The sequence below is a fragment of the Mytilus californianus genome, unplaced genomic scaffold (genome assembly GCF_021869535.1).
Source record: "Mytilus californianus isolate M0D057914Y unplaced genomic scaffold, xbMytCali1.0.p SCAF_5, whole genome shotgun sequence".
NCBI classification, from domain to species: domain Eukaryota; kingdom Metazoa; phylum Mollusca; class Bivalvia; order Mytilida; family Mytilidae; genus Mytilus; species Mytilus californianus.
The window spans coordinates 32149363-32293541 of NW_026262701.1; the positions used below are offsets into that span (position 1 = coordinate 32149363).

At 33.9% G+C, this 144179-nt stretch overlaps 1 protein-coding gene across 3 annotated transcripts; it reads left to right on the top strand.

Moving 5' to 3' along the window:
* Nucleotides 1-50247: 50247 nt before the first annotated feature.
* Nucleotides 50248-106908, top strand: LOC127700348 (alpha-protein kinase vwkA-like). Of its 3 annotated transcripts, none has more exons than XM_052203776.1 (2): nt 50248-50423; nt 104331-106908. In XM_052203776.1, the coding sequence occupies exon 2, from the start codon at nt 104344-104346 to the stop codon at nt 105334-105336; it is 993 nt and encodes a 330-aa protein (XP_052059736.1). In that variant the 5' UTR covers nt 50248-50423; nt 104331-104343; the 3' UTR covers nt 105337-106908. The 3 variants fall into 3 exon arrangements, with proteins under 3 accessions (XP_052059736.1, XP_052059734.1, XP_052059733.1); XM_052203774.1 differs by lacking the exon at nt 50248-50423 and adding an exon at nt 86321-86406; XM_052203773.1 differs by lacking the exon at nt 50248-50423 and adding an exon at nt 103762-103886.
* The last annotated feature ends 37271 nt before the right edge of the window (nt 106909-144179 follow it).

A 144179-nucleotide genomic window follows, 5' to 3' on the forward strand; every position in this document is an offset into this window, starting at 1 on the left:
ATTCGGTGGAATTAAAATATTATACCATACTTACAAGGGGTATTTGCCAAAAATACCACTTGTAAGCATGATATAATTGTATAAAAGTCCTTGTTTCACTTGTTTGTCTTTCAATTAAAAAAAAATATTCTCTGTAAACTATATGTACTTAAGGGTGAGTTTCAGAAAATCCAAAAATTCAAGTTAGAATAAAACGGGAAAAGTAACTTTCATTTACAAATCTTTTTATTGTGTGAGATGCTCTCAATTCCAGTTTTAACATATAGCTGTTGGGGCAAGTGATCAGATTTTATTTGTCCGTGTGGTTGAATTTTATTTTGTTTCTGTTTGGTGAGCCCATACAAGGATGACAAGATAAGACTTGTCAAAGCCGGGTCAAACATTATGATATCGGTGATGGGTCCTATAAAAGTTTTTCAAGACAGGTTTGACGTATTTGTCGTCACAAAGTGCTGATTCCGAATTTTACCAATAACTAAAAAAATAAGGATGGTACAGGCACAGGGGTGACCGAGAAAGGAAAACACCGAACCTGTTTTCCTGAGGACATTTAGTGTACATTTAAAAATAATTAAATAGCTTGAATGACCAGGAGCGATTGTATGTATATAAAACAAACAGATAAGAATAACAAAATATTATATACAATTTGATAGTGAATAAACTGCATGTACTATAAACTACAATCAAACAACACAATAAAAGGAAAGGCTGTAAATACGTCTATCAAACAACACAACTAAAGGAGAGGCTGTTTAAACGTTTATCAAGCAACACAATAAAAGGAAAGGCTGTATATACGTCTATTAAACAGCACAATAAAATGATAGGCTTTGTATACGTTTATCAAGCAACACAATTAAAGGAGAGGCTGTAAAAACTTCTATCAAAGAGCACAATAAAAGGAGAGGCTGTATTTACGTCTATCAAACAACACAATAAAGGGAGAGACTGTCTATACGTCTATCAAACAACACAATAAAAGGAAAGGCTGTATATACTTCTATCAAACAACACAATAAAATGAGAGGCTGTATTTACGTCTATCAAACAACACAATAAAAGGAGAGGCTGTATATACGTCTATCAAACAACACAATAAAAGGAGAGGCTGTATATACGTCTATCAAACAACACAATAAAAGGAGAGGCTGTGTTGACATCTATCAAACAACACAATAAAAGGAGAGGCTGTGTTGACATCTATCAAACAACACAATAAAGGGAGAGGCTGTATATACGTCTATCAAACAACACAATAAAAGGAGAGGCTGTATATACGTCTATCAAACAACACAATAAAAGGAGAGGCTGTGTTGACATCTATCAAACAACACAATAAAAGGAGAGGCTGTATATACGTCTATCAAACAACACAATAAAAGGAGAGGCTGTCTATACGTCTATTAAACAACACAATAAAAGGAGGGACTGTCTATGCGTCTATCAAACATTACAATGAAAGGATACTGAGGCACTCCTTCCCTTTTAAACAACACAATCCGTTTCGTCTGCAAGGATATCATGAGCACAATAGTCGGCATTGTTTTGTTGACATGAATGATCATTGACACATCGTGACATGTATATTTAGTTTTGGTAAATTCACTATTTTAACAATTGTTGAAATATTCAAATCACTGCGGATTTTTTCTTACACCAGGTATATATTGCCTTGATCGCATTTGGCACAAAATTTTGGGTTTTCGAGTTAAAATGCTCTCCAACTTCGTTATTTATTTGGCCTTCCAACTGTTTAATTCGAGTGTCAGTGTTGAGTCCGATGTAGAACAAACATGCGTCTGGTGTACAAAATTATAAGACTGGTATCTTTGAAGATTTTTTTAACCTTAAAAAGTTTGTACTATTTTTAAGATTTTATTTTACTGTGAAGAATTGTTAGATATTATCTGTTTAATGCAAATCTGTAAAAATGTTAATGAAGTTTGTCAAGAAATGTTATTAAAAGAAAGCATATCACACGAGCTGATCATGATTTTACAAGTAATAAAACGCGATTGAAAGTTTGACATCAGGTGACAGAGCACGGAGAAAACAATGCTTTTTTTCGAAATGAAACTATGTAAGACATATGGTCTTCTATTTTTGTTGCAAAACTATGATTTACACACCTCTTTTCATCAAATACAAACAATTGAATCTCACAGAGAAAAGTTCGTTGACGATGTGTTTTGGATCTCGCGTGATAAATTTTCAATCGTACAATATTCCTGAGTGTGTCTATTTATTTACATTCAGTATTAAACAATTAACACAATTATTATTACGGTCAAAAGTGAACAGTTTTTAACTACTAATTTAAGAATTCGTGGCATCTCACGTACATCATATTCTACGTTATCTATATTAATGAGAAGCAAAAGATACCAAAGGGACATTCAAACTCATAAGTCTAAAATAAAGTGAGAACGACATGGCTAAAAAAGAAAAAGACCAAAAGACAGAAGAAAAGGGGAACGGAATTATTTAATTCAAAGAAAGACAAACCTGGCATTCCCTTGCGTAAATGTTATATTACAATTCAATTCTTATGTATACCTAATACCGGCGTCACACATCAGCGTATAGCACCGACGTACGCCGGGCGTGGTTAAAAACCATGTACGCTGCCCATACGCTAGTAATTTTGGACGCGTTCAACTTGTCAATCATATCTGTATTGTGTGCACAACGAGCTTTAAGCGTGTTTAGGGCGTACGAGAAGCGTACATAAGCGTTTATTGGGCATTCAAGTAACGTATGTTGGCGTATGTCTGGCGTTTGTCTAACGTAGATGAAATGTATGCTACGAAGGAAAATCGTCTCTTGAACGTATTTGAGACGCGTCCCTGTCGTACCTGGGTCGATTATCCGTGCTTTCGGTGTGTCTGTGCGGTGTAATTATGGGGTGTTTGTACTACTTCTGGATACACATGGTCTTGTGTTCCCGCCTTTTTCATAACAATTTATTTCGAAATGCCACCTTAAGAAAGAGGCAGAGGTAAATCAGTTCTTGGTCATGGCCTGGGCCGTGGGATCATGATGAGAACGTCGGGAACAAGAAAGAGAGTGCAAGAAGAGAATACTGGGATTCAAGAAGTCAGTCTACCAAGTCTTCCAAGTTCAAGTCGTCCTGTTAGTCCAGTTTGATTTTTGTCTCGCCAGCGTCGAAAGACGCTGGATGCGAGTCATATGTATAGCTATACCAGCGGCGAAGGCGGCGGCGGCGTTAACAAGTTGGTGAAAGCTTTATAACTCAGAAGGAATAAAACCTAGACCATCCATATTTCATCCATAGATGCCTTATGTTGCAAGCTTTCTGTCCGTCACATGTCAGATGTCCTTGACCTCATTTTCATGATTGAATGACTTTGTTTATTCTGCGACCAGTTTTCGTGATTAGGTCAGTTTCTCAGTACATAGAATACCTAGAGTTATGGTAATTGGTCTATAGACTCCTCAGTAGGTGCCCATGTCAGTCTGACATATTTCACTAAACCTTGACCTTGTTTTCATGCTCCAGTGATCAATTAAGAATTTTATATTCCGACATGCCAGTAAGCAGGCGAGACATTTTAGCGTGTCCGCTCTTGTGAAGATTTTGCACTGCAGACTTTCTTCTTTTACCGTATATCGCAATATTGATGTGCATGAAGTCATATTGTTCCTGTGTCCATGGGTGAATTAAGAAGCATGAAAGAATGTTTTCAATTGTAATTTATAACCAAGACAAGTGAGTGTAAACATAACTTATATAACCATTTTACAGATGTGGTCAATATATTTTTCAATTATTATTCATGTCTCATATCATTCTGTCCTGCCAGGCAACTGATCCAGCAGGCGAGTTTATCCAGTGCTCGATAAGGTTCCTCTGCATTTTCCCTCTCTTACTGTCAATATTAGACGCTGTAAGATTCTGGGTATCCTGCAGATTCGGTCCCTGCCTCCAAGCTCCTGGAATTAAATTCCAGTTGATGGGGTGTCCACAATCTAGTTGTTGGTCTTGAAGCCATGGATAGCGAATTCTCATCAGATTGTGTAGAATAATGCATGTCTTCACTATCAGACGAACTGTTGATGGGGAATGACCCATTGTTGAGAGGAGAATTCTGAATCTGTTGGCCAAAATACCAAACGCGTTCTCCACAACACGCCTTGCTCGCGATAGTCTATAACTGAATATATACGTTCTTCTCTATCCATTGTCCTATGAGAGTAGGGTTTCATCATCGTCGTTCTTAGGGCAAATGCGTCATCTCCAATGAAATAGTAGGGAACGTCTTCGGTATCATTTGGAAGAGATTCGGCATCGGGGAAGCCTAGGCTTCCATCTTCCGCTACTTTAATTCGGACTCATTATACATCTGAGCATCAGAACAGGCACCGTTTCCTAAAATGTAGGGATAATATGAAATTATCGCAAAAAGTTTCATATATGAAGAAATATAAAATCTTATGATAACTATTTTATTATATGTATATATGTAATTTCTTGAGTGACTTACATGTATGCTAAAATAAATGTCATTAAAAAAAAGTAAAATAGCAAAAATACAGAACTCCAAGGAAAATTCAAAACGGAAAGTCCTTTATCAAATGGCAAAATCAAAAGCTCAAGCAAAATCGAATGAAAAATAACTGTCATATTCCTGACTTGGTAAAGGCACTTCCTTATGAGGAAAATGGTGGATTAAACCTGGTTTTATAGCTAGCTAAACCTCTCACTTGTATGACAGTCGCATAGAATTCCATTATATTGACTACAATGAGTGAGATACCGAGGTTAACTAATTTTGCCACGAATGACACGTGTTTCGACTTTTGATGTTTCGTCAGTTTCGTTTAAAATAAGGATCTGTTGCTTCGTTTGTGCTGCTCTTTGATTTCCCTTTGTTTTATGGATTGGACGCTTTGCTTATTTACGATGTTGTTATATAAGATTCTGAAACAGTATTACAAGCAATAAAATTTGCAAGTTTTTTCTAATGTTTTAAAAGACTTTTACATAAAATTATAGAAATATCTTACCTCCAACATCTGCCCATATAAACTTGTAATCACCATCAACCAAAGCTAGCATGACTATGGAGAAGAATCCCTTATACAGTGGAGATCACTTCTTACCTCTCATTAGAATTGTCAGAATAATCTGTCATAGAACTGTTCTAAACTGTCCTAGAACAGTTCTACCTAGAACAGTTCTACCCTAGAACTGTTCTAAGTAGAACTGCCAGAATCAGTTCTACGTAGAACTGACTAAATCAGTTCTAGGTAGAAATGTCTAAAACTGTTCTAGGTAGAACTGTCCAAATCAGTTCTAACCGTAGAACTGTCAGCAGAACTGACTGAATCAGTCAGGACTGTAGAACAGTTCTGAATGACGTCACTGCAGTAAGGGCATCTTAGAAATTAGAAAAAAATCAGTTCCAATTACTTTACTGTATAATAGCAGATTTTCTATATTTTTACTGATCAAACGTTACATGTAACGTTACAAATATCGAAGCGAATAGAAATGTTATCCAACTCATCGGAGAAATATTTTTATATGATTGCATATAAACATCATGGTTTACCTTACTTCGTTCCCCGTTTTTAACAGTCTCTTCCTAAATATAACTCTGCATTTTATTCATGGAATTTTAATCGTAATTTACCTTGTTTGCCTTGGATTTACATTCATGATTTAAGATTCTTTTTTGACAAATGTTCAAACGAAAATATGATTCGTAGCTGTGCCAAAGCCTTTTGTTAGAACTTTTTTTATATTTTCTACTATTAATATTTTCAAACTGAACATTGATGAAAATTAACTCGTTAGGTTTTATGGATATTTACCTGAAGTTAATTAGCATTATGTTTTGACAATCTAATCTGATGAATCCCTTGTTTATTCAACTATTCCTTCTATTCCTACATGGATTTCTTACAAGTGACATACAAGATTTTAGGAGGAATAAACCATTTAATTGAATTATACCTTGCATAATCAGATGGCATTCAGAATTGGGAGAACAAAGTTAATCCTGGGAACAGTATATCTATATAGTCAATATATATGTTCCTGCTTAATCTTATAATAGTGTAATTGGCGCCGATAAAATTCATCATGTCAAGTCAACCTTTTTTTACAGAAAAAGCCTTTTTTTTTATAGAAAAACATTTTATTTATAGAAAAAGCATTTTTTTTTATAGAAAAACATTTATTTATAGAAAATCATTTTTTTTTGTAGAAAAACATTTATTTATAGAAAATCATTTTTTTGTTATAAATTGTTTTTAAAAGATTTTTATAAAACATAGTTTAGTATCTCAAAGGTCTCCAAATATAAAAAAAATCTACCAAATAACAAAAAAGTTATGATCATTAAAGAAATGTAAATCTCAACCGTTCAATCGTCCTGTCATTAGTGTAGCCCGAATTATAAAAATAATATAATTCTGAATTATTAGTTTTTCATTTTGTAAAGTAATTCAATGTTCTGTGGTATATATTAGTAGTTTTATTGTATTTTGTGTAGTTCTGTGGTATATTTTGGGTGTTCTGTGGTATTCTGTGGTCTTCTGTGGTATTCTGTGGTGTTCTGTGGTAAAAAGACGCTCCGAACGAAAATTGTACAGTGGATGAATTATGGGATATTAATGAAATACGTGTTGTATAAGTATGTACATTTGCACCATCTCGTCAATTTAGACAGACTTATCCATAACGATTATAAATGATATTTGGGAGTCTGGGACGTCAGAAAAATATACTCGATCTGAAAATGAATGAAACATTTGCCCCTGGACGAAAATAGGCTACACACAAAATCAATCATTCTTCTTTGCCTTCTTCAAAATATATTAACAGTATACTTATAATAACTATTCCAACTGTAAGTGGTTGAGCTAAGGAAGTACTTCTTTAGCTCAGTCGGTTAACGCGCTGCCTTGTAACACAGAGGTCCCAGGTTCGAGTCCCGGTGGAGACATGCGATTTTGCAAGTAGAATCATGCTCTCCGGTTACACCAAGAAGAAAACTTCTCATACATGTACTTTTCATTTTAAAGTATATGAATCAGTCATGCAGGTCAAATACTTTTATTAAAACGACTCAGTCTGATATATCGAAAGTACTGAAATTTGTTTACGATTCAATATTTTGAATAAAAAGAGGACATGCTGGTACTCTAAATTGATGTGGAATTTTTTTTGTAGTCAATGTGTTCCAATATTGCTGTCATTCGAATTATACAATCCATCGTGATATGTAACTATAAGTGATTTACTATGCGGCTATATATATATATATTAAGATTTACATAATAAAGTGCAAATATGGTCAGTTTTGGTTGATGCTGTCACATATGGTCAGTTTTGGTTGATGCTGTCAAATATGGTCAGTTTTGGTTGATGCGGACGAATAATTTTGTTATATGAGTCAGTCTGAGATATCAAAATTACTGAAATTAGTTTACGATTCAAAATTTTGAATAAAAAGAGGACATGCTGGCACTATAAACTGATGCGAGCATAATTTTGTAGTCAGTGTTTTCCAATATTGCTGTCATTTGTATTATACAATCCATCCTGATATAAAAATATAGGTGATTTACTTTGCGGCTATTAAGATTTACATAATAAAGTGCAAATATGGAAAGTTTTGGTTGATGCGGACACATAATTTTGTTATACCAGTCTGTCTGAGGTATGAAAACTACTGATATTTGTTTATGATGCAATATTTTGAATAAAAAGAGGACATGCTGGCACTCTAAATTGATGCAAACAAAATTTGGTAGTCATTGTGTTCCAATATTGCTATCATTTGTATTATACAATCCATTCTAACATAAAAATATCACATACAAAAGAGCAAATATGGTCAGTTTTGGTTGATGCGGTTAAATATAGTCAGTTTTGGTTGATGCTGTCAAATATGGTCAGTTTCGGTTCATGCGGACAAATAATTTTGTTACACGAGTCAGTTTGAGGTATAAAAACTACTGGTATTTGTTTCCGATGCAATATTTTGAATAAAAAGAGGAAATGCTGCACTCTCAATTGATGCGAAAAAAAATTTGTGGTCATTGATTTCCAATATTGCGGTTATTTGTATACTACAGTCCCTCTTGACCTAAAATTATAACTGAATTACTGTGCAGCTATATAGATTTACATTGAAATAAAGCAAATATGGTCAGTTTTGGTTGATGCGGACAAATAATTTTGTTACACGAGTCGGTCGGAGGTATGAAAACTACTGATATTTGTTTCTGATGCAATATTTTGAATAAAAAGAGGAAATGCTGGCACTCTCAATTGATGCGAAAAAAAAATTGTGGTCATTGATTTCCAATATTGTTGTTATTTGTATACTACAGTCCCTCTTGACATAAAATTATAACTGAATTACTGTGCAGCTACACAGATTTACATAAAAAAAAAAGCAAATATGGTCAGTTTTGGTTGATGCGGTCAAAAGATTTTATTACACGAGTCAGTCTAAGTTATGAAAACTACTGATATTTGTTTACGATTCAATATTTTGAATAAAAAGAGGACATGCTGGCACTATAAATTTATGCAAACAAAATTTTGTGGTCATTGTTTTCCAATATTGCTGTAACTTGTATATTACAGAATTATAACTGAATTACTGTGCAGCTATATAGATTTGCAGAAAAAAAGAGCAAATAATGTCAGTTTAGGTTGATGCGGTCAAAAGATTTTTGTTAAACGGTTCCGTCCAAGGTATGAAAACTACTCGTAAACAGATATCATATTTGTTTACGATTCAAATATTTTGAATAAAAAGAGGACATGCTGGTACTATAAATTGAAGCAAACAAAATTTGAAGTCATTGTTTTCCAATATAATTGCTGTCATTTGTACAATCCATCCTTGCCTAAAAATATAATTGTATTTCTGCAGTGTGCGGCTACATGTATATAGATTTACATGATGAAGAGCAAATATGGTCAGTTTAATTTAAAAACATATTTATTTATAATAGTGGATTGGGAAACAAGTTATTACATTTGGTTAATGAGGTCAAATACTTTTGTTATACGAGTCATCCTGACTCCCGGAATGACAAATGTAAAACAATTCAAATGATAAAACTAACGGCCTAATTTATGTACAAAAAATTAACGAAAAACAAATAATTTATGTAACACATCAACAAAAGAAAATCACTGAATTACACGCTCCTGACTTGGAACAGGCACATTCATGCAGAATATGGCGGGGTTAAACATGATGTCTTGATTAAAAATCTGAAATAATACCGGCAAAATAGCAAAACTCTATATAAATCGCTATTTTGCCGAAGCCTTATATTTAAGACAAAGAGTTCTTCAAACTTATGAATCAATTCTAGCCGTAAAATTTATAAATCAATTCTAGCCGTAGAATTTATAAATCAATTTACCGAATTTATAAATCAATTCTAACCGTAGAACTGTTCTAGTCGTAGAACTGTTCTAGTCGTAGAACTGTTCTAGAAGTAGAACTGACCAAAGATTTGGTCAGTTCTAGGTAGAACTGTCTAAAACTGTTCTAGGGTAGAACTGTTCAAATCAGTTCTAGGTAGAACTGACCAAATCAGTTCTAGGTTAGAACTGTTCTAGCTAGAACTGTCTAAAAGGTGTCAGGCTGACAGTTCTACATACTGTCCTAGAACAGTTCTCCTGACAGATTCTGACAGATTTAATGAGAGGTAAGAAGTGATCTCGACTGTAGTTGTGGTATAATGAGCCTGAACGAGCTTGTATCTTTGTGGCAATATGCTTTCCATCTAACGCTCCACAGCAATGTGGAAAATGCCATCTGCGCATAAATTAAAAAGCAATTGCTTTCCATTCCTCTGGATCATTTGGAGGAGTCATGACCTCATCTGTATATTCATCAATAATTCCACTGCATACTTCCCTGACAACTACAGACAAGGTGTTACCAGGAACTCTCCAGGAAAATTTCACATCGGCATAGGTCGATCCAGCAGCAAGATGGCGAAAAGTTGCGGCTAGTTTTAACCCAGGCTCTAGCTGTTCTCTTTGAATATATAAAACGGAACAGTTTAACTTAAAATTATAATTGCTTACATTTAATGTGTAATACCATTTTATTTTATTTGCTTTTCTAGATTCAATATTGTGTACTTGCATGGTCAAGTAATACAGCTTGCAATTGGTTATTGATAATTTAAGGACGTGAATCGATTACAGACAGTCGGAAACTACTATTTCGTACTGATTATTTTACTGTATTCGTAATGACAGAAAAAGGAAAGTTTTTTAAGCCATAACAAAAAAACCTACCGGAACCATGTATATTGTTTGGAAATCCTATGCTGGATCCTCTGAAGAACTTCATCGTACATTTCTACGGGCATTCTCATAAAATTCATGAAACTGCTCTGATCTTCTTGTCTAAGTTCGACTTAGAGTTGATCATACAATCCGAACTGCTTTCTCCGTGATACCCACGGCTGCTACCATAGACGTCTTCGCTGACGTCTTCGACGCCTTTTAATGCCTTGTAAGTATTGGTGCATGTTAAGGTGAATTTGGTCTACATGTTGTAGAGCCATGGCTGGAAGATATGCCCTCCCGATTCTCTCCAGGCAATCCATTATAGCAAGTGCCAAATTGAACACTGCCCAACCTTTCATACCATTTTATACATGCACTTGGATAAGCAAATTCACGGACATATGCCACTATAAATGTCAGAGCAAGTTTCGTTGAATGTCAGAATACGTTTTTGATACGACACGGGTGCGTTTTATACATTCACGGAGCGCTGAAACTACGCAAAGCGTATGTTACAAACACGCCCCGCATACGTCGAAGTAAAAGTCGAACGATCTTGAGGCGTATACAAGGTGCCCTTAACGTGTCTCAAACTTATCTGTAGCGTTTTTCAACGCGCTTGTAACGTATGTATTACGTTTATAATAATTTCCTAGAGTTATAGCGTTCACCAAGCGTATACCTTTGCATTTCGACGTACTTCAAACTTATGGAACGCGCGTCTAACGAGTGCTTAGCGTTCTTCTTGCGTGCACCTAACGTATACGGACTTAGTCAATTTTCTCTGTACGTCTGGTGCACGTCGGTCTATACGCCAATGTGTGACGCCTCCAATGTGTTTTTCTTAAAATACAAAATATATTTCAAAGTTATTTGGATGACGATTTGTCAGACTGGACGATTGATCCTATCACTTAAAGTATAACTAGACTGATTTTAATATCTGATTCTCAGAGAAATAAGTTTTTGGTTCATTCAATATGGAATTATCTCCCTTCTGCTGACTTCTATGTTTTTCTCAACTACCTAGACAATAAGTTAATGCCAGAAAATTTCAGAAATTATGCTGTTATTTTCCTTATTTCTATTTTTGTTCAAGTCCTCCTTTTTCGTACTTCGTTCTAAACATAGGATTTAGGGTACAGACGTGCAGATTAGGATTTCAAAAATCTATCTCCATTCATATTTATTAAATTGAAATCTTTAGAAAACCAAGACCCATTTATGGAGGCACCAGTCTTGTATTACAACTCCGGTTTCCGGTGCATTTAAAATAGAGTGAAATAAAATAGTTCTTTATTTTTCTGATTTTTTTTCTGGACTCATTTTTTTCTGTTTGATTAAAAGTTTATGCTGAATTGAAACATCTATTTAGATTAAAAAAAAATAATGCATCTTTTTGGGGATATCAAACAAGGAAAGTGGAAAAATATCATGTTTAATGGAAGTGGTGCGGCTTAGTAAAAACAGCAAACAGAAGTAGAAAAAAGTACTTTTTACTTCAGGGTTTCATAACTTTTTATTCTTCGTGGCATGGCCCACTTTTTTCCATTAAATCACAATTTCACATTACTACATGTACATACGTGATATGTACATGAAAAAAATTTCTATGAAGCATTTTATTTTTAAAAATTTCAATGATCAGCTGTTTTGCATGTAAGCCTATGGAGCAGTCAATTAAGAGACTGCAACCTGGACATACATGTATATACATTTATCCTGCAATCAGCCAACTATTGTACAAATAACAGGTATCTGTACTTGTACAAATAAACTCTCCTGTTACTCCGCATCCATATTGAGCAAGCGGTAATGTGGATATTTCTTTTTGTGTAACAGTTCATTTTGGAGTCTTCTTCTTGGTCTGTGTTTAAAGTACTAAAATATCGATTTCTTTGATAAAATCAGAGACAATGATTTGGATTTAAACAATTAAAGTTTTAAGTGCCGGGTGTAAATTGAAAGATAAAAACAATATAATTATGTACATTGTCGAACATATACAATGTATTTATACTACTACGAAACAGTAGAAAAGCGGCGAGCCTCGCTTTTCGTCCTGTTTCTAAAGCTCGTACAAATAAATTGTATATTTTCCGACAATGTACATATTGCATATATTTCATTTCAGCATCATACATGTATATAACCTATTCATATATTTCTTAGGATTTTTTTAACTTAAATTAAAGTTACAGCATGCAGATCGATACAGTTATTTACAAAAGGGGGCTATTCATATTTATAAGATATTACGATGAGTACCTCAGGGGCCTATAATTTTTTTTTTAAAGGAGTTAGTTAGTTAAAATAATTCATTTTTGAAAAAAAAAGTTTTACATAGAGTATACTAGGGAAATGTTCTAGACTTCAGCAGTGCGTTACAAACTACCAAAAGCTCTTACGGGCCTACGATACAGTTTTGACCATATGGTGCTTCTTTTACGAAAATCTGAATACAAGCTATTGTTCACTTAGTCAATTCAAATATGTTATAAACATAATATACCTTCATGCGCTACATTTAGAGATAAATCGGGACGAAATGTTAGACATTTATTCAAAATTTCGGTTTCTTGAACATTTCTATCTTTTGAACAGACATATCTATTAGTAATATTTTTGTTTCAAAAGATAACCACAAGCAGATTTTATAAAATCATTTTGAAATTATTTTTTTTACATCACTATGCTATAAATTTGTAAAACAATTAATATTGTTTGTTTATTTTTATCAAATTTTCATGATTTTAGTAAAAAACCGTCATTGTTTTCTGTGTATAACTTATTTTTAAAACATTCATCGGTTTCAAAAATTGGTACTTAAAATCTTCATACATAATCAAGCCCAAATAACATTTTAAAAAAAGGGGTCGATGTTCTCGTTTTCAAATTTTTCTATTCAATTCAATATTTTATTTACGTCTCACCTTATAGCGGCACTAGCTGTCAAGTTCATGTTCACCGATTTGACTCAGATTCTCATATTAGATTTATAACAATGTAAAACATTTATCCAAATTATAAAAAGTATAAAATAAACAATTTACAGGGCATGGGTTCGATAATATGTAGCTTCGTTTCGTTTGTATTTTAGTCTAGACGCCATCTAATTAACTATCGAGATGACCCCAAAAACAACCGACGGTCACATAACACGATATAAACATTAACATACATATAAATAGATATATGAACCTCTTGCAAATGGATTTTTCTAAGTCTGTTTGATTTCAAGTTTAAGGTTAAAAAAATAAGTTAATTTTCGATTTTACCTGTATAAGAATGATATTTTGTGGATCGAATCAGTCAATCAAATGATTTACCTTTGTTTCACATTCAATGTTGACATTCTTTTCTTTTAATAACCAAACACGCATCAATCATGCATAATCCATCTCTAGCTAAGGGGTTAAATTGAAGTTCACATGAATACGGATTCAATGAGGTCAAATTATTCACTTGCAAGTGAATAATTCATCTTCGATGTTTCTTAGCTTATTTTGACAAAATTGAACCATACTGGCTGCTAAAAGCGAATTATCATTTCAATATTTCACTTTCATTAATGATTGAACCAAAATAATCAGAATTTTTTTTTTTATGTATCTCGTAGCTAGTGCCCCTTTATACATAAAATCACACCGTGGCAATACAATTATAAAAGATACATTTTGTATACATAAGCCAATCACAATTTGTACAAATTTGACTAAAATTCACTTATAACTTGTACAATAATTTATAGTATGGATTTTGTTATAAAAAAGCATTGATACACACTAAAGAAAAATAGCTCTGTATCATATTTGTTTGGGCATGTGAGTGAATTTATGGCATCGGAAATGCACAACATCTTTTTGCTTTTTACATTTACATTAAGAAGTTCTGCACCTCCTTTGCATTTATATGAAAGAAATCCCTGACCACCAGTTTTTTGAAAGCTTTTTAACTGCTTTTCGTAGCGAAAGTTGAAGCTCAGGAACTGTTGCTGCGAATATAGATGTGTCTTTAACGACTTCAATTTGATTTCTCGACAAATATCCTGTTGAAATTCCTACAGCTGTTCCAATGCGGTACCCAAATTCTCCAGATTCAATAATTACACCTAAGATATTTCTTCGAGGATCAGTTAGAGCACGATCACGCTGAGGAATTTGTATAAAATGACATTATCCCCCACAGTAAGTTCTGATTATTTCCGTTTCGTTTTTTTTTGTTAGATATTCGGCTTGGATCTGTTGGCCAGCCAGCGCAAGCTTTCTGGCACGTACGATTGGTGTTTCAACGGCAGTGTCATCCTGATTGTCGCTCGGGCCAATTTCTGTTATACTATCAGAATTGTCACTGGGGCCAATTTCTTTTAATACTATCAGAATTATCACTGGGCCAATTTTTAGCTCACCTGGCCTAAAAGTCCAGATGAGTTTTTCTCATCACTTGGCGTCCGTCGTTCGTCGTTATCGTCCGTCGTCGTCGTCGTTAACTTTTACAAAAATCTTCTCCTCTGAAACTACAGGGCTAAATTAAACAAAACTTGGCCACAATCATCATTTGGGTATCTAGTTTAAAAAATGTGTCCGAAAAACTCTCCTGCCAACCAAAATGGTCGACATGGCTAAAAATATACATACGAGTAAAATGCAAGTTTTGTCTATTGTTTTGAAAACCGTTTTAAATAGAGAAAATCAGACGTTAGCAAAAATATTCAGAATGTTGAGCTCTACCAATTGTCCATATACGCAAAAACTGTCAGACGACTTCTAACAGGAGTTATTTCCCTTAAATGACAAATTTTATATTTTTGTTTTGCCTATTACCTTTAAAACTATAATAGACAGAGAGAAACATTAAAATGCAAAAATGATCAGTCGACTCCTTATTAGAGTTATTGCCATTTGATGAGAATTTTTACCAATTTTTAGAGTTTTTGCCTTATATCTTAAAAATTATAATAGATAGTTAGAAACTTAAATAAGCAAAAATGATCAGAAAGACAAGATCTACATTTAAGACTTTTATGGAGGAAATCGTCCGACGACTACTTGTTGTAGTTATTGCCCTTTAATGACAATTTTACATTTTTTTTTTTTGCGTTTTTTTCCTTATATGATGAAAATTATAATAGATACATAGACACTTTAAATCACAAAAATGACCAACAAGGCAAGATCAACTAACAAGTCAAATTTTGCCAATATAGTTAGTAGACTGTCACTGTTTATAGGAGTGATTGTCCTTATATGAGGATTTTTTACCCTCTTTTGTGTTTTGAGCAAAAACTAAAGAATATAGAGAGAAACTAAACAGACTAAATGATCAACAATACAAGATCAACAAAAAAAAAAATTTTATCATGACTCCAATTCTCGTCTACAATGTTGGAGAGTGACCTTTGTTTAATATGCACATAGACCAAGGTGAGCGACACAGGCTCTTTTAAGCCTCTAGTTATTATTCTATCAGAAATGTCACCGGGCCAATTTCTATTGTACTATCACAATTAACTGACATGCATGTATCAATTACATTTCTTGTCTCCATCTGGGTATTTTTGTATTTTGTAAATAAGGTTTATTGTGTGGTCACTGAATAAAAATTCTATAGTGTGTATCAATGCTTTTTTTATAACAAAATCCATACTTTGAATTATTGTACAAGTTATAAGTAAATTATAAGTAAATTTAAGTCAAATTTTGTACAAATTGTAAATTTGTACAAAGTCAAAATACAAATTATAATTTGTACAATATTTTTGTACAAAATGATAACTTGTACACAATATATACATTAATAAAATATTAAACATGAATGGTAAAATTATACAACATAATTATTTATTTATTATTTACAATATAAAACTTCTCGGCGTCTTTTCAGAATAAAATTACAGGTTTTGGCACATAATCTAATAATATCTTGATTCGAAAATAAAAATACCATTTTCTGACAGTCTGTAAAACTATTAAAATGTTCGTCAATTTTAAGAGATTCAGTAAAAAGAATTTGTCTAAGATCGTTATAAACAGAACAGTGTAAAATGACATGATATTCATCTTCAACAGTATTAAAACAACATGCATCTTTTCCCCAATATGTCACAGTTTGACGTCGCTAAAAAATCATTTTACGTTAGCAACGTCATTACATGTACCTCCCCTGCAACTATATCGCATGCCCTACTTTAATTGTGGTGTACAAGCAGGAACATGCCTTGACAACACACTAAAAAGTAAAACAACAAAAATACCGAACTCCGAGGAAAATTCTAAACGGAAAGTCACTAAGCAAACGGCAAAATCAAAAGCTTAAACACATCAAACGAATGGATAATAAACAACTGTCATATTCCTGACTTGGTACAGGCATTTTCTTATGCAGAAAATGGTGGATTACACCTAAAAATTAATATGTTGTAGATACATGTATGTCGCTCTCAAGTTTACATGTACGGAAAGCCAATGGTGTCATAATTCCAACTTTGCAATTCTTAAATTGTATGCATTTAGCTCTGTAATTTTGAAATTCTTAATTTGTAACAGTGCAACCCGACAATTGAACGTTCGAAAGTTGCAACTCTAACTATGCAACTATGTAATTCAATATTTTGCTTTTCCGTTCTTGTTCAGTGGTACATTGTACATTTGTCCATTTGTCATTTGTGAAATGTACTTTTGTTATTTGTGTTTTGTAATTCGAAATTTCAGTGTAATATGATTATGTCAGTAGGCATCTTGCATTTATGTTATTTGAAACGTGTATTCTTTGTTTGAATACATGTAAATCGACATTCATTATTTTATTTGAAAATTATCTAAAATATACTTTTCATGTCGGGGCCTTTCATAGCTTTTGTGTGGGATCGGTTTTGCTCCTTGCTGGGGGCCATACGGTGACCTATAATTGCTCACATTTACGTTATTTGGTATCTGGTAGATAGTTGTCTACTTTGACAATCATACCACATCTCCCTATTTTATATCATTTTCTAGAATAGAGAAATATGTAGCTAAAAATTCTAATAAAAACAAAATAGAAATTTTTGTACTTGTGTACTTATGTACTTGACAAGTAAAAAAAAATAAAAGATTGAAACAAAGGCGTACTCAATTTTATTATTTTTATCTTTTTATTTTAATTTAATGTAATGCTGAAATGGACAATACCTTAAAAAAATCGCTAAAATCTGTGAATTAATTATTCTAAATCACATTTCAACTGACGTTTTCTTTCTATCAACTTTTGTCATTTAGTTTTTCGGACAAAATAGGTTATCGATCTAATTTTTAAAAGATTACTACATTTTGGTCATTAATTAAGCATGTTAAATTTACGTTTCGGTGAAGGATCGGAAGTTTTTATTCTTTGTATCATCATTATTATTCTAATTCACATTTCAACTGACGTTTTCTTTCTATCAACTTTTGTAAGTTAGTTTTTCGGACAAAATAGGTTATCGATCTAATTTTTAAAAGATTACTGCATTTTGGTCATTAATCAAGCATGTTAAATTTACGTTTCGGTGAAGGGTCGGAAGTTTTTATTCTTGGTATCACGGATTCCTCCACCAACAAAACAGAACACCACAATTAAATTGAGATATTGTTGAAAGTGGCGTTAAACTTTCATATGGGGAAGTTAATTTTATTATCTTTGGATAAGGAGGATAGTTTGAAAATGGAATATTCATGTTCACCTCTTGCAAAAACTGCTAAATTATATGTCGGGCAATTTATTTTTTTTTTTCGATTTTCTTCATTTTGTTTTGCCTAATATTCACTATACACTGCGCTTTCTAATTTGAACGGTACATAGTGATGGGTGGATTGGTCCATCCGTCCGTTTTTTCGTCCTTTTGTAAATTCATTGCATGCATACCCATATAGTAGTAGACAATACGAATCACATACGGCTCGTGAAAAGTGGTTTTCTTGAACATTAAAACGATGCGCAGCAAGACAACCTTCTTCTAAGAATTGACACCAACTTGTAATTGGACTTTCCTCCAAACTGTGTTAATTCATGTGATAAGATTTATGCGAACCTTCCACCAATTGTTATGCCATATAGGAGACACAAAATACGACAAAACCGCAAAGGGAAAAAAGAAAATGCAAAAAACTAAATGTAGAAGAATTTCAGAATGGAATGACAATTTTTTGTCGAACACGCCAACAGACGTTTTTAAAAAAACATTAAGGGTTGTTGGAACTTTGTATAGACATCCAAGACATGAATCAAATTAAATTGTTGAATAGTGTGCTGGACTTGTGGAGAGGCAAACTGAATTATTCGACTATTAAACATATTCTTCTAATATCATTTAATGTTTATATTTGGACTTGTGGCCATAAAATCCGTCATTAGCATTCTTGACCCACCCTTACATATATTTTTTTTAAAGTTTTGTTTTGCACTCCTAAGGGACTGGTCATTATCTATCATTGGGGGAGGGGGGGGATGAAACATTGGAATTCTATTATTTTTTTCAAGTCCCCACCCTGAGAAAGGAAAATAAATTAAAGATCCCTTTCTAATGACATGAAAATACCCCCCTCCCCCACCCCAATATCATACAAAGGAACTGTACTTGAAGCATTCTATATAATTGTTCATATAATATTATCTGTCAGAACATGGTTCGTCTTATTGCTTTACTAATGCCTAAGTATCACATTCACGGATCACCTCGCCGGTTCCACTACGGATTAAATCTCACGGATGATACCGACTACGGATTAAATCTCACGAATGATCCCGGAAATGCAGTTTCTGTAGTCTGCTACGAATCCGATACGGATGCACAGCGTTGTGACTACGGGCTTTGACGTATCTACCACGGGTGAAGAAGGAAAGGGGCCATTTGGCGACATGAGTGATACGAATTCTTACGGTACGACACGGTTTAATACGGACATGACACGGTTTAAGACGCAACGGTACGTGTCGGGGCGTATGTACTGCGGATAAACAGCGGCTTGCTACGGTATAAGTAAAGGTTAGTACGAATAATAACGGTCTGATAGAGAATAGTACGAATAATAACGGCCTGATAGAGAATAGTACGAATCGCCACATTTTCTAAGCCGTCAATCATTTCTAATTAAGCTTGTGATTTATCATTAATTTCTTTATGGCAGTGAATCGATGATTTGTTTTGTTTTGTTTTATTATATTATTTATCGGTCAGTCGTAGTGTTCTTCGTAATCCTCGGACCAAAGACATGTAGCAGTTTTTGAATCATATATTTGGGTCTATTCTTACAAAGTTCTGAAATGCAACTGGATTTTCCGCACAAAGTTCATGAGGGCCTCATACTGGCCATTGATAAGTCTTCAGAGAAGCCAGTCCCTAGTCAACCATCTTTTCTGCCTCCGGTCACCTCTACGTCTGTCATCAAGTAGCTAGACCACTGCCCTGGCATTTTGTGCCATATCAATATCCAATTCAAGTAAATTAATTGCAAGCATCAGTTGTTGATTGTTCATGTTGGATAATGTTATGTATACCTCTACGGCAAGAAACAGACTACGTTGGGCCCTATAAGTAGGGTATTTATACAGAAGCCTGATGCCAGGTTTTCATTTGCAGTAATATTCCGTATTGTGTCGTGTTGTAACGTAGTAAACCGTAAAAGAATTTCGAGAATCCTGGCTGATTCCTAGCTATCCGTACTGCAACGTAATGAATTCGTACCGATCCGTGACAAGTTCGTAGCAAACCGTATTGTATTCTTAACAAATACGTGGTGTAACCGTACTAGTACGTAGTTCTCTGGAACTAACCGTAGAAATCATCCTTCGGGCCTACGTATAAGAACGGATTAATACGGTTTCAATAGGGATTAAAACGGACCAATACGTTCAAATACGGTTTAGTAAGGATATACTACGGTTGTCTGATCCGTGGTCAAATTTTGCGCATGTTCAAAAGTTGTCCCGGATACACAAGTACTAATACGTATGACTACGGCTACAATACGGAAATTTACGGACCAATACAGATTGCCACGAATGATGCCGGATCGTATCGGTAGCTTATCCGGCGTCAAATCCGTGAAAGTGTGACCTAGGCATTAGGGGAAATGATATTTTTGAAAAATCAATTTGATTCCAAAAAAGCATGTCATAAATGCTGTGTGTTTTTAATGACATTTTCTAATGCTTGTCTGTTCTCGGCAATTAGTTCCTTAACTCGTCAAAACTAGACTGAATAAAGGACACTATCCATCGAACGGGGTAGATTGATTCTTGTTTTAGATTTAGTCACAGACATACGAACTTCTTATTTTTGGGACCATCTGTCAGGTCTTTGAAAACTTTGAAATATTGATTTTCATTTTATGAACCTTTGAAATATCGAGTGGCTTCCTTTGCTGACCCAGACCGGTTCGTGTTGCAAAGTAAAATAAGTTCCATTTATCACTTAATGCATTTATGTAAATGTCTTTTTTATCCAGCGTCTTATTTTTGGCTCTTTTCGTTCAAAATTGATACGCATTTGAGTAGAAATATGAAACTAGCGGAATTTATTAGTAAAAATATGCAAGCAATGCAGAAGTTGTTAGTCGAAAACTACATAGTAGAAGGACCAAAGAACGGTGTATTTTTTTTTGTACATCAAACAGCGGGAATCACTATGACATACAATGTTTGTAGCTATAGCAACAATTTCACAATTTTATACCCTTACCCAACTAATACAACTTATTTAGAAAACGTTGTTAATGTATGTAATGTTTTTGTTGTGTTGTAGGTAGGCAAAATGGGAGTTCATGGTATTATCAATCTTGCAAAGAAGAACCCAAGTTTCTGGAAAATATCTAGATTACAAGACACTGCGTTGGTGATCGACGGTCATTGTTTGGTCCAGTTTTTGTATAAATATCCAGATATTGATACCATTGGAAATTTTAACGAATACGCCGAAAAGGTAGAAACATTTTTTCAATGGCTTCTAAAAGGTAGGATTACCCCTTTTGTCGTTTTTGATAGAGCCTATGCTATTGATGATAAGAACATTGAAATTGTATTTGGAAAAACCCGGGAACGTATTGATAATCCGGAAGAGGGTATGCCAATTCTTGCCAATATAACTTTTATTTACATACTGGACAAACTTGGAATCAAATACTTAAAAAGTGATTTTGAAGCTGATAGAGACATACAAAAATTAGGTAATGAATTAAAATGTCCAATTTTGTCGTCTAATAGCGACTTTTTTGTCTTTGATGTACAGTTCGGTTATATACCATTTGGTTCATTACCGTTTAGATCAATTTTGGCTGGAGGAATTTTTGCTGCAGGAATAAATTCCTCATTTGAAATCAAAATATATTTCATTCAGAACTTATGGAAAAAAATTCCTTATTTAACGGATAAAATGGCGCTATTTGCCACAACGCTTGGGAACGAATTCCTAGGTAAAACTTCAAATGTTTTGCAAAATGCATATCATAGTGATAATTTTAGACTTCCCAGATGCAGGACTAAAATTTCAGATGTGTTTGAAATCCCATGTGAGCCGCCTAATGAACCCTTTTTTATAAGAACCAGACAGGTCATATATTGGATAAGTCGTTGTGAAGATGTTGAAAAAGGGAAAAGACGATTGGAAAATTTCTGTAAGTGAGACAAGAAAGAAGAGGAAAGACTCTTCCGTTCCCTAGAGGTATATACAGAAACATAGAATATACGAGTTACAACCTTCATGACCTTATTCATAGAAGTAATGGGAGGAGATTTTGTCGATCACCATTTCCATTCGGTATTAGAAAGTGGATAATTGAACATCACCATGCACAAGGGTAAATTTCCAAATTTTATCATGAACACATTAATACACAAGAGAAACATTCTGATGTGTCAATTAGAGGGCACATATGAAACCTCCTCCCACGACTGCTGTCTGTCAATTCGAGATGTTATATATGCACTTTTGGTAGGAACTGAAACCAGCATTACAGAATATGATCGACAAAAATGGAGTTTATCAATGTTTTTCAGAAAGGAGGTAATTAGCACAATAGGAGTACTCAAAGATTTGTTTATACCGGACATGTCGCCTGCAGTAAAAATCAAAATAATGAGTACGGCTTTGTGTTGTCCAGTACCTTCTCGTGAAACATTTCGATCTCTCGGCGGCCAAACACAACTATTTTTGATGATTACAGCATACTGGGCAAGGGTCGCTGAACCGTCTATTAACATCAATTTCATCAAGTCTGTTCTTATTGGTTACATTTTATTTTCTGCACTACGCAGAGAACTTCAACCTGGTGCCAAAATTGTTCGAAGGCTTAAGAAGCTATACTCCGAGGCAACAACATTTGCTGGTAGAAATAATAAAACGTACAAGGAACACATACCTAATATCATATATGCTTTTGCACAATTTCAGTCTTGTATATTATATGCATCATACCTAAACAGTCTTTTACAATGTCCACTCGGACATGTAAATCCTGCTCTAATGTTCAATGGTTCAGTTCTCCACAAAATGTTTTATATCCTGAATGAGATGAATGAAGATATTATTGCAAAACATTTATATGGGTCACGGTGTAATGTTTTTGTATGGTTTAACAAGATGTTACAATTTTTACAAGACAACGTTTGCATAATCAACGGAGAATGAGCTGTTGAATTACTTAAAGATCAGATGTGCAAAATTGGGACAAAGTCAATTGACTGTGCCAAAATTCGTATCATTGGTATTAATTTCCTGTTCTTATTAAATAGTTCTTGTTTTACTTTTTTGTCCTTCAATTCGAAGGAACACTAATCTTTTGTGACTTAAAATATAGCTATATAAAATAAGGAGATATGGTATGATTGCCAATGAGACACCAAAGTTCAAATGAAGTGGATGTAAGCAATTTATAGCTCGGCAACCGTACGACCTTCAACAATGAGAAAAACCCATACCGAATTGTCGACTATAAAAATTCAGGGAAGGCCGATAAATGAATACAACGAGCCATTTATCCGAGGCAATTTAGACATTTAATGATAATTAAATAGTTTAATTGACAATGACTGACTACATGTCCATAAAACCATACTAAATAGTATTGTTATTATATATGCACATTCACGGTACTACAATCTGTTGATACCTATATTTTGGCTGTGCACAAGGTCATGTTTTTCTTTGACTGTTAATGACGTCTTTCACTAAATCCATGTGATGTTGGATGTGTACTGATTGATATTTTAGTCTTAGATACATGATTTTTGTCGAGCCTTCGACTTTTGTCGAAAAAGCGAGACATAGCGATCCTACATTCCGTCGACGTCGTCGTCGTCGTCGGCGGCGGGGTCCACAAATATTCAATCTGTGGTTAAAGTTTTTGAAATTTTAATAACTTTCTTAAACTATCCTGTTTTTCTGCCAGGAAACATTACATTCACTCTGTGGTTAAAGTTTTTAAAATTTTAATAACTTTTTCAAACTATCCTGGATTTCTACCAAACTTGGACAGAAGCTTGTTTATGATCATACGATAGTATCCAGAAGTTAATTTTGTAAAAACAAAAATCCTGTTTTTCCGTATTTTATTTATAAATGGACTTAGTTTTTTCTGCCAGGAACCATTACATTCACTCTGTGGTTAAAGTTTTTAAAATTTTAATAACTTTCTTAAACTATCCTGGATTTGTACCAAACATGGACAGAAGTTTGTTTATGACCAAAAGCTAGTATCTAGAAGGAAATTTTTATTAAAATTTTGTACTTGCTTATAAATGGACCTTTTCTTCCAGTTAACATTACATACAGTCTGCAGTTAAATTTTTAAAAACATTTATTAGATTCATAAACTATCCTGGATTTTTACCAAACTTGGACAGAAGCTTCTTACAATAAAAAAATTGTATCGAGAGGAATATTTTTAATAAATTTTTTCCTCATCTCATTTTTGTTGTGCCTGCGATTAACAGCAAAAGTAGGCGAGACACTTGGTTCCGCGGAACCCTTACGAATTTTTTATAAGTTGTTGTTGGCTTTGAACTTGCTGTCAGTACTAATAACTGCAAGTATTCTCAGATCTTTACTTTGTGTCTTTTTTTTTTTTTTTTTGTTATGAGGGATGTTTAAAATACCCTGCCACGTCCGGTCTGTGTTTTTGTTAGATGTTTTTTCTGCTTTGTATCCAATTGATGAGTTGAGCATTTTCAACTGATTTTTATAATGTGTTTTTATGTTGTACTGTTACACCAATGTCCCATGTTAGGGGGAAGGTTGGCGCCTTCAAAAATGTTTAACCCCGCCACATTCTTTATGTGCATGGTCCAAGTCAGGAACCTGTAGTTCAGTGGTTGTCGTTGGTTCATGTCTGTGATATTTGTTTTTCGTAAATATTGTGTTCTTATAAATTACGCTGATGGTTTTCTCAAATGAATTGTTTCATATTTTAATGTCGGGGTCTTTTATAGCCAATTATATGGTATAGGGTTTTCTCGTTGTTGAAGGCTGTACGTGTACGTGTGCCAATAATTGCTTATATCCACTTCATTTGAACTTTGGCGGATAGTTGTCTCATTGGCAGTCATACTGCATCACCTTATTATTATATAAAACAAACTGGAAAAAATGAAATCTTCTGTACAATTAGATACTGAAATATTCGGTTCAAAATATTTCGGAATTTTGTAGTATTGGCACATAAGGTAAGCCAAAATTACCCTTCTTTCGATAATAAAATTATCAGGGTAAAATATATTTTTCAAAATTTTGAGCGAACATTAAATTAATCATTCCCATTTTAATCCTATGCTCGCACGTAAGCGTACAGTAAAAATAGAATAATCATTTCCCGTGTTGTGCCCGCAAACCCAGAAACGATCCATGTAAACGTATTGAACTTATGATTAAACTTATTAAAACAATTTTGGAGCATATGTAATGGCTTTGTCCGTCCGTCTGTGTGTCTGAAACATACGGTTTCCGGATGATAACTGGAGTATCCCTTGCTTGATGAAATGAAACTTATACAGAATCTCTATGCACAAAAGAAAGATATTGAAAAGGGAAAGAAGCTTATTGATGTATTTAGTCATTAGGCCAAAGTTCAAGGTCACTGTTACAGAAAGTAAAAAATTTGGAAAATAATTTCCAGGTAGTAACTCGAGTTTACGTTGACATATTGGTATGTAACGTGTAAGGATGGACGGTATAGGAAAGGGAAAGAAGCTAAGCCTATTGATTTTTTGGGAAAATAGGTCAAGGTCACCGTTACTAAATAAAGTAAAAAAATAAAGTTGGTTTCGGAATGGTAATGTTAGTACGGAATCCGGTTAGTAACGAGTTAGCTAAGTTGTTATAACGAGTTAGCTTAGTTGTTTTAACGAGTGAGTTAAGTCGTTGTAACGACTAAGCTAAGTCGTTATAACGAGTTAGCTAAGTCGTTATATAACGAGTTAGCTAAGTCGTTATAACAAGTTAGCTTAGTCATTTTAACGACTTAAGAATAAAACTACACTCTGACACTAACTGACTTCCGTACAAAATATTCTTAGAGTAAATTTGGTGCAGATTTATCAGATTTTCACTTTACATAGTGTAACTAGTATTTGATTCATTCATATTAGAATTATCTCCCTTCTGCTGACTTCTAATATAAAAATAAGAAGATGTGGTATGATTGTCAATGAAACAACTCTCCACCAGAGACCAAATGACATAAAAGTAAACAACTTTAGATAGGTCACCGTACGGCCTTCAACAATGAGCAAAACCCATACCGCATAGTAAGCTATAAATGAGCCCGAAATGACAAATGTAAAACAATTCAACGAAAAAACTAACGGCCTTATTTATGTACAAAATAATGAACGAAAAACAAATATGATATACAGCAACAAACGAAAACCACTGACTTGGGAAATGCACATACAGACTGTGGCTAAGTCTTTATTAAATCCCTGGACTATAAGTTAATACCTGAATATTTCAAATAGGAAGCTTATTTCTTGAAAGTTTTTCATAACACCTGTTTTTCGCGTTATTTGAAATTTGTCATTATAATGAACACTTTTTATTTCACAGTAGTATTTCCTCTATTTTTTCTTACTTCGTTCGTTTATTTGTTGCATGTGATATGTAAAGTTGTTGTATCGATTATGTAAAATGGCTTCTTTGTAGAGCGAAAGTTATTTTAAAAAGAAACAGGTTAATACATTATTTTTCTTATGATTAGTATGTTTAGCAAGAATTAATTTTCGCAAATCAAATTTAAGGCGTCAAATACTTTAATATTCGATATTTCTTAATAAGGAAAATGAAAAAAATCACACTGAAAATGCTAAGATTAACTTACCAGAATGACGAGTGTGTGATCAGAAAAAATATATGTAATTCAAACGTTACAAAGAGACTTTATGGGATTTCTACAACAAAAGGGGATGGGGATGGTTGGGGTATTATTTAATAACATATAAAGTAAATTTAATGTAGTTTGTAGTTGGTCGCAGTAGTAGTTGATTTAAGGTTTTGTTTAAATCGTTTCAAAAAAGCATTATGGACAGAAAAAAATAATTATGTTGCCTTAAATCACATTGTTATCAATAAATGCACATATTTAGATAAGGAAAATTAATTTCAGTGGCCAGTGTGAATTGCATTTTAGCTCAGTTCCACAAAATGTCAACAGTTGGTCAAAAAATAGGACAATTACCTTTAAAGGAGAAGGGTTTTGCTAAAATTATTGCACTTAAGTAGGTATTAAACACCCAAAAATGGCACCTTACACACCCGTAGACAGGGGGGGGGGGTCGAGGGGTTCGTACGAATCCCCCTTGAAAACAAATAAGTACTGTTAAAGTCGACGTTCTGTTTGAATTGTAACTGTTAAAGTGAGCTTCGCGAGTCCATGTACCCCCCCCCCCCCCCCCCCCTTGGAAATTCCTGGCTACGGGCCTGCTTTACATTTTAAACAAATGTACTTGATATTGTAATTATATTCAAGATCATAAGTCGAATAAATATCTTCTTACTTATGTTGTTTTATGGGAAGGATGTTCGCTGCTCTGCTTTTTACATTCTGTCAGATATTCGGAATCCTCTAGGTTTATCCATGTAGTGGCAATAAAAAAAATGTTCCCACCAACCCCTACTTTTCTTTTCATAGTTTTATTACATGTAGTTTTAAAAAAAACATTTTTGAAAATCTTATAAAATCCTTGTTATTTTTTCATAGTTTTTGAGACAAAAAAGGTGTCAATGATAAATGTATGAAAACTCTAGAGAGAATCATTTCCCGCCAAATTTTTAATTGATTATATCTCAACAACAACGACAGGGACCTTTCATTTTTTTTTCTGCTTTATAAGCTCCTTTGTTTATATACTATCAATTTATTACAGAACAGCTTTTTATCTTGAAACAGAGTACATATATTTTCTAAAGATATTATGAATAACTCCTTCACAAAGTTGCGGAGGGTAGTTATGATGTTTTTTACGTCTGACAGTCCGTCCGTCATCAATGTGTTGTCACCTTCATTTTATATATAATCCTCTTTGAATTCGGTTGACAGATTTCCAGTAGTCAGAACGACGGATGATTTCAATAATCTGAAAAATCTTAAATGTCTGCCATTTTGCTGGGAGGGGGATTTGTAAAAAAAAACAATCAAATAAATATTTCTTATCGCCATGTTAAATACTTCATTTTGTGTCATAATCCTCTTCTAAGTTTGATAAAAGTTCTCAATTATCAAAATTACTGATGAGTTCCATAATCTTTCGGGAGTGGGGTGGGGGTGGGGGGGTATGTAGAATGTTTTTATTGATAAAACCCAAGTTACAATGTACTTGTCGTCAGGATAGCACATTTATTTATCATAAGATTGTCTTAAATTTGTATAAAGGTTTGAACTCATCAAAACATCGGATAAGTTCGATAATAAGAAAAATCAAACGGGGACTTATTTTTCGGGAGGGGGCTTGTAATAATATTCCATATTTATTATGTTGAGGGCATTTGAGCTTGCTCACTAAAGGTCCTGTCCTAAGAACACATACCTTACTTCAGTTATGTTTGTGGTTTGTTGGTTTCCACATCAAAGAAAATAATTTTAACAATGTCATCAGGATTATTTAGTCGAGTGTAGTGGTACTGGTTTTATATTTTATGTGTATTTAACAACTAATACTGTTCAGCATTTGAAAGATCCAAAGTACACTTATTACAGGTAGCATAAAAAATATCATCATACAAGGTATACTCTTATAAGTACTTGAATGTCTCAAGTAAATAAGAATTCAAAATTCAAATCAAAATAAAATAAACATATCGTAAAGCTTTGAAATAATAAATCAGCACTTGACCAAACATTTCGTTACTTCAATACTAATTCAACAAAACTTGTTGTTTGTTTAAAACATTCAAATAAAAGAATAATAGAAAAGGCGATTAAAAAGGACCTCCACTACATAAATTATGTACAATTAACAGCGAAAACATATTAATTCGTTTGTATTAATATCAAACGGACATTTTCCATCGCGACATCACGTATTAACAAATAATTACAAAACAAAAAAAACAAAGTATTAGCAGAGCATACGATTAACATCCAGATCCCCAATAAATGTGGCAAAGATCATATTTTGCTGGTTTCGTTTGGTAATCGGAAACAAGATTTCTATCCCTTACGGCACCAGACTAGAACATACACTCGTGATTTACAAAGTTGGAAATTTAAAGAGGATAAATGCTTGAAGAAAGGCTCAATATTTATAATCCACACATATTCCATTGTTTTCATATTCTTCGTTTAAGCGTGCTCCGCTACCACGAACCGTGTGTCACCCAGCTATTTCACTTGATATTTCCATAACATGTGTATTTGGTGTATGTTTACCTCTTTTTTCACAATCGCGCTGAAGTACTGTTTTTCGTTTGTGTGTGATTTAAAAAAAACATTGTTATATTGTATTGTAACGTTATCATGGAGAGCACGTGCAGTCATAATGGGAAATAAAACATGATTTTTACTGCCTCCAGTTCTTTCTTTCGTGTCAATCAAAATTACGGAGTGTGTTGAAACATCTATTATTTATGTAATGTAATTATTCTAGTATGATAAAAGTTTGATTTTCTCTTTACACTTTTCTAATATATATTGTAATTGTGTAATATAAAGATAAGGAGATGTGGTATGATTGCCAATGAGACAACTATCCATTAAAGTTCAAATGAAGTGGATTTAAGCAATTATAGGCAACAGTGCGGCCTTCAACAATAAGAAAACCCATACCGTATAAACTGCTGCTTTTTTTTGTTATCCTCCATTTTATTTGGTTATTTTCTCGCATTTTGTCGAAGTCCAACTTGAATTTTATTTACAGCCATTATAATAATTGTTTATAGTGAAATCAATTTTGCCAAGATAAAACAGTATGATATCATACGGAAGTTTTAACCTTAGATTCTCTTTAGTTTTTCCACAACGATTTTTAGTTTCTAGACCTGCGACTGTTTTTACAAAAATATGTTAAAAAGAAAAGTACACTTGAGTCATGGACTTTTTGTATAGCTAATGATACGATTTTATCGTTTCATAACAGGGGTTTTCGTCGTTCCTGTTATATTTAGAATTCTGGGGGAAAGTCACTGTCTAAAGTCAACAAAACTAAGTTAAGCTTTACGATGGTTTATATATAACTTCTTCAATAGTGCAATACATTAATTACAATAAAAGTTCAACGGTAATATTCCGAAAAGATAAAACAAATGGTAATTCCAATAAATGTTCTATACTAAACACAATGAATGTCACTGTAAATGTACGGCGTCCGTACAGCTTGACCGCTGGTATCCAACTGACCATTTACATAGAAACGATCTAATATGAATTACGTAATCTTACTTAATCATAACTACATGTAATAATGAAATTTGTCACTTAATGATTCAAACAAATAATACAATTAAAAAAACATATATATGATAACAAGAAATGGACAATGCTAGGATTAAAATGGATTAACTTCTCAACATGTAAGCTAACAATTTCGGGAACAATAGTCGCTTGCTTTTAGATAAAGTTTGAATTTCCACGAAATAAAACAAAGAGGAAAATATCGCTGTCACAGTTTCATGTTTTGTGCAAAGAAACGTTTTTTTAAATACCTAGGGTTAATTAAGTAATGACTTAAAGGGGCGGATCCATCCATTTTTAAAGGGGGGTTCCAACCAAATGTCCCCATTCAATCGTCAAAAAGGGGATTTCAACCCCCGAAACCTCCCCCACCCTTATCCCCTCCCCCTCCTGGATCCGCCACTGACTTACAAAAGAAATTGTAAAAACAGAATTTAGTTTGTTACTCTGATATATAGAAATGGTTAAGGAATAGAAGAAACAACAATCGTGTTTGCTATAAACCCCCGAAAAATGATTTGGAGGTGAACAATGACGCCATTATATTTTAGACTTTGTGTGAGTATGTCAAGGAAAACCATTCATATGGAAGCATGCATACAATTATAGCGGTGATTTCCTTTCATTCAGTCTCCAGTACTGGAGGATATGCGATTGAAGGCCACAAATCTTCATTGAAAATCGCAAATTACATGGTTTCTTTTCGATGGACTATTAAAAAAAAATAGAGGTGTACAGTGTTAATCGTAGCAATATAGAAATAAGAAGATTTCCAATGAGACAACTCTCCACCAGAGACCAAATGACGTAGAAGTTTACAACTATTATATGTCACAGTACGGCCTTCAACAATGAGCAAAACGCATACCGCATTGTAAGCTATAAAAGCCCTCGAAATGACAAATGTAAAACAATTCAAACGAGAAAACTAGCAGCCTGTTTTATGTACAAAACAATAAACCAAAAACCCATAATGATCAAGCCGCATTTAAGACTATCATATTACACTGTCATTCTACAAGGTTGTTTTTTTAATAATGTGAATATTTAAAGTTAAATACAAATACATATCTAAATTATGATAAAACTTGAATACTTCAAAACTATAATAATGGCATTCAACACTATCAAAACAAGCATTTATTAATTCAATACTAGTTCAACGGAATCATTATTTATATAAGACATTTGAATGAATATGAATATAGTTCAAAAACACCTCTGTATGAAAAAATGTATGTATAATTTCCTTTATATTTTAATACAGGGCTGTATTCCTTGGAGACGGCACGTATTCTAATATATTTTCGGTCATTAAAATAAAATATAAGGTCAAATGAAGTCTTATTTCGACAGATGGACTATATTAAGAAATATAACCTTAATTTGAAATAATAACGAGTAACCCTATTCTTTTTATAACACTTTATGTTAAAGTGATAATACGCTACCATAAAATTGTGCAATGGATTTTCAACTAAAACAGATATTTGTTTGATTATATTTGCGGACCAAATTTGTTCGGTCTTTTGGCATATGCTTTTTATATTTGAAATTTGACCTTTATTTTTTATCCGAAAGTCAACATAGACATATTGGTATAAGGAGCATAATTCTTTGTCATATCTTATCAATATCATTTATTTTTATAATATTTTGGTTTTGTTTGTGTCAAATTACGTCATTATCTTGAATTATTTTCATCTTTCTTTTCTTTTTTTTTTTTCATTTTGCGGTATGTTAAGGGGTATTTGGTTTGATTTGATAAATAAAGAATGTAACGTATTAGATATAAAGTTGGTATGAGTTAACATTGCATGATACAGTACCGCAAATCATATTTTACTAATGATGAAGACATGGCTTCTGGCCAAAGATTTCATTCTCATTAAACTATCATGGGTTTATTTTAATATCTCTTATTACATTCATGTATATAAGACTTTCATTTCAAATTTTAAATTAATATCGTGCTTCATTTAATACATTTGAAGTCCCATATTTTCCTTACATTCATACAACTTTAAGATAAAGCCCACATAAATTAAGTGGACGCTTGTTTTAGTCACGTAAACAATGTTATATGTTAAAATTCAATTCTTTCTTCAATTTCATATTCGTTAAAAGCTGCAACTGAATTACTTCAGCTATTTTCCAATGTTTCAATAACAGTTTGTTTCCCTTCCAATAATTTTCTTTGGATTCGTTTTCAACGTAGACTTGTCAATTGTTAATAGCCTTAATTGTTTGTCTGCTAAGTGATTCGTTTTCTACTTAATGGTTCATATTAAAGTGTCTGAAAGGGGATGGAAACCCGTTAAAACAAAGAGCAGAATAACATATCGAATGTAAATCAAATACGAGATGTTTTAATTGCTAAAAGTTTCCTCGACACAATCCATAAGTTTGACACCAATCCCACTAGTTTATTTATTTCAATATTTACTGTAATCAAGTGAATACTTAATGATTGCAAATTGGGTTTACCCAAGGACTGTGGTATAAAATCAAGTAACAAAATGGGAGAAAAAATAGAAAAGTTCAAGAGTGACAATGAAAAATACATTCATAAAAATATAACTGATCATATGTATCTATATCAGAATGTGCAATCTTTATAAAAAATAAATGGTATGAGTGCAAATGAGACAACTTTACACAAGAAACCATAGGACGACATTAATCCAAAACCTTGGAGAGTAGTGTTTCAGCACAACATTAGAACACACTGTAAAATCAGTTGGAAAGGGTTCGACTCATCCGACTGGCATGAAGCTAAATAAATAAGCTAAAAACACAAACTTATGATCTAAGAGTACTCGCAGTTACTGAAAGCTAGTTCAAAGCCAACTTCAACTTATAACAAAACCATTTTCCCCAGACTAAAATATCAGTCAGTACAAATCCACCGGATTTACGGGTTTTATAAATAATTCCACTGTGAATATTAAGATGTGACATCCCGTTTGTAATAAAGTTTCTAAAAGTACAGTTAAACTTATAAATCAAAACTCTGTATCTATGAAAGAACTGGTAATAGACATTTGCGGAAACTAGGTCTATACCTAGGATTACACTTAGACTTACGATAACAGTTGACGAAAAACAAGGGGTGCTCTCAAAATAAAAAAAAATAAACCCAATAGAGATACATAGTAAAATGATTTTTTTTTATCATGTAAATAAGTCTTTTCGACGACACACAAATGCAGAAACTTATGGTTACCACAGATGTATAGCTCCACGAAGTCCCCATAACTTTGTGTGTTTTTTTAATTCTCCGATGGCGTTGTCAACCTCTACTCTAATATGTCTATTTAATTTTCTACATTTCCTCTGCATATTCTTGGGTTTGTCTTACGTAAGGTGTCAATATTGGATATCTGTACGGATATATTTTGTCGCCTAGCAAAAACAGCTCAATCGGGAAAGGTCATTCTTGTATTTCTCATCAACATACATTGCTGATGCCAAAGAAATCCGCACTCAATATACCATATCCTGTCTTCGTTCAATATTACAACTTGAGTGTGAATGCAGTGACAATGTCTGTGTCCTGAGAAATACTGTTCCTGTGGTTCCGTTATCGACCACAAATTTTCCGTCGATAGCCCTAATGCAAACGCAAGTTTTGGCCACCCACCTTGTAAGTTCTGCCAATCATCCAAAAATGGTCAATAAAAAATGACGGTTATATGTTTCTTGAAATAGGTATACATCTATTTGTTTCATCTTTGGTAGTCGAAACACTAACTTCAACTATTTTAGAAGACGGGTTCGATTGTAACCATAACATAAAAAAAGAATTATGTTTCCCGGGGAAAGCGTATGATCCCGACCGGTTCTCTGTCTGAAGAGACCATTAACATCGGCTACAATTTGAAATAACGACTAGGAGTTTCAATTGTAAAAGGAATATCGGATGCTTGCAAAACAAGTGAACACATCGCTCCCATTCCAAAAGTGTACATCATTACCTATAATATTTCCCTGATTGAAAAATAATGGTTTGTCAGTGGTCAAGCTAGAACTACCAGGGTTAGAATCAGACGACGAAAGAAATATGTACCATAACATCAGTTAGAGTCTGCATCAAGGCAGGTAATGCTGCCATGGTTAATCTGTGTTCTTCATAACGATGAAAATAAAATTAATTCGCGAAATACACTTATGATTAATTCATTTTTCCGTATCAATATAAAAAGAAGATGTGGTATGATTGCCAATGATACAACTCTTCACAAGAGACCAAATGACACAGAAATTAACCACTATTATAGGTCACCGTACGGCCTTCAACAATGAGCAAAGCCCATACCGCATAGTCAGCTATAAAAGGCCCCGAAATGACTATATAAACAATTAATAAAACAGTCAAAGAATTCTTATCAATAGTTCCACTCGCTTTACAAAAGCGGGCGGTATGTTGTAAAAGGGAGTCCTTCATCTTTTATACGATTACACTTTTGTATCCACAAACAACTTCTCCCTAAACGACTAAAATAGTGTATGTTTTTTTTTAATAATAACGTTAAAATCTTGCCAAATAATATAAACGGTATTTTTCTACTGTTTTTGACGTTAACGATACATGTAGTAAATATCGCGTTGGCGATTTTTTTAAAATATCAGCTTATCATTTATATCTAGATCTTAAAGATTTATATATGAAATATGAAAATATCTCGTTATAAATGATGTGTCATGTGTTTGATTAAAATTCGGATCTACTTAATATTCGTGTGTATTCACACATCTATACAAGCAAATAGCATTTAAGTCAAGAATGAAGTAATATAATTTATTTCTAAAGAAATATAATGCTTGATTTAATTTAAAATGTAATGCATGTATATGTTTAATGCAACTTAAGTTACTTTATTCTTTTTAAAGAGAAAACGACGAAAAGGGGCATTTAGAACCTATAAGTCGAAGAAAAAGACTCCACCATGGTCAAAATTAAAACGACGAAAATACAAATAAAAGTCCACAAAAACTCCACAAAAAAAATAGTGTTCATTTCTCGATGACGATAAAAAAAAAACGAATCATGATATATGTTTTCCAATTATAACAGTAACGGTTAGATAATTGACAACTCTGACAAATAAGTACCAATTATCAGGTTGTCTGCATATTGATATCGTAAAAAATCAGCTGCGAGTCACAATATGAAGTTTTTTGTCGAGTGAGCACAGCGAAAGAGATCAAAAAGGCTTCATATTGTTTCGTGCAGCTCATATTTTACAATATAAATATGCAGACAATCAGATAATCGATTAATCGGGTTGTATTTGCGTATTTTGCATGATAGAAACGAGTGTTTTCTTTGTTTCACCAGCAAATCGGAAGATGACGTGATAAGTTCGGGTCAAACTTATCAACGTCGGTTCATATATTATGACGTCGGTTATATGTCCGGTTCAAAATTATTAAGGTGGTACCTAACACTACAGGGAGATAACTCTGTAAAAATCAGCTGAACGTTTTAATCACGTTCTATTGTTAAGGTAGACTTAAGTATTAAGCTTCTCAATGATCAAAATTAGTGTTTGTAAAACTGCTATATATCCATCGAAATTTTTCCGATAAAGTGTGTGGTTCAAGTGTTTTGAAATTTTTATATTTTTGTCAAAGGGTCAAAGTAAATATTTTGTCAAAATTTTATGAAAATTAAACGAGCCAAATTAATTTTAGTCAAGGTGTTTGGTACCACCTTAAGGCCGGGTCAACGTATTTGACGTCACAAAGCCGTGATATGCAATTTTATTAAGAGCTGAGCAGAGTGATACAGAAAGAGGGACTACCGATAAGGATAATTTGACAAACCACAATATAAATTGAATCAAGTTGACGGTAGTAGAAAATTACTATTTGGCGTATGACGGTAAAAGGCATTTCAACCATCTTGAATGATTTCTAGGATCACTTATTACAACACGGGCCCGTATGTGTAAAGACGAAAAAAATATATGCTTTATATTTTCATTGCATTGAAAGATATTTGTTGTTTTATATTTTTATTGATCTCGCTAGGCCGTCATAAAACAATTTATAGTAACAGAACTTATTGAAATTCATCGAACTGACAAGTTGTCACAACAAGCTAAGATGGTCAGTTAGGGGAAACTGAGAAGACAAAAACAAACAAAAATCCTATCAAACATAAAAACCAAGAAGAGCCACTGGTCTGACAAGTGTTTCAAACTGGTCCGAGTTGTCTTTCAAACTGGTCCGAACTGTCTTCAAAATTGGTCCGAGTTGTCTTTTAATTGGCCCGTGATTCCACCTCAAGCTGCCAAGAAGCCATTTTTACCGATATTTTGTTGAAATCCCGTTGTTCAACTATATAAAAACATCATAGGAGTTAGTCTTTGTTTTGAATCGACGGTTTATATTTACACTTTGAAAAGACCCAAGATTTAAATGCTACCTGTAAGTGTAATTGTAATTCTAATCGTAGGTGTATACCAGTTTCCGCAAATGTCTAATTGTTGTAACAAAATCCCTGACTTGATAATTTACCCATTATACATATATTACTTTCATTGAAATCTTAAATATCACTACAGATAAAGTCATAGAATAAGTGTTGGTAAAAATACACTCTGTATTCCTGAGTTCCTGCTGAAATGTACATAAGTGTTTTCAAGTAGAAAATTATTATGCAGCATTAATCATCTCACCACAGTTTCAGTAAATGTATTCAGTATATTTTCCTTTTTTAATTACACAAGAAGGTTTTATTTATGAGTTACAGCAAATATATATAGAATCAGATTTTTCAAACGACCATTTGATCAAATAAGAAAACTTCTACTTCTGTGTAAAAGTTTAGTGTAGAGAGTAGAAAAGTCATAACTGTGGACTGGATTGAAACGACCACCAAAGGCACTTTATTTATCTTAAACATCCAAAAGTTAGTTTACAATCCAAAATAATTAATTGCTTGCTTTATGTATGGCCTGAATTCGGTCCTGGTACTGTCAATTAAACCACCTACCTTAAACTTTTGAAGTTATATGTAGAATTTGTTTCTTTATAAAGTAGAACATCTAACATATACTCAACATCTTATATACGTTCCGCATCCGAAATGAAAAAATCCATAACGCACTTCATAAAACCAAAAGCAAATGAAAACAAAAACGGAGCAAAAGTTTACATCTAGTTAAAATGAATACAAACCGGCGTTGATGTACTTCTATGAGACAGCATCTAAACGACAAAAATATACAAACGAAATCTAGTAGTCCATTTATGCGTTTATATAAATAATAGGTAAAGCTCTAACCGACCGGGTCGAAAAAAAAGTTGTGAAAAAATTAAAAGTGACTATTGAGTTTTCTAATGTCAATTATTTCCAGTAAATTAACTTAGTGCTTTTATTGAGAATGAACAGTCTTGTTGGAACAATAGTGCAGTTTTTACGACGAACATGGATAAAGATTTTCATGATTAAAACAGAAGGTGCAATTCAAATGTTTAACTCTTGTAAGTTGTAGTTGTAGCACATAGTGCAGTCTATTTCCAGGAAAGTTTAACCTTACCTAGATATTACGATACACAGGCGTCAATACATGTAACTAATTCATTTCCTAAAAGTTAAACATATACCAAATATGCATCTATTTGAAACATTTATCGGGTAGAATTTATTTAAGCACTTAACAAAACTTAAAGTATCATTAATCATGTAAAGCTATTTCTGCATGACATCAATAACGTAAAAAGGATTATTTTATTTCTTAATTTTGCTAAATGAGCCTATGTTCAATTTAAGTGGTCTACTAATCGACCTGCAATGAACGTATGTTACGTAACTCTGAAAACAGATTGTAACAGATCAACAATTTTAACCATCGGCAAGAACGGACATGATGCATTAACTTTAGCATGCCCTAATCTCTCCAATCTTTGTTGTTGCTATGCCGCAACTCACAAGTCAAAGCGAGGCCTAAGGCTTCACCACAGAGTACAAGCTCAATCCTCACCACCAGGTGGTTAATGTTGATGTTAATTCTCACCGGTAAATAACCAAATTCAACGATTACCTTGTACATTTCAGCATTTTTTTCTCGCTTGCAAAGAGGTCGTGGAAACGAAATTTATCTGTTGCAATTCTGTTTGTATCCCCGAGCAATTACTTACGAATCGTTCCATAAAATGCTTTTCAAATTTTAATATGTTGTTTCTGATGACAAAATGGAGGTCAAGTTCGATATTATGAATTTTCACTTTTGCCGTTCAAGAGTAATGGTCCATGATAGATTGGAAACTAACACTTTATGTCGTTTCGAATTCCGTACATTAGCTTATCAATCATTCAGCAAATGCTTTTTAAATTTTGACATTTTGTTACTGATGACAAAATGGAGGTCAAGTTCGATATTGACGATTTTCACTTAATCCGTTCAGGAGTTTGTCCTTGATAGATTAATCGGAAAATAGACACAGAACATTGAAGGTCAAACAAGCCTGAAAGCGCCTTCAAAATACAGAATTGGTGATTGTTGATCGAAAACTGTGGTGGCTGATGAATTACTTACGAATTTTTGTGCCAAAGTTTACGGATCGTGACTCAGATAAACATTCTGCACAAAATCATGGAGAACATGTGCAGTAATTGAAATTATTAGAACCTTACCAAAACAACCAAAACTGTTATATGTATGAATAAAAGAAGATGTGGAGTTTATGTCATTGAGATAGCCGGTCAATAACTAAAATAATGAAGATGTGGAGTTTATGTCATTGAGATAGCCGGTCAATAACAAAAATAATGAAGATGTGGAGTTTATGTCATTGAGATAGCCGGTCAATGACAAAAATAATGAAGATGTGGAGCTAATGTCATTGAGATAGCGGGTCAATGACAAAAATAATGAAGATGTGGAGCTAATGTCACTGAGATAGCCGTTCAATAACAAAAATAACGAAGATGTGGAGCTAATGTCATTGAGATAGCCGGTCAATGACAAAAATAATGAAGATGTGGAGCTAATGTCATTGAGATAGCCGGTCAATGACAAAGATAAGAGGAGATGTGAAGCTAATGTTATTGAGATAGCCAGTCAATGACAAAGATAAAGAAGATGTGGAGCTAATGTCATTGAGATAGTCGGTCAATAACAAAAATAAAGAAGATGTGGAGCTAATGTCTTTGAGATAGCCGGCCAATGACAAAAATAAAGAAGATATGGAGTTAACGTCATTGAGATAGCCGGTCAATAACAAAAATAAAGAAGATGTGGAGCAAATGTCATTGAGATAGCCAGTCAATAACAAAAATAAAGAAGATGTGGAGCTAATGTCATTGAGATAGCCGGTCAATGACAAAGATAAAAGAAGATGTGAAGCTAATGTTTTATTGAGATAGCCGGTCAATAACAGAAATAAAGAAGATGTGGAGCTAATGTCATTGAGATAGCCGGTCAATAACAAAAATAAAAAAGATGTGGAGCTAATGTCATTGAGATAGCCGGTCAATAACAAAAATAAAAGAAGATGTGGAGCTAATGTCAGTGAGATAGCCGGCCAATGACAAAAATAAAGAAGATATGGAGTTAACGTCATTGAGATAGCCGGTCAATGACAAAAATAAAGAAGATATGGAGTTTATGTCATTGAAATAGCCGGTCAATGACAAAAAAAAATCAAAAGACATCTAGAGAGCAACATTCAATCTTCAACAATAGATAGGAGTGTATACAGAAAGGGAAAGGGTCCAAAAAGCACAGTTCAAACCGCGTAAGATAAACTTTGCCGGAGGCAGTTGAAACAATACCCCGTAAACAACTCTTTTCTGTATGAGTAGACAATCTACGGACAAAATGAATCATATGAACCATGCAAAACGTCATCAGATTATAATTTATTTAGTGCTTCGGCATAAAGACTATTACAGCAAAACATAATATCATGGTAAAACTTGGTCAAATGTAGTAATAATCTTGTAGCACTGAGTCGATACCTCTGCTGGTGGATTATCAATCTCCTAAGTACTTCTCTAAAATTGTTCGTTAATAAATTTTGAAATTATTAGAAACGAAGGTTTCAACTCCCTCAGGCAAAGTTGACCTTAGATGGAATTGGCTAATTTTTTAGGTCTTTTTCGGTAATATAGCTCTTCAACTGTTTAGGTTCTTGTACATTATTCGGCTTTGAGAGTTCCTGGTGAAGGTGAATCCAGAAAAGCGCTTACGACGCATGAAATTTATAAAGTGTTGTTTCCATTTTTTATAGCACTGGGTAGAGTAGGTAAATTTATATTAGTATTGCTAGAAGATTTGATATATTTTTTTTTTTTTTATCTTTTGTAATATAATAGCTCCTAATGCATATATTTTTGAATATCTGAGCTTTATGGCTCCAAGCGTTCGAGATGCTGTTAAATCCCGAAAGACGAATCGATCGCAGTAAATTTTACAACCATTTCCTTTTATGGAAAATAAAAGTGACTTGAAAGAACATTGTCGCATCTTAAGTTTCAAAAGATTTATATCATTATTTTAAACATCAATGTTTTGAACATTTTAATTTCAGGGAAATGTATTTTCTATAAATGTTACAAAAGTAAATATTTAATAGATTTTTTGGTATACTTTATTTCAATAGCATTTAAGGAAGTTATTTACAGAAACTTGTACATGTATATATTTCATTTTATCTTTTTGTGTTTATTCTTATTCCGATTTTACAACCACTGAGACGCTACAAATGGTTGAACGTTACATTGCCTGGAATCGACACTTTTGGAATGACATAAAATACATTTTGAAAGATAACAGGACTCCCAAAGTTTTATTAAGCACTAAACCCATCAACATGAATTTTGTCAAGGAAAAAAAAAAACAACAATAATCCCATATTGGCTAATTAATCCAACTTGGTACAGACCTTCTAAAATTCAAACTGACCATTATTCCGTGCGTTCATCGTGTATCGTGCGTGTTGGATGCGTGTATCGTGCGTGTACCAATCGTGCGCTCATCATTCATCGTTCCGTGTATTTTCCGTGTAACGTGCGTGCATCGTATATTCTTAATCGTGTATGGTGCGTGTATCGTGCGTGTATCGTGCGTGTATCGTGCGTTCATCAATCATTCATTCTTAACCGTGTATCGTGCGTTCGTCAATCGTGTATAACTGTGTACATCAGATAACGTGCATTTGTCAAACGTTCATCTCTAATCGGATAACGTTCATTCATTGCGGTTTTTATATGATAGTCGGTTATAGAGCTCATCAAAGCTTATATTTTATCTCACGGTTAAAGTGTATATATATGTTCCGACTTTAAATAAAATTTACATTCATACTTACTTTCTTGTGAACACTTAATTAACTTCATCGTACATAACGTTCATACAGATTCATGAATTTTTGTGTAAAATTTATTTATCATCTGTAAACATTTCGTGGTTATTCAGTGAATCTTGGCTGGGACTGACACATTTCAATATAATGATACATGTTCTACGTACAAACAATAACATGATGACATTTCTACGACAGAACAGTTAAAATTGGAATTTCTATTCAGCTGAGCGAAATGGGCTTAAAAATATACTGTTGGCTAACTGTTATTTGTTAAAAAATATTCCGCCAATAAAAAAAACCAGTGCTTTTGCAAAATTTAGATGTGGGGTAGCTCCACTAAAAATAGAAACTGGAAAGTATGAAAGAAAAGAAGTCCACGAGATGACATGTGTTGTAGCTCTACTATTGAAGATGAACTTCATGTCATTTTAAAATGCCTATTATATGTAGATTTAAGACAAATTATGATACATTAAGCTAAACATTTTAATGAACATTTTAACCTTTAATTGTCAGATAGCGAAAAATTTATATTTTTATTTAATAACGGCAATGTTGCTGCTATAGTTGCCAAAAACATCAACAATGTTTTATTTTCATATAGTACAGGTGGACACTGTAAATTTTAAATGTAAATGAGTAAATATATTGTGTCTTAAAAGTCTCTCATTATTCTTTTTAAGATTGGTACATACAATGCAAATGTTTTAATGTTTTATGTTTATTTCTGTGATTCTCATTTTATGTTTGTATGTGGTGAGACTATAATAAAATATTGAATCAGTATTACATGTAACATGATTAATGTTCAACTTGAGTCATTTCTCCAATGTTGAACAATGCAAGATTATAATTCTTCGCTTATTTGGCAAATTCATATTCTACTAAATATTCAAACATTTAAGTTTTGATAAATACCATTACAAATATAACTTTTGTCTTCGTTTCTGATGGTCACGTGCACGTAAGGTTATTCCATTGAGAAAATACAATATACAAGATTGTCGGGTAAATGTGGATTGCGGATTAAGATTTTAGATGTCAAACTTGAATTAACAAATTAAACTGAGGCGAATTTAACACGAATATGTATTTTCTCTTCAACAGTGTTTTTATTCTCTGTTCTTTATTTTCATTTAAAATAAGCTAAATATGTTTTGTGGAAAATTGAATACAAATAAACATATGTATTTGAAGGCATTTTTTTAATTAAACAAGTATAAGATCACGCAAATATATCCCGTATTCCTTAAGAAGGATTTTAAATTGAGAAACTTTTTAAACTTGAAATTGTGTTTACGAGTTTAAGATATTCTTTTTTATTTAAATTTTTTGATAAAATAGTTAAATATATTGTATTATCATAACAAGTCTTTATTTAAATGGAATAAACATGGAACACTTTCACAGATTCACTTTTCATTGTGTTCATGGTTGCATATCAAGGACACCGTTTTTAATGTATGTCTAAAAGATTAATATCCGAAAAAATAATTCACAATAGTACTTTGTATTAAAGAATGACGGATTATTTTACAGTGGGGGTATTTTTTGTTCCGTTACTGAGGACATTTTTTTGTCCTTTATGATCCATATGACAAATTTGACTCCAATAAGGATAAATTTTATCTTATAGAAAAATCGGTAGTTTTTATCCGATAGATTTTGTGTTCATCTTTATCGGATATAAAAGATTGAAAAATACAAACAATTAATTGAAGTTTCGTATGCATCTATCACGATCCAGCAACTTTTGACTAGTATAAAGGGTTGCCTTGGTTTTATAGCTCAAAACGGTATTATTTGTTTTGCTTTACATTGGGTTAAATAATGAAATGTATGTTTCAGAAATTTACACAAGTTTGATTTCGGCTTTGACTCCCTGGGACACTGTCGTTTACAGTAAAAGACGAAAATCTACACATGTACGTTCTTATAAAAAAGAAGTTGTGGTATGATTGCCAATGTTCATCATTATATCATAATTATCGTACTCCCCCTAATAATGAATCTATAATATATGCCACTGGACGTTAAACGATCAACTATTAATTCATCCATCTTATCCTTTTAGTTTTGTGATAATTTGCATATAAAATACATGAAACAAAAGGGGCAGATCCAGCCATTTTAAAAAGGGGTGTTCCCAACCCAGGGCAAAAGGGGGGGGTTCCAACTATATGTCCCCATTCAAATGCATTGATCGTCCAAAAAAAGGGGGGTTCCAACCCCCCTGAACCCTCCCCCTGGATCCGTCACTGAAGAACTGCAGAGTTTCACTAACGTTAGAAGGCCGATATAATTGCACATATAAAACAGACATTAACATCGATCCCTACGTTTTGATCCCCTCACAAAACACTTTATAAATTTCATGCATCTATAACGCTTTTTTGGATTTACTTCCACTAGGAACGCTCAATGCTAAATATTTGAAAGACAAAGAATGTATAAAATAGATAGGAGTGTAGAGCTATATGACCAATAAAGGGCCTATACACATTCACAAAATTCTGTGTATTTATGTGTCTGTCCAAAGTCAAAAGCACGTAGTTCAGTGGTTTTCGTAACATCAATTCTGTTATATACATGTATTTGGGCTTTTTTTTTGTGGCAAGATACATGTAGCTTTGAAATAAAGAAGGCCGTTAGTTTGCTCAATTGAATTGTTTCATATTTTTTTTCATTTCGGGGCGGGGCCTTTAATAACTGACTTTACAGTTCCCGTATTTTTTTCATTATTGAAGGTCGTATAGATATAACTGCTAGCATTCCTCTTGATTTGAACTTTCTTGAATAGTTGACTCACTAGCAATTATACCACATTTTCTTATTTTTACATAAGCCTTCAATCCATCAAAAGCCAATTTAGTCTGCTGTAGCTGAAACCTACGTTTCTTAAAAAAAAAATCTAAATTTATATAACGACAATTTAAGAAATGTTTGTCATAGATATCTGTTCGTGATATAAGTATCAAAATATTTTAGCTATGAAGATGTGTAAACCCTTAAATAAACCCTATTTCTTTGGGCAATACCTACGGGAATTAAAATAATAAAAACCATTATTAGAAAATCGGAATATATATGTGTGTATGACTCGGAGGTGCAATGGAGATCATAAAGTTTGATGTCCACGCGTGAAGTGCGCTGGTCTGCGCCGAAGTGCGATGAGCTGTTCGATGGTTTGCGATGGTTTATATAACGCGGGATACCTAGATTAAAGTCTACAGATGTGCAATTATTATGAGCAGTATATTTATTTCAATGTCAGTATATAAAGCATTTACTAGTGTTATTGTCTATGAATGTAATAGTTAAAGTTGCCGAGTACTAATTTAGAGATCGTCCTATTTGATGTTTTGCATGTGGAAATTATTCTTGCTTCAACATGTATCTTTACTTAATTTGTTCCTCTAATGAGATCATCATTTACCGTTATATAATCATAGGAATAGTTTCACGGTGGACCAGTATGTATTGAGGGAATGACACTTCATCGTACGTAAAAACAAATCTTTCGTATATTTCCCGTTTCACAGTCCTACATGTATATTGAATTTTACCCACAACTCAGAAAGTTGACCAGCGCGGGGTATGCTTAAACCTCTTATTCTAGATGTCAGGTAACTTACTCGTCTTTATGTTGGATTGCTGTCTGATTGACGAATACCCGTCATTTTATATATATATATATAACAAACAAATTTAAATTATATATATATTTAAATTTGTTTTTTAGGGATGCATCCAGTTGCACCTTTTCATTTAAAATATATTTCCGTGAAGTAATCTCAAAAGATTACTCACTTCAATAAAAAATAAATAAGGGAAATGAAACCTCTTCTCGCATGTTGCACTTTGTGTAATTGTTCTCTTCGACAAAATACTGCCTTGAACTCAATTTTGGTATAAATATAAAGAAGCCATATTTGGTTCTTAAATGGATATTTTTTAAACACCTAAAGCTAGGTAAAGCCTATCTCTTGATATAGGCTCTTAAATTTGGCAACTTTTAGAGACCGACCGTGCTTGGGCTGTATATCCAGTCAAGGTCGCTAAACTCTCATTATCCGTTTAGAGATTTTCTGAAAATACGATGGTTACTGTCTCATTAGAAACTAAAACCTTATCAAATATGGTGGCCTTCGGCTGTCATCTGCTCTTTTCGGGTTGTTGTCTCTTTGACATATTCATCATTTCCATTCACCAATTTTAAAATAACTAAAAATATGATAAACAGTTGTCAGATCAATATTCATTTAACAAGCCAGTGCGTTGATACAGGTTATATTCTACTGAATTTACTATATCCGTTATTATTACGTAATTATATAAGTCCCGTGTCCAGGTAAAAATAACAATTTGTGGTTTGTATGTCAGGTGAAAGTGACAACGGGTGGTATGTATACTAAAATGTTTATCGTCTTCCATTATACATGAGGGTGTGGATGGGGGTTTATAGAATAGAAAATTATTGACCAAAAAATAAAGAATATAAAAAAATAACCAGACAAATATATAGAAAAGAAAATGATGAGGTACTAGAATATATGGAATAAAGAATGATCGACAAAAGGTATAACGATTAGAAAAAAATGCCTAAAATGATAGAATACAGAAATAATGAATCCCTATTCAGACCCTCATAATCTGACGATGACATTTAGCTTTAGGATAATTATGGGCATGTGATACAGTTTTAGACCCACAGTGATTTTTTACAAAAGTTCACATATATACAAGCTAATTTTTACAAAATCAATTTGTATATGTAATAAAAATTATATCTTCATGTGCTGAATTTAAAAGACAAATGGGTTTGAATTATTCGACATGTACTTATAACATTTCGGTTTCTTGGACATTTTTGTCCTTTGAACAGACATCCTTAACTTTTTTGTTTCAAAAGATAAAGATATGCGGATTTCGGTAAAGAGATTAGGAATATCTTCGTTACAAAATTGGGCTCTACATTTGTGTAACAATTCTTTGTTAATATTTAATTTTTGTGAAAAGAAATTGATACAAGAAGAAAAAACGGTATTTTTGTTGTATATTTATCTAGTTAAAAAAAAGTCGGTAATTTCTTCATAAAAGTTGCAACGAATAATCTTCATACAGTATCAAGCAAAATGTCATGTCTAAAATGAGGGGGCCATAACTGATAACACCTTTTCCTTAAAAAAATGAAAAAAATAATTATTTGGATAAGAAAATAACCCACATATTTAGATATATTAGAATAAAAATATTTTTTAAATTTTTTAAAAATCATGTAATATTCATCGGTTTATGATTAAATAAAAAATATAGAAAATTGTTAAGTTGTTTTTAAGGAAGGAAAATAATGTTTGTCCCGAGAAAAAAAGCCCCCCCCCCTTATAAATGATCATTAATTTACCTTAGTGGGGGCTTAAATTTGGAGACCGATCGCGAGGCCTGACTGCCATAAACAACAGATAAAGAACAGCAAACAGTGGATACACCAATTGATTTGGCGAAAGAAAACGGCGGACACAAAATGATTGCACTGAATAATTTCAACTACCATTGAGATCGTTTTTATTCAAATCTCCTTATCAAATTAGAAATGCATTTTAAAAACCTTGGGATATCTTTTACAGTTTGGAATTGGAATTGGAATTAAAAATTGCATTTCCCAAAGAGTTGCAGGTAAAACCCCGAGAATCTCACCTCCTAGAAATTTGATGTGCCAGGATGTTTGAAAATATATATGAATTTTATTACATACTTGAATTTGTATAAGGAATATAAAAAGATTCAGTATGTTTACTGTACAAACAAACAACAGACACCAAGTGATGGATACAATTGTGGCTTATATTGTTTAATTCATTTTTACTGAGAGCAAAATTTGATTGATTGATTATTCATTGGTTGTTTAAACGTCCAGTGGCAAACATTTCATTCATATTCAGGACGAAAAGTCGTTTCAGAAGTATATTATGAAGTATTTGGTATTACAAATGTTTAAATTTTCTCATTATTTGGTAAATTTCATTTTCTTAGCTATTTCTAATTAATTTGTACGAATCAGATTTTTCTGACAAATTATATGTTTTGCTCTACATTAACTCATACGATTCTGATAATATAAGGAACATTGTAACTTAAGTAAAAAAAAAAAGAGATTATGATTGTTTAATCAGTTGTTATGTAAGTTCGCTCGTGTCAGTCGGATCACTGATTTTCGTCAATATCAAGGAAAAACCGGCACGTTCCAAATATTGTTCAACTACTCATTTAATGGTGATTCTTTTTCTTTAAAAATTGGAATTTATGTAATAAAAATCTATCTATCTCTACCATAGTATGAAAACAGAGTACAAGTCCTTTCTAGTCCTCAGTGGCATATTATAAGTCCTTAGCAGTGTTTAGAGGTACAGGCAGAAAACAGTCGAAGGCCACCAATGGGTAGAAAATCCCGCACCGAAGACGTTTTTCAGCTGGTCCCTAAACAAAAATGAATTTTAGTTCAGTGATAATGGACATCATACTAAACTTCGAAACATACAAATATTTCCTAAATTTCGGAACGTAAACATATGATAATTAATTAGTTAAGGTAACAAATTTAGGCAGATAAAAAGAAAGGGGGGGGGGGGGGGTCAACGCTGGAATCGCCACTCTTTAAAACGTAGCAATTTATAAATTATTTATATTAAGTAGAATTATAAAATCGATGAGTTTTATAATTTGACAACACTCATTGATATTGAAAAATACTATACTACAATTAATTTATTTAATACATGGAATGTTTAGTAAAACTGTCGACCAATCAACACAGAAAGCGAGATATCTAAAATTTGTATACCCTTATAGATTTTCATTATCATACATCAATTTTAAATGCAATTCCAAATAAAATGGCTTTGAGAACCGTGTATTAAGCATTTATCGTTCATTCGTCAATGAATCATTCACCGTGCGTGAATCGTGCGTGTATCGTGTGTTCATCATTCATCGTGCATCGTGCGTGTATCGTGCGTTCATCATTCATCATTCATTTTTCGTTAATCCTCCGTGTAACGCTCATCGCTCATCGTGCGTGTATCGTGTATCGTGCATTCACCGTGCGTGTATCGTGCATTCACCGTGCGTGTATCGTGCGTGCGTGTATCGTGCGTGTGGTCAGTTTGAATTTTAGAAGGTCTGTAGAAGGAAAAGGTATGGGCACCTCAATCTTCCTCTCACCTGAACAGAATATGATGAAATTAAAAATACAATTAATACTTTCCAATAAATGACCTGAGCTAATTTGATCAAAGAGATTGGGTGTGAGAAGCAGTCATCTTCTACTTCTGGTAAGCTTGTTATGTTAGTTAGACGTTCCTTGGTGTATGATTGTCGGGATCAGACCAAAAACTTTCGTAGAAAGTACATATGATGCACAAGCCACTATGCTCAAGTCGACAACACGATCAAAATTATAGAACTACTAAGCGAAGCCTTATCTAGCGGTCTCTGCGTAGCAGAGGAAGAGATTCAGTCCCCCACGATACGATTGGCTATTGAGTGTTGAGTTGCAGTTTGAGATGTTAATGAAAAACGGATGCATGAATGACAAGTGAAGTTAACCTTTTCCTTGATTATTCAAAATCATGATGACGCTGTTTCCACAAAGACCAATAAACTAAGAGACTGATGTTCAGCGTGTTGCAGTGTTACTTTATTTTAAGTAACGAAAGCACACAACATTATCTTGACATTTTAATGTTAGTGTGAACTCTGCCAGAAAATTAATGATGTCTGCTGTCTAGTCAGAGTCGGATTAAGAATACATACACCAATATTTATGGTGAAAGAACTTCTCATCTATAAACCACGTTATGGTCAATTTCTGTCGTCCTCACTCAAATATGTAAATAGTGCAATAGTTAAATATTTGATATTTGATATCGCAATTGTTAAATATTTGATGTTGCGATAGTTAAATATTTGATAGTGCAATGGTTAAATATTTGATTATTAACAGATGAATTGTTCTCTTGGTCTCATCTGACAAAACTAAACCACAGAACAAAGCATAATATTGCATTGATTTTGGAATATTTGAAAATTTTTAATCTGTAGAAATTATATATTATATAACAGGGGATGGGGTATAATTGAATGCTTAAAATCAAAGTATTACCAAGGCAAGGATAGTTACGTCTCGTTTACTTTCTATCAGCTCAAGTTCGTATTGTTTCGTATTCAATTCTTTAAAATTCACATTCTTAACAGGTTGGTAAAAGCTACTAGTAAATCAAAAGAATCATAAACATTTTCCTGTCAATGGTGATATAACGACCTTTTCAATCACTGCAACAGCTTTCTTAATAGTTAGCTAGGAAGCTTAATTACATTTGTACACAGAAAAGTGTAATAAAACGCCTTTACTTTGATCATTTTATTGTTATTTTCGATTTTTTTCCGCGCATAACCTGTGTTTACAAAAAGAAAGCTATTACAGTAGGTTACGTTGTAACCAATAAAATCTTGTAGAAATTTCTTTGCTTTCTTGAAATTGCTGCTTTAATTTAAGTCTGTGGAATCCATGAAACAGTTATTTGAATAATAGATCGATAGAACTGTTCGTACTACCTGAAACCAATTTCACTGCTCTTGCCTGTCGTGACGATTTAATTACGTCTTTAGCCGATTTGTTGATTGAATGGCATAGTGAATTATTCTTAGTATCCTCAGAAGAGCTGCACGAGCCTGCAATGGTCAAAGTGATGATATATTGGCTCCCGTGAGGGACTTTGTCATTTTAAATGAACGTGGTTGGTATTTCAACTCACTGGAGCTACGTATAAAACTAATGAAGACAAGTTGTCAGAGTTGATTGGCTTCCCATACTACAGAGGATAGCTGTCGTATTTACTTTTCGGAAGGTAAATAAGCTTTCATATATACTTCATTATTTGTAATATTCATCTTACTGATTTATATTATTATTTACTAAATTTTAATAACAAGAAAAAAAAATTGTATACAAATATTTCCTTATAAATTTTTTAGTCAATATCGACTTTTGATAGAAGAAGACTGTATATAATTTGAACATCTCTATGGTAGTTTCTCTATTAATAAATGCACGGCAATAATTTTTTAAAACTAATTGTATATTTATACAAAATATTCCACCTTTAAACCATTCTGATTTATGTCATATATTAAGACTTTCAAGGTGTTGTGCGCGCAGTTATCGTGTACCATTGAGTCAGTGCCGCTGCTAGTGGACTATTAGTCAACTAGCACGTGCTTCTCGTGTCGATTCGATTGAAATGATACATTTTGTATGTAAATTTCCAGTTCATAAGGTTATCTATTTTTGCTAAAAATAGGATTGAAACTCATTCAAACAAACTATACCTTAGACAGTTTTGTGTGTTCGATTTCGTCCCCTTTATTATTCCGGCTCTGGAGAAACGTTTTATATTCATTGACTTTCAAAACTTTTGGTCACGAGCGTACCTGGTGAATGTTATTCCGGAAACACGTGGTGTGAACACGGAAATCATGTCAATTTTTGCATTCGGATTTGGTCTTAGCCATAAATGATCATAAATGCAGATTCTAATAAGCAACGTTAAAATCGGGTCTGTAAATTGAGTAAATCGGGTGTACTCAAAACCCAATACCCGATATCCTCGTACAGATTTTGTTTAATTCGAGGCAATGTATGTTTTTTACATATTTATAATTTTGTGACGGTCTCATAAACAATTTGTTCATGTTTAGTATTTGTCCTCTGTAATATTTTCACTCCTCTTGCAATACGGCGCGTTAACAAAAATCCTTAACTTATCTGATAAGTGTGAAATTTCGATTCATATAATCATTTTGGTATAAATTTACTAAAATTGCAATGTATCCATAGAATTGCTAGAAAAGATCTATCAGACAGGAACTTAAAGTTGATGAAAATAAAGCAATATTTTGAGCAGCCGTTTTGCCTTTATATGTCAAATTTTCTTATTAAAAGTAACAAATGACATTAAATGTTTCATTGGTTGACCTTTCACTAATTCTATGCTCTATTAGGCCTTTTGAGTACTAGTTTGGTACTCGAATTTTATTTTTCGGTCTCCCAAACCATTGGTATCGATGAAGGTTCATGAAAATTAAATCCGTAAATAACGTTTACATTACAAACAAAAACAATAAATCCTACCGGAAGTCAGATTTTGGTATTGGTATGATTTTGTTGCTTAAGATTTTAAGATTATGAATTATGTAGTTTTAGTAAAATTAAAGGTGCAACTTCCTTCGGGACGATCGTCCAGAGCATGCATGGATTATTTGCCACGGACGTAAATCAATTATGTTATGTTTTGAACCAATTTGTTCTAATGCTAAAGAACGTTTTAGCTACATGGGATCAGATGATCTACTGTCGTAAATTTGCGTCCGTCGTCCGGCCGGATGGTGACCTATACTTGTTTACGTATTATTTATTTGGACTCTGGAGGCTAGTTGTCTTATTAGCAATAATACCTCATCTATTTATTTTTATGTGGCGAAATGTTTTTAATCTTTGGAAATTGATTATTGGAAGACCTACAAACGAACATCATTTGAAGTTGACTGAATGGCAAAAATTAAGGCATTGGTGTCCCAAAACTCTATTTGAACCCTTTGAAAAATCACATTTTAAATCATATCTCTTGGCAGAAATGCCTTAGTTCCAATTGTAACGGGGTTTTTCTTCTGTGCGATTTGGAACTATACATTATTTCGGATCTATGTATCCGGGATCATAATCCATGTTGTTGTCCGTTAACATAGGGAACTAGCTATTGTAAACTTTCTCCGTAAGCTCACTAAGAACTGTCTATATAACGAAGTCTGTTTAATGTTCACATGTTTAATCGTATAGATATTCATAAAACAGTACATGTATAATATAAATATATAGGTTCGAAATTATAATTTCCAATTTAACTTGTTACGTCATTCTCATCTATATTACAACTGTTACTTCATTCTCGTCTATATGACAACTGACCAATACATAAAGTTTCTCACAAGATCGTGCTTTAACATCTGTTCTCAAATTAGATTAAACACTGCTTTATGGTCTTACAGTATTTTGATAAACTTCTAAATGTTATTGCAACTGTACTGTGCAACCCATGTACCGTATAAACTGTCACATTAATCAAGAGAAAGATCATTAAACTGATTAACATCAAATCTTTGATGTAATTGACCACGCCACACAATTATAAAAAAACATGTTCACCAGAGACAGTTTTTTGTATTTGTAATTGCAAGAAAAAAACCTTTTCCTCTGAGATTGCAAGGCTACATATTTTTTATTAGCTCACCTTTCCTTGAAAAGGAAATGTGAGCTTTTGCCAACACTTGGCGTCCGTCGTCGTCCGTCGTCCGTCCGGTGTAAACTATTACCAACATCTTCTCTGAAACTACTGAACCAATTCCAACCAAACTTAAGCCGAATGATTCTTGGGGTATCTAGAATAAAGTTTGTGTTTTATTTTGTTTCATCAATAAACATGGCCGCCATGGCTAAAAATAGAACATAGGGGGAAAATGCAGTTTTTGGCTTATATCTCAAAAACTAGAGCATTTAGAGCAAATCTTGGGTAAAAATGTTCATTAGGTCAAGTTCTATCAGCCCTGAAATTTTCAGATGAATCTAACAACCCATTGTTTGATTGCTGCCACTAAATTGGTAATTTTAAGGAAATGTAGCAGTTTTTATACGACCGCAAAAATTTTTGCGGTCGTATATTGGTATGACGTTGGCGTCGTCGTCGTAGTCGTCGTCGTCGTCCGGCGTCGTCCGAAGACACATTGGTTTTCGCACTCTAACTTTAGTTTAAGTGAATGGATCTCTATGAAATTTTACCATAAGGTTCAATACCACAAAAGGAAGGTTGGGATTGATTTTGGGGGTAATTGTTTCAAAATATTAGGAATTAGGGGCCAAAAAAGGGGCAAAAAACAAGCATTTTTCTAGTTTCATGACAATAACTTGTGTGAAAGTGTATGGATCTTTCTGAAATTGTACTACAAGGTTTCATATCACAAAGGGAAAGCTGGAATTGAGTTTGGGGGTAATTGCCCGAAACGTTTAGGAATAAGGGGCCAAAAAGGGGCCAAAAATAAGCATTTTTCTAGTTTCCAGACAATAACTTGTGTTCAAGTGTATGGATCTCTCTGAAATTGTACCATAAGGTTCCATATCACACAGGGAATGCTGGGATTGATTTTGGGGGTAATTGCCTCTAAAGTTTAGGAATTAGGGGCCAAAAAAGGGGCAAAAAACAAGCATTTTTCTAGTTTCATGACAATAACTTGTGTGTAAGTGTTTGGATATTTCTGAAATTGTACTACAAGGTTCCATATCACAAAGGGAAAGCTGGAATTGAGTTTGGGGGTAATTGTCCGAAACGTTTAGGAATTGGGGGCCAAAAAGGGGCCAAAAAACACATTTTTCTAGTTTCCAGACAATAACTTGTGTTCAAGTGTATGGATCTCTCTGAAATTGTACTGCAAGGTACCATACCACAAAGGGAAGGCTGGGATTGAGTTTGGGGGTGATGAATCATAAGGGGGTTCAAAAAATTTGGGGGGGGATTTTTTTTATTTTTTTCCTTTTTTTCTTTTTTTCCTTTTTTTTTTTTCTTTTAAAATTTTCTATTTTAAGTTGGTTATTTCTGATTTATATTTAAAAGCAAATAATAATGATATGGTAGGAGATACACACTAAACAGGATGTGTAAATTATTATATAATAAGTATTGTGCAATAGCAAGAAATTTTCAATTGCACAGTATTGCACAATAGCAAGAAATCTTCAATTGCACAGTATTGCGCAATAGCAAGAAATCTTCAATTGCACAGTATTGCGCAATAGCAAGAAATATCCAATAGCACAATATTGCGCAATAGCAAGAAATTGTCAATTGTGCAGTATTGTGCAATAGCAAGAAATATTCAATTGCACAGTATTTTGCAAAAGAAGATACTTCGTATAAATTGCTTATTTCTTGACCAATTGCAATAGGGTTTTATTCTTGAATTCTTGGGGTTCTTTAATATGCTGAATCTAACCGTGCATTAAGTTTTTGGATTTTGGGCCCCGTTTTTAAATTGGTCCACATTGAGGTCCAAAGGGTCCAAAATTAAACTTTGTTTGATTTCATCAAAATTGAATTCTTGGGGTTCTTTGATATGCTGAATCTAACCATGTATTTAGATTTTGGATATTGGACCATAATAGGTGAATGTCCAATTTAAATTTTTTAAGTTCTTAGACCACATTCATTCTGTGTCAGAAACCTATGCTGTGTCAAATATTTAATCGCAATCCAAATTCAGAGCTGTATCAAGCTTGAATGATGTGTCCATACTTGCCCCAACTGTTCAGGGTCCGACCTCTGCGGTCGTATCAAGCTGCGCCCTGCGGAGCATTTTATTTGTTATTATCTTGAATATTATTATAGATAAAGATAAACTGTAAACAGCAAAAATGTTCAGCAAAGTAAGATCTACAAAGAAGTTTATATGACCAAACTTGTCAATTGAACCCTTAAGGAGTTATTGCCCTTTAAAGAAATTTTTACACAATTTGTTTATCATGTTTTCAAACTTTAAAAAATCTTCTCCTCTGAAACTACTGAACCAAATTAAACCAAACTCAAGCTGAATGATTCTTAGGTTATCTTAAATAAAGTTTGTGTTTTATTTTTGTTTCCTCAGAAAACATGGCCTCCATGGCTAAGAATAGAACATAAGGTAAAATGAAGTTTTTGACTTATATCTCAAAAACTAAAGCATTTAGAGCAAATCAGACAAGAAGTTAAAGTACTCATTAGGTCAAGGTCTCCCTGCCCTGAAATTATCAGCCAAATCGGGTATCTGATGTTTAGGCTATTGCCCCTGAATTGATGATTTTAAGGAAATTTTGCAGTTTTCGGTTATTATCTTGAATATTATTAAAGATAAAGATAAACTGTAAACAACAAAAATGTTCAGCAAAGTAAGATCTACAAATAAGTTGTATGACCAAAATTGTCAATTGACCCCTTAAGGAGATATTGCCCTTTTAAGACAATTTTTCACAATTTGTTCATCTAGTTTGCTTACTTTAAAAAAATCTTCTTCTTTGAAACTGCTGAATCAACTTCAGCCAAACTTGGGTTGAATTATTTTCAGAGTATCTAGTATAAATTCTGTATTTTATTTCCTTGTACGTCAAGAGACATAGCCACTATGGCTAAAATGGAACATAGGGGTAAAATTCATTATTTTGCTTTTGACCAAAATATGACAGATACAAAGAACATTTAAATGGCATTTTAAGCCACTCATTAATATATATTGAAAAGTAAAAATAATCATTGATGAAAGATTTAAGCAAAACACTAAAGGTGAGCGATTCAGGCTCTTGAGAGCCTCTTGTTTTTTCGGAGTTAATTATCCGAAAAACGTTGTGCAAATGATTCTCAGTTGATGTTGATTCAATAAAAAACATATAGTATTGATGTCACATAGTTCCTGTTATAACCCTATGAAATCTCTGAAAGTTTTTTGGCAATTTTATTCAAATTTGTTTTTCTATAAATAATTCGTTCTGATCGAATGAAAACCTTTTATTAAAAACATCTTTTCTACTAAAAATAAAAAGCAAAATATTTTACGGGATTGTTGAAAACAAAGCCATACGAAGCTTTCTCTTTTGAACAATTTGTGTTTTGTTTGCTAAGTGTACGATTTAAGGAGGCTTAGTATGAATTTAGTTGGTATGTTCGGTCTCCCTGTAGCGTATCTTGTGGATTTTTTAACAATCGATATCCTGCTTTTATAGTCCTCTGGGTTGATGTTACATAGTTATTTTTGTCATCAAAAAGTTAAGGACCACTTCAAATAAGATTAACATTCAACAGGGCAATTGTTTATAGCAGCTGCTTAACATCTTAATGGTTGGTCGCAATTTGAATTCGAAAATCCAAAAAATTATAAATCAATAAATGCAACGTTCTTCAGATCTCACGGTCAGATATCAGTAACAGTAAACCTTTAAACGTCTTCAATTTAAGGGGAAACTGCATATTGTTTGCATTATGCAGTCTTCGCATTACCAATTTTTACATCCGTATCCCAAAATATGTACTTAGATGTGAATCAAATATTTTTATAGAGGCTGCATGTTACTGAATGATACTTACTAACTTTCTGACAATCTTTTAACCTATTTTTCGGAAAGATGACGATGATTTTTAGATTCATATAGTGTGTAGACACCCGATTATTGTTGAAGCCAATATGTTGGTCTCTAGATGTCTTTTGGTTATTTTTATCGTTGGGCGACAAAAACGAGGCGAAAGATACCAAAAGGGATATTGATGTCTCGTTTACGTATATCCCACATCTCCATTTATTCATAAACATATTCTTATTAGAATTATATGTTATTTTGATATATTTTTTTTATTTTGTTCTGTTTAAACGAGCTCATTTTTGTAACTCATTAAATTTTTATTATGAAGCAAGGTATTTTCGAACGGGGAAAAAAAAACACCAAATACAATCATTTTGTCCAAATACTTTGACTAATGCCATAATATCAAGAGAAAAAAAAATGTCTGTAATACCTTCATCTACGCAATTAGGTGCTCAGCTCTGACGCTAGACAATTGTTTTTAAATATTTAAAATGTATCATGATAGTGCAGATAATGTTTATACTGGCTCTCAAATTACATTTCTATAAAAGAGTGTTTCCTGTAAAACTATTGAAATCCTGCCATTAATAACCAAGCATTACTATAGAGAGTCGTCTTCTGTTTGGTAAACTAATATTTTAGTATTTATAAACTAAATATATTTGCTTTTTAATTCCCAAAGGGTGGAGCAATTTTCTCGTACCATTAAAATAATGTCTTTGTATTGTAGTATTATAAATGTTTAACAGCCTAGATCAGTTAACAAGTGGTTTTCTGCACGTAACTATGTCTTTACCAATTTGTCAAATTCAGTTTTAAATCAACTATAGATGCAATATTGTGTCGTTAAAACCAGTAGGTAGTTATGACGGTGTGGATAGGGGTTTACAGAATAGAGAATAATAGGTAAAAAATTAAAAGAATAGAGAAAAATAGAGAAAAAATTAAAGAATAGAGAATAATGGGTAAAAAATTAAAAGAATAGAGAATAATGGCATAAAAAATGAAAGAATACAGAATTGAAGGACCCCACATCCAGGCCCTCAGTTATATATAGAATCTATAGAATTATAGTCAGTATAAGATTACTTTTTGTTCTTTTGTCTACACGCTTACATAGTATAAGTCTGGATTTGTCATTTGATTGGATTTCACCCCTGGTATAAAGATATTTTATGCTGACATCAATCATATATTTATTTTTTTGGTTGTATACTTCTGGCAATTCTACTTTAATCAAGTGCATCGTTATCAAAATGTATTTTGTTTTGTATTGTCATTGTAGATTGAAATAAACAATTAATTTCCCCATAGGCGACAATGATAGCCTTTTTCGAGATACAGACTTTAGAAAGTTGAATTTTTAACGAAACCTTGCTGCAATTAAAGAAAAATTATTCGGACAGTATTTTTTGGTCCAAAAAATATAGGTTCCCGTGGCTTTTCTTAACGTAATTTGTACTTATATCTCCCTTGCCTATCAATTTTGCACTTAAAAACACGTGTCTCATCCTAGCGTAGAAAAGAAATCTCAGTTCCGTTAGGGCTAATGCAGAGTGCACGACGTCACTAATAATAAAAAATAACGGGTGCACATATCGACCAATCAGGATTATACATATTCTGAATACCATGTTATCTTCATAAAATGGCTACGCCCATAATATTTAATGGTTGATTGTAACCTTGTATATGTCGGGTTAAAGCTTTACAGAGATTAGTTACTTGTATTAATTTTTACCAACTTTAAATAAAATGTCTATGACTATATCTATGTCTATCAAATAATTAACGCTTAATTTAACCAAACCCCTGCTGACTTTGATCTAAGATTTTATCTTAGTAACTTTAAACTAAGATGGTTAATTCGTGTGTACTTTAATTTTTATTCTCTAATCAAGAGCGTGGTAAATCATGTTTTAATTAACCGTTCAATACCTCTTTTAGATGACGCTAACAAGTTAGACCAGCACAGTATTTTCATAACGCAGTGCTTTGGAACTAACATGAAGATTTTGAGAGATTAGAAAAAAAACATTGCAGTTGAAAATGAAAGGTTAATTTTCACTTCCCTTAATCATTGCTCAGATTCCTTAACCGAATTTGACTGATTTTAACATTTTACTACTGTAAAGATCATTTTCTTTCTTTTTATCTCTAAAGTAAGTATTTCTGATAAAAAGAGTCAAGACTAAAGTCACTTCCCGGTTTCTTTTATAGAACCCACATTGTGGTATTAGAGGCTAGACTCAAGCTAGCAGCCACTCGCTAGCAGCCACTCCGCTAGCAGCCAGTTTTCAGATATGTCTATAAACCCAAAACATGCATAAGATTCAAACTTACTAAAAGTTTTTGTTTTATATAACCACAACAATACATGATTTAAATTGAATTTAGCAGTCGAAAACATAATTCAATGAATTTTGAAATTTCATTTCCTGTTCAATATTTTGAAAACATTATTTTGTGCTTTCAACATCGTGCTGCACGCTTTAAGACTTCAACTGTCAACACTGACAAAATGAAATTATTTAAATATTGGCCAAATTTTCTTACTTTTCCATCAGAAAATTTTTGTTCGATATTGTGTGAAATAGCTTTCCATATTCTCGGCATCCTAAAATAGTTCCTAAAAAGTAACAATATTTCTACGCTACAAGAATTCATAGTTACGTTCGTACTTAAATACTTTCATGTCAGCCAAATCTGTTTTAGCGAATCATTCTCTTTCTATAACAATGGGTTTCGCGCAGTTTTGATGACATGCAGGGTTTATTTTTAGTAATCAAAGTATGGTGTGCAGGGATATTACTAATTAGCTATATTACCAATATTAAAAGAAAATCCGTGCTATACCCCACCTGGATTTTTTAGTCAAGCATGCCTAAGGGTCCCAACTTTCATTTGCACCTAGTGTGGAAAAAAGTATTGCCGTAGGAAATTTTTTATTAACTTTTAAAGTTAGGGTGGGGTAGGGGGTCGGACCCCAACTTTGGACCAATTTTAAAAAAAATCCGTGCTATACCCCACCTGGATTTTTTTAGTCAAGCATGCCTAAGGGTCCCAACTTTCATTTGCACCTAGTGTGGAAAAAAGTATTGCCGTAGGAAATTTTTTATTAACTTTTAAAGTTAGGGTGGGGTAGGGGGTCGGACCCCAACTTTGGACCAATTTTAAAAAAAATCCGTGCTATACCCCACCTGGATTTTTTAGTCAAGCATGCCTAAGGGTCCCAACTTTCATTTGCACCTAGTGTGGAAAAAAGTATTGCCGTAGGAAATTTTTTATTAACTTTTAAAGTTAGGGTGGGGTAGGGGGTCGGACCCCAACTTTGGACCAATTTTTAAAAAAATCCGTGCTATACCCCACCTGGATTTTTTAGTCAAGCATGCCTAAGGGTCCCAAATTTCATTTGCACCTAGTGTGGAAAAAAGTATTGCCGTAGGAAATTTTTTATTAACTTTTAAAGTTAGGGTGGGGTAGGGGGTCGGACCCCAACTTTGGACCAATTTTAAAAAAAATCCGTGCTATACCCCACCTGGATTTTTTAGTCAAGCATGCCTAAGGGTCCCAACTTGCATTTGCACCTAGTGTGGAAAAAAGTATTGCCGTAGGAAATTTTTTATTAACTTTTAAAGTTAGGGTGGGGTAGGGGGTCGGACCCCAACTTTGGACCAATTTTAAAAAAAATCCGTGCTATACCCCACCTGGATTTTTTAGTCAAGCATGCCTAAGGGTCCCAACTTTCATTTGCACCTAGTGTGGAAAAAAGTATTGCCGTAGGAAATTTTTTATTAACTTTTAAAGTTAGGGTGGGGTAGGGGGTCGGACCCCAACTTTGGACCAATTTTTAAAAAAATCCGTGCTATACCCCACCTGGATTTTTTAGTCAAGCATGCCTAAGGGTCCCAACTTTCATTTGCACCTAGTGTGGAAAAAAGTATTGCCGTAGGAAATTTTTTATTAACTTTTAAAGTTAGGGTGGGGTAGGGGGTCGGACCCCAACTTTGGACCAATTTTAAAAAAAATCCGTGCTATACCCCACCTGGATTTTTTAGTCAAGCATGCCTAAGGGTCCCAACTTTCATTTGCACCTAGTGTGGAAAAAAGTATTGCCGTAGGAAATTTTTTATTAACTTTTAAAGTTAGGGTGGGGTAGGGGGTCGGACCCCAACTTTGGACCAATTTTAAAAAAAATCCGTGCTATACCCCACCTGGATTTTTTAGTCAAGCATGCCTAAGGGTCCCAACTTTCATTTGCACCTAGTGTGGAAAAAAGTATTGCCGTAGGAAATTTTTTATTAACTTTTAAAGTTAGGGTGGGGTAGGGGGTCGGACCCCAACTTTGGACCAATTTTAAAAAAAATCCGTGCTATACCCCACCTGGATTTTTTAGTCAAGCATGCCTAAGGGTCCCAACTTTCATTTGCACCTAGTGTGGAAAAAAGTATTGCCGTAGGAAATTTTTTATTAACTTTTAAAGTTAGGGTGGGGTAGGGGGTCGGACCCCAACTTTGGACCAATTTTAAAAAAAATCCGTGCTATACCCCACCTGGATTTTTTAGTCAAGCATGCCTAAGGGTCCCAACTTTCATTTGCACCTAGTGTGGAAAAAAGTATTGCCGTAGGAAATTTTTTATTAACTTTTAAAGTTAGGGTGGGGTAGGGGGTCGGACCCCAACTTTGGACCAATTTTAAAAAAAATCCGTGCTATACCCCACCTGGATTTTTTAGTCAAGCATGCCTAAGGGTCCCAACTTTCATTTGCACCTAGTGTGGAAAAAAGTATTGCCGTAGGAAATTTTTTATTAACTTTTAAAGTTAGGGTGGGGTAGGGGGTCGGACCCCAACTTTGGACCAATTTTAAAAAAAATCCGTGCTATACCCCACCTGGATTTTTTAGTCAAGCATGCCTAAGGGTCCCAACTTTCATTTGCACCTAGTGTGGAAAAAAGTATTGCCGTAGGAAATTTTTTATTAACTTTTAAAGTTAGGGTGGGGTAGGGGGTCGGACCCCAACTTTGGACCAATTTTAAAAAAAATCCGTGCTATACCCCACCTGGATTTTTTAGTCAAGCATGCCTAAGGGTCCCAACTTTCATTTGCACCTAGTGTGGAAAAAAGTATTGCCGTAGGAAATTTTTTATTAACTTTTAAAGTTAGGGTGGGGTAGGGGGTCGGACCCCAACTTTGGACCAATTTTAAAAAAAATCCGTGCTATACCCCACCTGGATTTTTTAGTCAAGCATGCCTAAGGGTCCCAACTTTCATTTGCACCTAGTGTGGAAAAAAGTATTGCCGTAGGAAATTTTTTATTAACTTTTAAAGTTAGGGTGGGGTAGGGGGTCGGACCCCAACTTTGGACCAATTTTAAAAAAAATCCGTGCTATACCCCACCTGGATTTTTTAGTCAAGCATGCCTAAGGGTCCCAACTTGCATTTGCACCTAGTGTGGAAAAAAGTATTGCCGTAGGAAATTTTTTATTAACTTTTAAAGTTAGGGTGGGGTAGGGGGTCGGACCCCAACTTTGGACCAATTTTAAAAAAAATCCGTGCTATACCCCACCTGGATTTTTTAGTCAAGCATGCCTAAGGGTCCCAACTTTCATTTGCACCTAGTGTGGAAAAAAGTATTGCCGTAGGAAATTTTTTATTAACTTTTAAAGTTAGGGTGGGGTAGGGGGTCGGACCCCAACTTTGGACCAATTTTTAAAAAAATCCGTGCTATACCCCACCTGGATTTTTTAGTCAAGCATGCCTAAGGGTCCCAACTTTCATTTGCACCTAGTGTGGAAAAAAGTATTGCCGTAGGAAATTTTTTATTAACTTTTAAAGTTAGGGTGGGGTAGGGGGTCGGACCCCAACTTTGGACCAATTTTAAAAAAAATCCGTGCTATACCCCACCTGGATTTTTTAGTCAAGCATGCCTAAGGGTCCCAACTTTCATTTGCACCTAGTGTGGAAAAAAGTATTGCCGTAGGAAATTTTTTATTAACTTTTAAAGTTAGGGTGGGGTAGGGGGTCGGACCCCAACTTTGGACCAATTTTAAAAAAAATCCGTGCTATACCCCACCTGGATTTTTTAGTCAAGCATGCCTAAGGGTCCCAACTTTCATTTGCACCTAGTGTGGAAAAAAGTATTGCCGTAGGAAATTTTTTATTAACTTTTAAAGTTAGGGTGGGGTAGGGGGTCGGACCCCAACTTTGGACCAATTTTAAAAAAAATCCGTGCTATACCCCACCTGGATTTTTTAGTCAAGCATGCCTAAGGGTCCCAACTTTCATTTGCACCTAGTGTGGAAAAAAGTATTGCCGTAGGAAATTTTTTATTAACTTTTAAAGTTAGGGTGGGGTAGGGGGTCGGACCCCAACTTTGGACCAATTTTAAAAAAAATCCGTGCTATACCCCACCTGGATTTTTTAGTCAAGCATGCCTAAGGGTCCCAACTTTCATTTGCACCTAGTGTGGAAAAAAGTATTGCCGTAGGAAATTTTTTATTAACTTTTAAAGTTAGGGTGGGGTAGGGGGTCGGACCCCAACTTTGGACCAATTTTAAAAAAAATCCGTGCTATACCCCACCTGGATTTTTTAGTCAAGCATGCCTAAGGGTCCCAACTTTCATTTGCACCTAGTGTGGAAAAAAGTATTGCCGTAGGAAATTTTTTATTAACTTTTAAAGTTAGGGTGGGGTAGGGGGTCGGACCCCAACTTTGGACCAATTTTAAAAAAAATCCGTGCTATACCCCACCTGGATTTTTTAGTCAAGCATGCCTAAGGGTCCCAACTTTCATTTGCACCTAGTGTGGAAAAAAGTATTGCCGTAGGAAATTTTTTATTAACTTTTAAAGTTAGGGTGGGGTAGGGGGTCGGACCCCAACTTTGGACCAATTTTAAAAAAAATCCGTGCTATACCCCACCTGGATTTTTTAGTCAAGCATGCCTAAGGGTCCCAACTTTCATTTGCACCTAGTGTGGAAAAAAGTATTGCCGTAGGAAATTTTTTATTAACTTTTAAAGTTAGGGTGGGGTAGGGGGTCGGACCCCAACTTTGGACCAATTTTAAAAAAAATCCGTGCTATACCCCACCTGGATTTTTTAGTCAAGCATGCCTAAGGGTCCCAACTTTCATTTGCACCTAGTGTGGAAAAAAGTATTGCCGTAGGAAATTTTTTATTAACTTTTAAAGTTAGGGTGGGGTAGGGGGTCGGACCCCAACTTTGGACCAATTTTTAAAAAAATCCGTGCTATACCCCACCTGGATTTTTTAGTCAAGCATGCCTAAGGGTCCCAACTTTCATTTGCACCTAGTGTGGAAAAAAGCATTGCCGTAGGAAATTTTTTATTAACTTTTAAAGTTAGGGTGGGGTAGGGGGTCGGACCCCAACTTTGGACCAATTTTAAAAAAAATCCGTGCTATACCCCACCTGGATTTTTTAGTCAAGCATGCCTAAGGGTCCCAACTTTCATTTGCACCTAGTGTGGAAAAAAGTATTGCCGTAGGAAATTTTTTATTAACTTTTAAAGTTAGGGTGGGGTAGGGGGTCGGACCCCAACTTTGGACCAATTTTTTAAAAAATCCGTGCTATACCCCACCTGGATTTTTTAGTCAAGCATGCCTAAGGGTCCCAACTTTCATTTGCACCTAGTGTGGAAAAAAGTATTGCCGTAGGAAATTTTTTATTAACTTTTAAAGTTAGGGTGGGGTAGGGGGTCGGACCCCAACTTTGGACCAATTTTAAAAAAAATCCGTGCTATACCCCACCTGGATTTTTTAGTCAAGCATGCCTAAGGGTCCCAACTTTCATTTGCACCTAGTGTGGAAAAAAGTATTGCCGTAGGAAATTTTTTATTAACTTTTAAAGTTAGGGTGGGGTAGGGGGTCGGACCCCAACTTTGGACCAATTTTTTAAAAAATCCGTGCTATACCCCACCTGGATTTTTTAGTCAAGCATGCCTAAGGGTCCCAACTTTCATTTGCACCTAGTGTGGAAAAAAGTATTGCCGTAGGAAATTTTTTATTAACTTTTAAAGTTAGGGTGGGGTAGGGGGTCGGACCCCAACTTTGGACCAATTTTAAAAAAAATCCGTGCTATACCCCACCTGGATTTTTTAGTCAAGCATGCCTAAGGGTCCCAACTTTCATTTGCACCTAGTGTGGAAAAAAGTATTGCCGTAGGAAATTTTTTATTAACTTTTAAAGTTAGGGTGGGGTAGGGGGTCGGACCCCAACTTTGGACCAATTTTAAAAAAATCCGTGCTATACCCCACCTGGATTTTTTAGTCAAGCATGCCTAAGGGTCCCAACTTTCATTTGCACCTAGTGTGGAAAAAAGTATTGCCGTAGGAAATTTTTTATTAACTTTTAAAGTTAGGGTGGGGTAGGGGGTCGGACCCCAACTTTGGACCAATTTTAAAAAAAATCCGTGCTATACCCCACCTGGATTTTTTAGTCAAGCATGCCTAAGGGTCCCAACTTTCATTTGCACCTAGTGTGGAAAAAAGTATTGCCGTAGGAAATTTTTTATTAACTTTTAAAGTTAGGGTGGGGTAGGGGGTCGGACCCCAACTTTGGACCAATTTTAAAAAAAATCCGTGCTATACCCCACCTGGATTTTTTAGTCAAGCATGCCTAAGGGTCCCAACTTTCATTTGCACCTAGTGTGGAAAAAAGTATTGCCGTAGGAAATTTTTTATTAACTTTTAAAGTTAGGGTGGGGTAGGGGGTCGGACCCCAACTTTGGACCAATTTTAAAAAAAATCCGTGCTATACCCCACCTGGATTTTTTAGTCAAGCATGCCTAAGGGTCCCAACTTTCATTTGCACCTAGTGTGGAAAAAAGTATTGCCGTAGGAAATTTTTTATTAACTTTTAAAGTTAGGGTGGGGTAGGGGGTCGGACCCCAACTTTGGACCAATTTTAAAAAAAATCCGTGCTATACCCCACCTGGATTTTTTAGTCAAGCATGCCTAAGGGTCCCAACTTTCATTTGCACCTAGTGTGGAAAAAAGTATTGCCGTAGGAAATTTTTTATTAACTTTTAAAGTTAGGGTGGGGTAGGGGGTCGAACCCCCACTTTGAACCTATTCAAAAAAATCTAAGATATACGACAACCTGGATGTTCTTCCCCAACTTTCGTTTGTAACTAGTATGGGAAAAAGGACTTTGATGAGTTTAACCACTTTTTTGTCATCGTCGGTTTTACGTGATCGCTCAGATTCAGTCGTATGTTTCAATTGAACAATCACCGTGTCGAGGTATTTGGTTTTTGTTTTGCCCATCGAGAACATGCTTTCAACAAGCTCATAAAAAAGCTTTTCATTTTGATATAGTTAATGATCATATTTTATAGAAGTAACACGACTGGTGTCACATGTGGAGCAGGATTGCTTACCCTTTAAAAATATCCTTTTGGCATCTTTCGCCTCTCTTTTAATCACAAAGTGAGCAGACCCTAACCTAGCAAAGAGAATTCTGTAGTAAAAAAAGATGACTGCGAATGTAACGGTGCCGGATCAAGGAACCTACCAAGATTTTAAAAACAAATTGAGATAAATGAAAGTTCCAATCATAGTGTACGGAAAGTGTTTAGAGAGATGTTCCCTTGATCCGGATGAATTCCAACTAAGGGCTTGCTATATCAAACGAATTAAAGTAGACACGACTACCCAGTAAACATGAATACGCGACTACCTAGCCAGCCTCAATGATAAATGTGTATTGCGTTACTGGCAGTAGAAGGGTTTTTCTTATGATACTGGACTGCGGTAAAACTCGGATTGCAAATTATAAGCTGGAAAAATTAGACAAACACTTTAATTTGCTAAGACCACATGTATGAGATTTACACGAAGAATGGTCACCAAATTTTACTTTACTTTGTCGAAAACTACATACCTCGGCTGAGGTTTGGATAAATGTACCATCTTTTGTGTTCGATGGATTATTTTTTTCGCAAAGAATATATATCACGCAACAGACTGCCTTGATTAATCAATGGTGTTCCCAGAAAGTAAAAAGTAATTGATTGTGACATCACGTTTCCTGTTAAGAAAATCGAAAGAGATATGATAGCAAAAGAAAGGTTACCTAATGATTGTCCACTGGCTCCACAATCTTTGTAAATTAACGGAGTCAAATCAAGAACCAGTAGCTAATCTTCAGAACAAGACAACATATGTGGTGCATCATGTGCACTTAAAGAGATATCTGGCCACGTGGTTGAAACTTAGGAATCTACATAAAGTTATCATGTTCAACCAAAGCCCACGGTTGAAACCTTACATTGACAAGAAAACGAAACTCCGAGCCGAACATATGGCAACATTTAAAAAAGAATTCAATAGGATGATGAAAGTGTTTGCAAAAGCATTGAAAATATCCGGAACCGTGTTGGTATCCGTAACAACACGAAAGCTTTAAAACTAGCAATCATCCCCAAATTCAAGAAACGGACTATATTTAATGATTTATTGGCTGTAATCCACAGGACACGAGCCAAGCTGGTATTTGACAAACCAATGTACCTACGTTTGGAGATTTTGGACCTGCTAAAAACACTGATGACTGATTATGAATAAGACTACCTAAAAACCAAATACGGAACGCGAGCCACGATCTGCTTCACACACAATACTAAGTCTCGTTTGCAATATTCAGATTACAGACATTTACAAATACATATATAAACATGTGCTCAGTGGTCCGTGTCTCCAATTACCCGACTGACCATAAATCCAAAGTTTAGACTAAGGTCAACAAGAAAGTTCTTGGAATCTTTAACGAGCCGGCTGGCCAATCTAAGATATTCTTCACGTTGCCCATTGTACCAGAGATAAAGGTAGATATTGCCTCTAAAATGGCCAATAGCACTTATGCACTAGACCCGTACGAACTTGTCACATTAGTGTGAGGGGTACATGGTGTGTAACATACTAGTAGTCCAATAACTATTGCCGATTGTCCAAACTTAGATATTCTCCTTGTTGGCAATAGTACCAGAGGCCTGGTAGAGGGAGACATTAGCTCTAAATGTACTTTAGCACTTATACTCTAGACCCGTTGCTTATTCTCCTTCGATATATCATTGGATTTTTGATATTTATCTTTCTGGTACAGCGCTCAAAAATCTTATTCAAGTTTATTCACAATGATCTTGGCCACTGCATTGTACAATGTGTATAGCAAAGTGGTTCTCTTGTTAACACCCTGTCGTCATAGCACTTAATGATATAGCAAATTCCGGGCGGTGTGTGCTTCTGGTAGGGTTTGATGTCTGGTTTGCAGTCATTCATTCGGCACCAGTGACTCATGATTTCTGCGGCTGAGATCTCTTTCTGTTCATTGATTTATTTTACAAAGTCTTTGGCTTGATTTCTCTTCGATCCCTCACAATTTTTTGACTTGACGTCTTCAGTGTAGTGGCGATGAAGACATATAAAATATACAGCAGTTCAAGTCAACCATTTAATAACATCTTATTTTGACTTCCGCCCAAGACGACGTACCGACGTCGACAAACGAAAGTACACTAAAAGAGGAACGTAGTTCACGCTATTTTCGCGACATTATCCGGGCACGCAAAGAAAATAAATACAATTATATAAAAAAAAAAAAATCCAGTTACCAATTAATGACTTTAAATCAAATAATTCTCAAAACATGTCCATGGTTACGGCAGAAAGTAAAATTAACTTTAAACTGTCAATATTAGATTTCACTGAATTTAACTTTAACTTTCACAAATTATTGTCCGTGTATCCACTTCTGAATTCTTTCATTCGCTCGTACTGATGCTTCTGTCAATCTGATTTTCGGCAATGGTGGCGGGTCAGTTTCTCTGTGTGGTTTCCCGCTAACTTTTCGGGAAGTTATACGTTTGTGTAGAACCTTCTTCGCGTACTGGCGAATGCATGGATCCCAATATGTTTGTCTTATCTGAGTTACTGTAGCTAGTACTCCAGAATGTTTCAATGTTTCATGTACATCCAGTACAACCAATGGAGTAAGTGGGGGATCTATAGGTAATAAATAAGGGAATCTAGCAGTCTCTGTCAGTAGTTCGTTGTGAATCAACCCACCGCAACGAATAGTTCCAATTAAATCAAAAAATAATCTTAACTGTTTCACGAGTGACAATCTTTTGCTGGTCTGTGACTTCAAGTTGTTGTAGTTCACTAGTATAAAGCAGCTGGTATGTTTTTCTCTGTGATTTTTGAATTTTACAGTTGTCTACAAATCTCAGAATAAAGGCGGTCACTCGGATCGTTTTGTATAAGGTGCTGTACCGAGTAATGTTCGTCATAATATCAATTCCTGTTTCCTATAGACTGTTTCTTCCTTCTATTGGTGTGTTGTCCTTGTTGTCGTGTTCTACGAAGCATGATTATACGGTACTACTTGTGAGTTCCATGTCGGCCATTTTTTCTCATCTGTTAGCCATTCGGGTCCGTTAAACAAGAGTGTATTCTATAAAAACTGTTCCGCAGTCAATCCTTGAGTCAGTAAGTCTGCTGGATTCTCTTTATGTGGACAATATCTCCATTCATCCTGTGCAGTCAAATTTTTTATCTCATCAATTCTTTTCTTAAAGAATCGTTTTAACTGTCTCGACGTATTCAACCAGTGTAGAACAATTTGGCTGTTTGACCAAAATACCACTTTGTTGCTAGGTAGGGTAGTCCTGATGTGGCTAGCGAGGCGAGCGCCGTTAAGTGCTTCCATTAGTTCTAGTTGTGGAAGAGTCAACTTATTTAGTGGTGCTACACGATTCTTACTACTGCTAAATTACTTTCATTACCAATATATGCTACTGCTTCATATGCGCCCATACTTGCATCAACGAAAACATGTAGTTCATTGTGGTCCATGTTGACTGACGAGCTTGTGAAATAGTGTCTCAGTTCTGCAGTTGTTGTGATATTCCCGATTTCCTGGTTCAATTTTACTTCCGGACTAGTTTGTCTGTTGTTGTATCCCAACGTAGTCCAAGTATTTTCGTTTTGGTGTCTTTGTCCAGTACATTTTCACCTTGTGCAAGTTTACGGGAGATGGTTACTACTTGATGTCCATGAGCGAAGATTAAACCCAGCTTCTGACATTAACGATCTTGCTTCACGGAAGTATTTAAGAGCTTTCATCTCATTTTCAAGGCTTGACAAAATGTTATCAACATACAAATCCTTCTTAATGGTGAACGCAGTTTCCGTTTTGTATTTATATAAGTGCTTCAGTAATGCTGCATTTAAGATAAATGGAGAGCATTTGGTGCCAAATAATACAGATATAAACCTGTAAGTAGTCAGCTGGCTAGTTGGATTATTCAGATCCATATGAAGCGTGTTACATCTCTGTCACTGTTGTCTAGGCCAACATGTAGAAAGGCGTTCTCAATATCTGTGCTCACTCCAATTTTGTTGAGTCGAAATTTCATCAGAATTTTTGTTAGATCATTAAGTACTGGTGGTATCTGCATTAAACAGTCGTTTAAGCTGGCATGGTTTTGCGATTGTTTGCAGCTTCAATCGTATACTGCTAGTATTCTAATGGGTGTGGTAGCTGAGTCCTTTCTTACAGCATGGTGTGGAATGTAATGAGTTTTGACTGGAATTGTGTCTTAATTTACCTTTTCGATGAATCCTCTTTTCTCCTGCTCTTTAATAATATCCCCATATCTGTGTAGTAACTCTAGTACCCGACAAAGTCTTCTGATTGGGCTCTCTGTTCCCGATTTAGCGATATAAAAGTTTGATGGCAAGTCACGGTGTTCATGTTTCCATGGCAATTTGGCCTGGTACTGTTCGTTTTCAAATCTTTTAAGTCTGTTTTCAATTCTTTTCTCCTCCATATGATGACTTGATGATGTTCAAAAGGACGGGAGAAATTGATGAAGTCCTGTTATCGCTAACTGATCCTTACAATAAAAAGCCAATCTTGGAGCTAACTGCTGTGAGTCAATCACCTCGTATCACCTTATCCTATACTATCTTACAGTAAAAGTCTGCTCCTATCAGCAACGAAATTTCAAACTGTTCATGTGAAGTCAGTGGATACGCAAATTTAAGACTTCTCAAATACGGCAGATTTCTCACGTTACGTGTCATGTTGGTCTGCATAGGAACGTATATGGTTGGAACAATCAGTGCGTGAATTGGTATATTCTCTCCAGAATCGGTCTGTATATCAATGGTTGCAGATTCAAGTTGACGTACATTGTTACTCACATCTCCAAATGCAGAAAGTTGAACTGTTTCTTTTCCTGTGGCGTTAACATTCACTTTCCTGGCTAAACTCTCAGTTATGAAGGAACGATGAGCACCCTCGTGAAATAAAATGTTTGTTTCTGCGTAATTGTGTTCAAAATGTACTGGTGCTATTGCGGATTTCAACAAAACATTCGAGTGTAGTTTAACTTTAGATGACGGGTGCATTACAACTGGTACGGCTTTCTCTCCGTTTTGACCTTCCGTCTTTACTGACTGTGACTTCTGTCCAGCTACAAATTGACCTTCACACAGGATTGTATGCTTCTTGCTGCATTTTCGGCATTTATTCTGTGAATTACATTCTTTGGCGAGAAGCGATCCAAGGCAATTGAAACATAGCTTCTTACGTTTTACTACGGCAACTCAGGCGCTGGGGTCTTTTACCTTTATACAATCATTAGAATCATTAGAATGGTGTGTTCCGTCACAAAATACGCAAACATGTGTCTCCTTTGGCATTTTTGTCTGTTTATGGGCATAATGAGATTGTTGTCTCGACTTCGCTCCAGCAAAACAAGTAGCTGTCATGCTATTAACTCTGTAATCTGTAGTCTTGCCTACTTCTAGAATGCTGATTTCTTTTACAATCGATTTGCGTAATTCAATCAAAGAAATATTGTCGCTGCCATGTTCTCGTGCGATATTTTTGCGAATTTCAGGTGGAAGTTTTCCATGTACAGGGCTCCGTACATCTCATGTGCCTGACCCCCTAACATACGCTTCAAGATTGTCTCCATAACTTGTCAGGCTTTGTGAACTGTTGCTAGGAATCGGCATTTCCATTAACGCTATCATGTAGGTATGCATTATCTTATGGGGCTGTCCAAAACTCTCTTTGAGTAAATTGATGGCTGTGGTGTAATTTGCATTTGTCAGTGCGAAACCTTCAATTGTTTGGGCGACGTGACCATGGAGTTGGGCCTTCTGGTAACTAAATGTCTGTATCTCGGTCAAATTACTGTTGTAATGGATAGTTGATTCATACGAATCCTAAAAGGTTTGCCATTGTAAAATATCCCCATCAAAGTGCGGTAAATCTAGTTTCGATAATCTGTGGTTTTGACTGCTATTTGATACCGAAGAAAAGCCTTGGTTGTACAAATTACTTGTAGACTGCAAGTCACGATGGGTATTTAGCATGGAGCGGAAATCATCAAAATGTGTTTGTTGTACATTTATTCCATTTCCATTGCTGTGTATGACATTGTCATTGGTAAGCGATGAATTCGTCGGGTAAGTTGGCGTAAAACTGTTTGCATTTGGATCTAAAGACGTTGATGCGACTCTTACATTTTGAGACAGGGAATCAGTGTGTGACAGTTTTTTTCGAATTTTCCGAAGCTTGGACTCTTGATTAAACATATACTCATCAGACTCTTGTATTTCCTCCGCTACATCCTCACCCGACGTTGAATCCAGTATCTTTTCATTTAATTCCACGATAGTCCTCTGTTTCTGTTCAATGGCATCCGCTATCAGTTTCACTTCGTCTTTGTCTAAGTCCGAATTCTTTTCAATGTCCTCGAATTTCTTTAGTTACCGTGTCACTTGTCCTCTGTGTCCTGCCCGTACTGCTTTCAACTTCAAACAGTCACGGCACCAAAATGCAGTGGTGATAGGAGACATGTAAAATATACAGTCGTTCAAGTTTACCATTTGATAACATCTTATTTCGACTTCTGCCCAAGCCGACGTCATTGACGTACCGACGTCGACAAACGAAAGTACAATAAAAGAGGAACGTAGTTTGCGCTATTTTCATGACACTTAGGAAAGCAGTCAAATTCTGCGTACACTACGAAATAATGGAACCTTCATTGATCTCATGTGGTTTTTAAAATCTTGTTAAGCCCCTTGATCCAGCATCTTTTCAATCACAGTTATCTTGTTATTATCTTACTCTTTTTGCTGGGATAGGGTCACTTTGGAAGTGATTAAAAGAGAGGCGAAAGATACCAAAGAGACATTAAACTCACAAGTCGAAAACAAACTGTCAATGCCATGGCAAAAAACAATGCACGACGAAAAAATAAACAAGTACACAAAGCAATGTGTCAATCCGACTTTCTCAATCGTCAACAAGTCCACATTCAGTTCTCTTTTCGCAGTGTCCGATATCATCAGTGGGTGGATCCTTTTCTTTTCTAAACCATTCAAGTTGATGTATATATTTGGATTGTTTTTCTCAAACTTGGTAATGTTCTTGAGATTCACTGGGAAATCAATCTTTTCAACGTTAACTCATCTCCCATCGCTGGTACTTGTTCACCCGGCCGTGACTTTTAAGGTCTACCATTCGTGGTGTATTGATGCCAAAACATTGCTCGTCTGGTTCTTCAAATCCACGATCGCTTTATTGTCTGCCAGCCAATTATGTAAGACCTAGTATTGAGATCCGGCAATGGATCTATATTTGCCGATATCAAATTTTATACTAATCACCTCTTTCAGTGCCTCATCACTTTTATCCTATGTTCAACTTGCAAATTTCTCTCCAAAGCAATTATACATCGTTTTCAACATATCTTCAAAGTTGGTCGCCTTTGTGAATACTTTGTCCAGCAATGCATAATTACTAAGCTTCTTCTTCTTCCTTCTTATCACCAACTATTTTTTCAATCATTCAATGTAAAATCACATAATCCATCTAGACTGTGAGTTTAATTGTCCTTGACTCGAGGCAAATATCCCATCCAAGGTTTTTTCCTAGGGTTTCATACTTCTCTTACGATTGTTTCTTGTTTCTACTGGTTTCTTCACCACACTTTTTAACAAAGCAGTATTTTTCATTCCACTAACACCCTTCATTCTCTGTTTCCGGGTCCACCTTTAAAGTTCCCTGTATGTCTTTTCCTTACCTTTCCTTTTTGTTCGTTTTGTTTGAATCAGTTAAATTATATGAGCTTTTTCTAATCTATTAATTTTTTCAAGCAGTTGATTCCTTGCAATAACTGTTATACTATTTCAACATCCAACATCCTTCTTTTTGTTAATGCCATTTCGTTATTGTATATCTTTTTATCATCCTTCTAAACAATTGTTTTCATCATTTCAAAGTTTATTTAATAATTTTTTTATACCTACCCCGATACTAGTTACTTATCAACAAGGAGGGAAAATAAGCCTATTATGATTTAGGGTTTATTTGTAAACCGTTACTTTGAACATAGGTTCCCACCAATTCATTTTCTTTTTTTCTAGTCTAGTGAAAGCCCAGACTGTATTAATTTTCAGTTCTTCTATTCCTAAGAATTAAAAATTTTACTCTGTCAGAATTTTACATCCAATTCTGTAATTTCTGTGATTTTAAATATCACATTTTCTGGTATTTTTCCCCCATTTTATAGCTTAATGATTCGTTTTCATTCAGATCATCTGTGTACATACAATCTCTCTCACTTTCCATTTTATTTTTTTAATGTCATGTCTTTATTGTATTTCTCATTTTTATCATTCTCATGCCAGGTCAAATGTTCTTTCGAACTAGACTATTATTTGTAATAGTTAAGGGTTAATGTTTCGGGTTTATATCTTAAAACCCAGTGCTATGTTTTTGTGCAGCCACACTGTCAATTATATAGTACTGGCCTAATATTTTCTGGAACAAAATACCCAGGGGGAAAAACCCTCGATAGATCTGACCACAGATCCAATATCGAGGTCTGATAATACTTACCTCCTTCCTATGGTCTAAATCTAAATGGAAAAAGATCCCAACTGCAGTACTTTTATCCTGACTATAGCATATGGAAGATAGACTATAAGGTTTTAACGACCAAAAGGCCAAAGATGTGTTTACTAACAGAGGCTCCACATCATAGGCTACAAATCGGGGTCTGAGATTACTGACCCCTTACCATCACTTAATTAAAAAGATTCTTACGACAATATTTTGATCCGCACATGATGCAAATTAAAGATGTCAGACCACCAATTCAAAATCCCCATCTATTCAACCATTTTTTTCCATTTTCACAGCTTTCGAAATATTGTACCTTAAGATTAACTTCATGAAAACCAGTTATATCTGGAATTGTATCACCTTTCTACATGCTAATTTTCAACCCATGTTCAACACATCCAGCAGCGGCTGCATACGGAGTATATATCTCCAAGTTGATACGATATTCTAGAGCTTGTATTTTCTGTCATAATTTCCTTGATAGAGGGTTGCTGCTCACAAGGAAACTTCTAAACCAAGAGTTCCAAGTGGTGAAGTTGAAGTCATCCCTTCGTAAATTTTACGGACGCCATACCGTGTTGGTTGACTGTTATGGAATACCGTATAGCGGGTTATTTTCGCGGGGTGTTTATTTTCGCTTATTTTGGCGGGTCAGGGGAAATCACGAAAATAAATTCCGCGAAAATTTATGCATACGTTCGATACTTTCTAATAGCTAAAGCATTTCGTAAACTATTATGTTTTTCCCGTTCAACGGATCAATAACGGTTTATGTTAATTCAAACAACATAAATGCAAAAGGCCATTGTTCACTGGCTGTTAGGTGTTAATTAGTTTATTGGTTACATAATAAAATGAATAATAATATAAGAGTGTTAGGTACGCTTGTCAGGTATTTCATCCTTATTAATTAGTGTCAAATTATATAAGAGTTGCAAGTCACTCATGATAATTTTATAATCTAATTAGTACATCAAAGGTCCGGTCAATTTTGTAACTAATCAACCGTAACATTTACAAGAAGTTTGTACACCTGTGACAAATAAATATGTTCCGGTATTCTATTCATTAACTGATATAATCAATAAATAAAACGTCATGCAGGTAAAACAATCATTTAACCATAACAATAGACCCTTGTTTGTCAATTTTTACAACTTTTTAACTGCAACCATTTCATTATCCGCCAAAATATTTAACTGGGATTAAATAATTCGCCAAAATAAAAACCGCAAAATTTTTTCGTATACTTTGTTGTCCCTAAATCGCGAAATTTTACACCTGCGAAAATAACCCGCTATACGGTATCCGATTCACAGATGATAACCGATAACGGATATGTTTCGATTGTCGTAACTACAATCCCGTCCTCCCTTTCCCCGAATATGACCTACCGAATTAGACTTATTACTGGGTTCCAACATGAGCAACACGACGGGTGCCACATATGGAGCAGTATCTGCTTACCCTTCCGAAGCTCCTGAGATCACCCCCAGTTTTTGGTGGGGTTCGTGTTGGTTAGTCTTTAGTTTTCTATGTTGTGTTTTGTGTACTGTTGTTTTCTGTTTGTCTTTTTTTTCTTTTTTAGCCATGACGTTGTCAGTTTATTTTGACTTATGAGTTTGAATGTCCCTTTCGCCTCTCTTTAAAGTCTTGTAGTAAAATACCAACGTTCCGAAGGTAACTACTACTGTCAATAACCTCTTGTTTTCTGGAAATCTTGAATAAGTATACTATGGAGCGCATTAATCCTCAATTCTTAATGCAAACTTATGGACAAGTAAATTTTGGCTCAATATATATTTTTCTTTCATCAACAGTTTAATTTCTGCAAATTTTTTGGTCAGTATAAGTAAACAATGACATCAAAAGTACTATATATATAGTCAAGAAATGGGCTACCTTTACGTTCTAGATTGGAGTGAGTGAATTTTAGGTCTGACACCTAAAGGCAATGACTTCAGGTTTCCTAGACTAAAATGTTCCGGTATGAGGACTCACGCAAGGACTACCTTATATGTTGAATATGGGGGTCTGATATAACAGACCCCTAAGCTACTCTAAATTTTTCTCCATACGTCAATGCTTTTATCCACACTAGTAACAAAATCAAACCAGTGACCTACGGTTTCTTGAGTCAAATTGCACATTTTGACACAACTCTTGGAAGGTCTACAACACATTTCTATTATCGAGTTCTGACGTTACTGACCTCTGTGGGTTGATATGAATTATCATTGATAATTATGGTCATAATCATAAATTAACAAAACTTTAAACTTTTATAAAAAAAGATTTTCTACCTCAGGAATAGGCTACCTTATAAATTAGCTGTATTTGCAAAACCTTTCGGAATTGTTTGGTCCTCAATGCTCTTCAACTTTGTACTTTAATTTACCATTTTAAACTTTTTTATTTTGAGCGTCACTAACGAGTCTTTTGTAGACGAAACGCGGGTCTGGCATACAAAATTTTTATCATGGTATCTATAATAAGTTTCTTTTCACAGCCTGAATTTAATCTGTGAAGAGATTCCTACGTCGATAATTTTATTTGCACTAGGCGCATATGAAAGATAGAGGCCAAATATTTATTGGACTAAAAGGCCCAAGCGAGACAACTCAAGGAAGGTCTACAGCATTGGTTCCAAATCGTGGTATGCAATACCTGACCCCATACCTACCCTAATTTCAACCCCCCCCCCCCCCCCCTCCCCTCCCCTCCCCAAAAAATTGATCCTATAAGGCTTTTTATTCACAAAAGGTACAAATAAAAGCAAGTGGCCTAGAGTTTTCTAGATCAAATTGTCTAGTGGGATACCTTTTACGCCCTAGATGCAAATGAAAGGCAGTGGTTTATGGATTATTTAATCAAGAAGACCAGATAGGATACTTCACGGAATGTCTAAACCATATATAATATAGAACATAGAATATCGGAATTACATAACTGACCCTATCAACCATATTTCCATTCGTAAAAGAAGAATTAATACGGCAATGCTTTTATCTGCACTATAATGTTCAAATACAATCCAATAGCCCTATATTTCCTGGACCAAAAGGCTCAAGGGTGAAAATTCACAGAAGGTCTATACCATGGGTCCAATTTCAAGGTATGACTTATCCAACCTAAATCTAACTCATAAACAAATCCTTATGACCATACTTTTATTTGATCTCCACAAGGTATAAATGCAAACGAGAGGCCTAAGGTTTCCTGGACAAAGGCCCAGGTAAGAAATAGTCTAGTTCGAAAGAACAATTGACCTGGCATGAGAATGATAAAAATGAGAAATACAATAAAGACATGGCATTAAAAAATAAAATGGAAAGTGAGGGAGATTGTATTTACACAGATGATCTATCTGAATGAAAACGAATCATTAAGCTATAAAATGTAAAAAAAAATACCAGAAAATGTGATATTTAAAATCATAGAAATTACAGAATTGGATGTAAAATTCTGAAAGAGTAAAAAATTTAATTCTTAGGAATAGAAGAACTGAAAATTAATACAGTCTGGGCTTTCACTAGACTAGAAAAAAAGAAAATGAATTGGTGAGAACCTATGTTAAAAGTAACGGTTTACAAATAAACCCTAAATCAAAATAGGCTTATTTTCCCTCCTTGTTCATAAGTCACTAGTATCGGGGGAGGTATAAAAAAAATTATTAAATAAACTTTGAAATGATAAAAACAATTGTTTAGAAGGATGATAAAAAGATATACAATAACGAAATGGCATTAACAAAAAGAAGGATGTTGGATGTTAAAATAGTAAAACAGTTATTGCAAGGAATCAACTGCTTGAAAAAATTAAAAGATTAGAAAAAGCTCATATAATTAAACTGATTCAAACAAAACGGACAAAAAGGAAAGGTAAGGAAAAGACATACAGGGAACCTTAAAGGTGGACCCGGAAATAGAGAATGAAGGGTTTTAGTGGAATGAAAAAGACTGCTTTGTTAAAAAGTGTTGTGGAGAAACCAGTAGAAACAAGGAACAATCGTAAGAGAAGTAGGAAACCCTAGGAAAAAACCTTGGATTGGTTATTTGCCTCAAGGACAATTAAACTCACAGTCTAGATGGATTATGTGATTTTACATTCTATGATTGAAAAGATGGTTGATGATAAGAAGGAAGAAGAAAAACCTTAATAATTATGTATTGCTGGACAAAGTATTCACAAAGGCGACCAACTTTGAAGATATGTTGAAAACGATGTATAATAGCTTTGGAGAGAAATTTGCAAGTTGGACATAGGATAAAAGTGATGAGGCACTGAAAGAGGTGCTTAGTATAAAATTTGATATCGGCAAATATAGATCCATTGCCGGAACTCAATACTAGGTCTTACATAATTTGCTGGCAGACAATAAAGCGATCATGGATGTGACGAACCAGGACGAGCAATGTTTTGGCATCAATACACCACGAATGGTAGACCTTAAAAGTCACGGCCGGGTGAGCAAGTACCAGCGAAGGGAGATGAGTTAACGTTGAAAGGTCTGATTTCCTAGTGAATCTCAAGAACATTACCACGTTTGAGAAAAACAATCCAAATATATTCATCAACTTGAATGGTTTAGAAAAGAAAAGGATCTACCCACTGATGATATCGGACACTGCGAAAAGAGAACTGAATGTGGACTTGTTGACGATTGAGAAAGACGGATTGACACATTGCTTTGTGTACTTGTTTATTTTTTCGTCGTGCTTTGTTTTTTGCCATGGCATTGACAGTTTGTTTTCGACTTGTGAGTTTAAATGTCTCTTTGGTATCTTTCGCCTCTCTTTTTATCACTTCCAAAGTGACCCTATCCCAGCAAAAAGAGTAAGATAATAACAAGATAACTGTGAATGTAAAGATGCCGAATCAAGGGGTTTAACAAGAATTTAAAAACCACATGAGATCAATGAAGGTTCCATTATTTCGTAGTAGTGTACGCAGAATTTGACTGCTTCCCTGAGTGTCATGAAAATAGCGCAAACTACGTACTTTCGTTTGTCGACGTCGGTACGTCAATGACGTCGGCTTGGGCAGAAGTCGAAATAAGATGTTATCAAATGGTAAACTTGAACGACTGTATATTTTACATGTCTCATATTGCCACTGCATTTTGGTGCCGTGACTGTTGGAAATAATGGATTCGAAGTTGAAAGCAGTACGGGCAGGACACATAGGACAACTGACACGGTAACTAAAGATATTCGAGGGTTTGAAAAGAATTCGGACTTAGACAAAGACGAAGTGAAACTTATAGCGGATGCCATTGAACAAAAACAGAGGACTATCGTGGAATTAAATGAAAAGATACTGGATTCAACGTCGGAGGAGGATGTAGCGGAGGAAATACAAGAGTCTGATGAGTATATGTTTAATCAAGAGTCCAAGCTTCGAAAAATTCGAAAAAAAAACTGTCACACACTGATTCTCTGTCTCAAAATGTAAGAGTCGCATCAACGTCTTTAGATCCAAATGCAAACAGTTTTACGCCAACTTACCCGACGAATTCATCGCTTACCAATGACAATGTCATGCACAGCAATGAAAATGGAATAAATGTACAACAAACACATTTTGATGATTTCCGCTCCATGCTAAATACCCATCGTGACTTGCAGTGTACAAGTAATTTGTACAACCAAGGCTTTTCTTCGGTATCAAATAGCAGTCAAAACCACAGATTATCGAAACTAGATTTACCGCACTTTGATGGGGACATTTAACAAAGGCAAACCTTTTAGGATTCGTATGAATCAACTATCCATTACAACAGTAATTTGACCGAGATACAGACATTTAGTTACCAGAAGGCCCAACTCCATGGTCACGTCGCCCAAACAATTGAAGGTTTCGCACAACAGTTCACAAAGCCTGACAAGTTATGGAGACCATCTTGAAGCGTATGTTCGGAGGCTAGAATCAAAAGGCCAGACACAAGAGATGTACTTGTTCTGCTGGAGCGAAGTCGAGACAACAATCTCATTATGACCATAAACAGACAAAAATGCAAAAGGAGACACATGTTTGCGTATTTTGTGACGGATAACACCATTCTAATGATTCTAATGATTGTATAAAGGTAAAAGACTCCAGCGCCAGAGTTGCCTTAGTAAAAGGTAATAAGCTATGTTTAAATTGACTTGGATCGCTTCTCGCCAAAGAATGTAATTCACAGAATAAATGCTGAAAATGCAGCAAGAAGCATACAATCCTGTGTGAAGGTCGATTTGTAGCTGGACAGAAGTCACAGTCAGTAAAGACGGAAGGTCAAAACGGAGAGAAAACCGTACCAGTTGTAATGCACCCGTCATCTAAAGTTAAACTACACTCGAATGTTTTGTTGAAAACCGCAATAGCACCAGTACACTTTGAACACAATTACGCAGAAACAAACATTTTATTTCACGGGGGTGCTCATCGTTCCTTCATAACTGAGAGTTTAGCCAGGAAAGTGAATGTTAACGCCACAGGAAAAGAAACAGTTCAACTTTCTGCATTTGGAGATGTGAGTAACAATGTACGTCAACTTGAATCTGCAACCATTGATATACAGACCGATTCTGGAGAGAATATACCAATTCACGCACTGATTGTTCCAACCATATACGTTCCTATGCAGACCAACATGACACGAAACGTGAGAAATCAGCCGTTTTTTTAGAAGTCTTAAATTTGCGTATCCACTGACTTCACATGAACAGTTTGAAATTTCGTTGCTGATAGGAACAGACTTTTACTGTAAGATAGTATAGGATAAGGTGATACGAGATGATTGACTCACAGCAGTTAGCTCCAAAATTGGCTTTTTATTGTAATGACCAGTTAGCGTTAACAGGACTTCATCAATTTCTCCCGTCCTTTTAAACATCATCAAGTCATCATATGGAGGAGAAAAGAATTGAAAACAGACTTAAATGATTTGCAAACAGTACCAGGCCAAATTGCCATGGAAACATGAACACCGTGACTTGCCATTAAACTTTTATATCGCTAAATCGGGAACAGAGAGCCCAATCAGAAGACTTATCGGGAACTAGAGTTACTACACAGATATGAGGATATTATTAAAGAGCAGGAGAAAAGAGGATTCATCGAAAAGGTAAATTAAGACACAATTCCAGTCAAAACTCATTACATTCCACACCATGCTGTAAGAAAGGACTCAGCTACCACAACCATTAGAATAGTATACGATTGAAGCTGCAAACAATCGCAAAACCATGCCAGCTTAAACGACTAATTAATGCAGATACCACCAGTACTTAATGATCTAACAAAAATTCTGATGAGATTTCTACTCAACAAAATTGGAGTGAGCACAGATATTGAAAACGCCTTTCTACATGTTGGCCTAGACAACAGTGACAGAGATGTAACACGCTTTATATGGATCTGAATAATCAAACTAGCCAGCTGAGTACTTACAGGTTTAAATATGTATTATTTGGCACCAAATGCTCTCCATTTATCTTAAATGCAGCATTACCGAAGCACTTAGATGAATACAAAACGGAAACTGCGTTTACCATGAAGAAGGATTTGTATGTTGATAACATATTGTCAAGCCTTGAAAATGAGATGCAACTCTTAAATACTTCCGTGAAGCAAGATCGTTAATGTCAGAAGCTGGGTTTAATCTTCGCTCATGGACATCAAGTAGTAACCATCCCCGAAAACTTGCACAAGCTGAAAATGTACTGGACAAAGACACCAAAACGAAAATACTTGGACTACGTTGGGATACAACAACAGACAAACTACTCCGGAAGTAAAATTGAACCAGGAAATCGGGAATATCACAAAGCGGGAGATTCTAAGCCAGTCTTCAGGGATTTACGATCCGTTAAGTCCTATTACTGTGTGAGCCAAACTACTAATGCAAGATTTATGGAGACAGAAAATGGACTGGGAGAAACCCCAGTCAATGGGATATTTTAGCGCGCCAATCAATGGTCTCGGCTACACTGTTTTGCACATGATTCTGTGTCTTCATCGCCACTACACTGAAGACGTCAAGTCAAAAAATTGTGAGGGATCGAAGAGAAATCAAGCCAAAGACTTTGTAAAATAAATCAATGAACAGAAAGAGATCTCAGCCGCAGAAATCATGAGTCACTGGTGCCGAATGAATGACTGCAAACCAGACATCAAACCCTACCAGAAGCACACACCGCCCTGAATTTGCTATATCATTAAGTGCTATGACGACAGGGTGTTAACTAGAGAACCACTTTTTTATACACATTGTACAATGCAGTGGCCAAGATCTTTGTGAATAAACTTGAATAAGATTTTTGAGCGCTGTACCAGAAAGATAAATATCAAAAATCCAATGATATATCGAAGGAGAATAAGCAACGGGTCTAGAGTATAAGTGCTAAAGTCCATTTAGAGGTAATGTCTCCCTCTACCTCTGGTACTATGGCCAACAAGGAGAATATAGTTTGGACAATCGGCAATAGCTATTGGACTACTAGTATGTGACACACCAGGTACCCCTCGCACTAATGTGACAAGTTCGTACGGGTCTAGTGCATAAGTGCTATTGGCCATTTTAGAGGCAATATCTACCTTTATCTCTGGTACAATGGGCAACGTGGAGAATATCTTAGATTGGCCAGCCGGCTCGTTAAAGGTTCCAAGAACTTTCTTGTAGACCTTAGTCTAAACTTTGGATTTATGGTCAGTCGGGTAATTGGAGATCTCGTACCACTGAGCACATGTTTATATATGTATTTGTAAATGTCTGTGGTCTGAATATTGCAAACGAGACTTAGTATTGTGTGTGAAGCAGATCGTGGCTCGCGTTCCGTATTTGGTTTTTATATAGTCTTATTCATAATCAGTCATCAGTGTTTTTAGCATGTACAAAATCTCCAAACGTAGGGAGATTGGTTTGTCAAATACCAGCTTGGTTCGTGTCCTGTGGATTACAGCCAATAAAATCATTAAATATGATTGCTAGTTTTAAAGCTTTCATGTTGTTACGGATACCAACACGGTTCCGGATATTTTCAATGCTTTTGCAAACACTTTCATCATCCTATTGAATTCTTTTTTAAATGTTGCCATATGTTCGGCTCGGAGTTTCGTTTTCTTGTCAATGTAAGGTTTCAACCGTGGGCTTTGGTTGAACATGATAATTTTTTGTAGATTCCTAAGTTTCAACCCCGTGGCCAGATATCTCTTTAAGTGCACATGATGCACCACATATGTTGTCTTGTTCTGAAGATTAGCTACTGGTTATTGATTTGACTCCGTTCATTTACAAAGATTGTGGAGCCAGTGGACAATCATTAGGTAACTTTTCTTTTGCTATCATATCTCCATCGATTTCCTTAACAGGAAACGTGATGTCACAATCAATTACTTTTTACTTTCTGGGAACACCATTGATTATCCAGGCAGTCTGTTGCGTGATAAATATTCTTTGCGAAAAAATTATTCCATCGAACACAAAAGATGGTACATTTATCCAAACATCAGCCGAGGCATGTAGTTTTCGACAAAGTAAAGGCCAGTAAAATTTTGCGACCATTCTTCGTGTAAATCTCATACATGTTAGCAAATTAAAGTGTGTGTCTAATTTTTCCAGCTTATATTTTGCAATCCGAGTTTTACCGCATAACAGTATCATAAGAAAAACCCTTCTACTGCAAGTAACGCAATACGCAATACACTAATCATTGAGGCTGGCTAGGTAGTCGCGTATTCATGTTGACTGGGTAGTCGTGTCTACTGTAATTCGTTTGATATAGCAAGCCCCAAGTTGGAATTCATCCGGATAAAGGGAAAATTTCTCTAAACACTTTCCGTACACTATGATTGGAACTTTCATTTATCTCATATGGTTTTTAAAATCTTGGTAGGTTCCTTGATCCGGCACCGTTACATTCGCAGTCATCTTTTTTATAACAGTATTCTCTTTGCTAGGTTAAGGTCTGAATAGGTCCAAAGTTGGGGTCCGACACCCTACCCTACCCTAACTTTCAAAGTTAATAAAAATTTTCCTACGGCAATACTTTTTTCCACACTAGGTGCAAATGAAAGTTGGGACCCTTAGGCATGCTTGACTAAAATTTCCAGGTGGGGTATAGCACGGATTTTTTTTAAAAATGGTCCAAAGTTGGGGTCCGACACCCTACCCTACCCTAACTTTCAAAGTTAATAAAAATTTTCCTACGGCAATACTTTTTTCCACACTAGGTGCAAATGAAAGTTGGGACCCTTAGGCATGCTTGACTAAAATTTCCAGGTGGGGTATAGCACGGATTTTTTTTAAAAATGGTCCAAAGTTGGGGTCCGACACCCTACCCTACCCTAACTTTCAAAGTTAATAAAAATTTTCCTACGGCAATACTTTTTTCCACACTAGGTGCAAATGAAAGTTGGGACCCTTAAGCATGCTTGACTAAAATTTCCAGGTGGGGTATAGCACGGATTTTTTTTAAAAATGGTCCAAAGTTGGGGTCCGACACCCTACCCTACCCTAACTTTCAAAGTTAATAAAAATTTTCCTACGGCAATACTTTTTTCCACACTAGGTGCAAATGAAAGTTGGGACACTTAAGCATGCTTGACTAAAATTTCCAGGTGGGGTATAGCACGGATTTTTTTTAAAAATGGTCCAAAGTTAGGGTCCGACACCCTACCCTACCCTAACTTTCAAAGTTAATAAAAATTTTCCTACGGCAATACTTTTTTCCACACTAGGTGCAAATGAAAGTTGGGACCCTTAGGCATGCTTGACTAAAATTTCCAGGTGGGGTATAGCACGGATTTTTTAAAAATTGGTAATATAGCTAATTAGTAATGTCCCTGCGCACCATACTTTGATTACTTAAAATAATCCCTGCGTATTATCAAAACTTAGCGAAACCCATTGTTATAGAAAGAGAATGATTCGCTAAAACAGATTTGGCTGACATGAAAGTATTAAAGTACGAACGCAACTTTGAATTCTTGTAGCGTAGAAATATTGTTACTTTTTAGGCACTATCTTACAGGATGCCGAGAATATGGAAAGCTATTTCACACAATATCGAACCAAATTTTTCTGATGGAAAAGTCGATACCATGAAACAAGGAAATTTGGCCATATTTAGATAATTTCATTTTGTCAGTGTTGACAGTTGAAGTTTTAAAGCGTGCAGCACGATGTTGAAAGCAAATAATATTGTTTTTAAAATATTGAACAGGAAATGAAATGTCAAAATTCATTGAATTATGTTTTCGACTGCTAAATTCACGTTAAAACAGATATTATTGTGGTTATATAAAATAAAAACGTTTTAGTAAGTTTGAATCTTATGCAACTTTTGGGTTTATAGAGATATCTGAAAACTGGCTGCTAGCGGAGTGGCTGCTAGCGAGTGGCTGCTAGCTTGAGTCTAGCGTATTAGAGACCTCTCCATGTCCAATCTGTCGTCCTTACACATCGCACGGTGGATAAATATTTAATTTATTTATATTAGACAAATAATGCATTAATTGGGACTAGATTTAAGTGTTGGGTTTCAGATAAGTAACTGAAAATATCTGATGTATTATTTATTAATTAATGGTCGATTGTGTATTGGAGTCAATACCGAGATGTCACGTGATCAGAATATCTAGTTTCCTTTTGTTCTTTTGTGATCATGAAATCATTATTACCTCGTAAATTTAATTCAGCATACGTTTATAATAGTTTGCCGAAGTATTAAATGCTGTTCATAGGATGCGGTAAGAAATTTATATCTTTCCTTTATTTTCATAAAATGATAGTTGAGATTTGTGATAATTGCACTTTGTCTTAACATACAAGTTCTAGCAATTGAAAAATCGTGTTTCAAAATATTTTTGTAAAATTAGATTTTGTCAGAGTCGTGACAATAAGGAATAAACATCTATTAGTTTATCAATAAGGATATAATCAAAACTAGAAAATTATTCTGTGCATTTCAAAAGGTTTGTTGATTACTTAAATAACAAAAGAAAATAATGATTGCTGCATATTCAATGAAAATTAGTCTAACTATCCCTCCCTTTTATCGCTTGTTGCACGTAACCTTTTGAAATAAAAAGGAAAGAGAAGGTCGATTAGGTTGATAAATTTTTGATAATTATTGGTAATGCAATAAAATACTATGCAAGTTAAGATTTCGATTGAGTCAGTAAATGCACTGGTCTACACATACATGTACATAGTGTTTTAATGACTATATCAATAGCACTGGTCTACACATACATGTACATAGTGTGTTAATGACTATAATATCAATGGTACTGGTCTACACATACATGTACATAGTGTGTTAATGACTATATCAATGGTACTGGTCTATACATACATGTACATAGTGTGTTAATGACTATATCAATGGTACTGGTCTATACATACATGTACATAGTGTGTTAATGACTATATCAATGGTACTGGTCTACACATACATGTACATAGTGTGTTAATGACTATATCAATGGTACTGGTCTACACATACATGTACATAGTGTGTTAATGACTATATCAATGGCACTGGTCTACACATACATGTACATAGTGTGTTAATGACTATATCAATGGTACTGGTCTACACATACATGTACACAGTGTGTTAATGACTATATCAATGGCACTGGTCTACACATACATGTACATAGTGTGTTAATGACTATATCAATGGTACTGGTCTACACATACATGTACACAGTGTGTTAATGACTATATCAATGGTACTGGTCTACACATACATGTACATAGTGTGTTAATGACTATATCAATGGTATTGGTCTACACATACATGTACATAGTGTGTTAATGACTATATCAATGGTATTGGTCTACACATACATGTACATAGTGTGTTAATGACTATATCAATGGTACTGGTCTACACATACATGTACATAGTGTTTTAATGACTATATATATATCAATAGTACTTATCTAAATATGTGTGCTCGACTCACGATTCGGTATTGATAACTTATAGGTAAAAATATCATATATAAAATGTAGTTTTTTTCAAAACACTTGCTGTTGTACGGACGATGACCGCAGTGACAATTTGTCTTGACGGTAAGTTTATTTTGTATGGCCCCGTCGTAGACGACGAGGGCATTTATAGAATAACTAATCGAAGAATTCAAATAGAGAAAAATATTCAACGAGTGACCGAACAACACATTAATTCACGAATGCGCGTAGCGCATGAGTTAATTATCAGTGTTGTTCGGTCACGAGTTGAATATTTTTCGATATTTGAATTCTTTGATTAGTTATTCTTTTTATTACATTGGCAAATGGCTTTTTTTAATGAAATTATTGTAGAAAATGTAAGGAACTATATCTTTTTTCTACGCATTCACAATTTGTTTTGATCCGACGTTATCGACGTCTTGACAACGCCTATTGTTGTATGACGTCAGAGAGTGAAATAACCACGTTTATTTCACATGTGAAATTATCGGTTTTTATTTGACTGGGAAATCAATGTAATTCATTGCTACCAATGTAATTATAAGTGTTATCCTAGACCGTCCGTCCTTCCGTCTTTTCGTCCTTCCGTCTTTCCGTCCATTCGTCTTTCCGTCCTTCCATCCTCCCGTATTTCCGTCCATCCGTCGCATTTTTGTTTGTTTGAAGCTTGAGCGGGAGCATTCGTGTCCTCAGACACATTCTTCTTTTATTTTCCAAGAAATAATTAAAATAATTTACAAATAGTTTGGTCTGATAACATATTGAACTGGTCAAATTAGTTAATCGATTAAAGCAAATAAAACCCTTCCTCTTGTTTGAATAATTCAAATAGATTTTTCTGTTTCTTTTGTTTTCATTTCCGGATCGTGTTCCGTTGCGTGACAAAGATATCTTAGATAATGGTAGAAACGCCAGAAATTCTTTGCTGGTGATCATATTATTTCGAAGCGAAAGTAAATTACTTCTTCTTCAAGTTCATTTATGAATCCGTATCTATTGACATGAATATAGTTAAGATATAATAAACGTGTATATTCAATAATGTATATGACTATTTTTGTCATAACAACGTTAACAGCAATTAGATTCTCTCTTTTAATTTCTTATTTGAACAAATTACACTATTGGAGATCAGAAATCTTTGCATATGGTAGATGTTTTCTACATCAATATACACCAACAGTAACTGTATTTTGAGCAAACGTCATCTAGTATGCACAATAAATGAAACCTTTAGCTCCGACATGACAGGAAAGTATGATTAGAATGAAGTAAATGTACTCCAACATTGCAAATCATATGATAGAGGTATGAATAGAAGTCATTGATAACAATTTATTCGCATCATAAAAATGCCCAAAAAATCCCTTTATAAAATGTTTTTAAACAAAATGTTTAAAGAATATTTTTTCTATGGATTGCACCTTTTTTTGCTTGCTCTGTCGGGATGCAGTATAACTTGTGTTCCCGTGCTTGTGGTATATGTCATATTTGATAGGGTTTTTTTTTTTGTTTTTTTTTTTTTGTTGTTTTTTTTTTTGCTTGAGAGAGAGCTGCCCTCTTTTAATTTTATATGTAATTATATTTGAACTAGCTTTCATTTACTGTGAGTACTCTTTGATCAATTCTTGTGCTATGTGGAGTTTAGTAGGCTTCTTGCCGATCTGACGAGTCAAGCCCTTTCCAACTAATTTTACAGACTGTTCTTATGTTTATGTTTTGCTGTTACACCACTGTCTGAGGGGATTGGGTGTCAAAACATATTTGGCACCACCACATTCTCCATATGTCTGTCCCAAGTCAGGAGCCTTTAATTTGTTTTTGACTGCCGTGGGTCTTATCTGTATTTAGTTTATTTATGTATTTATTTTTGCATATTTTTTCTTGGTTTTCTAATTGAATGTATTTCATTTTGTCAGTCCCGGGTTTCTTATAGCTTATTATACGATATAGGTTTTACTCCGTGTTAAAGACCGTACGGTAACCTATAGTTGTTAACATCCTTTTCCTTTATCTCTGGTACATGGGAGGGGACCTCGCTAGCCGAGTGGTCAAAGTAGTCGAACTACTGTACCACTAGCCTGTGAACACTGAGGCTGTGAGTTCGAAGCCCACACATGACAGGTGCGCTCGAGTTCAATCTTAAAAGACTAGGATTGTAAGTTTTCATCCCGAAGGTTGGTCGTTATCTCCTGGCACTCCGGCTACCTCAAACAATAAAATCCGACTGCTACGAAATAGCACAGTAGTGTTGAAACTGGCATTAAAAAGCAATGATTAATTAATCAATCAATCTGGTACATGGATAGTTGTATCATTGTCAATCATACCACATCTTCTTCTATTTATAATTATTCTTACTTTTTAATGTTTTGTTTTATTTTTACACAAAAGCATATATCTACTTATATTTGTAATTTCATAACAAGCATAAATTGCCGGCTTCTTGTTATTTATTAATGCAGTAACTAATTCTCAATAAGGAACAAAAATAAACTCATTTAAATCTGTGCTATATGTTTCCGTGCATGTTCTTGGTGTTCCTAAACGGAAGGTTATACAGACAGAAACAAACCTAACAAAAAAATTATTTTCATATACAGGTGTATAAAATTATTGCAAATGGCGGAATTTTTTTTCAAGGTTGATGTTTTTCTGACATTGTTTAACATTTCACAGCGGTATAAGCGGTATGATACTTTTTCTTTTATTATTCACCCCTTATTATAATTAATTTTGTATTTACATTGTATCATAGATCAAATTTATTCGTTTTGTGTATTTTCATTTGTGTTACTACGTCTTTTGATTGAGTTAAGCCATTTCAATAGATATTTTATAGTGTGTCTTTCTATGTTGTGATGTTACACTATCACGGTTTCATATAAGGGTGAAGGTTTGGTACCATTAAAACGTTTAAACCTGCTGCAATTGTTTGCACCTGTCCTAAGTTAGGAATCTGATGTTCAGTAGTTGTCGTTTGTTGATGTGGTTCATAAGTGTTTCTCGTTTCTCGTTTTTATATAGATTAGACCGTTGGTTTTCCCATGTGAATGGTTTTACACTAGTAATTTTTTGGGGCGCTTTATAGCTTGCTGTTCGGTGTGAGCCAAGGCTCTGTGTTGAAGGCCGTACTTTGACCTATAATGGTTTAATTTTATAAATTGTGAATTGAATGGAGAGTTGTCTCATTGGCACTCATCTTCTTATATCTATGTAAGCAGTTGCAAACAATAGTAATTTGAAAATCTCATAATCAATGCATCATTCAGGGTTGATCGAATGAATGGAACTTATAATGACATTGTTTAGATCTTTTCAGCATAATATTTAAAAGAAACATTAAAATAACGCAAAAGCGTGATTGTTAAGGATAAAATGTCAACTGGTATTACACTATAGATTTCTAAATATTTTTCTAACAAATTTTCAACTGACGAATTGAACATTATAAATCTCTTCATCTTATTTTCTTCTTCTTCTTATTTAAATGATGTTAGTTGAGTTTAATTGAGTATATGTATAACTTAATAGTGTGACAATTACTTTACGTTGAGAAAGAAATGATTTATGGCGTATATGGTTCTGCTTTCGGATGCAACATTAACCTACAAAGGAACTGTCCATTTACAATCGATAGCACAGAAAAAAAAATTGACCATTTATTTATTGGACAAATTGGTGGAAACCATAGACTTAATTTAGATAGATGATGATTAATGGTGAATATGTTGAAAAGATGAGTATCATGCTTGGGTGGCCTATCTAATTGCAGAGCTGTCAATAATGTGCGAGAAATATGCAAGAATTATCCGATACCGCATTAAGACATTTAAATAACTAAAGTATTTCATACGGTCAGCGACTAAAATTGAATATTATTACAGAATGACTCCGAGAAGTGTACAGATACCATCCCCTCCACTGAGTCTTTGTTTCGATCATCCTATATTGTACTGTCTGAATAAACTTCACACATTGACATTTTTCTGTTCGTCTTTTTTAATCTTAATTCTATGCATAAGTAGAACATATTCTGTAACAAATCTGTTCACAAGATTCGTAATTTTATTCATCATACTTTACAACTAGTAAGGACGTAGTGATATTACTATCCTACATTGTAAATACATTTTTAAATTGAACTTTAAGCTTAGGTGCGTAGGCTACATTAACATTTATTTATTGAAGTTGAATTTTCTTGCTCTCGCATTTTTATTTTATTCTAATCCACGTAAATACGAAAGATTATTTATTCCCTTTTCGTGTCAGTCGTCAGTCAGGTTTCAACTTAAGGTACTACTGTTTTTACAATTTAGAGGACTGGCCTAATCACAAACAACTTAAAAAAAAAAGATGACTTTTGGATATACGTCAATAAGACAGCAATGCAATGATACAAAAAATCAAAAAGGGATATAGAGGTCAACAAAATGTCTGCAACACTAGAGGAAGAAGTCTCTACATTCGATATGTCAAGGTCAAAATCACCACGTGACTAAAAAAAAGTTACAGAGTTGTGTACAAGTGTAAATGAGATTATCATAGTTCTGCCATCGACACCAAAATGACAAAACATGAAGATATAAGTAACAACCGACGAGATTCCTGACTTGGGACATGCTCATGAACATGTGGCGGGGTAAAACTTGTTTGAATTTTGATATATTCGGTATTTGTTCAGATCCCCTGTTTGGATTACATAGAAATAACATTGGCGATGTCTTGAACCTGACGTTTGAGACTTAGGCAGTTAGCGACTCAATTTCAATTATATTTTCTTGATGATATCTTAAGCCTATTGATCTAACCCAAACATTAATAAAGCGCTAGGAGAAATCTGAAACTAATATAGTTTAACAATATTACGTAACAAATGTATTCTGATATACATAAGAGTTTCATAACATTGCTTAAGTTCTGATAGGTTCTGATAAATATGATTTCTTCTTCTATCTACTAGTGATTTATATCAATAACAATGTTAGCTAGAAACAATTTATTCTTCCATGAAAATTGAATTTTGTCTGACTAATACTGAGATGTCTGTCTCTGTTTTAAGAACATTTGTGGGGGAAATATCTTGTTCAACGAACACGTTAACAATGCATTTGACTTGATATCAAAATGAATTTGTACAAACAGATTTCTATGAACGGAATACATGAATGCATTGAACTGAATTGTATTGTAGCTTATAATTAAGTAACATTTAATATGATTCAGATTACCATTTTATTTTCTATATGGCACAACAAGGGCTGTAAGAATCTGCAAAGGTTTATAAACTGTACAAAGATTTTACTGTGCACAATTTTTCCAACATACTTTATAATTTAGTTATTGACATTGATCTTTTAAATATAACCAACGGTCTGCAATTGTAGTCAAAGTGGTTTATGTTGTCTCATTGGCACTCATCTTCTTATATCTATGTAAGCAGTTGCAAACAATAGTAATTTGAAAATCTCATAATCAATGCATCATTCAGGGTTGATCGAATGAATGGAACTTATAATGACATTGTTTAGATCTTTTCAGCATAATATTTAAAAGAAACATTAAAATAACGCAAAAGCGTGATTGTTAAGGATAAAATGTCAACTGGTATTACACTATAGAGTTCTAAATATTTTTCTAACAAATTTTCAACTGACGAATTGAACATTATAAATCTCTTCATCTTATTTTCTTCTTCTTCTTATTTAAATGATGTTAGTTGAGTTTAATTGAGTATATGTATAACTTAATAGTGTGACAATTACTTTACGTTGAGAAAGAAATGATTTATGGCGTATATGGTTCTGCTTTCGGATGCAACATTAACCTACAAAGGAACTGTCCATTTACAATCGATAGCACAGAAAAAAAAATTGACCATTTATTTATTGGACAAATTGGTGGAAACCATAGACTTAATTTAGATAGATGATGATTAATGGTGAATATGTTGAAAAGATGAGTATCATGCTTGGGTGGCCTATCTAATTGCAGAGCTGTCAATAATGTGCGAGAAATATGCAAGAATTATCCGATACCGCATTAAGACATTTAAATAACTAAAGTATTTCATACGGTCAGCGACTAAAATTGAATATTATTACAGAATGACTCCGAGAAGTGTACAGATACCATCCCCTCCACTGAGTCTTTGTTTCGATCATCCTATATTGTACTGTCTGAATAAACTTCACACATTGACATTTTTCTGTTCGTCTTTTTTAATCTTAATTCTATGCATAAGTAGAACATATTCTGTAACAAATCTGTTCACAAGATTCGTAATTTTATTCATCATACTTTACAACTAGTAAGGACGTAGTGATATTACTATCCTACATTGTAAATACATTTTTAAATTGAACTTTAAGCTTAGGTGCGTAGGCTACATTAACATTTATTTATTGAAGTTGAATTTTCTTGCTCTCGCATTTTTATTTTATTCTAATCCACGTAAATACGAAAGATTATTTATTCCCTTTTCGTGTCAGTCGTCAGTCAGGTTTCAACTTAAGGTACTACTGTTTTTACAATTTAGAGGACTGGCCTAATCACAAACAACTTAAAAAAAAAAGATGACTTTTGGATATACGTCAATAAGACAGCAATGCAATGATACAAAAAATCAAAAAGGGATATAGAGGTCAACAAAATGTCTGCAACACTAGAGGAAGAAGTCTCTACATTCGATATGTCAAGGTCAAAATCACCACGTGACTAAAAAAAAGTTACAGAGTTGTGTACAAGTGTAAATGAGATTATCATAGTTCTGCCATCGACACCAAAATGACAAAACATGAAGATATAAGTAACAACCGACGAGATTCCTGACTTGGGACATGCTCATGAACATGTGGCGGGGTAAAACTTGTTTGAATTTTGATATATTCGGTATTTGTTCAGATCCCCTGTTTGGATTACATAGAAATAACATTGGCGATGTCTTGAACCTGACGTTTGAGACTTAGGCAGTTAGCGACTCAATTTCAATTATATTTTCTTGATGATATCTTAAGCCTATTGATCTAACCCAAACATTAATAAAGCGCTAGGAGAAATCTGAAACTAATATAGTTTAACAATATTACGTAACAAATGTATTCTGATATACATAAGAGTTTCATAACATTGCTTAAGTTCTGATAGGTTCTGATAAATATGATTTCTTCTTCTATCTACTAGTGATTTATATCAATAACAATGTTAGCTAGAAACAATTTATTCTTCCATGAAAATTGAATTTTGTCTGACTAATACTGAGATGTCTGTCTCTGTTTTAAGAACATTTGTGGGGGAAATATCTTGTTCAACGAACACGTTAACAATGCATTTGACTTGATATCAAAATGAATTTGTACAAACAGATTTCTATGAACGGAATACATGAATGCATTGAACTGAATTGTATTGTAGCTTATAATTAAGTAACATTTAATATGATTCAGATTACCATTTTATTTTCTATATGGCACAACAAGGGCTGTAAGAATCTGCAAAGGTTTATAAACTGTACAAAGATTTTACTGTGCACAATTTTTCCAACATACTTTATAATTTAGTTATTGACATTGATCTTTTAAATATAACCAACGGTCTGCAATTGTAGTCAAGTTGGTTTATGTTGTCTCATACAACATGAGAACAAGAAGCAATTAATGGGTGTCACATAAATTGAATGTAAGCTTGGTTTTGGCGTAAATATTGTTGAGATAACCTTTCTTACTTGCACTACCGTACTTCCTTTCTATCGATAAGTTTGTTTATACTGTAGAAATTGGTTTATGCAGTCTATCCGAATTATAAGCCCTTTTCATGCAATGTTTCCTGCCATCTAAGCATTACAGTGATGTGTTGGGCTTTTCACCACATAAAAAACACTGTAATCAAATGAATCATTTTGATCTTACTTCAAACGAGTTGTAATTTAAATTCTACGGAATACATTCAAACTAATCCCAATACGACACGATACAATACAAAAGTTGCAATTTGAGAGAGAGAAAAAACGACGTAAATTAAAAGACAAGAGTTTCAAAGTTATAGATATAGCAACTACACATGTACACCTTACTAACACGACGAGTGATACTATTGGAAAATGATCTGCCATCCTTTCCGGAGCATCTGATATCACCCCCGGATTTTATTTGGGTTTTTCGACTCGGGTTTGAATTTTCTGTAAATTGTTTTTCAGAATGTTGTTAGTCTATTTATCGGAAGTTTTTGTCATGGTATTGGGTTTTTTTTCTTCTACTTAGTATTTTTGATTGCATGTCCCCTTGATGTCTTTTTGGATCTCCTTGCCTCAAAGGGACAAGTGAGCTTTTCTTATCACTTGGCGTCCGTCGTCGTCCATTGACTTTTACAAAAATCTTCTCCTCTGAAACTACTTAGCCAAATTTAACCAAACTTAGCCACAGTTATCATTAAGGTATCTAGTTTATAAAATATGTCCAACAGAGCCGACATAGCTGAAAGTAGAACATAGGGGTAAAATGCAAGTTTTGTCTATTATCTTGAAACCCGCTATGAATAGAGAAAATCTGAACGAGCCAACAATGTTCAGAATGATGAGATTTACCTATTGTCTGTTTATATTAAAACTGTCAGACGACTTCTTATTGGAGAAATTGCTCTTAAATGACAAAATACCATTTTTTCAATTTTGCTTATTATATTAAAAATCAAAATAGATAGAGAGAGACATTAAATAGCAAAAATGATCGGCAAGACAAGATCTACAAATAATTCAACATTGCTAAAATCGTCTGACGACTCCTTATTGGAGTATTTGCTTTCGATTGATAATTTTTACCAAGTTTTTGCGTTTTTACCTTTCATCTTACCAACTATAAAAGATAGACACTTTATATAGAAAAAAATATCAGCAAGTCAGACAAGATCTACAAGTAATCCAATTTTGAAGAAATAGTTAGTAAACTCTTGATAGGAGTGATTGTCCATAATCGACGATTTTTTACCCTTGTATGTGTTTTGGCCAAAACTAAAGAAGATAGAGAGAAACTGTTAACAGAAAAAATTATAAGCAATACAAGATCAACAAAAAGCAGGATTTTGTCATGAATTCTATTCTAGTCCATAATGTTGGAGAGTGTCCATTGTTGAAGATGCACAGCGACACAGGATATTTGAGCCTCTAGTTTATATACGACGAACAGGAACAGTTTGTGTTGAAAAGGTCAAAATAACACGCCACGATTGTCGTGGAACAATGTCTTTGATGATGGTAATACCCTGATTGATGTTGTCCTAAACAAATTTTACCATAGCTATCGTTTGTTTGAGTATTTTCCCCATAAGTAGACCTTATATAGCCATTGATTTTGTTTTCTTTTGACTTTGAAGTCAGGCATAATTGAGCAGATTGAGTTAGCCATTTCTACTTAATTTTAACATTCAGACAAACACATTGTGTAGTTTCCTATTCAATTAAAACTTCCGACTAAAGCAAATGTAAATGCTTCTCTTAGACAAATGTCTTGTTAAAATTTCAAAGACTTTAATCATTTTTCTTGACATATTGTTATGTTAAATATTTACTTTGCTGTTTCAAAAAAATAATAATCTCTTGTAAGCAAAAACATGAATTCTGTCTGTACGATTTTGACAGATTATGTGAAATATAATTAAATACATACGGCGGAGAGATTGAAGCATAAATCAAATTTCTTGAAAAATCTATATTTTCTTCGTGCAGACCTGACTAACAATGTAGACGATGTTGATTATAGTGATAATTTTCAACATTTACCACCACTCCAGTGAAAAAAATTAATGCAAATATGAACAGGAAAATTTGAGCTTCAAAACCTGACAGGCCATCATTTTTATAACTATAAAATGTCAATTATCTTCCAAATACGTTGAGAGATAACGTAACAACGGAAACTGTTTTCCAAATATATCGTTATTCAATGCAAAAACCAATTATCTTAAGAACTTTCAATACCCTTTTAACCAATTCACATATTTTGATTTGTTAAAGATAGTACTGAGTCTAGTTGCCATGAAAGTTTTGCGTAATTAATGAAACGGCATTGGAGATGCCAAACAAAGATAGCCTATTGCTTTCATATTGTCAGTGTTTCCATGCCATTTCTATAGTACATAATAATTCAGATAAAGTGAACCAATAAACATGCCAAAAACAAATTTGTTTAGATGGAAACAGAGTCTGACTTTTAAAAATTGAATAGATTCGTTTTACAAATTAGTAGAAAATTATCATGTAGGAAGAAGAGGAGTTATGATTTAGCCGTAACGTCAATTAAGACAAGTCTGGAACAACAGAAAATTGAATATAAAAATGATATTTAACATAAAGAAGTCGGTTGATTGATTAATTTTATTTAAGAATATGACTACTGTTATAATATGTCTGACGACCGATTTTCGGAATGCAAAATTCAATTTTCTCGTGTTGGCTTCTTGATTGTAAAAAAACATGGTTTAATGAAAAAGGTGTTTTGTCTGATTTCTTGATTAAAGTTCGTAAATAAGTTTTCACCATACAATAAAAGCGCGATGGTAAATTTTCAATGTTCATTGACATAACATGCAACAAGATAACTTTTAATGATTAGTTAATTTCTTTTATCTCCAGATATAATTTATTTGTAATGATTTCATTTTCATAACAATCACTTCACTTTTAAAAAAAATGAAAATCGTTACTTCTGTTCTCAATCTAAACAGAGGTTGAACATTTTGTCTTATCATTCTCCAATAACTGTAGCAGAGATATATAGTTATAAGGAAAAATTAAGTTACCCCTATATAACCTCTATGAAATAACTGTGATCTCGTTAATTTCGATGTATTTTAACGAAAAAACAAGGTCCGTATTTAAATCCCAAGTTTTAATAATGAAATTTGAAAGTACATTGACAAAGAAGTCTTTTACAGAAGTTTAAGAAAAAAAATCTACCGTCGACTATTTAGACACCCCAGCTATCTTAAGGTGATAAATATACAATTTCAAATATAAATATGTATACCTCCAGTCTTTGCATTTTCATCAGATTCTCTCTTTTTTTATCAACTGTTGCATCTTTGGCAGGGTTTTACTGTTACAAGAGCATGTAATTTTTTATCTCCGACATTTTCATTAAAATCAGCTTTAAAGTTCTAAGTTTAACAAGGATTCGTTTTCCTACCGAAGGTCGGTAGTTCTCTCCGAGCACTCCGGCTTCCTCCACCAATAATTACTGACCGCCACAATAGTGTTGAAAGCGGCGTTAAACACCAATCAATCAATAAACAAATCAACAAGGATTCAATTGATTTTGGTGAAGTATATTGGTAAATAGGTATTTTGTATACTTGTAATTAAACATGTTCATGTATATAAGTATTTTTCATAGTAACATTTTGTTTTTATTCAGGTGCATGTCGAAGTTTGAAAAACTAATCCAATGAAATAATATTTATTGTTTAGCTTTGGTTTTAAACGTAGTATGTACTCCCCGACTGAAGATTTGAATTAGATTAAAACAGGTAACATATAAAGTACCTGATATTATTGTTTTTTTATTCTTCAAAACTTTCAACTTTTGTTAATTCGATGATAAGAGCGTTTCCAAAAATATTGAATAACTGGACTAGAATTTTTACACAAACTGTATTACGTGACGTTAATTTTGTCATATTATCGTTTATTGAATCTTATTACTGGTTACTTCCTGATTTTCATTTTTGCACGTGTTACCTTGTATTAATTGATGCTTATTTTGTAATATATAATTATGATTGTATGTCTCTCCTTTGCACTATAATTTGATTTGTTGAGAAATAAAGAATAAGACACACACACACACATGGAGAAAGAGAGAGAGACCGTGACGGTCCCTGGTTATTGTTCACACTCCCATTTCTGAGACATCATATGTTGCATCGATGGAACAATTATCTTAATTTTCCGAGGTAAAAATTTTTATAGGCCTAATATTATTTTTAATTGACTGGAAAAATATTAAAAAAAATCGTTTGAAAAGGTGAAAAATATGTCATGAATTAGCATCGATATTATTGATATTTCGTTTCGTTTTCCTTATCTTTCCGTGACGGAAGGATGATGAAGCTTGAAAACTTTACAGCTCATTTATAGTCATTCATAATTTTATCTTCTTTTGAAAAAAACAAAACTAAAATAAAAACGGATAATTTACATCAATGAACAATTTATTTTTATATGGCTTAACTTATTAGCCCAAGAATGACGCTATTTCTGGTATGTTATTGATAAAGACAAGAGGTAAAACAAAATAACCATAAAACAATATCAATCTAAATACATGCATGAAATAACGGCCAAACATTTCTACTTAATAAAGGTTTTAGAATAGAGAATAAAAATGTCCAGATCGGAGCGACTACTTTCTAAAATATTTCGGCTTGACAAAGGTTGTAGAACAGAAAATGAACAAGAATGTGTCCATAGTACACGGATGCCCCACTCGCACTATCATTTTCTATGTTCAGTGGACCGCGAAATTGGGGTCAAAACTCTCAATTGGCATTAAAATTAGAAAGATCATATCATAAGGAACATGTGTACTAAGTTTCAAGTTGATTGGACTTCAACTTCATCAAAAACTACCTTGACCAAAAACTTTAACCTGAAGCGGACGGACGGACGAACGGACACACCGCATACCGAAAAACATAATGCCCCTAGGTGGGGCATAAAAATGCCCAGATCACATGAGGACGGAGCAGCTACTTGCTATAAAAGTCTTGATCAAGTCTGATTTTATGTGATGCTCTCAGAATTGAAAACAAAAATAAAACTGAAATCTTGATATCAAGTTAAGATGTGAATAATGAAGATTATCCATTAACAGTGTAATGTTTTATTTATATAAAATCAGTTGCAGTATTGTGAGAATTCAAATCAGCTGTGAACACAAATGTTTATGGGAAGTAGAAGTGAACAAATTAGTGATGGCAATATATTTGGTATCACCTCCTCAGATGGGGGCAATATATTTGGTATCACCTCCTCGGATGACGGTGCATGTTTTATCCAAAGATAGGGGCAATGTATTTGTCAATCCAAATAAATAATAACACTATGATTCGTAGTATATATTTAAAAGTTATTGCCTATGTGTGATGTTTTAGTGTGTCATTTCACATTAAAATATTCTGAATTTCAGGGCCCTGGACGATACGATATCAAATTTTTGATTTTTTTAGGATAATTACTATTTGACCACATTATTACATACAGATTATTACGATCAAGATTACAGTTTATCTTTTGTAATCTTTTTTTTTTACATAAGAGGCAGTGTTCATTTTTGATATACAAATCAAGATAAAAAATAACCTAGGGAATCTCATGAACTCCAAACGAAGTGAGACCGGATGCGTCGACAGTGTATGCGTCTCTTGCTATGTATGCATCACTTGTGATGCAAATCTATACGCGACCAAAACGTCAAGATAGGGAAATGTGAAAAAAATCGGTAAATTTACAGACCAGACGACTATTCTGGTAGTTTTAAAGAACTAAGACAACAAACGCACGTCTCTTGCGTCGTATCGGTCAACGAATTCGCAATGCTATCACATCACCCGAGGGCATTTAATACATGAACTAAGACTTGATAAGTACTTCTAAACCAGAAGACGCTACAACCTAATATTGTATAACATAGTTAGACATTTTTAATATCTGATCAAATAATTTGACAAAGAACTTTTCGGTCGTGATATAGGGTCACTTATTTTTGTCCTCAAGTTTTTATAGTTCTGTTTTTTTTTTTTTTGTTTTTTTTTTTAAGTTTTGCTGCTTTGTCTTTTTAATTGGTGGCTCTACGTTTGACCAGTTCTTTTTATATTGTTTATTCTGATCACCAGTTACCTTTCCGAAGCACACGAGATCGCCCCATGCTTTGGTGGGGTTTGTGTTACTCAGTCATTAGTTTTCTATGTAGTGTCCAACGGACGTATTTGTCTTTTCGCCGTTTTTTCTTTTATTACCATGGCATCGTCAGTTTCTCTTCGACTTTTGAGTTTTGAATGTCCCTTTGGTATCCTCTCTCTTTTATTTTAACTATTATTTTTGTTACTGATAAAGACAGTTATTTCTCAATGTTGTATACTGGCTTGTTTGCAAAATATAATTGTTTTCTTTATCACTTTAAAAGCATGTAATTTGGGAATATGTAATAACCACACAACTATTCTAGCCATATTGATGCTCCTTGCAAATCAGGAATGACGGATATCGTGCACTATTTTATGACGTCACAGTAATAACGTTCCTCTAAGATTTCTTTATAAGTACAGTGTCGTTCAGTTTGCACAATGTTATATATATAAAAGTCTAAATTGAAAACAACGTTTAAACCTATGATTGCGTTGGATAAAAACCGCAATTTTTATACGTGTGCATGTAAAACAAATTTCGTGGTAGAGGGGTCTAAATACAGCACAAACAACAATTTCCAAAAGACCAAAAAAAGTGAAAAAGTCTATTTTAACAAAACGCATTTGACTAACAGGTCGAACAACTGATGTTCTTAAACCCTGCTGACTGCCATTGGCGATTGCCAAATAAATTGATCACCAGATCTAACAAAATGGATCTTAATATTAATTCAATACCAAACAGAAACCAATAAACTTGTGGAAAAGATGGTATACCACAAACATGAGGTGCAAAAATTTGTACACCATATCCGGATTTCGACAATTAATGTCTCTTCAGTGATGTTAGGGATCGAAACGGTATATATATATATATATATATATATATATATATATATATATATATATATATAAGTAAAAATGCACACGTACCGAAAAATTGTGTTAAAGCATGCGGAAGAATATCTCAAGAACATTTTGCGACAATCCCGGCAATTAAGGACCGGTAACTCTGTAATTGTTTTTGCGGGGAAATATGAATGCCTACTCATACCCAATCTTTTAGAAAAATCGAAATTTTACAGAAGAGTGTCCACCATGCACTTGCACTGCACTATTATTAGAATAGTAGAATAGAATGATATACAAATGGATCATTCGATGTTCAGTACTTCAGTACTTTGATTTAAGAAGTGGATGCTTGTAACATATTTTATTTGCTCATTTTTAAAAGATGACTCTTTGTGGACGTCGCATGGCGACGTTTCCATAGATTTTTCTTTTTCCTGTGAATACTCATCTGTTGATATATACTGTGAAAGTTTTGTGTATCTCTACATATAATTAGCTATGTTGAAAGACGTGCATAATGTCAAATCATAAAAATACAAATTGTTTAGTCTCTGAAAAAAAACGTGTAAGATTTCCGCTGCTTTTTTTGCTACATGGGTGCAATTTGGGTACTGTGACGTTATACGTGAAACTCACGTGAAATCAGTTCATGTGAGTTTCACGTGAAAATCACATGATTGTTTTTCAAGTGAAATACGCGTGAATTTAAAAATAAAGTTATTCAAATAACATCTATTTATAGTGTATGAAATTTTTAATGCATTGTAAAGTTTGAAACATCTCAAGGTTCAAATAAAAGGAACGATTCCAGGTTGCAGTTATAACAAGTTAGCTGTTGTCAAAATAAAAAAAAAGTGGTGCATCGCCCACTAAATCCTCGCTTCAATATGTCAATATTTAATGCTACCATGAAAGTTTAATGGTCATGTGTTTGTCTTAAAGCATAAATTATCCGGTCCTATTATTTTAATCTGAAAAACATTTAACAGGCAGAAATTATGAACCCTCTTGTTAATGAAACAAAAAGTTAAACGAACAAAGGTTGTAAACTAGATCTTAAAATGCATAAAAATACGGCTGTGGTGATTCAAGTGACGTAAATTGGTTTTTTTCACGGTCTCCAAATTGAAATTACTGGCATAAAGAGTATTGTGTTCCCATAACAGGACATTAATACTTGTGTAATGCTTGTTAGCAGCAAATCACTTTTACATGAAAAGGTATTATACAAGTGGAATTATACTACTTTGACTTAAAGGTGTGTAATTAAAACTGTTCAATTTTTCTTTAACGGTAATTTAAAAACGATTGAATTAAAGGTATGTTGAGAAAATGCCAAACATTTAAAATTAAAATGGGAATGAGAATACCTTTTTACTTCACATTATTCTTACAAACTCAACAGTGTTGTCAGGAGCATTATCTGCCAACCTTGGTAAGAACTTGATGTTGGAATATTTTAACAGTAATCGACCGACATTATGTTCGCTAAAAGGTAAAATTCAATAATGTTCACTATCATAAATATCATCAGCATTTTTTTCTTTTCTTTTTATATTGGTAATTATTCATCCCAGCCAAATATAATTCCTATGATTAAAGCCATTTATGTATGCTTTATATATACTTTTGAAAAAAATAATATGCTGAACTATAATAATACTTTTAAATAAGCAATAAGAACAGTTTTTTAGAAATTATTTTTTTCAACCAAATTGAAAATATGTGTTTTACGAATGTAACGATGACATAATTGTTCTGCAATACGACATGAGTTGTGCAAAATAAAACTTTTAAATATAGAAAAATTAAAAAAATTATAATGTTTTTATTATCTCAATTATGGATGTTTTATCTCAATAGAGATGAACTATAATATATAATCATCTCCAAAACTACTTGTTTGGTAAAATTGAAAAAAAATACTTTATACTTTCAGGTCTATGTAGGCCATGGGACAGCAGGTCAGTGTTGAAACCTTGACTACAAGAGATACAGATAAAACCAGTCTTTATTGGTGTAGCTTCGAACCATATCCACATAAAGTGGGAAAGCGTAAACTAACATACCTCGGAGTTCTAAACGGAGAAGGTCCAAGAAAAGGAGAGAAATGTATGGTAAAGGCATTCCGAAATGGTTGTGGCACATATGAAGATTGGTTGGCAGAACGAGAAAGATCTCATCATGCAAACCAAACCGCTAGGCGATTCCAAAAGGAACTTGAAACACAAGGAAAAACTGCTAAGATGCATTTCACAATTCCATTAATGGTAGAAATCGATGAAGTGTCGAACTATATGTGCGTGTCCTTTATTGTTGGAAAACCACATAAGAAAATGAGAGAACTAGAGGTTGTGTCGTTGGAACCTTATTACGAAAACGACTTTAAAGTTTTCAAATCTGACAAAATGCGTTCGTTTGAAACGACATTATGTGAGGCTTTTACACATTTTAGTTGGTATGACAGTAATGGGGAAATAGTTGTTACAAGCCTGAAAGGTGTTCGGAAAATGAACCAGTATGACTTCACAGTACCTATCATTCATTCAAAAGAAAGAACGTATGGTGCAACTGATCATGGGTCAAAGGGCATTAAAGATTTCTTCCGTGAGCATCAGTGCAATGAAATATGCAATAACTGGCCGCGGCCAGATCGTATTTCAGTTAATACTGAAGATGTAGAAAAGAGCACTCTAGAGCGCTTCCAAATCCATCCACAGGAATCAATCAAACCAAAATTCGGGTACAGCAATAATGTTTGGAATCCAGAACTCCATCGCTTTTATATTCAAAATATAAATAAAGATGAAACTGTGCACTGCCAAAAAGAACAGAATTGTTTCTGCGAATACTTCCGGTTACCCTGTCAACATAGTATAAGCCATAACTCTGCTTTTATTTACAATAAAAATCAACCGAAAGATGGCATGGGAAACTTTTTGTAATTTGTTAAATCATTCGTCAAAAATTTCAAAATCAAAGTTTGAATTTCTTCAATGTGCTGGTCGCATTTTCCAGTTGTGCCATTTGGAATATGAAGATATCGGAGGAAAAAAACTTGCTATTATTCATGCTTAAACGTAACTTTTGATACCGATTTTCAAACTATTAGTGTGAGCTTAGATTTTGCAGATATTTTTTATGGTGTACTCGTATACATATTGTCATCACGGGTAAGAAATTAAAATGAAAGTCAGGTCTGCAGGACACCACAGATTTTTGTCACTTACTATGAAGAGCTTTTTTATTTAATCAGATACCAGGTCATATAAAATTAAGAGTAGCTTGGAAGATTTTTTTAAACCCAAGAAAAGGGAAAGTGGTCGACAGAAATGTCGAGGTCTGAATAAATACTTCAATTATAGTTTAAAATACGATAATCTCATATATCAGTAATATAATATAACAGAATACAATCACGAAACTAAATAGTCAGACTGTTAAATTCTATGATTAAAATGTATCCAGAATTTAATGAGTTTCGTAAAATATATGTGCTTGTGAAAAGCAGATTTTACAGTTGCTTTCAATTGAAGTTAACAATAAAAAAGTGAGAGAGAAAAAACTAAAATTATTCCGGAAATAGTTTCAAGGAAAAATCTTATAACACAAAGCAGGCCTGTGAAAACGAAATATGTAGACACTTACTATTAAGCATGTCTGTGTTAAGCTATTTCTTTAAATATACAAAAAATTACTGCATATTTCGAATACTAAGTCTAGTACTTTTTTGATGATTTGAGATGTATCTATACATATCATTTTATGTTTTATATGGTAAACCCCCTAGAGAAACCTCCATTGAAAATACGAGGAAAGCGAATAAAAGGACCGTCCATAAATAATGTTTTGTTTATTTATGTTATTTCACTATACTATTTATATATCTGTGGGAATAATGTTTTAATAATATTACATGTTAAACATTTTACAAAATACTGCACTTTACTTTTCTGATAAGAGAATATGTTATGTAGTCTTAAACCGATATTTTATTTTCTGTAATATGAAACTTTTTTAATTTTTTTTTTTTTTGTTAGAATTTGAAATATCTAGGGTGAAACATATAAATGTTCCAATTATTATATTGTCTATAGATATAATACATTTTACGAATCAAAGATAATAATAAAATAAAATAGTGTTATCAGGCGGCCCATTGAAATATTAATCTGTTGACTTCGGTTATTGGTTATAACCGCATAACCACATTGCAATTCGTCACAATCAAAGAATTAACGAACGTTCGGAACTCATTTACTAATAGATACTTCTCTCCCTCTACACCTCTAGTCAGTTATCTTAAAGTGCTATGTTTGAATATCTAATTTGTTGTTAACCAGAATATTACAATCTGTTGTTATATCATATAGCGTGTTGTGGTATCCTCGAAATGGTATTGTTGTTACATTTGTTTAGAAATGCATTGTTGATTTTTATATGTACTGTTTTGTTGTCGACCGATGAAATGTACTATTTTGTTGTTACTCAGAAAATAAATATATATTAAACTAAAATGATTTTTTAAAACTTGTTTGCCTATAAATGTGCACTTCTGGGCTAGTGATAAACTACGGAGCCCTGTTGGTCTCACACAGATTATAAAGTGTCTTTTAAAGTCCTGCGCTGAAGATGTGTAAAGTCTAGCGCTAGAGATGTAAAGTCTAGCGCTGGAGATGTAAAGTCCAGCGCTGAAGATGTTAAGTCTAGCGCTGGAGATGTAAAGTCCAGCGCTGGAGATCTAAAGTCTAGCGCTGGAGATGTAAAGTCAAGCGCTGAAGATGTAAAGTCTAGCGCTGGAGATGTAAAGTCCAGCGCTGAAGATGTAAAGCCCAGCGCTGGAGATGTAAAGTCAAGCGCTGGAGATGTAAAGTCTAGCGCTGGAGATGTAAAGTCAAGCGCTGGAAATGTAAAGTCCAGCGCTGGAGATGTAAAGTCAAGCGCTGGAGATGTAAAGTCAAGCGCTGGAAATGTAAAGTCCAGCGCTGGAGATGTAAAGTCAAGCGCTGGAGATGTTAAGTCTAGCGCTGGAGATGTAAAATCAATCGAATTATACGAATTCCAAACAAAAAGAAATTAGAAAATTCAGCAAAGAGTCAGAAACTCACTAAAATAAGTAAGAAAATACCAAAACGAGAATAAAAAAATTTAAAGACGGAAGAAGAAATGAAGCACACTATGACCAGCAAACAACCATTAGATAGCTGATAGTGGGGGCATAAAGAACCCTCAGATAGCTGATAGTGAGCATAAAGAACCCTCAGATAGCTGATAGTGGGCATAAAGAACCCTCAGATAACTGATAGTGGGAATAACGAACCCCTAGATAGCTTAAAGTGGACATAACGAACCCTCAGCTAGCTGATAGTGGGAATAGCGAACCCCTAGATATCTAATATTGGGCATAAGGAACCCTTAGCTAGCTTAAAATGGGCATAAAGAACCCTTAGATAGCTGATAGTGGACATAAAAATCCCATAGATAGCTGATAGTGGGCATAACGAACCATTAGATAGCTGATAGTGGGCATAAAGAACCCTTAGATAGTTGATAGTGGGCATTACGCAGCAAAGAACAAAACACCCTCAGATAGCTGATAGTGGGCAAAGCGAACCCTCAGATAGCTGATAGTGGGCATAACGAACCCTTAGATAGCTGATAGTTGGCATAACGAACCTTTAGAAAGCTGCATTCTGGTACAGGATTGTGTGAATGTTCGCCAACGTCGCCAACGTCGCCAACATTTACAAAATCATTACTGTTCGCCAACGTCGCCAACGTCGCCAACATTTACGAAATCATTACTATTCGCCAACGTCGCCAACATTTACGAAATCATTACTGTTCGCCAACGTCGCCAACCTTTATGAAATCAATACTGTTCGCCAACGTCGCCAACCTTTATTCTATTCTATTCACTATCAGCTATCTAATGGTTCGTTATGCCCCCTATCAGCTATCTATGGGTTTTTTATGTCCACTTTCAGCTATCTAAGGGTTCTTTATGCCCATTTTCAGCTAGCTAAGGGTTCCTTATGCCCAATATTAGCTATCTAGGGGTTCCTTATGCCCACTATCAGCTATCTATGGGTTTTTTATGTCCACTATCAGCTATCTAAGGGTTCTTTATGCCCATTTTCAGCTAGCTAAGGGTTCCTTATGCCCAATATTAGCTATCTAGGGGTTCGCTATGCCCACTATCAGCTATCTATGGGTTTGTTATGTCCACTATCAGCTATCTAAGGGTTCTTTATGCCCATTTTCAGCTAGCTAAGGGTTCCTTATGCCCGATATTAGCTATCTAGGGGTTCGCTTTGCCCACAAACAGCTATCTGAGGGTCCGTTATGCCCACTATTAGCTATCTAGGGGTTTGCTATGCCCACTATCAGCTATCTGAGGGTTCGTTATGCTCACTTTTAGCTATCAAGGGGTTCGTTATTCCCACTATCAGCTATCTGAGGGTTCTTTATGCCCACTATCAGCTATCTGAGGGTTCTTTATGCCCACTATCAGCTATCTGAGGGTTCTTTATGCTCACTATCAGCTATCTGAGGGTTCTTTATGCCCCCACTATCAGCTATCTAATGGTTGTTTGCTGGTCATAGTGTGCTTCATTTCTTCTTCCGTCTATAAATTTTTCTATTCTCGTTTTGGTATTTTCTTACTTATTTTAGTGAGTTTCTGACTCTTTGCTGAATTTTCTAATTTCTTTTTGTTTGGAATTCGTATAATTCGATTGATTTTACATCTCCAGCGCTAGACTTAACATCTCCAGCGCTTGACTTTACATCTCCAGCGCTGGACTTTACATTTCCAGCGCTTGACTTTACATCTCCAGCGCTTGACTTTACATCTCCAGTGCTGGACTTTACATTTCCAGCGCTTGACTTTACATCTCCAGCGCTAGACTTTACATCTTCAGCGCTTGACTTTACATCTTCAGCGCTTGACTTTACATCTCCAGCGCTTGATTTTACATCTTCAGCACTAGACTTTACATCTCCAGCGCTTGATTTTACATCTCCAGCGCTTGACTTTACATCTTCAGCGCTTGACTTTACATCTCCAGCGCTGGACTTTACATTTCCAGCGCTTGACTTTACATCTCCAGCGCTAGACTTTACATCTTCAGCGCCTGACTTTACATCTTCAGCGCTTGACTTTACATCTCCAGCGCTTGATTTTACATCTTCAGCGCTAGACTTTACATCTCCAGCGCTTGATTTTACATCTCCAGCGCTTGACTTTACATCTCCAGCGCTAGACTTTGCATATCTCCAGCGCTAGATTTTACACATCTCCAGCGCTAGACTTTACATCCCCAGCGCTAGACTTTACATCTTCAGCGCTTGACTTTACATCTCCAGCGCTAGACTTTAGATCTCCAGTGCTAGACTTTACATCTTCAGCGCTGGACTTTACATCTCCAGCGCTAGACTTTACATCTCTAGCGCTAGACTTTACATCTCTAGCGCTAGACTTTACATCTCCAGCGCTAGACTTTACACATCTTCAGCGCAGGACTTTAAAAGACACTTTATAATCTGTGTGAGACCAACAGAGCTCCGTAATAAACAATATACCGTTGAAACTTATGATATAATGAGCATTCTATTATAAAGATTGAGAGATACATGTTTAATGCATCAGACGCGCTTTGAACTTTCGCGTATAGAAAGAGATGCTTACGCTGTTTCATTCTCTATTGATTTTTCATGCGAATCCATGATTGTTTTATACTAATTCATGCTCGTATCTGTTTGTTTCAGTGTTAATACCTTCGTATTCAACAAGTGATGTCTTTTCCGTGGTCCTTGAGGCAAACATTAACAAGAATCAATTAGCTTAAATAAATACCCTTAAGTCCCCCCCCCCCCCCCGCACCACAAAAAAAAAACAGAAGAAAAACGTCAGGATATTTCATTTAAACAAATGCTGAATGGTAGAAAACTCTTTACCTTGCAATAAAAATTGAACATTAAAACACTATTTGGTTACGGCTCTGTTGAAATATCAAACTGTAATAAAACTAAGGTTTGAACTTCTGAGGCAAAGAGACCCTAGACGGGTTTGTGTACTTTTTTTCTCCACAAACGTAATACATATTGACTTTCTAAAATTACAAAAATAAGTGTCGTGAGCACGGAAATTTGTTATCACAATGATTAGTTTATTTCAGAAACAAGTGTCATGTGCACTGAAATATGTTGGACACTGATGAATTTATTACACAAACACGTGTCTTGTGCATTGAATTTTTTTTTTTATACTTGTGAGTTTATTTCAAAAATAAGTGTCATGTGCACGGAAATTGGTATCGCATTGATTTATTTAGTTTATTACAGAAACAAGTGTCATGTCCACGGAAATTGGTATCATTCTGATGATTTTATTATAGAGATATATCTTGTTCACAGAAATCGGTATGATATATGATACTAATAAATGTCATGTGCATGGAAGTCGGTATGACGCTAATGAGTTTGTTATAAAAACAAGTGTCATGTGCACAGAAATCGGGATAACACTGATAAGTTCGTAACAGAAACACGTGTCTGGTGCACGAAAATCAGTATCTCACTGATGAGTTTATTACAGAAACAAGTGTCATGTGCACGGAAATTGGTATCACACTGATGAGATTATTACAGAAACACGTGTCTTGTGCACTGAAATTGGTATCACACTGATGAGTTTATTTCAAAAATAAGTGTCATGTGTGCACAAAAATTGGTATCACATTGATTTATGTGCACAGAAACACGTTTCGTGTGAACGAAAATCGGTATCACACTGAAGAGTTTATTATAAGAACACGTGTTATGTGAACGGAAATCGGTGTAACACTGATGAGTTTATTACAGAAACAAGTGTCAAGTTCATGGAAATCGGTATGACACTGATGAATTTATTACAAAAACAAGTGTCATGTGCATGAAAATAAGCATAACACTGATAAGTTTGTAACAGAAACACTTGTCTGGTGCACGAAAATCGGTGATCAACTGATGAGTTTATTACAGAAACAAGTATCATGTGCACGGAAAATCGGTATCACACTGAAGAGTTTATTATAAGAACACGTGTTATGTGAACGAAAATCGGTATGACACTGATGAGTTTATTACAGAAAAAAGTGCAATGTGCACAAAAACCGGTATGACACTGGGGAGTTTATTACAGAAACACGTGTCTTGTGCACGAAAATCGATATGACACAGAATGAGTTTATTTTAGAAACATGTCATGTGCACGGAAATCGATATCACACTGATGATTTTATAGAAACGTGTGTCCTGTGCCTGGATATCGGTATGACAATGATGAGTTAATAACAAACACGGGTGCCATGTGTACAGAATTCGGTATGACACTGATGAGTTTATTACAAAAACAAGTGTCATATGCACGAACATCGGTATCTTTCGTAGTTCGATATTGTCTTGACAATTACCGTTTGAAAGTCTTAAAATTTCAAAGATTCTTTAAACTTATTTTTTAAAGCAATCATAAATAAGTTTACTAAAGAATAGATTTAACTTCTAAAAATACTAAATACAAGTAGTTTTTTAATAAGCTGATCAAAATAAAGATCAAGGTTGTTATTGCTTATCCTTTGCCAACCCAGGCTATTATGGTTTTTTGGACAATAACTACACAGGTGGTCGGATTATAATATTTAAACGTACTACGTCATGAGGATTTATTTTGTACTAAGCAATAATGTCAATATCTCTGTACACTTCAAAACTTTTGAAAAAATGCTTACATGCATATTATGAAAAAAACGTATGAAACCAATTTCATGCGCACAAACCCGGTTTCAAAAACAAACTGTTTTCTTTTTTTCTTTATTGTGTGGGGAGGGGTGAAATATTTGTGCAAATACTTGATTCATACCAGATCATTCAAAAGGAGGACCTTATCCCTGTTTATTACTTATTTTACACATCCATGAGGGGTCTTTGAAACGCCCGTTCTTTTTTGGCCATGTTTTCAAATCACTTAAAATTCCAAGAACAAAGCCCTGGCCAACACCCTCATTTTCGTGTTTAAACACCTGGCACAATATCCTACAAAGAAGAGGTAGGACCAATCTTCCCTGTATTAGTTTCACTCATAGGGTAAAAATCTAAAATTTTAAAACTTACTGGTATTCCAATATTTAGGTGTCTATATGATATTCGCACACAAATTAATAACAATGGTACATATTTTAATTTGATAACAATGATTAACAAAGCTGCAATTTACACAGATGTATACATAAGCATTGTTCATCATTACCATCCAAGCGATATCCTAACGTTAAATCTTATAAAAATTAAAGCGTAAGACGTCTTACTACAAATTAATTAAATAAATTCTTATTCGAAGGAAGGACAATAAATCGTTTAACTTCGCACATATAATTTAATTTTGGATAAGGATGCCCTTCATATACATTTTTGAAAAAATAATCCTAATTTGTCAAAATCTGTTGCTGTTTTGAGACATCAATACATGAAAATGTAAAACCTTAAAATATAATATGAAATAAATTTAGGAATAATTGGCAAGTCACTATCTTTTTTTGGATGCACGCCTGTTCACATTATCCATATAGTGCATACTTTTGCATTACATTTGTCCTCTAAATAGAATAAAAGAAATACAGTATGTTCGTAGGAACTCTTTTTGTCGATAAACTTAATTTACACGTTGCCTATCTCTTTCGCTAGACCCCTTACTTCCTTGTTTGTTATATTCACTTACTAAAGTTTTGGACCAATGTTTACATAAAGAAGTACAGATCACACATGGTCACATTGGTCTCGTTTCTAAGCAATGATTTATCATGATCACCTTCTAAAATATATCATAACTTTAACAGCAAATAAGTTACATTTTCTAGAATCCTGGTAAAAATTAAGGAAAGTTAAATAAGTGTGTCCTCTGTAGACTCTAATTTCTGATGGCGCAGAATAATGATATTTTTTATAGTAGAAATGCATTGACAACCAGAGGGAAGACAAGTGCTGGATATTCACGATTCATTTCAAATGTTAAATAATCATTAAATAAATGCTGTGCTGGATATTCACGATTCCTTTTACGTGTTAAATCATTGTTGAATAAATGATGTGCTTGATATTCACGATTCATTTTACATGTTAAACTATAATTATTAAATAAATGCATAATTCTTTTAGGTTAATATATCACAATAAATGTCAACAAGTTACATGTATGCGCATGCATCTATTGTTCACTGTAGAAATTCAAATATGTTAAAAAAAATTGTAATACATGATTTTAAATGTCAAACGGCAATTTGGGTGTGCAGTACTTTGCGTAACACCTCATGAGTAAGCTGTATATTTTCCATGTAATATTGAAGTATTGTATTTCATGTGAAAGTCAAATAAAAGTTGGTATTTTATTCTCATCAGTTCATGATTAATTATATACCATTCACCTCCTGAAAGCCAATGCACAAAGGAAATATTATTTTGGTCCATATATTTTATATATTTTGCATCAATTTGCATTTTGAAATATATTTTTTCTATCGTGACATTGAGTGTAAATACATATCGTAATGTTTGTTAAACGAAATTCTATATACCTATTTGAAATTAACCTTCAATTTCATAAAAAGAAATTTAATCGAATTTTATGTAGTCACAAAAACATATTGTAGACCATAGTTTCTATCGTTGTTTACAAATGAGGTCGTGTTTACGTACATATCTTTCAAAATAAGCGGTAAACAATGCCGAAATTTAGAACAATGTCCTTGTATTAATGATTGTAAAGAGAATGACAGTGACGTCACTTAGACAGCAATCCCACAAAATGCGACAAACTCAATATAATATAGGGATTAAATTATCATATCATCCATATGTAAAAATTACCAGGAGCGATTGAGTGCATATGTACTAAGAGACAAATTATAATGAATAAGTGAAGATGTGGGGCATATGTCAATGAAAAAGCAACCAAATGAAAATTACAACCAAAAAACATTCGTCTTGAACTTACAATGAGGTGATAGAGTTTTTTTCATGGTTGGCTCGCGGTGATTTTGAAATGAAGTAAAAGCAATGAAAAGCTATGTCCTTTGTTTCGGAAGTGTTCGTAGAGATTTGTGTCATGATATAAAACACCATATCATTTCTTTTAAGAAGACAACATACAGTCTTCAGCAGCCGACAGCTGTATATATATACTATGTCAAGCTCTAAATTGACCCAAACTAAAAAAGTTAATATTGACTTATAAAGAAACAAGCATGTGGTTGATAAGTGTTTCTCGTTTCTCGTTTTTTATAGATTAGACCGTTGGTTTCCCGTTTGAATGGTTTTACACTAGTAATTTTTGGGGCCCTTTATAGCTTGCTGTTCGGTGTGAGCCAAGGCTCCGTGTTGAAGACCGTACTTTGACCTATAATGGTTTACTTTTATAAATTTTGACTTGGATGGAGAGTTGTCTCATTGGCACTCATACCACATCTTCTTATATCTATATCAGATATAAAAAAACAAGAACTGACAAGGTATCTAACGTAGGTAGGCGTGATAATAATGTTATACCACAATTTAATTGTCTCTTTCACCGAATATTCTACCCTTTCGAATCAACTTAATATAGAAACCAATAACATTATCAAAATGTACAAAAAATGTAACACGCAATATAGGAGACTGTCAAGTGTCCTCGAAATATTTCTGTTATTGATTGTCAAACATAGAATTTATTGGAAACTTTTGTTATTCTCATGATCCGTTTGAACAACTGGTGAAGTGGACTTCATTTCAGAACTAATAAGTCATCGCATTTCAAATCAAGGATATTAGTAAGACATTATGATCGGAAAATAAACTCTATAGCAGTCATTAAGTAGAAGATTGGAGTTGTTTTGACGTTTTTTCTATTGTACAACAAAAGACGATTTTTGTTTCAGAGTAGATTATTATGGTGAAAAAAATCCTCAAATAGATTTGTATACTTTAATAGAAAAATAAAGGATATGGGGTATCCATTCATGACATTTGCCTTTTAAGCACTGGAATGACCGAATTCAATTAGATTGAAAATAGAAACACAATAAGGTCATTTAAAAAAAAATGCGGTTTTGGGGAGGGTAGAAGCTCTTAATAATAAATTCGGATTTATGAAAGTATCTTTTTTTCTTTTTCATTTTTTTTGTTATTTCAATTTAGTGCCAGCGATGTAATTAACCATCAGACATCGTCCGTCGTTTGTTTACTTTTATATCTTTCACTTATTTGTGTCGTGTGGTTGCTGTCTCAATTGCATATTAACTAACACAAATCGTCATCCTTTTATTCAAGTCTTTAGATGATTATGTGTCTTTCATTTATTTGTGTCGTTTGGTTGCTGTTTCATTTACGTTTAAACCAACGCCTCATATTATTCATTTTTTTTTCAAAAATGATATGACTTTTAACTTTTTGTGTCTTTGGGTTGATTTCTCATTGACTTATACCCCGAATCTCGCTTTTTTCATTTAACTGACAAAAAATATTAAACAACCAGAATAAAGGGAGATGTGGGGTAAATATCAAATATCAATTGAGTGTTGTAAACATTTAGTGGCAAATATGTCATGCTCATTAATGACGAGAAACATTTAACAATAAATTCAAGACGTTGGTTTTGCAAAATGAATCTACCGGGATGATGGGATATTCAGACTGCCACTGGAATAAAGTTATAATAATATGAGTTAAAAGCAAAATTTTTGCTATGTAAATGCCACATACGACCCCTGAACTATTTGTTAAAAGGTTTCTTATAAAGGTAAGAGAAACACGTGTCTAACTGTTTTTGGATTAAATTAGACTTTTTATTGCTAAATGGGACAAAAATGGATGAAATTTACATATTTTCAGTTTTTGGCGTTAACAAAGATTTAATGTGAGCGCCCGCCAAAGATGACTAAGGAATAGAAGTATGGTAACTTTGGTCTTCTTCCGACCGGCTTTAAACCCTTTTCGAAATTGGGCGTCCGTTTGGTTGTGCGGGGTGTACAAGTACGCATGCTGACATGTCCGGTCAGAATGGGGACGTTGAATCCGATGCCTCGTGTAAAGAAGAGTGCCACGCTCTCTGCACGGTAAGAACCCTTGCAACAACTCTAGTTACTGTTATCTTTTTCATTCATATGAGTAATAATTTGATTATTTTATGTTTTATGTCTACATTTTTGTAGAACCTTTTCAAAAGTAAATATCAAAATTCACTCTTTACAAAGAACCGGCTAAATAGCAAATTCACTATATTGCCGGCGCCGGCAAAATATCCATTGCTATAGAAATATGCTATTTTGCCAGTTATAATTCAGATATTTTAATCAGAGCCGACAAAGTAGCATATATATAGCCACTGCCTTGTTTTTCAAAAAACATATGTAAAAAAAGTAAGACAGAAGAAGTTAAAGTTGCTAATACCACCGAGTAATCTAACGTGTGTCTGGGCTGAGCTTTGAAATTACAATCCCATTTTTTCCTGAACCAAGTAAGTGGTATATAGTTTGTTGATAAATAAAGCCTTTAGCTAGTAGTCTTTGGAACTGCCCGGTAGATTGCTTGGGTCCTAAACTAAATCCCTGACTGGGTCAAACTAAAAATTTAGTGCTGCTCTGCAAAGCATGCCACATTGAGGGATAACAGCATAGACCGATATATATATAAGGTCGGAATAATATGTCCCGGTTACAATTAACCATAACGAATTTTCACCTATGACCACAGGTAGAAAACGGCAATTTATTGAAGTATTAGAAAAACCAAGGATATGGGGTATCCATCAATGACACAAAATCAGTGCATGCACATTAAAATACCACACAAAAAAGCAAAGGAACAGCGCTTTTATTGCTGTTCTTCATCTCAAAGTCACAGTGAGGCCTTCAACACAGAGTAAAAAAACTCTCACGGCACTGTAAGTTTAAAACGAAAGTTTGGGTTTTTTCTGTGTAAAACAAAATTAATTTAATAAAATGTGTTGATCGAGTACCGGTAGTCTAAAACACATTCTTATTCAAATTATAACGTGTTTACGCTAATATTTTCTTTTATCATGCGAACTCGGTTTGCACATTGATAGCTAAAACAGAAAATAGAAAATGAAAAAATAACAAATAGTAAAATAAGTAAAAAGAAAATATCAGAAAACATTGCCCCCGAGTTAATATGTTAAAGGGCAAGAGTTCCAAAATCATCGAATTATGTTATGAAAGAGGTTGTTAGATATCCCCTTGACGCTAACAAATACAATAAAAAAAAACTTCCAGGTTAGAAGACAGTGGTTGTTTTATAGTGCTTTTTCGTGCCCATGATTTGATAAAGAATGTAAATGTGTGAAATTGAAATGTTGGATGTGACTGTTAAGTATTTATTCTTTGATTGAAAATTGTTACATTCAAAACTGTTTTTGTTAAACAAAAAATATTTAACTATTACCAAACATTTTGCAGTTTTATAATATTTTTTCTCCTGGCCCTTACTTAAAAATGAAGATATTTCAAGTCAAAAAAAGATTTATGACAGTGAATAAATGTAATAATACGCAAAACTGATAGCGTGCAGATGAACCTCTTGATGCCCTTTAAAGCATACTATACGGGTTGTTGTAGGCCGTACGATGACATGCAGGTCCTTTGTTAACCCTAAAACGTTGAATCATTGGCAGTTGTAAACTATGTCAATGTTTTAATTCTATTCTTTTTATGCACAACACCATACTTATATTTCGGTCCTTTTAAAATTTGATGTGAAAAAGTAACAAACCACTCTGTATTTCTGACCGTATATATTTATTTTTTTTGTAGAAAGTTTTGCATCGCGGCTTGTTGACGTCGGGAAAGGGTGCTCTCAGACACTCCCGCGTTCCGATGTCGTCAAATTTATTTTTGAGAAGACCCCTCAAAGCAATCGTTTCTAAGATGAAGAGAACGCGCTCGTCGTTAGAAACATGCGTTAAAAACTGCGCACTGTTAAAAGGCCGAGCCACTTAAATCGAATGCCTCGTGTAAGGAGAGTGCCACGTTTTCTGTACGCTAGGAACCCTTGCAACAACTCTTTCAGGGGTCCGTAGGTGACCTGTTGCAAGGCAAAATTTCTGTCCCTATCCAAAATATCCTCATTTTGGCATGAAAGCTACCTACAACAATCAATCATCAATCAATGTGAGCGATAAAGGTTCTTTATATAATTAGTTTACTTAATTGAGGAAACAATGTTCTTATACACTCAGTATTTGGAATTTTTGATGGTATCCAGTGTGTAAGTTCATTAAAACGTGACCGATCTACCTTTAAAACAAAAATGCAAACATTTTCTGTGAAGAACAAATCTGAGTAAATACATGAGGATTTACGAAGAAAATATTTGGGCCAAACAAAATGAGTAGTAAAAACGTTTACGGTCAACTTCCGGCCTGAATTTCACTAAAAATTATATAAACTTATCAACAGAAATTATATGTTATTAATAATATATATATATATGATTATGACTTTTGTAATAAATCATGAGGATTATTAATAGGTAGATATTCTTGGAAACTACCGGTCAATAGGCAGTTTAACAAGGTCAATTACACAATTGATAAAGCTCAAATGCAACAAGGAAGCTTACGTCTCCTTAATGTTGATGTAAAGTGTTTCTAAGCACATTGGTTTCCAGGTCCGACATAAAAGAAAACAAAAGAGCTTTTCTTTAAGAGGCTGTTCCTAATAAAAAAAAATTTAGTACTGAAAATATAAATCGTTCTTAATTAAATGTGACGTGTTCTTTATCTTATAATCGTATTACGTATTTAAGAACGATATACTAGTATATTTTCAGTATTAGATTTATGTTTTTGTTAGTTAGGCACTCCTCTTGAAGAAATTTCTTTTATTGCTATGCAGAACAACGGGTTTTGCCGACTGTTAAAGGCCGTATGATGACCTATTGTTACTAACATGCATCCACGTCATTTCGTCGCTGGTTGATAATTTTGTCTCATTGGCAATCATACCACATCTTTTTATTTTCATATTGAAGGCTTTTTGTTGGCTGTATTTAGGAACAACAGGAACAAGATATAAAATGATTTCCTTTTATCGTATGGTACATGCATTTACCAACTCAAGGGATAGTTGTCTTTTAGTGGAACTTTGAAAAACAGTCATACAAGTGGAAGATTTAACTAGCTTTAAAATCAGGTTTAACCCACCATTTTCTTCAGAAAATGCCTGTCCGAAGCCAGGAATTTAGCCGAGGTTTTCCAGTCGTTTCGTTGATTAATATAGGCGAGCATTTGGTTTTGTCAGTTTTATAGACTTTCCCCTTTTTGAATTAACATAGGAATTCTGTATTTTTTTAAAAACATTTTTAACAATGTTTTACTACTGTAGTTGATATATTGTTTTGGGCATTCTAGCAAAACTAACTAATTGTATATGTATTGTATCGTCATTATATGGATCTTTTAAAATCTCTACAAGGTTTATATTTCTTGAAATTGATGTGTACCCACTCTAAATAAAACTTCAATATTAATGGCTTTATCTATGTATTTCAAGTCGATAATGCATATACAATATTATTGAATGCGTTTGCATTTTCCACAAAATAACCGTCACAAAATAGTAGAAACAAGTGTGCTATATATATCTTACCGCTATAACAACGTGAACTTAACCTTTGTAGAAATGTCAACGTTTTCTAGATAAATTTTGAGCAGATTTCACATATTCACATCCTCGGTTCCTAATTAATATAAATAGGGCAAAATCTATGCTTTGCTAGAGGAAACATCAAAAAACTATTTTAGCAAAAAAGAAAAAAAAAGAACGTGCACAGTGACATTATATTAAGGATTATATGAAATTTCCATTGAAAATTAGTTGTATTTGAGAAAATAAGATCATGCCTATCACTTTTTGGGGATATTGTTTAGTCATTTTGTGGTCTTGAGAACTCCTTAAAATAAAATATATTAATAATAACGAAATAGAAGATGCACAGTGTTATTAGATACGAAATATTCTCTAGTTTAAACAATAATTATTCAGATAAATCGTCACATAACGATATAATACAATTGATATGAATATTTAGGATTCAGAGACAATCAAATTTGCTTTTACAAATCTGTCTCCTATTACACAAATAATACACTTATTGAACAATACATTAGTATAAATTCTGGCATGCTCTGTAATAAATATATAAATATGAAAAAGGTGAAAAAACCAATAGAGAAAAAAAATAAACATGAATTTTTGTAATGTATACAATGTGAAATGCTTGAGTTCTTAATGAATGATGAAGCAGTAACATCAATAAAGTTTATGAAAATAATAGTATTAATTATTTTTGGATTGTTAATTTTTTTTAGAGGTTTTAGATAAATTACGTGCTTTTGATGGTCCTTTTAATTCTGTTGACAGTTATGATTTTTCTACTCTCTACACTACACTTCCACAGAATCTTATCATAAAAAAGTTTTCATATTTAATTAAATGGTCTTTTAAAAAATCTCAATGCAAATTTATTTGCTGTAACTCGTTTAAAGCCTTTCTCTGTAACGAAAAGGTAAAGTATGCTAGATACACTTACTGGAAATGTGAAGATATGATTGAAGCTTTAAATTTTCTCCTGGACAACATGTATGTATGTTTCGGTAATAAAGTGTATCGACAGATAGTAGATATTCATATGGGCACTAATTGCACCCCTGTAGTAGCAGATTTATTCCTATATTGCTATGAATCACAGTTTATGGCCAAAGTCAGTAAAGACACGTCATTGTAACATTTAGTTGACACATTCAACAATACCTACCGTTATCTTAATTGATGATATTTTTTCATTTAATAATCCAGAATTCTCTAAATATACTACCAAATTTACCCAAAAGAACTTACTTCAAATAAATCTAACATAAACAGCAGTAGTTGTCCTTTTCTAGATTTAGACATTTCAATTTCTAAAGGGAAACTCCATACAAAAATTTACGACAAAAGAGACGATTTTTCAATCCCTATTGTTAATTTTCCTTTTTTAGACGGCGATGTTCCTTTGGCTCCATCATACGGTGTTTATATATCCCAACTCGTTCGTTATGCTCATGTGTGTAGTGATGTCATAGATTTTAACGAACGTAATCAATGTATCACTGGTAAATTATTAAGTCAGGGATTTCGTTACCAAAAATTACTTAAAACATTTACTAAGTTCTATCATAGATACGAAGATTTGATTGGTAAATTTGGCTGTACCTGTAGAAAACTTATTAAAAATGGTATTTATTTAATAGTTATACACCGAGGAATAGGTGTGTCTGGATAAGAAACCCCGACGGCCGGAGGCAGGCCGTCGGGGTTTCTTATCCAGACACGCCGTATCCCGAGGTGTTTAACTAACTTACACCCAATGCTAAACCCTATATTTGTTAACATTGATTATTAAATGAAAAAGAACGGATAGCATATTTATTGACAAAATCGAACCATGATTTATAAGAAAAACATTTTTTTCTACATGAAACCCCACTAGTAACCTTACTTTGACTATGTTCTTTCAAACTTTGACAACTGAGTAGATTTTACAAATGTCAAAGTTGCTGTTTTGCATATTTCCGTTAAATCCTGGTGCTAATATGGATCAGCAGTTCAAGGTTGACCGTTTCGTGCATTCTTATCACAAAAAAAAACTATTAGTTACATAGTGTGCTAGTGACCTAATACGGTATATATGATTTACTGACCCCATATATACCGTATTACGTCACTAGCACATTATGTAACGAATTTATCTTACCGACTATCTTAACGTGTTATATTTAGACTAGTGACCTATCAAAATGAGCAGGTCTTCAATACCGTTAGCATTTAGAAACTACTTCCATTGATCATAGAAAAACAGATGCCAACAATAACAACTTGTTAGCTTTAAATGTGTTTTATGAATTTATTATACCCCACGCAACGAGTTGCGGAGGGTATAATGTTTTTGACCCGTCAGTCCGTCCGTCCGTCTGTCCGTCAGTCCGTCAGTCCGTCAGTCCGTCAGTCCTGTTTCTTGTCATCGCAACTCCTCTCAAACCACACAACAGAATTTCACGAAACCTTTTTAGATAATAAGGACATACTATGTAGTTGTGCATATCGACAGGAAATTGCGATTCAATTTTTTTTCTAGGAGTTACGCCCCTTTGAACTTATTTACTTTAATGTACTACTGCAACAGTTTATCATCGCAACTCCTCTAATACCACACAACAGAATTTCATGAAACTTTTTTAGATAATAAGGACATACTATGTAGATGTGCATATCGACAGGAAATTACGGTTCAATTTTTTTTCTAGGAGTTACGCCCCTTTGAACTTATTTGCTTCAATGTACTATGCAACAGTTTGTCATCGCAACTCCTCTGGTACCACACAAGAGAATTTCATGAAACCCTTTTAGATAATAAGGACATACTATGTAGATGTGCATATCGACAGGAAATTACGGTTCAATTTTTTTTCTAGGAGTTACGCCCCTTTGAACTTATTTACTTTAATGTACTACTGCAACAGTTTGTCATCGCAACTCCTCTGATACCACACAACAGAATTTCATGAAACCTTTGTAGATAATAAGGACATACTATGTAGATGTGCATATCGACAGGAAATTACAGTTCAATTTTTTTTCTAGGAGTTACACCCCTTTGAACTTATTTGCTTCAATGTACTACTGCAACAGTTTGTCATCACAACTCCTCTGAAACCACACAACAGAATTTCATGAAACTTTTTAGATAATAAGGTCATACTATGTAGATGTGCATATCGACAGGAAATTATGATTCAATATTTTTTCTAGGAGTTACGCTCCTTTGAACTTATTTGCTTCAATGTCTTCTGCAACAGTTTTTCATCGCAACTCCTCTGAAACCACACAACATAATTTCATGAAACTTAGTAGATAATAAGGACATACTATGTAGATGTGCATATTGACAGGAAATTATGATTCAATTTTTTTTTCTTACACATATTTTATTTCTCCAATGACAATATGAGGACGTGGGGTATGTGAGCGCGCTCACTAAGGTTCTTTAATTTCAATCTTCATCAATTACTTCGTCTGTTGAAACCTTTAAGATTTTTTCTCAGTAACGTTTTGTTTTTTATAAAGGGACGTAACACCACTACTAACCGTGTATTGAAATAAGCCCCGCCTCCCTACTAACCTAATATGGAATATACACGGTCTCCACGCGGACGCTTTTAACCAATCATATTCCTAGAAATGTATAGGAGGTAAGATAAATCATGCTCCTTGTATGCAGTTGTCAATATGGACGGGTCTAAGACGGACGACATTTTGAGTCAAGCGTTGGATTTGGAAGAAGAGACTAAAGATAAAGGCAATATTATAACCCAAAGTACTTACCTGTATCAGTTTAATGAAGGTAATCATAAATGTTTTTTTTATGTTACGGTTTTATATAAAAAAAAAGAAGCCCCACCCCTTCTCGAGAATAAACAAACATTCATATTCGGACACAGTGAGGGATATGTATGTTTGGATTAGAAACCCGACGACCGGGATCCAGGGGGGGGGGGGGGGGGGGGAGGTCCGGGAGTTAGAATCCCTGTTTTTTTTTAAGATCAATGCTGTAGAATAGAGACACATGACTGGGATCAAAAATTTTACCTTCAAGCAAAGGAGTATTTAGGGAGCAACCATTTTAACTTCAAAAAGGGGGGGGGGGAGTATGGTTTTTTGTCGGAGTCAGAAATTTTTTTTCTCGCAAATCGCGAACAATTTTATTTAGTTTTTTAACGCTATCAATCAAATTATTTTTCCCTTAAAGGATTTATTTTAAATCAAAATAGATGCTTAAATTTTTTTTGCTATTGGAATTTCCTAAAATGTGTTTTTTAATATCTTGAAACAACTTGTAGTGAACACTATTAGTAGTTTCTTATGTTCGTGCTATTTTAAAAATAATCCATTTCTATTGTAATGAATAACAATGGACTGTGTTTTCGGGATGTAGAAGCAGAGGTTTCCAGAAACCCCGCTCGTCACACCCTGTGGTCAAAATCCATTTTTATTCGTAACAATAGATATATTCAATTAACACTTGTTTCAGAAATAGAAACTATGAAGTATAACAATAGAACTGGGGTGTAACATCCAAAATTTTACGGTAATATTGTACTAAAAGCGCGGAAATCACTATGTGATCCGTGTAAACTTATCGAACCTTTAAACAGACTTATTAGTAAAGGTTATCTTATTAATGTTGTAATAAGATCTTTGAATATTGTTTTCATTGGCACTAACATCGATGTTGTCATCAACAAATTAAAACATAACTAAATTTGTATTCTTTTCGAATGTTTATGTATATATACACATCCACGTTTTAATTTCTATTTAGAAATTGTTTTATCTATACAATTTGCCACTGGACGTTAAGCAACCAACAATCAATCAATTTTATCTATACATAACATCATGCATATTTATTACAAGGTTTAATCCTAACTATCCTTTTGCCTGTCGTTACTTTTATTTTGGAATTGCACAAGTCATGTCTTCTTTGACTGTCCATGGCGTTAAAACACTAAATCCGTACCTGGGATGTGTTTAAGTTGATTTTAGTCTCTGATGCTTTTGGCTTTTAACTAGCTTTCAGTAACTGCGAGTACTCTCAAATCGTACTTTCGTGTTAATTTGACCTGTTGACACAATTTGTAATTCATTTCTGTTATTCAGTGTTTAATTATTTTGTATTATATCTCGCCTTACTATTTTTGGTATTTGCCATCTTTAATGGGTGTTTGGTACGGCGATAAAAAATCACTTCTTTACTCGTACTAAGAATTACAAATTCATTTTGTTAAAAATGTTTCTGTTCTCCTAACAACAAAATTATTATATTTATATTTATCTGTGAACGTTACTTTATTTAACGCCATTTTGTCCTAAGTTAAAGTTGTCTTTTTGACAATGAAACATTTTTTTTATTTATATTGTGTCATAGATCAAACTTATTCGTTCAGTGTATATTTACTTGTTTTTGTGTATACTAATTGTCTTTTTGATCGAGTTAAGCCATTTCAATTGATATTTTATTGTGTGTCTTTTTATGTTGTAATGTTATACCACTGTTTCAGGTTAGGGTGAAGGTTGCCGCCTGTTAAAACGTTTAAACCCGCTGCATTTTTTTTGCACCTGTCCTAAGTCAGGAGCCTGTTTTTTCAGTGGTAGTCGTTTGTTGGTGTGTTTATTAGTGTTTCTCGTTTCTCGTTTTTTTTATAGATTGGACCTTTAGTTTTCCTGTTCGAATTGTTTTACACTAGTCTTTTTGGGACCCTTTATAGCTTGCTGTTCGGTTAGAGCCAAGACTCCGTGTTGAAGGCCGTACTTTGACCTATAATGGTTTACTTTTAACACATTGTGACTTGGATGGATAATTGTCTCATCGGCACTCATACCACATCTTCTTATTTATATTGAAACGTTTGCTTTTGATAATGTATTTCTGCACCTAACTAAATAAATGACTATTTTGCTCATCAATTAGTACCGTTGATCCAAAAAGCAAAATTTTTGTGTCAACTTGGACAGGAAGAACTGAAACAGAAGCTAATAGTTCATGTCTTAAATCGGTGTATATATTCTCTGAATGCTTTATTGAAATCCAGTGAATGCTTTAGGAGGAGTTACGGATAGAAAGTAGGGACGGACAAACAAAGTGATACACCGATGACTATTTAAAATCAATTCGGTAAGAGGTGAAAGTGAAAGAAAATTAGATCAGCATAGCCGGTATTCATTCAGTCATATCTCAGTCATAACATTTGAACGGACGTGCGAGATCAGTTTCTCGTTGTCCGCCAGTCGTCACTAGATATAGCCGTCAAGTCTATGGTCCTATCCGCCTCTGCATTCACTCCAAAACTCAGAGTACACGCTGGGGTGTGTTTATGTCCGAAGATATAGAATATAGGGATCGTCATTTCACTGTCACAAAACTTTGATCCTGACCAAGCTTCCTGCAGTTACATGTTTCCACGACAAAGTCATCTACAGTTACTCATCGCACCATCGACATGGTTACCGGACTGCCTAGCTGATCGCCGTGATATTAAATGGTAGCCGTAGTTAAAGGAAACATTAATTAGTATAACTAGTTACAAATGTAGCTACGAAGTACACACATGTACAGTTTCACCAAACAACCTTACCATTCTCTGCCTGTCAACTATAAAATCTTGGACAAATACATCAGATATGCAGCGTAAGTAGCAAATTATACAAAGATAGTAAAAAGAACTCACAAGTCAGGACTCGTTTGAATTGTTTTACATTTGTTATTTCGGGGCCTTTTATAGCTGACTATGCGATATGGGCTTTGCTCATTGTTGAAGGCCGTACGGTGACCTTTAGTTGTTAATTTCTGTGTCATTTGGTCTGTTGTGGAGAGTTGTCTCATTGGCAATCATACCACATCTTCTTATTTTTATATCATCATAGATACCAGGATTAAAATTTTACGCCAGATTCGCGTTTCGTCTACAAAATACTCATCAGTGACGCTCAAATAAAAAAGTTTAAAAGTTCAAATAAAGTACGAAGTTGAAGAGCATTGAGGACCAAAAATTCCGGAAGGTTTTGCCAAATACACATGTACAGCTTAGGAAATCTATAATAATTCCTTGTAAAAAATCCTTAGTACCACGACCTCGAGGATTACGTTCCTGTGTAGGATGTTAAACATTCCCTTCATGATGAATCGAACCAAGACGGATTCTCCTTACTATAGAGATAATTAGTGAAACTGTCTGTTCATAACTTTTTTTGGTTTGATGCAGCCAAACATTTTATACTAAAAGTTATTCGTCTTTCCAAGTTTTTTACTTCGACGTACTTGATGAGAGTAACGTTATCGTATTTAGATGAGGTTCGTCAAGAAGCACCTCGAACTCTATGCAATTAGTATCATGAGTTTATATTCAATCACAGTCGTAATTGTTGTTTCTATCGAAAGGAAAAGACGTTAAGCATTTTATGACAATGGTTGTTTACTTGAAATAGAAATAAAAATTACATCACTTTCTACTTTGCAACAAGTAGAATATTGTCTTCTTTTTTCTCATCTATACAGAAATTGTCTTTCAAAATATGATTAGAAGCAACAAGATTGAAAAAGAAAATCAAATTTGCGAACAGAAATTAACATTGTCGCTTGAGTAGTTTGATTATGAGAAAAAATTGCTTTTTGATATGGGTTGATGATAAGCAAGCGAAACAGAAAATAGTCAATTTCAAGGAAAATAACATTTCACAATAACTAGAATGAGCTATTTAAGAATTGCAAATGCCCGATTAGTATCGTTGAATGAAATTTTCCAAGTATTGGTAGATAATAATATTAAAAAGACGAATAATTTGAAAATTTTTGAAACATTATGGTATAAATGCATTAATTAATCAGGATATTAATTAGTTTTGATAAATAAAGAAGCTACATAAGTGTGCCACGCTATTAATTGAAACAAACAACAAACATTTCTATCAGGTCTTCATAACATCTGAATAGACCTACAAAAATACAAGATGTTCAATTTGATAAATTTGACAATTTTCCGGTGTTTGATAAAATATTAGATGGAAATGAAAATGAAAAATGCATTTGAAAGAGGTATAACGAACACGTTTTACAATCTTTTCATTAGTCTTGATTTATATGAAATATGTTTGACTTGTTTTTCTTTTAGATTAGTATTTAGATTTGGCCTTCCAGTTGTTTCTGTTTGAGCGCGTCTAATGAATCTTATGTAGACGGAATGTGTATCTGGCGTACCAAATTTAATACTATTCTAGCTTTGATGCGTTTTTATCAATAATGCATGGTACATGTATTTTACATGTTTTTAAAATAAAATTAATGATGTAAAACATGTCAAGATAACATTGATCTGTAGCCAAAACAAGCATCATTAACTGCTATAAATGGATAATTTCACTGAATATTAGTATAAAAAGTACACAATCTCTTTGAACATGTTAGTGTATCATTTTAGTGCACTGTTCAATTGCAATGGAATATCATAATAAATTTAACAGGTGGTATCCTAAATGTCATTTTTATTAGTTATGTCATATTATACAATATTGTCCAACATCTTTATTATTTCCCACCAATTTTTTCAATATGAACCAATTTCGAATCGAACCTTCTTACTTATTCTCATTTAAACTTTTGATTCGAGTGTCACTGCTGAATCTTTTGTAGACGAAATGCGCGTCTGTCGTACAAAGTTTTAAGCTTGGTTTTTATATTGAATTTAGTCTCATTGAAAATAAGATACGATTAATACCCTTAAACGTCCAGAATTGCATTTATCAAAAAGGGTTGGTCGGCGATTAAAGGAAAAAAACGCATTAAAATTTTCGTGCGTCCGAAGCGATTTTCTAGATTTTCCTTCATGAGAAACGTTCACACTCCATCATTGGTAAGACAGGGATGTATAAATACTAGAAAAGATAGGAGCTATATGACCAAAAGAGGTTTTAAAAGAATAGCAAAATTCATCTACGATCAACTTTGCCTGTGTTGATATCGTCCTTGTTTCAGCTACTGCTGAATATTTTGTCAAATATACCAATTTAAAAGGCCGTTTTTGTTTAAATGACAAGATTTTATTTCAATATAAAAAATAAAGAAATAGGGTAAGATTGCCAATGAGACAACTATTCACCACAGTTCGAAGGACGGGGCTGTAAGCAATTATAGTCAACCGTACGGCCTTCAACAATGAGAAAAACCCATATCGTATAGTCGGCTATAAACGGCCCCGACATGAAAAATATGAAACATTTCAATTAAGAAATCAACGGCATAATTTATAACAAAACAATTTACGAAAAACAATTATGACAGACAGAAACCAACGACAACCACTGAACTACAGGCTCCTGACTTTGGACAAGCACACATAGAATGTGTTGGAGTTAAACATGTTTGCGGACGCCCGACCCTCTAACCTGGGACAGTGGTGTAACAGCACAACATATGAACAGACTATAAAGATCAGTTTGAAAAGGCTTAACTCAGCAGATCAATAATAAACAGAAAAACAAGATACAAAAACACAGACCGGACGCGGCAGGGTATTTACGCATCCCCACAACAAAAAAGACACTAAGTACAGTTCTGAGAGTACTCACAGTTACTGAAAGCTAGTTCAAAGCCAATAACACCTGATAAATAAATCATGTATCGAAGACTAAAATATCAATCAGTACACATCCATAAAGTAACATATTTTTAATTTCAAAAATGAAAAATTGTAATTCTATTGTTTTTGTTCTAGAACTCGTTTTGTCATAACGTTCCTGCATTATTATCCTTCAGGATGTTACTTCTTACAGAACTTTTTAATTCCTGATGCTCATTACAATTGAAATATTTGAGTGTGTACTTCGAGTATAAAGTTTAAGTCGGCTATTCATGTTGTATAATAAATTCTTAATTCGCCATCGAAATCAAAGAAACAAACGGGAGCAACACAGGTAATGAAGCAGTAATAACTATTATTACTTTTTCAATAGGTAGGGAAAAGGATAATTTTGATTGTATTGTCCGCCTAATCAAATACGACCCGGTAACTTCGTTGTTCTTTGTAAATAAACTAGAATATAAAATAAGAAGATGTGGTATGATTGCCAATGAGATAACTATCCACCAAAAGACTAGGATGTAAACAACTGTTGCGCAATATTCGGCCTTCAACAATGATTAAAACCCATACCGTATCAAATGTATAAAAGGGTCCCGACTTGACAAAATGTAAAAAAATTCAAAAGAGAAAACCAACGGCCAATGTATGCTATAGACGTCAACGTTATGTTTGCTGTAAATTATTTGATTCAGTTGTGCATCATTCCTTGTTTAGCGACGTGACTTTGCCGAGGAATAATACACCAAAACATCACCTCAAATCCTGATCACGTGATAAAATAGTACGGGTTTAAAAGCTTCTCTTTAAGATATAAAAAGAACAGAAAACGTATTTGTTATGTGCAAGGTTTAAAAAAGTTTTATTCTTTAATACAAAAAATGTTAAATATTATTCAGGTACAGCAAAAGAGAAACAGAAGATACCAAAGAGATATTCAAACTCCGAAAACGATCGAACTGACAATGTCATGGCAACATACGAAAAACAATTAAAGACAACAACATATCTCAAAACACAACATAGAAAACTAAAGACTGGGCAACACGAAATCCACTTAAAACCGGGGTTGATCTCATGTGCTCCGGAAGGGTAAGCAGATTCTGTTCCACACGTTGCACACGTCGTGTTCCGCATGTAAGCAGAAACCCGATGATAAGTCTTATTCGGTTGGTCACTTTCGAGGAAAATAGTACAGGATATTGTGGTTACGACAATTGGAACACATTCGTCGTCATCTGTGAAACAGATATTCGATATCGGTCAACCAAAAAGTGATGGTCTCTTTCCTTTTTTTAACACACTATATGGTAATATCAAACAACAATAAATCTTATATCATTGACCATCGTTGACCATATCTGTACCCAATCATCATTAAGTGTATGATTGATTTGTGCCGAAGTGACCAGTTTGTCTTTAATGAACTGGAATCATATTGTATTCCTTTTCATCAATCTATCAGACAGAAGTTCTTCATGACCATCTTAATAATTAAAAAAAATTAACGATATGGAAGTATTGTGATTGAAAATGACACCGAAGTCCAAAACAACAATAAATCAAGGCATATGTATATTTCTGTCCATCAAAATCATTAATTTCAAGCAGTTTCATGATTGTCTTTCAGAGACCTGATGGACATGAAATCAATATAGTGTATAAGGTTAAAGTCATATTTATTTTCATTAAAAGTAGAAATAGTCATATCAATTTTCATCATGGCTTGTTACTGTTGCAAGTTGATTAAGTGTCTGGACAATCAGTTCTTCTGAAGTCATTATGACTGCCATATCAAGAAAATATAAGAAATTCTTGGTGTGGTTAGTTTACATCGGACGAATAAAATGTACCTAGCATGTTATCATATCATTAATAAAATGTACCTAGCATGTTATCATTAATAAAATGTACCTAGCATGTTATCATTAATAAAAATGTACCTAGCATGTTATCATTAATAAAATGTACTTAGCATGTTGTTAATAAAATGTACCTAGCATGTTATCATTAATAAAATGTACTTAGCATGTTGTTAATAAAATGTACCTAGCATGTTATCATTAATAAAATGTACTTATCATGTTATCATTAATAAAATGTACCTAGCATGTTATCATTAATAAAATGTACTTAGCATGTTGTTAATAAAATGTACCTAGCATGTTATCATATCATAAATAAAATGTACCTAGCATGTTATCATTAATAAAATGTACTAAGCATGTTATCATTAATAAAATGTACCTAGCATGTTATCATTAATAAAATGTACCTAGCATGTTATCATTAATAAAATGTACCTAGCATGTTATCTTATCATTAATAAAATGTACCTAGCATGTTATCATTAATAAAATGTACCTAGCATGTTATCATTAATAAATGTATCTAGCATGTTATCATTAATAAAATGTGACTAGCATGTTATCATTAATAAAATGTACCTAGCATGTTATCATTAATAAAATGTACCTAGCATTTTATCATTCTTATTATGTACCTGCATTATGGGAGATGATCCAACTCTTTGTTAATTTTGTTTTTATGTTTCTGTTTGGTATGTATTGTGAATAGTCTTATATCTGGCACTTCAATCATCGTGCAATACGTTTCCCTTGTGATTATTACGATACAAAAAAGAAAAAGAGGTCAAACACTTATTGTTAGAAAGGCACTTTGTGGAATTTTGGATAATGCTATATTATTACGACAAGCCTTGCGTTTAAAATATGAAAATGTAACTTTCTCGAGTAGAGAAATATCGTAACACACTCCATGCATTGGTAGAATCTATATTTTTGTCAGCTAATGTTCCTAGACACAGATAACAACGAGAAAACCTTGTATAAATGACCTAGATCAAAGAGTCTGAGCTATGTTTGCTGTTAATAAAACACAAGTTGAGTAAAATGTCATTTATTCAGAAATTAATTTAAAATGCAACTTACATCTTAACAATTATAATAGTACTGCATAAATGACAATGACTTTAATAAGCAAAGGTGGGGTTGAAAAAGTGCCACACCCTAACATAATGAACATCATAAAAATGACAAAAATAAAAGTGAGTTGAAAAAATTAACTCACCAACATATATATATACAAAGTATATAAACAATACAATGAATATTGTCCTTAATTGATGTTTAAAGAAAAATAAATGTCCTATATAATAACGCTTAAAAGGGAGGGAAATGGGAGGGTTTTCAGATAAAATTCAAAAACGATCTTTTCTCTCTCCCAAAACAAAGGCGAATGACCGCATGTCCGAGCACAAGTAGAAATTTGATATTAATTACCGATCTCAAGAACTGACCAATCAGATAATATAATTAGATGATCATGCATTGAACATGCAGTCCTTGACCTCATGTTGATATACTTAAACAAAGAAATGCCTTCTTACACACATGGCATTAATAAAATCAATATTATCGGAAATTCCAGCCAAAAAGTCCTTTATTTACAATAAATGTTATTTTGTCAGCTAATGTTCCTAGACACAGATAACAACGAGAAAACCTTGTATAAATGACCTAGATCAAAGAGTCTGAGCTATGTTTGCTGTTAATAAAACACAAGTTGAGTAAAATGTCATTTATTCAGAAATTAATTTAAAATGCAACTTACATCTTAACAATTATAATAGTACTGCATAAATGACAATGACTTTAATAAGCAAAGGTGGGGTTGAAAAAGTGCCACAAATCCCAAGAGGGATCCCCATCCGAGGACTCTGTATTCAACTTAAGGAACTCCAGAACTAGAAAAATTGAGCAAGCCATGTTGACCTCAACAAAAAACACCCAAAATGGAATAAAATATACACCTTTTAACTTTTGCATTTCAAGTAAAAGTGTAGAGCAAACCATGTTGACCTCTACAAAAACATTAACACAGATTATAAACAAAGCAAAAAATAATATATACTAATATAGTGAAACTTGTAAATGAAAGGTAAAGCAAGCCATGTTGACCTCTACCAACCAAATAAATACCATTACATATATAGTAAATGACTGATGGCAAAAACTTAAATTTGCAGAGCAAACCATGTTGACCTCTACAAAAGTAAATAATTCTAACATGTATAAAACAGTCTTGTTAATCCTTACAAAAAATGAATCACAATAAGGTAAAGCAAGCCATGTTGACCTCTACCAAAGCACTTAGTAAGCGACTGTGATTATATTAAATCTAAGTGTGAAAATTATCAAGTCGAATATAATGTTGAAAAGCGTTTGACTTCCATCTACCCATGTTTTGGATCAAGGCTAAAGGCACACCTCTGGCAGCTGCAGAAGTCGCAGCTCCAATTCTGAAACTGTGACCTTTATAAAAATTTGTGTCTAAACCTACGAAATTAAGCAAACTTTTTAATGAAGAATTGAAATAAAAACCTGAAACAGGTTTTCCACATTTAAATCGAAATAAAGGACCAAGTGGACAATTATGTAACCTTAGATATTCCTCAATAGCTTTAACAGGACATAGATAATTTTCAGGACGTCCTGACGTTACGCACAATGTTGGTGACGTTTTCTGATTTCATGTACCTTTGACAAAAAAATCAGCTTTAGATAAGAAAAATACAGGACAGATAAAGTGTAATGTTGTGTATAAAACTTTAAAGCACTTAAGAATTTAAATTACAGATGGCTTATTGTTTTTTATTCGGTTTTGTCAATCAGCTGTCCGAATACTAACGAGAAAAATCTTATATTTTCCGTGTAGACGGGTAACATACTAATGTTGTTCTTTGAGTATTCCTCCTATTTTCGGTTACTTATAAGTATATGAAACATAACAAGCTATACCATGTGGAAGATTAAAATTAGGGCTTTGGGATGACATGTGTTTAAGACGGAAAAAACGCAATATTTGGACTGAGTAGACCTTGAAAGAAGTCATTATTTATGGTAGACATCACTGATAAATATCACTCACTTACGGCACAACAGTTCATAGTCCATGTATAGCGAGATATTTATGTTATCAAATTCAGGATAGCGCATATCCTTTTGTAAAACAAGTTTGGAAAACTCTTTGAAAGCAAAGAAATCCAATGGAAAAGAGCAAATCCCATGAATACTTCGATATCATTATCAAAAACCTAGCCTAAAATTAACTGTCACAAAAACGTTTAAAAATACTGTTGTATAAAGAAATTATGAATATTGAGTAAAACTGTGCAAAACATTTCATGTAGTCAGAAAATGTAACACGTCTCCTAATCTATAACATTTGAACAGCATTTATTCGGACATCAATCTCATTTTTAGCATTAAATCAAAAAATACTAGGTATATGAATTTCTCAAAGGTCTCCCGTCACAAAACTTTTAATTAACGTTTAACGTTAGTAATTCCGGGGTGGGTTACAGAAAACAATGTAAAATAATGTGTAAAACATTTTAGAACGAAAAAATGAAACCAGTATGATAAATTCCAAATAAAAAAGAAAATATTCAATGCATTCAATTATGTTTTTATCGATTAGTATCGAATATCAATGCGTTGAAAGGGTGTCTACCAAAATGTCACAATGTTAGCGTCTTCATTTTTGCTTTGAATTACGAAGGACAAGTTATTACAAATCTTCAAAAAAAAGTGAAAACAACATCAGTTGTTTGAAAAAAATAATCCTAATATCAAATTCCTTTGCAAAAGGAACCTTTCGATATATTTGAAATAAAGATTAATGCATAAATCATCAAAATAAAGCGGTCACATGGTGGTCTACCAAAATGTCACAGCATCTCTAATTTGACGTTTTTGACGTTAACTATATAGGCAACGTATGTTCGCATTATGGTGTATTATTATGTATTTGTAACGTATCTATTCTAATAAAAGAATAACTTATATATGAAATTAGAATATATATTTTTCATTTTACCTCGTTGAAATGGTTCCTCTTTTCATTATAACATTTATTTTTAATAAAACGTGATATGGGTACATTTCAATGAGACAGCAACTCAACAACAACAAGAAAATACATATTTACTAAAATCTTCCAATTACCAAAGTAGAAATTCAAATATTACTTACATCATATACAACATGTAAGTATAATATTCATATTAATTCAAATGTTGATCGTTTTAACTTATAATAAATTAAGCCAAACTTGGGTACAACTGCAATAAATCATATTCGGATTTTTTTAATAACTATAACAAGTTACAGTTAAATTACAAACAAAAAAAACGTAATAAAAGATATATTCCATACGTATTTGTTAGTATACAAATAGGCTTAACCCCGTACAGTGACCGTTTCCGTTGTGGATCGGAGCTGGAACTGCCGGGGAATTTGCAAATAGGCTTACGGTACATATCCAGTTAACATCCGTAAAATGCGTGTGGGAATACTATTGTTCATTTATATATACGAAGCATTTGTTTCATTTTTTATGAGTTAGACTAATGAAAAAAAATCTGTGAGACAACACCTAACTTTGCCCCCTACTTACAAATAGTTGCCTAAATATCTTCAAAGGGGACTTAAGTTATTGAAAAGTCGACATTTGACTTGATTTATCTGTAAAGTTTTCTTAAAAAGAGACACAATGAATTTAACTGAAGAAGAAAATGATATAGTTTTGGAATGTGCGAGTGTGTTGTACTGTTTCACCACTGTCCCAGATTAAGGGAGGGTTTGGCATCAGCAAACATGTTTAATCCCGCCACATTATGTATGTGCCTGTCCCAAGTCAGGAGCCTGCTATTCAGTAGTTGTCGTTTGTTGCTGTACATCATATAAAATTTGTATTTCGTTTATTGTTTTGCACATAAATTAGGCCGTTAGTATTCTCGTTTGGATTGTTTTACATTTTCCATTTCGGGGCCTTTTATAGCGTACTGTGCGGTATGGGATTTACTAATTATTTATAACTTTTATAATTGTTGAAGGCTATACGGTGACCTACAGTTGTTAACTTCTATGTCATTCGGTCTTTGGTAGGGAGTTGTTTCGTTGGAATTATACCACATCTTTTTATTTTTCTGTTATTTCCGAGGCCTCGTTTGCCGAGCGATCTTAGAAGTTTATCTACAGTAACTAGGATTGCCAGTCGGTTTCCTGTCGAACGTCGGTTGTTTTCTCCGGGTACTCCGGCTTCCTCCACCAATTAAAAAAAAATGGACACCAATTTTTCTAATTTTTTTTTTTTGTTGTTGTCTAAAATAATGTCTTATATTGTATCATTCTCTTTGTAAGCCCATTTGATGGAAATAAAAGATCGTCATCTCCTTCTATAGCAAATGGCGCTGAGAGTGGCGTTAAATACCAACAATCAATCAATCAATCAATATTCAAACATTTTCCGTTTTATCTCGTGCTACAGACAAAATGAGAGTACTTGCATATTATTCCTAGCAATACTATTTATTAGTTTAAAAAGAGAATTTTTTCATTATTTTACTCATCCATTTACTATTTAATGAAGCGATTAAGCAATGAATGTTTTGTATTGATCTTTTTCACGATTTGCAACGCTTGTAATTTCAAGAAAAACTAAGTTATCTTTTGTTATACATAGTCTGCACTATATAACCTTGTTTGAAAAATAATCCTTAAAGTTGCTTATTCCGCACTCCCTTATTTAAAACATACTTATTCCGTACTGTGCACAATGTATTTTTTTCGATATTCGTTTTTGAAATACATGATAAAATCCTAAAAAAAAAAACATATATAAAAACGCAAAAGTTTGAGCTCAAACTTCCACCAGTATTCCATACAGCTTTGAAAAAAATGTGAATAAGTTTTAAAAAAAAAAGAAAAAAAAGAAAGTCAATTTATCCGAAAATTTCAAAATTAACAGCGCTACTTCTCTTCACTCTTCGTAAATATAGTTTATCCAAGTCTATATTATAGTTCCATAATTGTTGGTGTTCGGACTCAATGGAAGAAGTACGTTCTTTTTGCCTTTATTCTATGACCATGATCTCCGGTACTCGTATATTTTATAAGTTCTGACTTTCTCAAACACATATAAATCGGTCAGTCAAGATAAAAATTAAAATTATTTAATATAAAACTACGTTTAAAAATACTCTTCTTTAGGATTTTCACAAACCATGTGTTGAAAGACGCAGCATTGCCTGAAGTGTAGTTGTTTATTTGGTCATATTTTTTTCTTCAGTTAATTTTTTTTCCCTCCTAATGAGAATAAGTATTGAACTTATATATAATTTTATTTGGTTGGAATATATAGAAAAAAATTTCGGACAAATAATAAAATTTTGTGTTTATATCATCAGAAATTGGTAACTAACGTTTCACAACAAATATATTACCACTTAAAAAACGTATGACAGTTCTGCTTCTATAGGTATTAGGTTAATTAAAATCCAACCAGAAATGGCCCCTCAATATTTTTTTGAAAAAAAAACCACATCGATTTATACGAAATGTATAGCAAAATATTGTAAGTGACGAATTCTTATGGCCATGTACTCACACGATATATCCCACATATTCTTTCATTCAAAGAACACAATACGTATTCTATACATTTCTTTTTACTACAGAACACAAACTGTATTTACCTATATCTTGTTTTAATCACATAAAACAATGTATAAAAAAGATATACTGAAACGCAATATTACAACACATCAATATTTATAAGCTTTTTACGTTAACATTCGACGTTACAAAAAGTGACACCAATATCGTGCGTAACGTCCTAGCTATTGATAATGTCTTACTTTGCAGATACTATGTTTGTAGAACTTCATAGTAATTGTCATATTGCTCACATGACCATTTACTCTTTCAAACTTTATATCTTCCCTTTGAATTACTCTATAGAATTCAGACTCAGTTTTAACTGCAATTTCTCCAATACGTAAGAAACAAAAATAAGCTGTAGACATCATAGCCTTTAACAAAACTTGATTATAAATGCCAACTATTACTTTTGGTAAAGCCTTAACTAATTTTACAAGAATATCATAGGTTATTGGCAACCGTGTATCAACAGAATGTCTCAACTGTTTTGTACCTTTTAACATTTTTTTAATAAAAAATGTGTCTGTTGGATCCTGTAAGAACTTAATTTTATGTATAAAACTGATGGCTGATATGTATGACGCAATTGTAGATGGTTGATAATTTTGAATAAACAAATGTGAAATAAAATGAGCAACCATGACATGAGTAGATGGAAGTACAATAACTCCTGGAAAAAATTTCTGACAAAAATTTGAATACACACTTAGCATTCTATTATATGATGACACAGTAGCATCAGATAATGATGCACTAACAAGCTTATCAGTCATAGATGCAAAAATTGTGGTGGAATGGCCACAGGAGTTGGACTTAACCAAGGAGCAATCTGATGAGCTTCCTGAAATGAAAAACGAGACAACAAGTCACAAATAACGTTTGTTTTTCCAGGAATATGTTTGGCTCTAAAATAGATATTGTACTTTAATGCAGCTAGCACTAATCTTCGAATCAATTTCATAATATTCTTTTCTCGAGATGATATTTTATTTATAATTTCAGCAACAGCTGAATTATCTGTTAAAAACAGTATTTTATGATTTGCCAATAGAGGGCCCCATATATCAATAGCTAACACAATCGGGAAAAGTTCTTTCACTGTAATGTGTAAATCGACTAACTCCGGTGGCCATTCACCTGAAAACCATTTGCTGCCAAAAACTGCATCAAAACCACCATATGTACCTGCAGCATCAGAAAAAAGTTTTAAAAAATCTGATGAAACCCATTCTTTAAATAAAAAACAAGATTTACCATTGTAATTTTCAATAAAATTGTACCATAACTTCAGATCTAATCTTGCATCAGAATTAAGATTGATTCTATAATGAGGAGATGTATGGCCTATAGTCAGGTCAAAAAGCCTACGTAAAAAGGCTCTTCCAGGTATGATAACTCCGCATGCAAAATTTAAAAGACCCAATAAGGATTGCAATTCTCTAAGTGAGATACTGCGTTTACATTTGTATTTACTCAATAATTGCAAAATTTTTTTCAATTTTTTCCATAGTTAAACGAGCTACCATCTGAGTAGAATCCATTTCAATACCGTAGATAATAATGCAAGTAGTAGGGAGTTGTGTTTTGTCTGATTTGATGGGTACCCCCAATTTATCGGCAAGACAAAGAAAAGTTTGTAATGCACTATAGCATTCATTTGAGCCAGCTTTTCCGACAAAGAAAAAATCATCTAACAGGTGTGATACCCCATATATTTGAAATTTAGCATTTAAAATCCAGTGGAGGGCTGTAGAAAAAGACTCAAACAGCTGACACGAGGACGAAGCCCCCATGGGGAGGGAGACATCATAATAAAATTGTTTGTCCCAATGAAAACCCAATAGATGATGATCTTTTTTAGCAATTGGAATTAAGCGAAATGCATGCTCAATATCTGTTTTGGACATTAGACAATTTGATCCATAAGATTGGACTAAATCTATAACTGTTTCAATGTTTTGGTATTGTACAGCCGAAAATTCTGGGGAATACCAGAGTTTACAGAGTCACCCTTAGGATACGACAAATCATGTATTAATCGATAAGAATTGGGTTCCTTTTTTGGAACTAAACCCAAAGGGGAGCATACAAAGAGAGGGAACGGGGGCTTTGTAAAAGGACCCTTAACTCTACCTGCTTCAATCTCTTTATTTAGTTTTGATTGCACAACATGATAATTTTCCCTTGCACTTTTATGATTTGGAGGAAAAATCTCTTTATTTAGGGATGTAGAAAAACAAGAATTAATTGAAAATCCAAAAGAAAAACCATGAATCAATTTATCTTTCAACTGTGTTTCATAACCTGCTAAAAAGTGTTTTAAATTTTCAACCTTTATTGGTGTTGGAAGTTTTGACAAAGTTTGCTTGTTTTCCTTTTTGCTCTGGACATGTAAGGGTACAGTGTTTCTTGCTGCAGTGTACACATTGGTGTTTAAGTTTACAAAACTTTGATGTGCATTTCCCTGATTTACAGAAGGCCCAGCAATAGCCATTTGGGAATTGATACTGATGCTGGGCCCTCCTATGAAAAGAATTTGGGCCTGAGTTTGAGGTTTTGGCAAATGACTTCTTATTTTGACCTGAAAATTCAGATTGTCTGTCATATAAAGCTGCAGATCTCCAAAGTTCATCATTTATTTCATCCCATCGTAACCCTAAAATTTTCCTTATCTTCCTAAATTTCTCGTCATATAATTTAGCGGCTTGGAAACCCAAGGACTTGCATAATGACCGTACATTAAAACCATATTTTATCAATGCTTTAGCAGACCTCAAATTCTTTTCAAGATATATAGACATAAATATATCAAAAGCATTTGTCCATTGGTGAATGGACAAAAGTTCTTTGTTAGGTTTCCTATTTGAAATCGTAATATTTAAATTTTCAAATAATGTTGATTCATTACATGTATCATCAATATTAGAAGGTAACAATAGAGCAAAATTTACATAATTATCACACCAAACATCAGATTTAACCTTATTGCTGACATGGTAATCTAAAGGTATAGTATGTCTCAACATTTCACATGCATATGGATTTTCTTCATTTGAGTTTAGCAGCTCACCATCAGAAGGAGTGTTGATATTAGGATCTGAGGAAACTGGTGGTTGAAAGACAGCTAACATTGGTCCCTGTGAGTCAGTAGTTGACGAATTTTCTGGTTGTATAGATGATGACGACAATATACCAGTTAAGTCATTAATTGGAACTGCTGTATTGTCTTTGACAAGTTGAACGCCAGAACTTTGAAACTTCAGGAACAAAGCATCAGCAATGTCATTTGCGGTTGGAACAGACGACTGTTTAGTATTTGTTTCATGAACTGACAGATTTTCAGGAGCTGTTTGTCTGGCCTTGCGTCTCCGCACTGGTGGCCTGTATATTGGTGGTAACTCCTGACTTTGTTCCTCCACTAAATCGTGAACATCCTCTACCAGGTTTTGTGGAGCAGCCTTTCTTCTTGTTCTGCTTTTCTGCTTTGGCATTTTGCTATAAATACATAAAACAAAAAATAAAAATAGAAATCCTGTATTATCACAGAATTTAAAGAATGTTACTATATAAGTAAAATTTTTAAACCAAAATGCTTGTCCGGCAAATTAAACATAGTTGATATGATGATATATCAAGCAAAATATACTCATGTTTAAAATTATTATATGTGCAATGGAGGTTACGTTTATTTATTTATTTACACTTAATCATTTGTAATGCACCAAATTATATTTAAATCTTTTAGAATCTTTTTTGTAATGCACCAAATTGTATTGAAATCTTTTAGAATCTTAGCTTATTATTTTCTTATAATAAAAATATGATAATCATTTCGGTAATTGCAAATTAAGTACTTCAATTAATTACATTGTATCTATCGAACTCTCTAAACTAATGGGTAAAAACAAATGAAGCATTCTGTAAATTGGCAATTGACTTATTTTGCAAGAAGGTATTGGGACTTAATATGTTTTCACAAATGTAGGGTAAATAGTACAACTTACTACTTGGAGGAATCGGATTAAAGGACATCCCATTGAGGATACCTAGAAAAATTGAATTGCGACGTGGATGTAGATGCAAGTGTACACCAAAAATTTTGATTGAATGTTGCATTTACCTGAAGGGCTAACTAGTAAAATTGAGAATTGAAATGGGGAATGTGTCAAAGAGACAACAACCCGACCATAGAGCAGACAACAGCCGAAGGCCACCAATGGGTCTTCAATGCAGCGAGAAAATCCCGCACCCGGAGGCGTCCTTCAGCTGGCCCCTAAACAAATATGTATACTAGTTCAGTGATAATGGACGTCATACTAAACTCCAAATTATACACAAGAAACTAAAATTAAAAATGATACAAGACTAACAAAGGCCAGAGGCTCCTGACTTGGGACAGGCGCAAAAATGCGGCGGGGTTAAACATGTTTTTTGAGATCTCAACCCTCCCCCTATACCTCTAGCCAATGTAGAAAAAACAAATGTACAACAGTACGCACAGTAAAACTCAGTTTAAGAGAAGTCCGAGTCCGATGTCAGAATAGAAAAACAAAAGAAAATAAACAAAATGACAATAATACATAAATAACAACAAACTACTAGCAGTTACTGACATGCCAGCTCCAGACCTCAATTAAACTGATTGAAACTGATTGAAAGGCATGTTCGTAAGTTGTCACAAAGATGTACTTGAAATGTCACCAACATAAAGAAGTAAGTAAGTTATCTAGTACAGATGCAGGAATGAAACTAGACTTCAAGTTCTAAATTTTGGATGACTTTTAAAGTAGAGACTATTAAGGATAACCATCAACTCTAAATTTCCTAAAGGACATGGTAGAATAACAAACGGTGTCTATAAGAACGTACACTACAAATTAGTTTTAAAAGGGCACTTGGCTGATTCCTGTATACTAGTAATATTTTGCTAAGATTTCTTTCAGCAACGTCATGCACAATGCTAGAAAATACGCTGTGCTTAAATATAAGGTAAGAATAGAATAGAGAATGAAAACGGGGAATGTGTCAAAGAGACAATAACCCTACCAAATGGCAGAAAACATCCCAATGCCAACAATTGGTCTTCAACGCAGCTAGAAAATCCCGCACTCGCAGGCGGGTTTCAGCTGGCCCCTAAACATGTCGACCATACCAAGACACTGTTTACTGCCGCTTTAATAGACTGTGTTAATTTGCTGCCCTAAAAAAAGTAATATTTCAAAACTTATGTCGCCTATCACCAAATTACTTGCCGGACTTTGGCTATACCTTTTTTTTATCTATATTTTATCAGCTCTTCAATGTATCGGATTTTAAAATATTTTGGCCTCGGGCATCACTGAAGAGACATTCATTGGCGAAATGGGTATCTGGTGCAGTAAAATTGGTACAGTTTGTATTGGTACTGGGATACTTCCTGGAATACCTGATGAAACAATACGCTATGAATACGTGTCTTGAAAGTTAAGTTTTCTAAATTAATTTACCTGGAAAGGAAAAATTAGTAAAAGAAAGAGTAAATGTGTGTTCATAATTGTTTGTCTAGATAGATAGACAAAAAGTCAGTCAGTAAAATTGATGGAATTTGAGGGTCTAGGAGTGAAATATCGGGATTGACATAATATGACAAAAAGACCCCCGAAAAAAACAAGCCAAATCCACTAAAGGTAAACTTTGCCTTAGAGAGTTGGAAATTTAGTCTCCTAACACATATTTTTCTTATTTATCATAAGAAATTTTAAGAAAGGTATGTCGTAAATCATGTCAGTACCGTTGATGATACTGTCAAGGACTACTTGTAAACCAGCAACAGTATCGACACAGTACTAAAAAATAAAAATAACATTTTATTAAATGCGTCCGAAGCGTTCTTCTGGATTCATCTAAATCAGGAAAGCTCTATTTATCAACAGAAAATTAAAGAAAAAGGTACGTTATAAATTATATCAATACCGAGGCACTGACTACTTAGCCGGTGATACCCCCAAGAACTAACAGTCAACTT

Excerpts from the sequence above, each read along its gene's own strand:
- LOC127700348 (XM_052203776.1), top strand. The coding sequence starts at position 104,344 with ATGGGACAGCAGGTCAGTGTTGAAACCTTGACTACAAGAGATACAGAT.